Source organism: Homalodisca vitripennis, chromosome 4 (genome assembly GCF_021130785.1).
Source record: "Homalodisca vitripennis isolate AUS2020 chromosome 4, UT_GWSS_2.1, whole genome shotgun sequence".
Taxonomy (NCBI): Eukaryota; Metazoa; Arthropoda; class Insecta; order Hemiptera; family Cicadellidae; genus Homalodisca; species Homalodisca vitripennis.
This window is the reverse complement of record NC_060210.1, coordinates 170,977,253-171,085,530: the sequence shown is the minus strand read 5'-3', so window position 1 is coordinate 171,085,530 and position 108,278 is coordinate 170,977,253. Positions and strand designations below refer to the sequence as shown.

The 108,278-nt window shown below is 34.0% G+C and overlaps 2 protein-coding genes and 1 long non-coding RNA gene across 5 annotated transcripts; 2 read left to right on the top strand and 1 right to left on the bottom strand.

Moving 5' to 3' along the window:
* The first annotated feature begins 45,235 nt into the window (after positions 1-45,235).
* LOC124360611 lies at positions 45,236-58,881 on the top strand. 3 transcript variants are annotated; one of them, XM_046814367.1, is made up of 5 exons: positions 45,236-45,946; positions 46,539-46,658; positions 49,284-49,492; positions 51,245-51,358; positions 58,330-58,881. In XM_046814367.1, the coding sequence occupies exons 3-5, from the start codon at positions 49,286-49,288 to the stop codon at positions 58,423-58,425; spliced, it is 417 nt and encodes a 138-aa protein (XP_046670323.1). In that variant the 5' UTR covers positions 45,236-45,946; positions 46,539-46,658; positions 49,284-49,285; the 3' UTR covers positions 58,426-58,881. The 3 variants fall into 3 exon arrangements, with proteins under 3 accessions (XP_046670323.1, XP_046670322.1, XP_046670321.1); XM_046814366.1 differs by lacking the exon at positions 46,539-46,658 and having other exon boundaries at positions 45,241-45,636; positions 45,799-45,946; positions 58,330-58,789; XM_046814365.1 differs by lacking the exon at positions 46,539-46,658 and having other exon boundaries at positions 45,241-45,946; positions 58,330-58,789.
* Positions 58,882-62,801: 3,920 nt separating this feature from the next.
* LOC124360610 (transmembrane protein 39A-A-like) lies at positions 62,802-93,763 on the bottom strand. Its single transcript, XM_046814364.1, is given in 11 exon segments — positions 62,802-63,234; positions 69,853-69,973; positions 71,104-71,190; positions 73,040-73,137; positions 75,221-75,375; positions 80,256-80,365; positions 83,572-83,670; positions 84,540-84,679; positions 85,879-85,938; positions 85,940-86,078; positions 93,636-93,763. Coding segments are annotated over 11 exon segments (1,338 nt in total). The 5' UTR covers positions 93,728-93,763; the 3' UTR covers positions 62,802-62,997.
* A 3,704-nt stretch (positions 93,764-97,467) lies between these two features.
* Positions 97,468-104,353, top strand: LOC124360612. The gene is made up of 4 exons (XR_006922254.1): positions 97,468-97,617; positions 98,588-98,794; positions 101,733-101,815; positions 104,020-104,353. It is a non-coding gene; the product is annotated as an uncharacterized LOC124360612 (long non-coding RNA).
* The last annotated feature ends 3,925 nt before the right edge of the window (positions 104,354-108,278 follow it).

Here is a 108,278-nt window from a genome sequence, read left to right as displayed (position 1 = left end):
CTAGAGTTATATACCTATTATGTAAACTAAGGAATACTGTTACTCAGGAGATGTTGATAACTGCTTATTATGCATTTTTCCACTCACACTTGAGGTATGGTGTGACTCTTTGGGGAAACAGTTCCAGTGCCAAAAAAATATTTTTATGGCAAAAAAAAGCTATTAGGATTTAAAAAAATGTTTCTAAACAAGAATCTTGTTCACCTTTTTTCAAAGAACTTCAAATTATGACCTTGCCAAGTTTATACATCTACTGCTCATTACTTGATGTAAAAGAAAATTTGAATAGTTTCGTAAATAGACAAGATGTTCATACACACTGCACAAGAAAAAAATATTTACTCGATCTACCCCCAGTCAGACTCGAAAAGACCAAAAACAGCCAGATATTTTTCAGTATAAAATTATTTAATAAATTACCAGAGAAAGCATGGAATGTTACACTTAATAATTTTAAAGTTACCATTGCAAAGTGGCTGAAAAATAAAGCTTTTTACACTGTTGAAGATTACCTAGCCTGTGATATTAGCTCATTAAGTTTTTAATCCATTGTTAATTTAAGATTAGGATTGTTAGCACATATTGTATAGATTTTTAAATTATTTAATTGTAATTTTATTGTTTTTATTCACATTTATATTATTGTTATTTAGTTCTAGCTGGCAATACTGTATTTTGTCCTATAACTGTGCCTAGATTAAAGATTAGATTAAAGTAGGCTATATAATATGTTGACTTTGTCTATTGCATAATATGTATTGTGCTTAATGACAATAAAATATCTTGAATCTTGAATCTTGAATCCACTCAAAAATTGATTTAATTTTACTAAATCATTGCCACCAATAGCGTCATTTATATTTTGTTCAGGTACAAGTAATTTAAGTCATCTGTATATAGATAGATTATGTCCTCCATCAACCACTCTAGGGAAGCCCATGAGGTAGCAGACAAATAACAAGGTTCCAAGGAGGATCCTTGTGGTACACAGTGCAATATTTTCTGTACAGATGACATGTCCTTTCCCATTCTTACTTGGTACTTGTAAATACTGAAATCTATCAGATAAGTACGAATTAAACCAGTCATACTCTTTACCTCTAGTACCAAAGTTATTTAGAGTTTGCAGATGTGTTCTTTGGGATATCAACGCGGCTCAGGTTCATAATTATTCCAGTAACAATCTGTCTTTCAATTATAAAATTTATGACTGGCTCTATAAAGGCTGTAACTGTAGTTACAGAAGACCTTTCACCACAAAAACCATTTTGTTCCTCTTAACGGTTTTTCCAAGTAGTTAAGCTGAAATTGTACTACCCATTCAGAAATTTGATAAATAACTGGAAGCGGACTTATTGGATGATAGCTTGTTACATTTTGAGCATCACCCTTTTTATATTCTGGCACAATCTTTGATAATTGTAATTCATTTGGAAAAATACTAGTTATTATAGAGGAGTTTACAAGGTGGGTTAATGGGTTTACCAAATAATCCAGTACTTCTTTTATTACTTTTTTTGGTGTTCATTAGCCATAATGTCCTGTAGAATTCTTGTTTGGAAATGCCAATATACCTTTATTAAATCACGTTGTTCAATTTAAAAAAAATCAAATGTTTTATTGACATTTGTCAAATTAGTAATTAGGGAATTGTAAAGATTTTGTTTTTCTATATGCGTAGGAATTAGATTACTTACTGCATAAATAAAGAAATTATTAAACTGAGGGCACACTTGTTTTGAATTTGATATTGAGTTTTTGCCATCAGAGAGCACTAAATTATTATCTGACACCTTTTTTCTCTGCCAATTTCACTATTAATTATTTACTAAGTTATTTTGTTAACATTTGGTGAATTTTTAATTGTGTGGTCATAGAATTCTTTTTTCTCTAACATAACATTTTTTAAATGTTTTTATCTCTTTATTTTTATTGTGTTGCTTAGTCAAAGGTTACTTTTATTATTCCTAAAAACCTTACTTAACTCTATGATATCTGATTTAATTTGCCTATTATTGTTTGTTGTCCTCCTCAAGTTTTGATGTTTTACCATTTCAGTTTTGTGTTTGGGAAAGCATGTATTAAAATAGTATATTAAAGTTTCATGATAGACTTCATATCTTTCCTCAATCTTAGCATTGTATACTGGTTCTATCCATGACTCTTTAGAAGAAAAAAGTGCTATGTTTTATTTATTAATTTAATGTGTCATCTTTGTAGGTATTTTTTTACTAATTGGAAGACTTTTAATTTCTAATAATGGTGAGTCATGGTCGGAGAGTTCACTAATCAAGCCTGTTATTCTTAGTTTGGTTTTACCTGTTTGTAACAAAATTGTCAATGCTATTCTCACTTGTAGCTGTGACTCTTGTTGGAAATCAACCATGTAATGCATATCATGTACTTTCAGGATATTTTTAAGTTTTCAAAGCACTGATGATGTACACAAAACGTTAATGTTGTAATCATCTGTTACTATAACCTGTGGTATTGCAATAAAGATATTATAAGATCTCCATAATATATGAGATAGGATATCTAAGATATCCTATGACATCTTAGATAAGATTTTACATGAAGTCCCTAATGAAAGGTAAAACTTTTCCAAAAAAAGATCGTCATTTTGTTTGATAGGTGAATGATAGATGCAAGTCAACACAAATGTAACAGTGGTACCGGTACTTTCAATTTTTACAACACAGATTTCAAAAACTTTTTCAGTTTTTAACTCCTCAATATTTTTGACTGTTAATTGTTTTGCTTTTAAATATTCTGGAACGAATATAATCACTCCACCTCCACTGGTAGATTTCCGACAATAACAGTTAGTTAACAATGTTGTACCCATGCAATTTTATACACTTTATTTCATCAGCTGTTTTATTTGTTTCACCCAGAGCAATTATACTCGTATATGGTTTTTCTTCTTCCAGTACTAAATCCATAATATCAATTTTTGGGACTAGATACTATATATACAGGGTGATTCATGAAGTTCTCCCCCCACTTCTACAGCATATTGTACTAGTAAAAATAATGAAAAAATGTTATATAAACATAGGTCCGAAACCGCTTCGTTAGCAAGTTACAGCTAGCGAAAGATTTCACCTGAATTCCTGGGTAAAGAGTAAAATAAAGCCATACTGAACTTTTGGAAAGGTTAATTAAGTAAGAAATATCATGGATTCTTATGTATTTTTACCTGATAAAGCTAATAAAATAGGTTTCAGAACTGTACCTGTAGTAGTTTTTGAGGGATTCAGGGTTAAATGCAAAAAATTGGGGCACGAAACAATGTTTTTTTAAGTTTGATGTACAATAACTTTGTTAAATTGGTAATAAATACATAAAAATCAACAAACATTAATTGTAGAGAATTTAATTCTGAGAAAATTGATATAATCAAAGTCTAAAATAAAACAGAAATTAGTACCAAAAAATCGATTTTATTCAGTATAATACATTACTAGTTTTAAGCAAAATTAATCAGGTTGGGCCAACCGTACGCACCTTTTTATAATAGATGTTCGAAAATGAGGCCATCATTATCAATACATTTTGCAGCACGTTTGTGTATTGCTTTTGTTGCGTTTCTTAATTTTTCAGGACTTCCCTGTATCTGCACAGCCGAATCCATAATACGGGCAATTAATTCATCACGAGAATTCACTTTTGTCTTGTATACAATGTCTTTCATCCATCCCCAGATGCAATAATCCAATGGAGATAGATCTTGTGATCTTGGTGGCCAAGGGTGAGGCCCTCCACGACCAATCCAGTGTCCAGGAAATTGATGATTTAAGTAAGCAGAAACGGCACGTGAAAAGTGGGGAGGTGCTCCGTCATGCTGGAAGTACAAATTTTGTCTGAGATGTAAAGGAACATTCTCTAACAGCTGCGGCAACTCTTCTTGAAGGAAATGCAAATAGAACTCAGCATTTAGGCGTCCAGGTAATATGAAAGGTCCAATCAGCCGATTGTGCAAAAGGCCACACCAGACATTGACGCTAAATCGGTGTTGAAAGTTCTGTTCCACTACCTCATGTGGATTTTCTTCTGTCCATGAGTGTTCATTGTGCAAGTTATTGACACCATCCCGAGTGAATTGTGCCTCATCCGTAAAAAAAATACGCTTGTAGAGTTGATTATTAATATTCAAAAAGTTGCAAAACTCCAAGCGAAGCGGACCATCCCCTAGCTGTAGATGTTGAACCTTTTGTTTATGAAACGGATAAAATTTGTTTCGATTAAGTGACCTCCACACCGTTGACTGCGAAACTCCTATCCGCCTAGAAATACGTCGTGTACTTACACCTGGACTGCGATGAACAGCATTAATAACAATATCATCATCAAGTTGGACAGCTCGTTCATAATTGGTTCTAGTACTTGGTAGTGATCCTGTTTCCCGAGGAGTACGAAAAGTTCCTGAAATTGTTTTGGTATCTGGAATCCTCCTATTAGGGTAACGTAGTTCATATTCTTCTACAGCAGCTCTAGCATTACCATTACAGTAACCCAAAATAAAAACCATATCAGCGTATTCCTCTGATGTAAATAAGTAAGGCATTTTTTTGCTAAATAAACAATCGAATTATAACTCACAGAAAAATTGCATTTAATAACACGATTCACAGAACCCGATCTCCTGCTGTAGCTTGCAAAACACCACTAATACACAGTTCTAACGTAACAGTACAGAATACCATTGTTGATCAGCTGTTATTCATGCGTTACCAACTTAGAAATTAATAAAACAAAAAAACTGCATTTCGATGATTAGTAAACAATAATGGGAAAATGTTTGCTTCATTTATTTTCGAACAAAAATGTATTATTTTGTTGAGTAGAATCTAAAAAACAACATAAAATACAGGGTGTTCAATAAGAGATTTTAAAGTTGACCGCCATATTGGAAAATGGCGGCCATCTTCAAAAAATTTGAAAGTGTATCCCTGAGTGAAACTTAAAATTGAGTAAGTTCCAAATTTAAAGTGTGGTGCTAAGTCGTGTAATTAAAAAGTTAGCTATTGGATCACTTTAAAAAAACTCACCCTGTATATATATATATATATATATATATATATATATATATATATATATATATATATATATATTGGTGTATAATCTTAATACCACTCCCACTTATACATTTGTTATATTGAATAATGTTATGACATAGTTGAGAATTTTCATGGTGTAATCTTTGTTCAGAGTTGTTTTGAGCAAGGTATTCAAAGCATCTGTGGTACATTTTACATTTTTCTGCCTGGCAATTATTCTTAAAGGTACTATCCTTAAAACTATTGCTTCTGTTTGCCACTTGTGGAGAAACCTTAACTGAATTCATAATTTTAACTTTCACTGACTCGACCACACACAACAATGTAAGAGAGATCTGCTTCCTCCACTCCCGGTAGGCTGCATTGGCTGGAAACGATGGTTAAATCAAAGTTGATAGACTCCACTAATTAATCTGTTGTAGCGGAAGTGTCCTTTGTTTTTTTTTCTCTTGACAGTTTGTTTGTAGAGGGAAGTATACCAAAGATTTGACTAAGATAGAAGACTCTATATTTCCATTTTTTAACAGCTTACTTCTGGTCTTCTTAGAAAGGCAGAATGTAACACGCCATTTTGAACAATGTAAAAGTAAGATGACGGTTTCCTGCCTATAACAACAATCACCTCTGCTCCAGTAATTTGTTGAAACTTTGATATGTTTGCAGCAAAATGGTCAGGGCTATTTTGTCTACCACACATACCAACAGGGAGCAAATTAATATTGTTTGGCCCTTCTGTTTAAAGTCTCATGTGAAAACTTGAACGCTGTGTCGTAATATAATTTATCTGATTTATTATTGTATTTTGGTTTGGTTACCAAGCTTTATTCATCAGAACCTTCTTAAATAACTTGATATGCCAAGCAACTACAGATGAAATTATTTTTAGAAGGTCAACCAAAATGTTTTTTTTTTAACCACTGCAACTCCTGCACTTATATTATGTCTCAATTCTTCTATGTCTTCTATAACAGCCGACATTCAATGGGCAAAAGCCACACTGTTTTGCCCCTGTTTCTTTTGATTACTTCATTCATATCTGCCCTAATGACTTTAATGTGATGTATTGTGGGAATTCAAGTTTCAAGTTTTAATTGTTACCTTTGTCTAATAATAGTTTTGTTTGATTTAGATTTCCACAAATTGGCAACTTGATTTATTTTATGACAGTAAAATTATGATTTCATTTTTGTGTGTAAAATAAAATGTTTTTTTCAAAACTATTTTGACTTCGTGTTTAGAAATCTCTTTGTATCTATCTTTTCCGTTGACCCTTTAGGTACTTTTTTATTGTTACCCAATTCAATTTTTATTTTATTTTTACTTGTTCATGATTCTTTATTTTGTTTATGTTAGTGTGTACCTATTTGCTTGCGACTTTTAGTGACTTGCTGTATGTATCATCACTGTTCTTCTAATCAGATAACAGCTTGTTTGTTGCTTATTGGTATATTAAACACCGTATTTGTTTTTAGAGGATGACTTTTCATAGTTTGCCCGTTATTTTCACTGTTTTGTTTTTTTATGTACATGACTTTGTGTTACTGCTAAAAAGCACTTTCACTTTCCTTTGAATCAAAATTGTCAAAAGACTTCACTGCTCCATCTGCAGCAGTAGAACACATCATTTCCACAATTGTGTTAGAATCCACAATGATTACACCGGCAAGCTTCATTAAAAACACACGGGTTTTAAACTCTGGGAACACAGTATTCCAGTCAGTGGTTGTTATGTTAATGTTACCATACATGATTTGCTGTACAAGGACCTCCGCATAAAGAATCACAAAAATTCAACAGAGTTCTTTTGTTGTGGCACGTTTACCATGTGTATGGTTTAACCATTATAACACTTAGGCAAATATATGTTGCAAATTCATATATATATACATATATATATATAGTCTCTTAAAGCAGTTCAAAAGAAAACTACAATTATTTTGTACAATATTTCGTTGTAATTAACAACTTTTTCAAGTACACTTAATAGACACAGAATAAAATAAACAAACAAAAGAAGAAAACACCTGATAATAAAACATTCTAAATGTAATAAAATTTTTACATGTAAACAAGTTTTGATTAGTTGTTAATTTAACAATAATAACATAATATAATATAATATAATTTTGAATTTAGGTAAATTTGTATCACAATCTAATTATTTATTCAAGTGGAAAACAATAATTTAGCGAATGTTTAGTCCATATGGTTGTTTTGATTTTAATATAAGTTGGCGTGCCAATTCATTATTCCTTAAATTTAAATCATTTCTAGAGCTGTTTTCACAAGGAGTAATTTTGCTTACAGCTTTGAGTTTGTAACAATCCTCAAAGCTTTTGTTATGGTGAATAGCATGTAAGGCTACTGGTTTTTTGTCCTCTTTGTGATTGATAGAAAAACGGTGACCGGTCATTCTTACCCGCAAAGAATTTGAGGTTTGCCCAATGTAGTCCTTGGGACAAAACCTATAGGTTAGCTGGTAAATTGAATTGTTGGAGGTACAGTCCAATTTTACCAGCTACGGGATAAGTTTTTTTAGTGACACTACTTTGGAATTGATCAGTCTTATCCATAATTTTGCAAATACCACAACATGGTTTATTACAAGGTTCACAGCCAAAAGATAAATTTTCATAATTTTTTCCAACATGAATTTTGGGCCTTACAAGCAAATTCTTCAAAATAAATAGAAAAAATTATATATATTCAAATATATATACTATATATATATATATATATATTATATTATATATATATATATATATATATATATATACTATGCTGTTCGAATTAATTGGGACAAATGAAAAAAACCAATTTTTTCCTAAAACATTAGTTTTTAATCATTAGATACCTTATTTAGATTGAACAATCATACATTAGTATGAAGTATGTCCTCCTTTAGCAGAAATGACCTCACCTACACGTCTTGGCATTGACTCCACTAGTTTAGCACACATGTTCTTGACTTCATCATCGTGAAACCAAACTTGTATAGCACTTGTTATCATTTTTTTCTTTTGTAGTGCAAATCCATCTTAGCTAAACGTTTCTTGAGAATATGCCATAAGTTTCTCAATCGGATTTAGGTCGGGTGAGTTACCAGGCCAATCAAGCACTTTTACTTTGTTTTCCGCATAAAAAGTCTTGACCAAATTTTGAATTGTGGCAAGGGGCTAAGTCATGTTGAAATGTTCCATCAAATGTTTCCATAAATGGAACTATCCGACTGCGTAGTATGTCGATGTATTTGGCTGAATTCATCATCCCATTGATGGGAACTAAGCTCCCAGTACCATTTGTGGTAAAAAAAACCCCAAAACATCTGTTTAGAAGGATGTTTAACAGTCTGTTGGATATGACCTTCTCGCAAAGGTTCACCTTCACTCCGCCTAACAACACTTGATAGATATCCCTGCACAAAATAAATGTGATTCATCACTGAAAATAACTTTTTTCCAGTCATCTACAGTCCATGATCGGTATTTCTTAGCCCATACTAAACGTTTTTGCATCATTTTCTTAGTAAGAAATTGTTTTTTCTTCGGTTTTCTTGCCTTTCGACCAACTTCCAGAAGTCTTTTCCTTACAGTTGAAGTACTCACTTCAATACCAGAATCCAAACAAATCCCTTCGAAGGTCTGTGCTTGTCTTTCTTGGATTTATTTTGCTATTTCTTATTAGAATTTTGTCAGTTCTTGGAGTTGTTTTACGTTTGCGCCCACATTTTCCTTTTCTTTTTGGAGGACTATGATCCGGAACAAATCCGGAATCTTGATATGTTTTTAAAATTCTGGAAACACTAGATTTTCCCACACCAACTGCTGTAGCTATATCTCTCACAGTCATAGACGTGTGTTCATTAAGAGCAACAACTTTAGCACGCTTCCTAGGTGTTATATCCATCTTTGAAGAAGCACGTAATAAACGGAACACAGTACCACAAACCACCGACCGCCACAAAGAAAGGCTCACAACTGAAGGAATGACACTCCAAAAACCAAGTCAAAACAAGTTTTTTACAGTCAGGTCAACCCAGCACACTACTTCTATGCAGTTATAACCGGTTTGAAGCGGTCTGGGACATCACACAGTTATCACAAACTAACAAAGGACCAGAAAAACATGTTTGTCCCAATTAATTCGAACAGCATAGTATATATATATAATAAGTTTTTCAACATTAAAAAATATCTTTAGGTTTTAATATAATACAAACCACAATAGGAAGATTGTTGGGATCTACCAAAGAATCTACTTACATAGAATGTAATGAATGACATGATGTACTTTCCAGGGTTCTGAGTGTCTCCATCAAATAACTAAGACTCTCTAACAACTTTACTGTCTGCCTTAGCCACATCTATATGTCTATATGGACCCTAGATCCAATTTTGCCGGGTACAAAAGGGAAAGATGCATGTTTTGTTCCATGATTTACATTGTAGAGCCTATGAGAATAGGTTTAGAACAGATCTCAACTTTTTGTGCCTGTCTCTTTATAGTCAAGATAATTTCGTGGTTATCAAAATAATTTTCATAGTCCTCAGCATCTTTGGAGCCAAGATACATGGTACATTTAAAAGGAAGTACAGTATTTTTATTTGAACAAATATTTGAGATACGTTGCAATGTCAATGAGGAAGTGTTCAGGATTAGGGCTATTAAGACCATATTTTCTTAATAAAGCTGCATCGGTTAAAAAGGTCAGTTGGTAGTGTTTGTCCCCAGGGCTGGACTTAAAAATTACATAAGGTTGGAACTTTGCTCCTGTGATATGTAACACATCAAGAACATTAAAACATGCTAAAATTAAGTGTAATAATAATTGATCATGAGTGTAAACTTTATGTAGAAGTGGTTAATTCTTAAACATTTGTATTTCTAAAAGAGTGATACTGGGATTTTTTAGGAATGAAAAAGTTAACTGAATTCTTAAACTTAATAAACTGCCCAAGCCACCGTTGCCTGCCAAGGTTGTTAAGGTTGCATAATATTATTATTGTTATAATAATATTAGAAAGCTGTAGTGTTTTGGTGAGGAATATTTGTTAAAACTATCTTCTTGTGTTATCTCCTCAGACAAAATCAGCATAGTCAATGGGTTATTGGTACATTATTATTTCATTTTTCAGTGATAATTGATTTCGATCAATTCTCAGACAAGTAGTATCATCTGCAAAGAGTATTATTTTTTATTTAATATTTTGATGGAGGTTGTTTATAAAAATTCAAAATAAAATAGGACCAAATATAGAGCCCTGTGATAAGCCAGCAGTCACCTATTTCTAATGAGAAAAATGTTTACCCTGAGCATCCGTAATTTTCACTTTGTGAAATCTGTTTTTAAGTAAGACTGAAAAAGTAAACATGTTTTGTCAGTAAATCTGAAATGTTTTAATTTCAGAAGTAAGAGCTCATGGCTCACACTGTTGAAGGCCCTGGACAAATCACAAAATGGGCCAGGTGCACACCGCAATCCATCCAAGGCCCTCATGACATTTGTGATCAGATTGAACACATGACGTCTGAATGGTCTTACCTTTACGAAATACATATTGTTCACAGTTTAATAATTCATTTTTATTGAAAATTTTCCATCATTTTAAAGGACCCTTCAATACCTAGGGGGGACCCTTCCTGTACCTTCTCTATTATTTTAGGGAAGGCCAGAAGTAGGGCTATCTGACAATAGTTTTCAACCTTCCTAGGAACACCCTTTTTAACAATGGCTTCATAACAGGCAATTTCGTATTTCTGGGGAAGGCTCTAGTATACAAAATTAAATTAGCAGTATGATTTAATGGATTAGCTATACAGGGACTTGCTAACTTCACTCAAACTTATGTATGATATTCAGAACATATTTTTCATCTATTATTCCAAAAACAATCCCTTATGTTACCTTGTTTTGAAATATGCATGTAGTTTTCTGTAGCAGGAAGGTTAACTGAAAAATTGGTTGCATTTCCAATTTCTGAAAAAGATTTATTGAAATATTTAGAAATGAGTAATGTTATAGCCATCATTTATTTATTGGAAAATACAATAGTCTGTGTTTGTGTTTCCTATTTTGTATTTTACTATATACCAAGCTAAATTGTTAACATAAATTGAATTTTGGAATCATTTGTTCGTTAAATTGTTTTTTAGCACGTTTTATTTGTATACTGTACTCAGATGTACGAGGATCATTCACTAATTAAGGAGACAAATTAGTCTGAAGAAGAAAAGGTTTATTTTTCAAAAAAAAACTTTCCATTTTTCAACATAATTCCCTTAAACATTTTTGCCCTCGTTCCATCAGCTATGAGCTTTTTTATTGCGGGTGCAAAGAAATCTTTATCTTGATGTTTGGACCAATTTTCTACAAACTTTTTTACGTCCTTGTTGTCTTGGAACCTATTTACACGTACTTCAGTGCACCAAATAACTGGAAATCACTAAATCAGGACTGTAATTGGATTAGGCAGTACTTCTCAGCCTATTTTGTTGATGGTTTCACAGATTATTTGAGCAATATGAGGATGTGCATTGTCTTGCTAGAGAATTACACCTCTCCTCTGAAAATCACAATGTTTCTCACTCATGGCTGGCTTCACCTTGTTTACAAACAATCCCAAGTAGTATTAGCAGTTCATTGTACACTACTCTTCGAGATAACCACAAAAAATGGACTTTCAGCGCCCCAAAGCACTGTCATCATGACTTTTCCTGCTGATGCTTGGATTTTGAATTTTTATTGACAGGTAAGTTGGTGTTGGTGTGTACCTGTTTGGTGTTTTATTAAAAGGTATGATTATTCATTTTGTTGATGATTTGTTATTTAAAAATAATTCTGTCTTTATTGCTGCATACTCAAATACAAGTTTTACTGATTCTTGTGTAGGTCATGCTTGATGGTAAAAGGTGTATCATTCCGGACAAACAATCATATGACACCATGCAAGGATGTTTTCCTAATGTACAAAGTAGCGATCTTATAATCTTTTAATCTATTTACAAATGTATAGTTACTGGATGTCAGCTAGTGCTAACAGATACTAATCAGTACAGTATTTAATTGAAAAATATCTAAGACTGCAGCTAAATGATGTACCTTATTAATTAAATTTTGTATATTCATGTTAAGTCAAGATTATCTACCTTTTTATTGTCATGTGGAAACTCTGTGTCTAACAGATCATTAACATACTGTTAAGTGCATTTTTCCACGTCTAATCTAACAGTCGAACACAAATCACCAGCTCCACTGCCATACTCAAGAGCACTACCAACTCCACATGCCGGATCTTGTAGCCAACTATATTGATTTTGCAATGTTTAACCCAATAAATTAAATGGATTGCTGACAAAAATTACAGCTTCACTGGGTGAGGGATCAGCTGGAGTGGTGCCAGTTTCACTTCTGTTCAGGTAATGCAATTCTGTGTGTGAGTGCCCATTAAACAAAATTCATTTAGTTTAAGTTTGCTCCAAGGTGAACTTCGTCATGGATGCATCCCATGGAGGAGGAGATTAATTCCTTGAAGTTTCTATTTTTTTTTTTTTTTTTTTTAATCTTCTTAACTTGTGCAAGGGCTTTTTCATAATCATCAGATGTTCGTTTTATATTGTATTCAGACTTAGCCACAAGGCCACAACTGACTTGTCAGGTGATTGTCCACAAAGTCAGAATGGGAAAGATGTGTTTATTACAGTTGAGTTTGTGTTAGTCTTTGTAATCAATTTGTTTATTTTGCAACTTAACTCTTGACATGGGTTGAAAGGACTACACCTCAGGAAGCCAGATTTGGGGGTACGGTAAATTAGCAGGGAGGAAGTTTAGAAATGTAGACAAACTATAAAAATACATGAAAAAATTTGCATATTGTATTGGGTAGAACAAATGCTTTTACAACTTACAGGAATATTAGACTGGAAAGGCACGTTCTACTACCTAGTAATATTGCTAGAATTAAAATAGGCTCTTGCTTCAGTTTAATAATTATGCTTAATATTTTGCCGTGCCACTGATATATTTGATGTAATTCTCATAGAGCGTTCAGAAAGTATTTACAATGCACTCCTTGTCAACTGCTTCTCCTATTTATTTAACGAAGTTGCAGACAACGAGAGGTATGAATGTTTTTGCCAATTTTTCTTTATTCTTCTGATGCAGATCAGACAATACTGTAGCAACTTGAACTGCACTAATACTCATACGTACAACTTGCAACATGACTGAGGGTAAAACAGCACCTTGACTATGCCCAAAAATGTCAAACGGAAAATGGGTAATTAAAACAGTCTTTGATGAGTTTAGGGCTTTTATCATTGGTTGCAAAGTAAGTTATCAGTAGCTCAAACAATTTTAAGAATCGCCCAACAGCCGGCACAGGTGCCAACCATCTAGTTTTGTTGTAATCTAAGAGTTTCTTATACTCCACGGCAGCTTCCTCGAAATATTCTTTAAATAAGCTGACTCTCACCATGTAAATGTAAAAGTGACTGTAAATCTTGGCAGCATTTGGCTCCATTTCAATAGAGAAATTATCTTTGCTGTCTGGACTTTTTTTAGCTTACAAAATACATTGTTCTTTCCTAAGTGGGCTGCACAATTGAAGTTTGTATCAGTGTTGTCGGCTGAAAATCCACAGCAACTTTACTAAAAATGTGTGTATTTTGAATTATTGTTCTTGAATGGTCACATAAAATGTTCGATGTTTCTCCAGAAAGAGCATGTTGTTTAACCTCCAATAATCTAACTTGTACGTTTTGTGATCAAAGTATCTTACTAGTGGTGGGAACATCGTCAGGTCTTTATGATTTAAAGAAACTTAAATAAATTAAGCTTCAGTCCACTCTTTAAGTGTTAGCTCATTTTCTGCAAAAGGAGCCAAAATATTGACTATAACAGCTTCAACTTTGGTTTGTGCACACTCAAATTTTGGTTCAAACAGTTTTTGAATATTTTTGATGTATATTCCGTTGAATTAAAGCTCTTAACAGTATTAAAAGCGAATACTATCTCTGCAACAGTCAGTTCCAATTCTTTACCACCGCTAGTTGAAAACCTTACAGAATTACTTAAGACTAAATTTATTTAACACCATTTGAGGATGATACTGCTGAGAAGGCTAATTTATGTTTTTCACTCTTAAAATTTTGGTTTATGTCAGGGTTTTTCGCCTTGAAAAACAAAAACATATTGCACGTTTGCCATTGAACGTCAGGCATCACGTTCTATAAAGACTAACGTCTTTTTAATATACGGAGATTCTTTTTTCAGTTCACTTTGAACTTGCATATACGTTTAGGGATTTTTGAAGACTAAAAATAAAAATTTAATCTGTTTAGAGGTTATGTTAGTTACTGTATGGCGCAGAAGTTGCTCGATCAAGCACTAGTAACGCCGGAGTTAACCAATCATACTCGAATAACGCCGAGAACGGCCGATGCGTGCTAGCTGTCTAGATCATCGGAATTGGAAACCGAACCTTATTCAATTCTGCCAAAATGGTTACCAAATTCTCTAATCAGTTTTCTTTCAGAAAATGTTACCTGTATCAGTATTTTCTGAAAGTGTATTGAGGTTCGCATGCCTAGAAGAAAAACTTGGATTTCTTGCAATTACTTCTCTCCTTCAATTCATCCTAATGTTCTTGGCATATCTTTAAATGCTGTTGTGGAAAACACTCTATGAAATAAATGATCATGATGATGTGTGACTTAATGTTCCAGGCTATGATTAGCATAAACACTACTGTACCCCAATATTTAAATTTTTGTACGTTGGTTTCTTTATTATGCTAGAATATGCTCATTTGTAATATTGGTGGATATTGATGAACGTATGTATACGTTTGTCAAACGAACATTCATCCTGATGCTATTCAGTCTGCCATCAAGGACCTCACATACTAGTGCATTCTAGTAATTTCCAGTGCACATAATTAGTAGTTTCTTTATTTTTAATACTGACAACAGTTTTCACTCAACTACATTTTATAAATAGACATCATTTGATTATAAAACATATTTCTTTTTAAAAATATGTTTCAAATTAGGTTTTACATCACATTTTTTAATATGTACATTTGAATTAAAATATGTATTATTATATGTACTCGTATTATTGAAATAAATATTTCAAATAAACATTTTTTCAAACGTTTCAAAACCATGAACGATATGACCAAAGTTTAAGTACTTTTGAAAGTCTTAGTAACCAACCCAATAAAGTAATTTCAGCACATGTCTTACACATATATCGTGTGATAGCACTCTGCAGTTTGCTTAAAAATTGTTTATATTTTGCGATTTTCTCGATACTATCACAGTTTCCCTATAAGAGGTTAGAATTTTTTTTACTTTGTGGCCCCAAGATTAATAGAGTACTTCCTTGGACCAAGAGTAACAAATATACCACGTCTGCAAGACCTTTCTAATCAAGAGTTATTCATGGCCGGACAGACAATGACATAATTTTGAGAAGCCCCTGTGGGGTTCTTATTAAAGCCTAACGCTTTTGAGTTTTTTTACATAAAGTTTGTGTTTTTGAAAATTATTAAGTTTAAATGTATTGATATCTATATATAATATTTATTTATTTAATAATATATTGAAATTATTAAATACAATTTCTTAGAAATAAATAGTAATTTAAAGTATCGAAAAAAACTCGAAAGCTTTGTATTCATATTTATCACGACTCTAAATTTTGATTAACGCAAATTCCACCACTCAAACTAAAGCTCATAATAATTTTTCACCAGTACCTTAACGGTTCTTTGGTATTATCCAGAGGCTACTATTTGAAGGAGTTTTCCTGTCGGAGATTATTCCAAAGAAAAGACTTTGTTTGTCACACTGAGAAAATTCCATGTCATGATGCGGTGTAAATAATTCATTTTTGGATATTTTATTGTGTTTTATGACACCAGAGTACTTCAATAAAAAGATAATAATAGATACAATATTGCATTAAAATTACATTATTGCTATTATGATACACGCAACAACTGATGTTATTGTTAGTAACAATTTACCGTAAGTTTTATTACAGACTCCAAAGAGGTAAACAAACAAGAATACGTAAGTCTTATAACTTGAAGCTTGGCAGGCCCGTTTTACACCATGCCAGCGCCCTAGGCACAACGAAGAGTTGCGCCCCTTTATACCCCTGCCAGCTGACTACGCCCCCCCACCAGCCCTACCATAACGCATATACCCCGTAAATTTAAATTTAGTCTGAAATGCTAGTTTTGGTTCGGGCGGGACTTTAGACTTAATGTCCCTTAACTCTTCTTTACAAATTATCCTGATTCTTTTCGAGTGCCTTCCCATTATCCACTAACTATGGACCCGCCGAGTCCCGGACTGGCAACGATCCACCCTCCCTTCTTTACATTTTAAGTATTTACATTATTTACAGTATTCGTTTAATCACATTTTCTTTGGATTATTTTTTGTTTGTTGGTTTACCACTAGACTGAATAGAGATTCATACAATAGTTTTTTTCTGGTTTTCAGTGTCGCAAAGTCGTCAATAATGTTTGTTAGTCTAATTTTAAAGTAATGTCGTTTTGGGTGCACAGCAACAACAAGCCATTAAGCTTCTCATCAACGAATGACGATCTAATTTTTGACGATCTAATTAAAGAGTAAACTCTTTTCAAAGCTGAAAAGCTACGTTCAGCTGTGCAGTTCGTCAAAGGTAAGGTTAGAAATATCCTGAGAGCGACCTCCAAATTGGGAAAAGTGGTCTCTAATCTGTTTGATTTTATGTGGGCGTACATATCTTTGATCTTAGAAAGGTTTTCCAAAACCATGTATTGATTGAAATGGTTACATTCCTGGGCAAGGTCTTGTCCATCAATATCGTTCCTGTATACTTCTCCTAACAGTTTATCTTCACAAGCCACCTCTTTGAAATTTTTCTCTTCTAGATTTTGTAAGATCTTAAATATTGTGTCGAGATTTTTATAGGCCTCCCTTCTTTTGAGCTGCGAAGCTATGTTGTCAACAATGGCAATAAACACCCCGGTGTGAAATCTTTCTCGAGATGTTTCTTCCATGCTTCTGTCCTTCTTTTCATCGAGCAATAACTTTCTTTTTCTAACTTTGTCGTATACAGCTTCTTCTTTTTCTGCAAGTTTAATGCTTTGGACTCGACATCATCAAATAAATCTCTTTTTTTTACTCAAAAACGAGGATAGTGTTTCAAGTTCCTTTGTAGCACCAAATAAGTCTAAATCTTGATTTTGAAGAGTCAAACTTGTTCCTTGTTTTATCAACTGTCTCGAGAATTTCGTCCCAGATCACAGTTAATAACGTGGTTTGGAAATTTCCAAGTGTTTTTAGAAACCCAGTGGCTGTGCACTGTGTTTCTAGTGTCTGAGTATCGTCTTTATTTAGCTCATCAAGAGCATCTTTTATTTCATGTTGACTTATTTTTTAAAGCTTGAAGGGCGTCTGCCCTAGCAGACCATCTTGTGTCAGGGGTTTTACCATTAGCTTTCTCTGATCTTTCTTTGATTTTCCTTCGTTACTCTTTTCAATATGCCTTTTTAGGTTGTTCCACCTGTAAGTGGATGCCGAGTCAGCAAGATCATTTTTGCTGTTAATCCTTGCCTGAAGACCTAAGTATATGCCCGACATGTTTGATGCATTGTCGTAATTTTGTCTACGACAGTTATCAACATCCAGCTCAAGTTTCTGAAGTAAACTGAGGGTTGCTTATTCCAAACTTCTAGATTCGTGGCATACACTTGGTAAGAGTTGTATCAGGCGTTCGTTGGCGCAAGCATTGGGCGGAAGTACTACAGCCAATTTGTCTGTGTGCGACACGTCAGGTGTGGAGTCTATGATTATAGAGAGATAGCGAGCTTGCTTGATTTCATTTAAGATTTGTTTCAGTACTTCTTTGCTCATAATATCAATAAATTCACTGCAAATGTCAGACAAAAGGCATGATATAAGGCATAAACCTTTGCCTTTGTTACCATGTGTTGCTATGCGTTTCGCGATAAATAGATCAAATTCACTTATCAGCTCAAGACAGCCTAGAAATAGTCCGTTTGATGATTATGCATGCAGATACAACCACGGCAATTTGTTTTTCCATTTTTTGCGCCCCCCAAAAATGCCAATTGCCTAGCGCCCTAGGCACGTGCCTACCGTGCCTATTCGGTAAAAACGGGCCTGAAGCTTGGGGAAGCCTTTAAAAATCTTGGATATGTTTAATTCTTTGGTGTATACGACTATTTTACGTTCTTTTGAAAGAAGAAGTTTCACTCCTACCATCATTACTGTAACGTTCAGTGTTGAAAATACACAGCAATTAAGGCATTGAATACACAGTAATTTGCAGTGTACTCAAATTAAGTGTAGTTTTATAATAAATACCTGCTGTTCTATTTAATTTCAGGGTCCTGATCAGCATGAATGCTGTATTATTAGTGTCATTTAAATAAACTCTCTCTGTTACCTTCTTCATCACATATATCAGTAATAAGATTACAAATGATAGAGTGTGAATTGAGACTGATTGATCTTTGATCTGTGAATACTAAATCATAGTTGGTGACGAAGAGTGGGCATCGTTCAGACATTGATATACGAGTATTTCAAGGGTTTTGAAATGTCTCTCGCAGAAGTAAGCAGTGGCATTATCCAAGATTTAATTGCGGGGTGGATCAGACAATCTTATTCTAAATTATGAAGGGAGGGATTGACCCCGTAGGGAATTACTGTAAGTGCTACGGTAGGGGCTTTCACACTTCTGTTTAAAGGAAAATGAATGATGAAATATGGAATTAATATTTTTAGTTTTTTTTTTTTTGTTATACATCCTTCAATGCCTCAGAACCACACAGTCGGATTCCCTAAGGAGAACGGCTTGATAGAGTTAGAGCGAGAATATTAAATAAAGGCTCAGATTGAGTTATACTCGTCCAAGCCATTTGCAAGAATTTGATGTGATAACATTGTTACGATGTACATGTTTTAAATGACGGTAATTTTAAAATGCACCGGAGTGGATATTGTACTCGCAAATAAGCCACTTGTGTTCTGTACTTGGGGAAAGTCAAATACACACTCATTAAATAAATTTGAAAAGATTTTAGTAAAACTGTAATTTAAGTCTGTTTCTAGCTATTAAATTTAATATAGAAGTATGTTTTGATATTGAAAGTACAGTTATACAGAGTAAATATTGTAGGTTCGACCCTAATGTGTTAATTAACTATAAAACAACCTCTTCATCAATTTAATGGAACAAATGAGGACAACTCACTCTATCTATTAGCGTTCATGGATCATGGATGTAAACCTCAACCATGAGTTCAGCAAAGTAAAGCTTTCATAACGGGTGACAATATACTGAAACGATCAAAATTTGCTCTCAAATTTGAATGGTATTTCTCTGACTCAGTGCAAAGTTTGCATTATTGTTCTGGAAAGTAGATGAATACGAACGCTAAATATATGTTCTTGGTAGACTTGCTTTATGCTTAAGTTGTCCTGAAATGGTCATGCTATATTGTTATATATCAATAAAATTGCTACAGCTTTCAAGATTGTTACTCTTACCAGTAGTAATCTTTATTAAATCACTTGTACTGAACAACGTGCGTGTTGCTGGAACCGCGTTCACCGATAACACATAACGAAATACTCATACTATTAATGAGTACATGAGGACATGTTGCCCTGAATTTATTATATTTTTTTAACTTACAAAAATATTTTAATGTGAGAAAAGGTTCTTTAATGGGATCTAGAAAGTCGACAATTAATCTATAAACGATTCGTTTTATATTCATAAACAAGGCTTTAGGTTAATTTTGTTTTCTTCAAAAAAATTCAGAATTACCAAGGAAGTACTTTTTAATTGAAACCTTCGAGAAGGTTTTAAAATGTTTTGTTACTTATTTCGTTTTATAATAAATATATTAAAATAATTATAGTAAGTGATTTGCACTATAAGATGAATGGTGTTAACAATAACAAATTATTATTTTGTGATCATTACAATTAATCTATTGAAGGACTAATAAAGCCAGTAAGTAAAATTGAAACAATGTAATAAATTTGGGATCGTGTCAGTCAAAATCGTAGTGCGCTCAATTGTGTACCTGATGAGACAATGAGAATAAATCTTCACCTAGATTACACTATTGTTTGTAATCTTGGTGTCTCTGGTGACGAAACACTGCGTGGAGTTCGTTTTGAGCATCTTTGTTCTTCGTCACCAACTAGAAGAACGACTCCAGACGAACATGACCCCAGATTTCTGAGGTCGTCTGCAACATCATCAGATTTCAGATGCTGTACGTAAGAGGAAGGTGAACTGGAGTTAAATTCAACATTCACATCGAATCAGCCCTTCCCACCATAGATGCTTTATGTGTAGGCTTATATTGTTTAAACTTTTTAACCAACTTCAGTAAAGATAAAGTTTATACAATTCGACCTGTTTCTACGTCAAATCTTTTACGTAAGTCCACCAGTTCCTTCTAAAACTACTGAACTGATTTTCAAGAATCTATTTTAAGTTAGAAAGGGGTGCCCAGGAGTGAGACTTCTTTAATTTTAAGTATGCAATGGTGTATGACCAGGAGATCATTTTTGACGTTTCATATATAAAACAATAATATGGAAGCCAGACAAAATAAATTGGAGAGATCCGAGTTTCTTAAAATTACAACTTGATTTCCCCAGAAATGTAAGAATATATTAGTTTTCATATTTGGCTTCGGGTTGACGATGGAGGCAATATAAAAAATCTGTCCTAGAGTAACAGGACAGGATTGAGTATGGAGATTGGATTTTTTCAAATCACTTAGTTACATCAAAGTTGCTGAGGAGGAAAGCTTCTCAGTTTACATCAGGGTTCCTAATAACGCTTCTCCAGGATACCTTTGGGACATATATGGCGTGGAGCAACGAGTTGAAATAAATGCTGAAATGCTTCTTTTCTGCCTATGGCCATAACGTTCCTAAAAATATGCTACAAACCATTTTGTTGATCACAGTAATGGTCCGACTGATGTTACTGTTAGAGGTAATGTGGAAGTTTCCTGGAGCGATAGAGAAAATTGAGTGCGGTGATTGTAATTTATAAGATTACCATAAATGTGTTCATAGTGATGTTCGTGATGGAGGCTGTTAATCAATCCTAGAACAGTGATATGAGAGAGGGCAGAAATGACAGTTATCGAATAAACAAAAATTATACCAAAAACGTTTGGAGGATTTTTAGGGTGTGGAGATAGTGATGTTATGAAAAACCTCAGTCAAGTTAAGGAGAGTTTTTCTCTTATGTCAAAGATTGGTTTACAGATATAAATAACATAAAGCAGTTAAGGATTTCTGCATATCTTAAACAATTCTTCATATTACATAGATGTCATCGTGACAACTACACACACCAACATGAGCATATAATGTTTTGGAGTATTCTTTATGAATAGATCCTATTATAAATTAAAACTTCAAAAGCGTCTTATGTAGTTTTTATTTTAACTTGAATACCAGTAAAAGCAAACGTACATGTTTCTAAAAGATGTACCGGTGCACAGATATATTAGGCATAACGTTCAACATGGAGAGAAGCGATACTACGCAATGGAAATGAAGGAGGTGTACTCCTTATTCGAGTCTAGGAGCTGGAATGTGATGGTAAAGTCAAATGGTGAGTTGCGACTGATTCAGTATAACTGAATGTTGATAATTCTTCAGAGTAAGCATTACTTATGAGTGTCGATTAAATTTAGTATCTTAAGCGAATAACATTATTATCTTAAGCGAATAACTGTAAGACATTCAAACAGAGAAATACTTTTCCATCCTGGTATCTGAGTAGTTAGCTTCTCAACATCGTATACCCAGGAGTACGGGTTCCAATCCCGATTAGTGTTCGGCATTTCCACAAGCTAATGCATAATCATCTGGACTAACATGAACTATCGTGATAACAGTTCCGGATTAAGGCTTTAAATATTACAAAAACTACACCCTCGAATGTGGAAATGACCTTTAACTTTTAAAGCATAAGACTTCTTAGCAGTACGTAGAGAGTGAGCCATACTATGACACTAGACACAGTCAGGACGATGCATCTAAATTGATACATGCTATGTAAAGGATTAAAGACTTTTAGGAAGTTAAGACTTTACAACTGAAGGAGTAACCAACATTAAAGTATAGTTCGTGTGAGGTTTCATGTAGATCTTGCTCATCTTCCTGGAATTTCATATATTTATGAGCCTGTATATAATCATACATTAACATATTCTACATAAGTACAACTTTGCGAATAATTGTTGCCTTATGTAAGGGTACTAAAACTACGAAACCTTCCGGTGGCGACTTACGTAACGTTACAAGACTGTGGTTGCTTTGAGTTCTACTACATTACTTGATTTCGAGCACAACCCCACTGGTAATACCAAAATGTCTAAGGTTTTATTGAATATTTCAACAATAAAAATTGAAGAATACAACATTGATACGACATATTTAGGCCGGCTAGTATGTTGCTCTCGTAATGCCAAGCACGTAGTCGCCGCGCCGGGTCAATTAATTCCATAGAGCCGCGACCCTCCGTCTAATCTCGGCGGATTTTGCATGTACTGTTCAGTACGTCCATTCTCTTCAGCCGGTGAATCTTCTGTGAACATTCTCATGGCTTATACATGCCATTATTTTGAGAATAAACTAACCTATAGGCTTGCAATTTTGCATGAAGCTTCATTCCTATATAGGCAAACACTGAGTTCAGTAATGGTGCATGTCACACTGTGGGATGTGGCTGAGTGTTATCTAATTTTTATATTGGTCTTCTGGGTAATCGTGATGCCAACGAGAAAATTGCAAAATAAATACATTTGTAAATCAGCTGAGTACAATAATATACAATTTTAACATGTGACATTAACACATTTTGCTTATTCATGCAGTAAGAAGAATAAAATAGAGTGGAAAGTCAATGTTAAAAGTCGGTGACAATATTTGATTTCAGAGCACTCTTGCGTAGTACCCTCCCAAACTCACGGGAACGTTTATTATATAATCACTGCTATTAATGAATGTATCATGTAGCAAGATACCACGAAAATGTATTTAATCTGTAGACGAATTCACGAACGAGTTCTATGATGGTGTATCTAAAACCGTGGAATTTGGTTCAGCGTCATTGAAGCCTACCATTCAGTTGGCTCACACAATTTTCTTTTGTCTGCCAGGAGGATGTAAAACATTTCTTTGTCACATATGATAATTATCTGTCTATTTGTTCGCAGGACATGTTGAAAATGAAATGAGCTTTAGACTTGAATCTTGTTTTGTAAACTCAGCGAAGACTTATGACACGTGGTGTGTCGTACTTCTCCTACTCTGCAACATACAGAACTGTAGAAGTTCATAATGTTAAAAAAATAGTTGTTTTGTGATTTTAAACCTTACAAAATATTACTTTTTATCTCTACAATTTAAATATTTCGTTTTATATTTCTTTACAGAAGTAAAAATGTTGTAACTTCCTTCCTTGATAAAAGAGCTGTAGCCGGAGAGTATCTACGGTTTGATTTTCCCAACTTGAGACCGATTCTACGACCTTTAAAATAGAAAATCTTTGGAAGCTAACAATACAATTTGTAACACAAAAAATGTACTTAACGAGATAGTTTAGTTTTATATATGAATTGTTATAAATGGTTACATTAATTTAATGTGTTTTGTGGAATATTATATTAAATTACTTATATTTAGAAAATATACATTGAATTTGGTCATTGTTTTTAGAAATTAATCTTATGGCCTTTATAATCAAGGCTCATTCAGGCGAGTTTCTTGCTACAAATCTATTTGTGAGATAGACCAGCTGAGTTTTATTATATCTAATATAATAATGTAATAATATATAATATATATCTATATCATAGACAGGTCCAGAAAAAGGCAGATAAAACGATTGTGGAGATCCTTATAGTTGTATGGACAGGGGTGTTAGAATTCATATATAATTATACGTAATTAGAATTCATATATACAAATTTAATATAAACTTATGTTATCTCTGACTTATCAGTTAGAGAATTTGTAAAGGGAATAAGTGCTCAACAAATATGTTACATCCCAAATACAGTAACAATGTACAAGTACAACAACTATGATAGTATATGTATAGTCTATACTGTTGCAAGTGATGTATTAGTAACGGATTTATCAAATGTATATTATATATTTTTACTAGTTAACAGCTGAATAAATGGGAACAGATGCCATCTAAATAGCGATAATACCGTAATTAATTGTAAACTTCCCCAGGATTAGATGGAGTCACATATAGTATGATAAAGAACCTCCCAATGAGTGCACTCTGTATTCTGCTAAATTGTTACAATAATATATGGAACTATAAAGTGGAATTACCTAAACAATGGAAAGAAATTAAAATAATAGCTATTCTTAAACCTAATAAAAATAAAGGTAATGAACAGTCATATAGGCCTATCTCATTAATCTCCTGTCTAATGAAGATCATGAATACAATGATCAAGAATAGGTTTGAGTGGCTAATTAACAAGCAAAAATTAATTCCTGAAAATCAATTTGGATTTCGGAAGAAGCGTGGCTGCTCAGATTATTTACTTACCTTAACCACAGATATACAGGTTGCGCTAACTCAAAGAGAAAATGTTATTGTTGCAGCACTTGACATTTCAGGTGCTTATGATAATGTAGCTATTCCACTCCTACTGAGAAAATTATACATGCAAGGTATACCAACAAAGTTTATACATCATTTTAGTAAATGGCTCATAGGAAGAAGTCTACATCTGATTCTTCCAAATGAAACAATTACCAGACATGCCTACAAAGGTTTGCCTCAAGGAAGTGTAATAAGTCCTCTTCTTTTTTCATTGTACGTCTCTGATTTAAAGAACATCCTACCTGAAGAAATACAGACAGTACAGTTTGCTGATGATATATCTCTTTACACTTGTCATAAGAACTATGACACAGCATTCAACAATATGCAAATTGCACTCAACAACATTGTTAAAAGCTTTGATAAACTATATCTTGAGCTTAATGCCACCAAAAGTAATATTACAGTATTTTCAAGTAAAAGAAATAATGATAATGAAACAGTACGGATATTTTTATGTTAATGGTCACAAAGTAACACCTAAAAATACTATCAAACTGTTAGGTGTGACAATAGATAATAAACTGTCATTTTCAGATCATATAAATAACCTATGCAACCAATGTCAAAAAGACTTAAATATCCTTAAACTGTTAGCATGTGGAAGACAGGGATCTCATCCGGACTTCATAATTAAAGTATACAGAAGTCTCATACTGGCTAAACTGGATTATTGTAGTTTTTTGTTTGGTCATGTATCTGCAAAGTTACTACATAAACTTGAAGTTATACAAAATCAAGCCTTGAGGATAACCATGGATGCATTTAAATCTACACCTATCATAGCTTTACAAACCGAAACCTCTACATTACCATTAAGTATGAGGCGTACTGCCATTGCAGAAAGAGTCATATACAAAATAATATATGATGAAGAACATCCAGCACACTATAAAATTAATTATCTCAATCTATTAATCAGCATGTCAAGTTATTGGAAGAATAGGAAAATCCCTCTGTATATAAAAGCCATAATAAGATTGGTGAAGTGGATCATAATTACTTTGACCATAAACTTAAAATACCAAACCACTGGGATTTAGACTGTCCAATTTTATTGACTAATCCAAATGTAGTATTTAATACATTAATAAATAATGAAAGTTACAGTAAAAAGACCTGTAATGCGGCGGTAATCCATCAGGGAATAAATAGAATGTTTGTAACAAAATATAAAGATTGTTTGGCAGTTTTCACAGATGGTTCAAAATGCAATGAAAAGGTTGGAGCTGCTGTTTATATTCCATCACTACAAATAGAACACAAATTTAAGCTAAGCCAGTATATGTCGAGTTACTCTGCAGAAATATATGCAATTTATTTAGCAGTTGAGTTTGTTCTACCATTAAATGAAGTCAGCATAGTTATATGCACTGACTCTTTATCAGCCATCATGGCATTGGAAAACTGCAGTAAGGGACATAAAGAAAATGGTATTATCATGATGATTTTTAAACTGTTGGTGGAAACACAGAAAAGAATATATATTCAGTGGATACCTGGACATATAGGAATCCATTATAATGAAAGGGTGGATAAATTAGCTAAGGAAGCAACTAATGATGGAGTGGAAACACAATACCTGCCAGTACCTATTGATGATTTTAAAGCCTTCCAGAAAAAATTTTATGGTTTACAATTTACAAACCTCTTACAACAATCCTCAAAAGCTGGGTGGTTTAAACAGATACAGAGCCAATTTACAAAATACCCATGGTTTAAATCATGTAATTTTAGCAGGTGGGAAATCATTAATATCAGTAGATTGAGGCTTGGTCATGGCAATGTAAATTCATGTCTATACAGAATAAAAAAATACTTCACTCCGCTATGCCTAAACTGCACAATGGCTAAGATAGAGACAATGGAACATGTTTTGCTGGAATGTCCCAAGTACTCTTATGCCAGGCAACTTAGTTACAAGAAAGTAAATCAATCAAGATACAAAGCCAATCAACAGAATTCGAATATTATATTAATCGATTTGCTGCGAAAAGCAGACACTCAAATTTATAAAGAAATTAATGATTTTTTAAAAATAGTAAGTAGAACCATGTAAATTTGATTAGGTTGTGGAACACTTAGAATACATGCAGTGGCAGTGAAAAATATCAAAATCACTATCATATAATCCAATCAAAGAGATTTCCTTAGTTTTTCCTTCTCCTAACTAACCATAAAATTACACAGAACATGTTAGAAATTATGGTTCTAGGGTATGGATTTTACTCTACATAACCTTCATAGAAAACAAACAAAATGAAATAAGCATCTGATAAGCTAATAGCAATATAGTAAATTACAAAAAAAGAAGAAAATAAAAAACACATGAATTGGAAAATGCAAAGACTAACTAATTGTTCATAGCTTGGCCAGCAACCATAAGGTTCATATGTAAAAAGTGAATACGGCAAATAACTAGAAAGAAGACATAACAAGTGTACTATGTGGCCGCATTATAAGATTATAAAGGCCAGCCAACAGGCAAAAAGAAAAAAAAAAAAAAAAAAAAAAAAAAAAAAAAAAAAAAAAAAAAAATTGTAAACTGTCAGTAGAACATACTGTGAAAGAGAAAGGGCATTTGGTATTATCCAGTGGCCACTATTTTTGGAGTTTTTCTTGCATGACCTAAGAAACTACATTATTAGAAATAGCACATTTTATTTGAGTTACTGCAATATAAATCTGTATAACAACTTTTAACAATCAATCTTTATGAGTTATAAATATCTGATTAAATTAAAAATAATGTTTAACTTAATCTAATTTTCTATTTTTATCGTTAATTCGTAATAAAGATTTTAGAAGTGAAGGGTTGACCATAAGTACTGTATATACGTATTCGTATACACACAGTAGGAAAAAACCAATAACTGTGAATAGCAAATGTTTATTATATGGTTAGAAAATATTTTAATGCTTTAGCAAGGATAATTTTGTTTAACAGCAGGTTTATATTTTGATATACTTTGGAATATTCATATCAGACTTTATAGTAGGGTTGACTGGAAATATACTAGTTAATTAGCCTTCTATTATTTTTAAACTTAGAGATTTCAATTTCCTGCTTTATAATTTAGTTTTAATGTGGTTGTGTATTTTTTAAGAAATCCGGTAATGATTGTATTTATTACTAATCCTTCCAAGGTTTGATTTCTCTCGAGAAACAAGGATTCTTCTAATATTCTATCTATTTAAGAATTTGCCGAATTTTAAACTTTGTATTACAGTTTACGTTCAGAGCACACAAACTTATTTATTTATAATCTCATCTAAATTTACATTTATGTGTCATTTACTTACATTTATGTCCTTATAAGTAGATTTTTGTTTTTATAAACATCAGTGGTAAATTAATCGATCGCTTTATGTAATTCAGTTACTATAGCGGTTGTCGGAGGCTATAACACATATAGAGAAAATTTTGTGGTTTATTGGACATTTTCGCCTCAGTTATATACACGTGAACGTAAATGTGCTCAACCAACTCTCCAAACTTTAAATTTGGAAAGAGTTGCGACTATGAATATGATGGTAGTAGCCATCTCATCTGCAAGAACCAGAAGTGCAAGAAAGTTACATCTATAATACTGTTCTAAAGTATAACTAATGTAATAAATTCCGGAAAGCACTTGCGTTTAAAGTATTAAGTTTCCCTCCCCGTTCTTCTGAGAATTGAAAAAGACTAGTCAGTTGATTCAGTGTGATTACTTTCGAAACCAAGTAAATTCAAAATTCGTCATTCTAAATTCAGTCTTTCTACCATGTAATGCCAGTAGCGTATTCAGAGAGTACGAGAGGACTCCCTCCTTAGTTTACTTGAAGAGAATAATGGAATATTTCTGACAAGGATACTATTTTGCTTATGAACTTAGCATAAACCAAAATTTGAAATTGTATGAGTTTATAGTTATTAGAACTAAAATTTCTGTATCACTGATTTAGAAGTAATACGTTTGTATTGGTTGCTTTCTTCCGATCACCCTAAGACCGAATGAAACTCCTGTCGTTGGAGAAGCATCGGTCACGCGGCGCGGCGGTGTGCTGACTAAACCCAAACTAGATCGAGGGGTAGTGGTTGTGGGGGGTGGGGGTGGAATAAGGTCTTACACAGACTAAGTTTTTATCTCGGGCCGTCCCTGATTAAACTAGTATTAATTGTACGGTATTTCTTTACAATAGTTCAATTATTCCGTAATATATTTGTAATTAGCACAATGCACTGCTTGCATTTCTTAAATGGATTCCCTGTGTGTAATTTAGGTAGGGTGGTTGCATTTTGTTTCTTTGCTATAGCTCTAATCGTTATCCTAATATACGTTTAGGACACTAGCTGACTCCCCCTGTATATGGATATAAACATTATTTCCTGACATTTTTTTTTTTTTTTTTTTTTTTTTTTTTTTTTTTTTTTTTTTTTTTTTTTTTTTTTTTTTTTTTTAGCGTTGGGGTATTGGGGTGGATTCACAGATCCTCACACGTCAATCTGAGCTTATTGTGTGCCCCTTTGATGTTAGAGGGGTAAGCCTATCTTTGTGCCCTTAATTAGGCTAAGAAGCTTTTCCCCGATACTAGCATCTGGTTCGTCGCCTGGTTGTTTTATCACCGAAAAGAGCCCTTCTCCTTGCTCTCTCCCAGTCTCTCACAGTCCAGTATTATGTGCAGTCTCTTCAGACTTATTGCAGAGTCTACACTCCGAGTGCTCAGTAAACCTAGAGTGTTTAGGTGTTTCCTGAAGTGGCCGTGTCCAGTGATCAAGGCAATCACTTGCTTAACCCGATCCCATGCCCAGCCAAGCCCCATCAGCCAATGTGGTGAAGCCGGAGCTATAATCACAGCAAGCAGTCTTTTGCCGAGTGCTTGTCCTTGGTGACTCTGCCACCGCAAGCGGTGTGTCTTCCTGGACCGTTTGTTTATACTTTGGTAAGCGGCTGACTTGCTTATACCACAACTCGGTTCCTGGACCGGTGTAGTATGGCATGCTTGTTCCGCTTTTGGCAAGCCTGTCGGCGCATTCGTTACCACCTATGCCTGTGTGGCCCGGTACCCAACCAAGACGCACAAAGTTGCGTGATCCAATGTTTGCAGAGAGTGTTAAAGCACTCCCACACAAGCTTGGATGTAATGCTGTTGGAGTCAAGAGCTTTAAGTGCTGCCTGACTGTCTGACATTATACAGATGTTCTTTCACCCTTGGTACCCTCTGGTAAAGGCCTAGGTTGGCCACAGACCAGGATACCATAGATTTCGGCTTGAAATATGGAAGCAGTTCCGTCCCAAACCTGCCGCAAAGGGCAGTTCTAGTGGATTGGACTAAACACTCCATATCCAGTTCTGCCCTTAAATAAGCGAGCCGTCCGTGTACCAGACAAAGCTCTTTCTTATTGTTGGGATGTTATCTTGTGATTTCCACTCATCTCTGGAGTAGAAAGTCAACAGAGAATGGCTCCTGACATTAAAAATAAAAATGAATGAATGGAATTAGACATTTTGTTTGTAAAGATTTTTGTGCCGAGAATACACAATGTATTTTGTGATTTTAGTATAATAACTCAGTTTTAATAAAGGCAGAATCCAGACGGTAATTTAACACTTTGATGATCCATATAGCCTTCCACTAGGTTGCTTCCACAGCCAGTGATTAGGTCCGTGCATACATCTAGGTGGGTTATTAACAGATGTATACAAATGTAATATTAGCCTGTTGTTCACATCAAAGGCACTTTTAGGAAAGAGTACAATATCTCATCCCTTAAGTTAACGAATGAATTAAAAATAAAATTGATTTCCAGATAGAAATATAATTACAATACTATTGACCTTTTACATAACAAAAAAAATCAAATAATCACATATTATAAAAATAAATCATAACATTACAACGAAATTATGCTATTTGTTTATTACAGTAATACATAACAATATTAAAAACAGATAGAGGTACATTGGCAGAAGCCTGTGCGCAGGTTTTGATTTGCATAAAAATTAAACACGTGTCTGAAGATTGATTAAAAGTGTAATAAATGACAAAGTTGATAATGATACAATTATCAATTAAAAGAATGAATACGTTAATAATTATATTATGGGATTTATTATTTACTAAATTTTTAAGGTACGGTAATAAAAGAAACTGGCGGGATGAACTGTGTTTAATTGAAAATGAGATGATGGATGGGAAGTATTGTAATAGTTATGTCCTAGTGGTGGAGTGGGACGGACTGAAGACGCAGGGTCGCGGCGAGCGTGGTCGGTTGAATAGCTAGGGCGTTAACTACCAATCTAAATAGTTATAATAGCATGGGATGGCCAGCGGGCGACCTAATTCAGTAGCCAATGCTTTCTGTGAGCCACCGCTACAATGGATTACGAAAGCGAAGGAGGTATTTATGAGTTAATTATGACTTTATTATGGTATCTAGTTTATAATTCTCAGTATTAATAGATAATCTTGCACTCGGTCCGTCAATCAAATATTTAAAATGTAAAATATCAATTTCATATAATTGATTTGTCTATTTGGATAAAAATAAGTAAAAGCAGTCACGTGGTTGCTGTCGACGATCTTTAAATATTTTACACAAGGCAATTGCACAATAAGTACCACGACGTAAATTATGCTAAAATAGCATATGTGTGAACTCATTCATCACATTTTTCTATTGAGTACTAAAACTTAGATATTCAAGATTTTACTTTACATAAACATACAGCGTAACGTGTACCGAATTGTTAGACAGTGTTAAACCTAAATTAGATTTTTCCAAGCGCGGTATTATATTTAAAATTTAAGCTTTTGCAAATAATATTCTGCAGGCAAGATTTATCTTTGTCAAAGTAGTTTTCCAATTATTGTCTACGATTACGTTAGAGTTGTTGTATTTGTGTCATGAAACACAAGTTACTGACTTTAAAGATTATCGGTTATAAAGACAGATTTGGTTTTGTTAGTACCTACGCATAGGCAGAAACCCAAATTTTTATTCTTAGAAAAATGAATTTTGTAGGATATGGCTAAGTTACAATAAATTACTGTTAATCTGAACATATACATGCTGTACTTTTATATCCAGTACAGATACAACCACGTTAAACATTTGTCAATCATTACATCTAAAATTGCATTATCTGTTCATTGAAGGAGCTTCGTGATGTGAACTTACAAGAAGGTGAAAACTGCGTTAACGCTCTCCAAAAAGAAACGAAATTTATTTTGTTATCCAAAAAAGGACTTTATCATAAATAATTCAATTAATGTGGCTTTTATCAAATTATATTTTTATACGCTAAACAACCAAGTTACAAAACGATGGCAGCAAAGACAAATAATTCAAATTTGAATAAAATACTTATAGCCGAAGACAAGCCGGGATCAATAAATAAAAATAAAAATTACAGTTGAAACTTGAATAACTTCAAGTAGAAGAATAAGAATGTATTTTTTATTTTAAACAATTCCTTTCTTGAAAAAAAAAACACACAAATTTATAAAACATTTCCAATATCGCAGCAATTGTAAATCACCAAGTTCTGTGGGTTAAAACAAACGCGCTCTGGTTACACTGATACGTATCCACAGAACAATAGTGAAGTAGCTGTTATTAGCTTAACTGTAGATCGCAGTTATCTAGGAGGTCTACATAAAATGACGTGAAGTATTTAATTCAACTCATAACTGAATAATGTTTAATTGATTAACTGATACATACAACATTCTGGTATTCACCTACTTACAAGAACACAACATCAAATAGACAACATTTTCTCCGAAACCATATCCTCCTATCCCTCTACATGCTTAAGAATTATACATTTCCCTAAATTGTGGCTATACAGGCTAATTCTTCCCGTATGATATACCATTCCTCTCCGCTTACTTCACCTGGTGCGTAAAACATTTCTTAGTTAAATACTGGCATGTGATTTTTAGTTTCAAGTGCATTTTATTTATAATAACAGAGGCAAACATTTTAAGATCCAAAGTTACTATCAACATTGATATCAGTGGTAGATTTGGAGCTGAACGTACGAGTAAAACTTGCTTAGTGTTATTTTAATAAACACAACACTCATACTTAATTTTGAAATATTCTTCATCAATTTCACATACAAAATGTGATTATTGAGTATTTTTCCAACACTTTGATTTTGCAATGTACCGACATATGCGTCAAAATAAGTTTTACGACTAACAATTATTTTAAATGTTTTTTCACAGATCCGCAGAGTTTTTCTTTTTAATAAATATAACTGGCTATTATTTGTAACTTCGTACTAATAGATCTGCGTCTAACAGGAGATAATGGGCAAATCCTTTTTAAGATTACTTACCAATCATCACTGGAAGAGATCTTCTAATACCACATTCGCTTTTTATTGTCCTAAGGTGAAAAGACAATTTCTAAGAACGGGTCGGAGCCTCGATTTTGAAGAAAGCACCGCCCATTTTCAATGAGCAACCATGGAGTAACATGAACGTATTATTTATCAATGGAAACATTTTCATAACTTTTTCCTCCTATACAGTAGTTGGTGTTGAACTTGTTACCAATAACGTGTAGTTATTGAACTGATGCGGACGTGGAGTGGAATAGCAACTTTTCTCAGAGGCCAACATATTTCAGCAATTTCGTGACAATCAGTTGACATCTGTTTTCATATCTGCTTAATAATTTATTGATTACACTCTGGGTTGTGAGTAACACAATAAACTGTGGAAAACTATTTGGAAATTATTATTTATAATTATAAATAATTATTAATTATATTATGTTTCATTTACACCAGATTGCAACTACCAAAGTGCATACATCTGAGATTCCAGTTCATGGCATTTCTATAATTATTTTGTAAGATTTCAGTTGTTTCTAATTTAAAAGACCAGCGAGGATCCCAACTGTGAGGATAATATACAAACACCTGCCATTATCCCGGATTCTTACATTATAGCAAATTTCCAGGCACTCTTGACCCAACATGGGGGGTGGGGGGGGGGGGGGGTGGGGGGGGGGGGGGGTGGGGGGGGGGGGGGGTGGGGGGGGGGGGGGGTGGGGGGGGGGGGGGGTGGGGGGGGGGGGATCCCCATACAGTTAATTAGTTTTTAGTAATTAGTTTTTAAAGTTTTTTACATGTTACAATGTGGATTACATCAGCAGTTAAAATATTATGAAATTAATTTATTCCTTTTTAATCGGTCATTGTATATTTTCAGAGTGAGAGTAATTTTTAAGTTCCTAGTGTAAACGTGTGTTATTTTTAAAGGAATTTACCATGTGGTATGTATGTACGAAGTTTCGTTACGTTAGTTTTGCTAATATTAACCTTATGTTTGTTTTTGACACTATTTTATCGTTTGTTGAAAGTTACATTCAATATTTGTATGCTTTATTTTCAAATTTATTTTTATCCATACCAGAAACGAGATTTGCGTTATTAACCTATTGTTATTGTCCTTCTGAACAAAATAATATTAGGTTGCAGGTTATTAACATGACAAATAATGAATTTTAGAACATAGAAGTGGAACTACCTTTCTTGCAAGATACTAGGAAGTTATGGTTGGATGAATTTACAATATTTATATTTTATCAAGTTGCATTTCGTATAAAGGAGTAATTATGGCCAGAGGCATTCATGATCAGAACATTTAGAATTTTACTTTTTACTGAGAGGTACTAGCTCTATGGATGTTTATCTTATGTCACCATCATCGTGGGGTGCCCGCAGTTCGTGCTGATGGCCGGAGGCTCTTGTGTCAGGCTGATATTCGAACTTTTATTCTTAGAAGGTCTAAATTAACAAAAAAAATTTATTTGGATAAAATTTCCCTGATCTCAACACTATTGTTATTTTACTTATAGACAGATGGAGTAACGGCTGACTCAGCAGCAACCACTACGGGATTGATTAACAATCATAACAAGATTACGTAATGCCTATAGAACAATGAAATATTACTCTGCATGAGAAAAAGTAGTTCCACTTTTAATGTTCTATAACTTCGTTATTTGTTATTCCACCCATTGAAACCTCATATTGTTTTGTTCAGGACGATAGCAATAGGTTAATAATATAAAACTCATCTTTTGCCACTTCAGCCAATAATTTCACATTAACATTTTTTTTTTCTAAAACCTTGCGTATTCATCCAAGAACCTCTGGTACTTTTCACATAGTCATCAAAATAATAATCCGCACTTTTTTATGGATGGACAACATTGAATTTTTTCAATCTGGCACTATAAAGGTTAAGCATTTCTAGAGCAGAGTACGATAAGCGGACTCAGTTTTTATATAGCTTATTACAATCATCGATACTTTATATATTGAATAATAGAACTATCAATTAATTGATATCAACATATCTAAAATACTAAGTTAAAAGTCACATGTTTCAAATTAATAGAAATAGGTTAAACAATTTATATGCAATGTCATAAATTATAAAGGAACCATGACCATTAATCAAAGATAAAATTAAGAAAGGTGATAATAAAAATTATCCTTTTTTTAAATAATAAAGAAAACGTAACAACAAAACAAACATCTTGAAATATCAGAAACATTGTAGAACATAAAAAAAACTTGAACCACTTTTCACGTGTGAAGCAAAATTAGGTGTTGTACATACGTGTAGGGGGTCACGCGGCCTTTTGTGACCGTGATTCAACCTCCTGATAACGTCAACGATTACACTACCTTCTTTGGAAATGTAAATAAAAAATTATACTGAAATGAGCAGAATTTTGACACAAATGAACAATATTTTTCTTAATTTTAAGCTACAGATTAATTAGTTGTTATCGGGTTGAGACGAGTGTCTAACGAAAGAAAAATAGCTCTTGAGATAGTACCTATCAGTAACATATATCAAATTCTAGAGGGGCTGATCAAGAATATAAATTGAAAAGTAATGCAAAGAAATTTATGTGAAGTGTAAAAAACGTAATGAATCATATAAAAACCTAATATTAATAGATAAATGGACAGGGGGGGACTTTAATAAGTGGCCTACACTCATTATTTGGTTGTTTTTGTCGAATTGTTCGATATACTATCCAACTTTGATATGAAAAAATCTTACACAATAAGAGTTATAATAAATTACCGTAAAAAGAAGAATCTCGTTTATTACAATTTTAAAAACATAAATTTAACACTAACATTACAAAACAACAAAACCAACTAAGGCCTAGATTTACAAATCAAATAAACCTTACAATATTTATAACTTGGCCAGCTTGATAGCAATGAGTAACAGCTTTTGTGAAATGGAGGAATGAATTCTCCCCATGGGTTACCAGAAGCCAAACGTACATGTTGAAGCCACTTAAACTAATCTTGTCACTTGTGTGAAATATCTCACATATTTTTCTCATATTCATCCCCATTTTCATCTCAAAATATTGGTTACTTCTTGCTGTTTATTTTTTACATTAAAACTGGTATAAGTAATAAGGTGAAATCATATGCTAAGTTAAATAAATTGTAATATCGAATTATGCCTTAGGATAAAAACATCAAACAATTCATTAAAAACAACCGAAGGTAATTATCATATTAACGGCCGGGGCGGAAAAATACGAGTTTTGCGTTAAAAACTTATTGGAATCGTCATATAGAACAAAAAAGTATAAGGTTTGATGGGGTGGAAATGAGAAATAACGAAGTTCTAGAAAATGAAAAATTAAATAACTTTTCAGTAATATCTCCATGTTCTACATCCACGTCTAATGTCACGTGACCTTTTGTGGCCAATGATTGAACCTCGTGATGACGTCACCGGTTGCGCCGCCATCTTTGCAAACGTAAATGAAAAATAATACAGAAATGAGCAGAATTTTGATAAAAATAAATGTTTTTCTTAATTTCGAGAAAAAAATTAATTACGAGTGCCTCCGGCCGAAGGCATTAATTACCGAAGGTGCATAAATTAATTACCGAAGGTGCTGCCGAAGCCCGCGCTGATGTCAATAAAAGAAAAACATCCCTCGAGATAGTACCTATCAGTAAAATATAAAATACTAGAGGGGCTGATCAAAAATATAAATTGAAATGTAATGCAAAGGCAATTATGTAAAGTTAAAAAACTAAATAAATCATGAAAAACTCAAATATATAGATGGATCAGAGAACACATACCATTAGTGTGTTGGCGGATACAGCTGAGCAGCAGCAACAAAAAAGTCGTCTATCACAACGAAACGACAAAGTCTCCCGGTTTAAAAACACCACTCGACCGCACGACGAACACATACACTCATTTTTTAAAATTCCATGTTCAATTAAAAAAGAAATAATTTCGTTTTGGTTAAAACGTAAACTCTTTACGTGCCCTACGAAACACTCCGACACACACAATTCACTAGGGTTGGTTGAACTAGTGGATGGTTGATTCATCATTGTAAACGCACTCACTCAATCCGACCTACTGAACACGATATCTTGTGTAGAACTGACCCATGCCCCGGAGAACTCAGATAACAGGTACGTTATCAGGCTGCTATCAGTCCCGGCCGCAGATAATATTCAAGTAAACAGATTATCCAGACACAGCACACAAACTGAACATTAAAACATTAGGAACTTAACCACTTATCAATATACCCCCTAAAATCATGTTATTTGTCATTTGCACCCCATAGTACTATATATATTTTTTGTTCAGGAGGGTGAGCAGAATACGTTGGTAACGTCAAATTCGTGATTTGCCGCCCCGGCGTTTAATCTTACTGGTACGCAACCGAATAACAAGTGTAGGCCGCTTATTAAAGTATATACATGGACAGTAATAGGGAATATTCACCATTAAAATGAAATGACAGTAAATTACTATTGGTTGATTATATCAATGGATATATAATAATTAAATATCGTTTGATAATTTCGATATATATATAAAAAACCAGATCCGCTTATCATTTGTACTCTACCCCATTTCTAGCCTATTCAATAATCAATAAAGATAAAGTGGGTCTTACCCAGTAATCTAACTTAGTTTCATAGGAAATAGAGTACACCTACGCCTGACATCCAGACCCTGAGATTCACCAATAATTCTTAAAAAAGGCAACCTAGAAAATCTACTTACTTGTTTTGTAGTTCAGGGACAGTATACACTCTTTTCTGACAGTACTGAACAACCTCCGAAAATAACAGTGCAAAACAACTTAAGCTAACCTCACCTCTGCCTTTACTAAGTGATCTATCTAAAATACTTGTTTTAGGTCTAACAAGTGAGATACTGATGCTGTTATTAGAATTCATCCTGCACACTCTTCTTGATTCTCTAACCTTAAAACTATGACAGGACTTTAAAAACAAAAGTAACAATCACAAAAATGTCTTGTTGGCAAATTTGCACATTCAAAATATGTTAAATATATCACTGTTCTATTTTATCAAAGCAAACATCTTTTTATAAAGAGCAATACATTCTAGACAATACACATCCTCCAACCCATTTGATGAAGAATTGAAGTAGATGTTGATTAGATTGACACTTGACAGTTCAATTCAGATTCAGCTTTTTTTGTATTGAATATGTAAAAAATGATGAACTGTGATTTTGTACGGCGTTACTATAAAGAATGAAAAAATACAGATTTAAGCGTCGCCTTTCACCTAAAGAAGAGTGTCAGTGTTCCACAGAACCACTACACCAAATACCTCAATAAAAATCAGTTATATTTTTTTTTATTCTTTCGACAGCAGATACCCAATGGCATTTAACAATAGCTATAAAATTGTGGATTTCATATAAAACATAACATAAACGAATCAATACATCATTAGAGTTTTATCAGATGTCCTCAGGGATCGCATCTGGGCCCCTTTCTCTTCGGCATATTTATGAATGTGTTATTACCACGAACTTCCTTATGTATGCTGACGATGTGAAGATTTTTGAGAAAGTCCCCACTAACCTGGGACACGAAGCACTGCAAAATTCCCTGAACAACATTGGAGACTGGTGTCGTGCGAACGGAATGGAGTTGAATGCGACTAAGTCCGTTGTCTTATCCGACAAATGTGGTGCTAATACTTTCACCAATGAATATTCTTTAAACAACACTTTATTGAGAAAAGTGGATAAGGTCAAGGATCCGGGGGCAATTATGTTACCTTCTTTCAGCCCCAGAGAACACATTCTACAAATAATCGCAAGAACTAACGTTATTGGGGTTCATATTTAGATCCACGAAACACGTTTCAACTCACCATACACTCTTGTAGTTTTATATAAGTATCTGGTTCTCCCTATTCTGGAGTATGGATCGGTCATTTCAACCCTACCAACGCCCTTACCAGTTCAACCATACCGACCAACTACAGAGTATCCAGGGGCGCTCCATCAAGATTCTTGGCTCCAGGTTGGGTTTCACCTACCGCACAACTCCTATAAGCGAAGTCGAGAGTCAATTTGACCTCCTACCTCTACATAGAAGACGTCAGCTCACGGACTTGGTAACTCTTTTCAAAACTGATGAATGGACTGCTTGACTGCCCTGGTCTCCTCGGTGATATTGACTTCCCATCTCAAGAGGAACTTGTTCGATGACCATCTTCCGTAGACACTACCATCCTACTACGTTTACCACAGCGGCCTCTACAGACTTCTTAGAACTGGAAGTGATGCTGCTCCACACGTTGACTTCTTCAATGAGACTGTCGCATCATTCAGAAGAAAACTTCTGTTGGGTGAAACGCTTCCAATGAGGCAAGGCGAAATCAAACAATGAGGCAAGACAAAAACAATGAATTGAAAAACATTGATTGATGAATAGAAATTTACAACAGATTGAATGGCTATTATAAAATTAATTACGTTTTGAAATTGGTCGTTGTTAAATATAAAATATTAGACGCTCTTCACGCCTGTTTCTGATTTTTGAAAAACGAAACCTTGTGGGAGTTCAAATTGTATTAACTATTTGATTAATTTGTTTTAAGTACTATAAGTGTACATTTCAGTATTTTATTCCTGTATGTTATTTAATTATTACTGTTTCAATACGTATGTTTTAACTTATTTATAATAAACCAAATTATTATGCTTTATGTAAAACTATTACATTTAATTCAACCGTATCCATCTTACAGAATGTTTCAAATGATTGGTCTCGCTTAGTATGTTTTATTCCAAAGTCATCAATGCACCTCTTTTGTAGTATGCTAGACGAATATGGGGTGGAACAGTAAAAATACAATATACACACTATAAACTAATTTATCTACTAAATAGAGTTGTTAAATGTTTTTAAGGGGGGGTCGGAACGAATTTTCGTCAAAATTATCGATTTTTAGATTTTTAGCTATCTAAATTCCTCTACTTTTTAGCTTTAATTTGATACCAAAATTACTGTTATTATTATTATATTTATTTTTTTATGAGACATTTTATTACAGTATGCACCGTAGTTTTTTCGTGGCTCCACCACGCCGACTGGGCTTCAATATAGTACTCACTCTAAAACTGTTACGAAAGATTTTTTTTGTTATTATAGCTGTGTTGGCAACACTTCATCACGTGATACACTTTGGTTGTGTCAGTCAGATGTTCTGTTTATTGTTTGTCTGACTTGTTTGGTTATGTTTGTGTTTGTAATGTTGTGACAGTGATTGTTTATGCTTCAATGGTGAAATTTAGTTACCAAAGTTATTGAAAGTGGTTGTAGTTTATATTTTTATTTGAAATGCCTCGCGTACCTAGTAAGACATTTAAAAAACGTAAAAGTTTATTCAGTGGGGTACCAGCTTGGAAGACAAACAATGGAAGTGGTGGTGATACTTCTGCTAGGCCTAGTGTTAGCTCACCAATGTCACTGAACTTACGCCTACTCCTGGACCAAGTGATGATTGTAATCTAAATAAACAGAGCACATCAGGGAAAAAGTTAGTTAGTAGTTTAGATGAGTATGAGCAATACATAAGTATGAGTAACAATTGTAGTAATGATATTGTAAACTTGCTGAGTTTTGAGAAGTTGCTTTTAGACATAGCGGTTTGCTCTCAATGCAATGGTTCACTTTCACTTCAAACAAGTAACAGAGTAGGCCTATCTGTGACAATTGAAATAAAGTGTAATGAGTGTGGATTTTCTGTATCATCTAGTAACAGTGAAAAATTAGGAAACCGTAGATCAGAAGTAAATGTTCGAGCAGTTTATGCTTTTCGCTGTATTGGGAAGGGGGAGCAGGCAGCGAAGACATTTTGTTCAGTTATGAACTTACCAAAGCCTCCTTCTTTCAAGGTATACAACAAACCCCTTGCAGCAACAGCAAAAGAAATTTGTGAAGAAGAAATGAAACAAGCAGCCACAGAAGCTGTGGTTGAAAATGATGGCGATATGAATATAACTGGTATTTTTGACGGAACCTGGCAGCGCCCGCGGCCATGTCTCACACAACGGTGTTATTACTGCTATTGCCGCTAATACCGGGAAAGTAGTAGATGTTAGGGTATTTAGCAGATTTTGTAGGTGCAAAAACAGACTAAATCAACAACATGAAGGTAATTGTGCTGCTAACTATGCCGGGACAAGTGGTGGAATGGAGGTGGCCGGTGTTGTTGACATGTTCAGGAAATCAGAGGCTACTAGGGGTATCAAATACAGATATTACTTAGGTGACGGCGACAGTGCTGCATTCCCAACCATTCAAAAGGAAGCCCCTTATGGCCCAGAGTATGTAACAGAAAAGTTAGAGTGTATAGCTCATGTTAGAAAACGTATGGGCACCAGGCTCCGAACTCTAAAGACTAAAATAGGGAAAAAAGATCTTTCCGATGGTAAAAAGATAGGAGGGCCGTGGTCGCTTGACTAACTCTGTTATAGATGAAATACAGACATATTATGGTCTGGCAATTATGAGGAATACAGATAGTTTGCAGAAAATGAAAGCAGCAGTCTGGGCGACTTACTTTCATCTTGTTTCATCTAACGCTGAACCTGCTCATGCACTATGCCCCAATGGACCTGATACATGGTGCAAATTCAAGAAGCTATAGCTGAGGAAAAACCATACAATCATAAGGACCACACCCATCTGCCTCCAATTGTTATGGATGAAATAAAGCCTATTTTCAGGGATCTCTCTCAAGAGCATCTGCTGCGTAAGTGTCTGCACGGGGGGCACGCAGAATCCTAGCGAATCCCTGAACAGTGTCATCTGGTCTCCGGGTTCCTAAAGCAGTTTTTTGTAATGAAGAATACCTTGGAACTAGGAGTGTGTGAAGCAATAGCTACTTACAACCGTGGTAATATTATAAAGTGTAAAATTTTACACAAACTTGGAATCAATCCTGGGTCAAACTGCATCCGTGTCATGAAGGAGCTTGACGAGGTGCGGATAAAAAAAAATCGGATAAAGCTATGCAAGAAATTGAAAAACGGTGCCGTAAACAGCTCAGCATTGCCAATAAGAGGTTAGAAGATGTTTTATGAAGATATGGAAGACCCTGACAACCCTTCCGATGGAGCAGGCATGCACTAAGGTAGGTTTTTTCCGTTTTTCATAATAAAGTTGGTTTTTTGGCGTTTTCCGAAAAGTAGATTTTTTTACATTTAGGTACACATATATCAAAAACTACTAAAGATATCCAGTTAATTCTTTTTTTGTTGTGTTCCCCACACTTATATCTTTGTTTTAAGCGATGGGTTTTATGATATTCCTATTTTTAAATTTGTCATTAAAAAAAATAATACAAATAACATCCGCAAATATTTTAATGACTAATTAAAAAAAAAGATTTTTTTGGGAAAACATTTTGAGAAATAAAAACCAATCGCTCTAATTAAAGACTAAGGTGTGGGGAACACAACAAAAAAAGAATTAACTGGATATCTTTATTAGTTATTGAGATATGTGTACCTAAAGATATGGTATTTTACATAGGGAAGATAGGACATGCCGACCCCCCTTAATGCATTCACAACACGTTACAATAACAACACTCGGTAAATTGGTCAGCTCAACGGTTATTAGGCAACAATTAAACCATTTTGTCAAAAAAACTGTTTTCAACAAACTATAACAGTTTAGCATAAATAACTACTAAGCATAACTCTAATGAAAGGAGCCATAAACCTGGTAGTTTGATGACGCCTTGCAAACAGATGACGGATGCTCAATTACCTTGTATGGATATAAGCTTTGATTATATTAGTTACACAAGTTCTGTAACGTTTCTTCTATAACTTTTCAAAATATAATGTAACGCCAATCAAAATATATATTTGCCCTTTCCTTGCTCTTGGAATCGTTCACTCAATCATTCTGGCTAACGTCTCTTGAAGCTCCCCTGTACAGCGGTTTACATTCTAATACTACAAGTGCAGGCCATCTAGCTGTTACAGCAGTAGTCAATGAAAATTCCGCCAGTTTGCACCTTTCACATTCCAAGATCATTCTGGCATTTCTTTTGTGTTAAAATTTCAAATTTCAACTTAATCAGCCTATGATCACTCAAGTGTGTTTTCTAGGACTTCCAGGTACACATTCTTCTATCCACATCATATTTTGTAACGTAGTTTGATTAATCGTGTTGTGTATTTTCAAACATAGTATATATTGTAGACTCTTGGAGCAATCGGAAATTCTTTAAATATTATTAAATATTAATAAAAACACTACTTTTTCCAAATTGTTTATTATTTCGGGCGAGGCCTTTCAAAACCAAAGGTTTCATCTTCAGGCAACAGTTGCCTGAAGATGAAACCTTTGGTTTTGAAAGGCCTCGCCCGAAATAATAAACAATTTGGAAAAGTAGTGTTTTTATTAATATTTAATAATACAGTATATATTATCCAATTATTTAACAGTCCTCATCAAATACATCAATCACGTCCTCGACACAACAATATTCCTTTATTCTGCTTCTCACATCACTCCAATAACATACCATATACCTTGCACTTTTGTCTCCTCAGAACATGAGGGTTTTACTGCCTTCTTCTTGACAATTTTAGCCATCCTTCTCAGATGTCCATCGATCTCCTCCGATGGCCAGCAATACTGTCTGGTGATATGAAGTGCCATTCGCTAACCTCTCCAACTATATATTTACACATGAGCCATTATTTCATCCACATATAACACTGCATAAATACTGCCATTGAAGTTAGCTACAGCGCTCCCGCTTTCTTTCACTTGTTCCGTTATAGAAGCACTTTTCATCACATAACATAATAGTAGTTCCATTCATCATGTATGACTCATGTATTAGAAAATACGACTATTATTTCTTCTTACTCATCTCACCATTTTTACCATTGCTAGTTTCTCACTTCTTACATTTACCTGCCCTAATCTATACTCCATAGTCAATATGCTTATTGATTCTTGTAACTGCTCTCTCGTATTATATCGGACACCCCTCCAGCCTTCTTCTTGTCAGTTATCCGGCTGTTCTTCTCTTTTTAAGTTTAAGCAGGTCACTGTGTCTTTATACTCTATCTTTACGCAACGTTTATTCACATGCTCACGCTAAGGTCAAACCTCGAAAACCCCTAAACCCGCATTTCACAGTCACGCAGGGGACGTATGTCCACGTTTATTCATCTAGAGCCCGACAGTGTTAAATCACTGTTTTCAGAGTACTTTCAATGCTATTATTCACATATATCCCTACTAACGGCAGCTTTAGTTCAGTACTAAGTAGAAGCTAAGAGCCATAGTTCACATGCAAGATGTATCCGCTAGGCGTTCCCGTGAACACCAATGAGAGTACAGGGGGAAGACTTAAATATCTCTATCTCTGGCATAGAGACTGGGCTCGAATCAAGTCAATTTCTCTAGGACGAGCCAGAGAGTTCCCGGATCCACTCTCCGTATTGTAGAGGGCAACGCAGCGCGCATACGTCGTTTTAACCGACCTCCACTTGATTTCCTTGAGACTCAAACCTTTTTGGCAGCGACAGCTCGGCACTTTCTGCTAACGAACATCGAACTCTTTCTGTATGACAGAGAAACTACCATGAACGTGTGAGATAACATTTTCCTGGGGTGTTAAGCCTGCTCCTGCAATAAATGCTTAATGATAAGTATCACCAAAACATTAAAATCAGCTTGTGAACGCGTTAAGGATTCATCACCATTTTCTCTTCAGAACTTAGGTACGGTATTAATATATAAAACGCGTGTACATTACGTTACGCGTTACATGTCTTAAATGGCTGTTGCTCTTCGTATTGAAATAAAATCAAAGGCAGAGCTTGTACATACGTCGAAAAGTTTTAAGTTTAATTTACTCTTATCTACCTGTAGAGTATTGAGATTATCATGATTAAGGACAGGCTGTTAATACGCCATGTCGAGGGGTCCTATTATGTACTAACAGGATAACGTTGGAGCTAAGATTTACTTTTTTTATATCAAGGCAGATTTTATATTAATCTCAATTCTGATTTGGGAGGCGAGACTCCGACTTTCACTGTTTCTTACCTTTGCACACTTGTCGTCTTACACATTACTCCTCTACAGCTCTTCTTTCTTAACAGATTGAATATTGTTGGACGCACGCAGAAATTAATAATGACAACGCAGTAGAGAGGACAGTGTTTTTCTTTACACGTTTGAAGAGAAATGTACAAGTTTTAAAGTTTAATGTACACCTGTTTTTCTTACACAGCTAAATGTCATTACTTCTTGTTTGTGTTCTAATGTGTTGTCTTGTCTTCTTATAGCCTTGACTTTGACTGATGTAAACAGAAGAATGGACCGGTTTATGTTTGAGTAGTGTTGTGGTAATGCGGTATATGGATTAGTAAATATTGAAACTGTAATGTTTTCCTAAGTGCCGTGTGTTCACACGTCTTACGTGTCAGCTATTGCCTGCCTTTGTAATCAAAATGCGTAATTAGTTGAAATATGTGGTACGAAACTATTGGTCGTTTTAGGGTATAACAATGTATTACCTATGTTAATGAAGTTACATTATGGTTTATAGGTTAGGTAAATAATACAATCATAATATGCCTGTAGGGTTTCGTGATTATTTTCATATTGCTCTCCTAATTTTTTGTGTTCCATTTCAGTATTATTTTTCTATTAAAAAAGATGTTAGTAATACTCCAAAGCAAATTCTTGAAGTAGTTAGTGAAATAAAAAACGTTAAAGAAAATTGGTTCACCTTGGAATCGTGGAAAAATACTTGGAAGAATTCCTTATCATGGGTTATTATGAGTAAGTAGTCTACAGTTAAAATTGGATTAAATGCATTATTGTAAGTTTCTAAGTAGCCTTATTTTAATATACAAACTGGGTAGATAGTCAATGCTGATAGGCCCCTATTTAGTAACAACTAAATAGATACTTTTGAACATATTCTCTGATACTTTAAATCTAGAACTTAAAATGTTAATTAGTAAATGATTACTTTAGCCATTTCACAAATTTCTTTCAACCAAAAAATACTACAAAATGACAGGAAACTTTTGAACAGCCAAAAATTATTGACAAACAATACTACAAATTATAATCATTGATATAACCACCCGATACTGTTTAATTAACTAAGTTAACTGATGTCATTTGTATCAACATTTTTTCAGATAATAAAAATAATATTTTACTTTTCAGTGTGTCTGTCCAATTCAAAATGAAAGTCAACTTTAGAAAACTGAATGAATTTGCTCTAATAGATGGTAACACATACTTTTCTTGGGTTCAGGATGTAGGTGTTATGCCGAAAACCCTATTATGTGGACAACCATAGTCACATACATGTGGAAGGCCTATTTTTGGTAGAGTGAATGTGGTTTGTTACATTTTACAGTCAACTGTAGTGAAGTTTTAATCCCGGCAACTAGCGCTGAGACAATTGGAAGCTCGTATAGGGCCATGAAATGAAGTATAAAAAGTGGCATACCAACCGACGTGCTTGCAGATCATCTCTGTGAGTATTTGTACAGAAGATTTAGGTAACTTTTGGTTTTCTGGAGAGGATGCTTTCAACCACTTCTTGGAAGCGATTAATCATTGCTATTCAGAAGAAAACATAAATAGTTATGTAACTTTCATATTTTCTGTTAAATATCTTTGTTGTGTTGTTATTATTTATGAGTTTTTCCCATTTAATTTTCTAATCATTTATTTGATCCTTGTGGTTGTTCCTGTATTATTTATGAAAATGTCTTTGTGTGTATTAAACTAATTATTTTAATTTCAAATGTGATTATTATAATGATTATAGATATGTTGAATCGATTGATAGTCTCATATTTGATATAAAAATTTTATGTATTGATAATTAATTATACTAATCAATATAAAAAACCAGGTCCTCTTATCGCACTCTGCTTTAGGGCTAGTAATTTAATGGAGTGACAGTAATGCCTCCATTAATTAACTTGGCCTAAGGCAACATTGAAGGTTCCACCCGCATTGATGGCGACAAACGTAAAATATCCCTTGAGATAAGTTGTACCGATCAGTAAATGATAGAACTCCAAAATTCTGATCCAATGCTTAAGAACTAAATTATTAGCCTACAAACTCACCTGAACATATTCTGTGTAAAAGGGCAATGGCTGACAACGGCCTCCTATAGAATTGGGCAAAAGAACTTAAATTCCTATTACGAAGTAAAAGAAAACAATGCAATGTATTTTCCGGCATATTTTTGACACATAGTAGTATACTTTAGAATGCAATCATACCTTAATCTTGCATATGGGAAAAAATATAACTCACAAGAGTCAACAATGACTATTTCTGTAAACGGTTACGCAACCAAATCAAACCAATCAAGAAAATCAAGGTCTTGTTACCCAAAGAAGTTGTAAAATAGCAAACAAGACTAAAATAACAATGAAAAATCTTTACCATTGAGGTAGAAATGATGAATCAACTTGATGAAGTTTTGAAGTTCATCATGATGATGAAGGTAGGAAGTATGGCCAAAATGACCGTACAGAAAAATTCTTAAATTATTTTGAAGTGCAGTTAGCAGACATTTTCTTTCCATTCAAACAAATTCTCCCTTGATTGTTGACAATCCTGTTATCTCCTCCCCTTATACCTATCTCTCCTTAATTTGATATCTTCTTCCACCCAGAAACTTCAATTGCTCCCTGTCTCCTCGATCACAGGAATAATTTAGATACAATGTAAAATTAAAATACAGTAATCATTTATGTGCAATATGGTTTGCGATCGCCTAAAAATTATTTCTGGAAATGAAAGTGTATTATTTTAAGAAGTTGTTTGAAGTGGTTTTAGATGATGTAGTTAAAGTAAACATTATCTTGTTAATATATATACTAACTGAACTTCTAACAATTAGTGACATGCGGGCGGGAATATCCTGCCTCTGAAGTATTTTTTGTTATCTGTGAGTATGTTCTTAATGGAAGGTGTTTCTCTAGTACATCTCTTTTTTACCCCTTTCGGACATAAATGTTGCTGTTTCTTTGAACCTTAACACTTAGTGGAGTCAGTACACGGACGTTCACTTGTCGTTTGTCAGGGTTTCCCCACCAGTGCATGTTACAGTGTAACATTATTTGTAGGGAACGTTTGAATTGTTTTACTGGTCTGTATAACTATGTGTTTTTAAGTTAAAATGGAAATACAGGAAGTCCCAGAACTCATTATCAATATTTTCAGGTATTATTCCTGGACCAAAGACAACCCAAAATATCATATTAAAACTTTTAAAATCTCAATAATTACCCAAATAACAACAATTTTGCTTTATTCATTTTAACAATTTTGTATTTGAGAACTTCTTGTAATAAGTTGAAAAGGGATTAATACTTTTATAACCTAAAGGCCTATGTTTGAAAAATTTAAATTTTTAAGAAGCTTTATTTTTAAAATGGCATCATAAAATCTTTAAACATAAATATCTTAAAATGGTATATGATAAAAAAAGTCAGTTATTACATTTTAGTTAGACAATTACATTTTTTTTAACGCAAGGAACTAAGTTTAAGAAAATTAGTTCATAATTAAGGGAGCTAATGGGCTTTTAAAAACTGAATAGTAAACAACATCCACTGTCATTATGTGGCAGCACTGTTTGTGAGTCACAACAATCGGCTGTTTTATTTTTAGTTGTACACGACAGCTGATTATAACATTACACTGTTGAACTGTGGTCATAATATCGTTACCTATTGCAGCATTTAGGTTGCTTTGGATTAAAACATAAGAAAATATAAATATGTATAATCTAAAAAAATAAAACTTTATTTAAACAGTACTTCAAACGAATTTACAATTTTTATGTTATAACAGAGTTCAAAATAATTTTGAATTAAATTACTTTCTGCTCCTAAGTGAACAGTTTCAGTCCAATATTCAACGATCTATGTTCAGTATTCCTGCACTGCAGCCAGTTTGATTGCACATCTTAAACTGTGCCAGTAGAGTTAGCCCCAATTTCGAGTTTTTACTTTTTTTAATAAAAACCTTAAGATTTTATTAGCAGTATTATTTAAATAAAGTTATTATTTTCTAAAACCACTATAATATTTTCAATCTTGTTTTCAACAGACATGTATATGTATGTTTGTAGTCATGAAAAAGAAATCAGACCGAGAAGCTGCACAAGAATCTCCAGCAATAGAAGTACTAGAATACAGAAAAAAACATGGTGTGAAAGATAAAACTATTAAAATACATGACATGAGATCACCAGGACTTTGGTTCCGAGTGGGGCAGGTTGTTCAACACATTTATGAAGGTTATAAAGGAGTTATTATTGAATGGGAGTTTGATTCAAAGGTTAGTATTATACATAGCCTATAGATGTTCCATAAGATCTTTATCAAAAGTTTTCAGCTGATTGGACCATTTATTTTTCAAGAGTGCTTAACAGGTCAGGCATACTTACAGTTTCTTCAAGAAGAATTAACATTGCTTGAAGATGTTCCTCTTGAAATTCCAAGCTGATGGTGCATCACCACATTTTTTAAATATTGTTTCCACCTACTTAAATGAACAGTTTCCAAATAAATAGATCGGTTGTGGAGGCCCTAGCTGGCCACCCAGGTTACCAGATTAAATGCCACTGGAATTGTGTATATGGCGATGGATGAAGGAGAACGTGTACAAAGTCCAAGTTAAATCCCATGAAGCACTACTTAGATATATTAATAAAGCTTTTACGCAGTTAAAAGAAAGTCCTATTGAACCACAGAGAGTAAGAGCCATCCTTAAATGTATTGAAGTTGGTAGAGACTTCTGAAAATTTACTATAATTTTGGTTGAATAGGTTTAGATTAACATTTTCCAGTTAATTTTATTTTGTACTGTCATCAAATAAAATTTATTTAATCAAACATCTATTCACTTTCCGTTTATTTTATTTACACTTTTTTGTTCAGAATAAAATTTTCTACAAATTTTATTAGGTACAAATTTTGATCTGTTTCTAGGTGAAATAACATTGTTATTATTTCCCAAAGATGAAAACCATGTTTTCTTACTTTTGCATTTGACACTGGTTTTTTCTCAAAAACTACTTCACTTACATTGGTACCTGTTTTATTCAATTTATCAGATTTAAATCTACAAGAAATTATCGAATTTGCCACTTAATCTACCTTACTATAATTTCAGGAAGACCTCGTTTTACATGGTTAGTTGAAATCCAGGGGATATCCTTCACTACCAAAGCATTTCCGGACTCCTATTTACGTAAACTTTTTCATATTTTTACATGTAAGAATGAGTTCCCACAGTTTCTGTATATCTTCATAAATCACCCTGCATAACCTAATAGCAAAAACAGAGGAAGAGTGGCTTCTTCTAGCCTACATCGCTTCCTTTTTGGAGACAAAACAAGAACCAATTGTCACAATAATATAATTTTTACAGTAAGTCAAATAAAATCTGTTCTTTCTAATAATGAAGTTTTTTAGCTCTCCGGTAAGAAAAATTCCTCCTAAAATAGTAACTTCTGGATAACAAAATACCTTAAGTTAACCACAAAATAACTAATAGCGCTACAATAACAGGAGTTACATTAAATTAGCATATTTCTTTTAGTTTTTATGTCAATAACAATGAAAAAGGGTACCAGTTTTTGGCACTTTTCAACCAACTGTAACTGAACATTTATACCTCAGAAACTTACATCTGATTAAGACTACATTTTTATTCTTGGTAGACTAAAAAAGTTTACTGTTTTTGAGTACGTAAGTTTAGAATTTTAAAATTATAGGAAAAAAGGTTGTTATTAAATTACAATATTGATTATTATTCTAGACTGGATACAGCTAAACAATTTCAGCATTGGTCCCGTTATAGACCTTGTTATCTTGGGCGCGTAATTTTGTAAACCATTATTTAAAACAGATTTAATTGAGCAGGATTTGTTCATTTACTGTGGCTACTTAGTTAAATAATCACCGGCTACTTCCACTATTGCAATTGTTATTTTTCAATTTTATAAATCATAACATGTTAAATGTCAACTTTTAAATATAGTGTTACTATTGCACAGTAATCATTTACATTTTTGGAATTTTCCAGAGTTCAAGCACTCCCATGTACAAAGTTCTTGTGGATGAAGATACAACAGATGAGAATTTTTCAAGTGTTGTAAATGTAGTACAGGACCAACTTTATTTACTAAAAAATACAAAGGTGAGTTGTCAATTAAATACACTTCTGAGATTATTGTACATGGTTAAAGTTAAATTAGAAATAGCTAATGTATCCAAACTTTAATAATTAATCTCATTTGACAATCTGGCACATGATCTGAGGTTGGGAAAGTACTGATCGAAAATACCCCTGGCAGTCCGTTAATGCGGATTTCTGTGGTGTCACTCCGAAATTCTAATGTAAAAAAAGAAAAACATCTCTCAAGATAGTACTCAAATTCAAGCTCAGAACACATCAACGCTCATAAAGGTTTAATTAACTTTGATATTAACGTAACATATTTATGATAAACTGATCTAAACCTGTTTATATTGTCTAATAATAAGTAGTAGATGGGGACAGAAGGGCCTAATACCATAATAACTTTGTCCTTTTTGAGACTAGATCATAGGAGGTAGCCTTACTTTTGCATAGCTCCATGCCCTTTGTTTCATAATTATTAAACCTGTCTCATAAACCTTGTAAGAGATCCATATAAGCAGCAAATAATGCAAAGGTTAGTGGTTAATGTTTTTGTTGTAGCGTTTGTTAATAACATTATGTGTGTTAATCTTATGCTTAAAACTTTTCTCATGATAAAAATCTATAAGTAATGTCCCAATCAATATTAAACTAAAGCACTTTCAGAGGTACCTGTACAGGAAAGATTGCATGGGATGAAATAAAAAAACATCCTTTAGTGTTTGAATACATTACCTTTTTTGCAGTTTTCCATTTTGTAAACGAGTAAATAACATATTTTGCTGGCATAACTGATTTTTATGGATAAATACGCTTAGATTAGGAAAAGTCACAGACCGATATTTTTGACTAGTGTTGTGGCAGATTTTTATAATATTATCTTTTAGATCGCTAGTTAAATATCCCCAAAAATGGGGATCCAATAAATCAAAATCAGGATTTTTATCTACTTCTACTAAAATTGTGGGAGTATTGAGTATCCTGAATCTGAAGCTTTAGTTTCATTATCAGCAGTAATATTAAAACTCCGGGGTGAATAAAAATTCAGGACCCCACCCCTCTTCTATTTCGTTCTAAAGATTATATACGTTCTAAAGAGGTATTCTTTGGGTAGTGGTATAATATGAAAAGGAAGTTTCATTTGGTGATTTTGAAAATGTTTTGTGTCCTCCACAAATGCAGGATTTTGGGGGAAACTCAGAAATTTTAATTGTAAACCCCTTGCAAGTGATCCCTCATTTTGAAGAGCATAAAAAAACAAAGAATTATGAAAACTCAAAATAATAGGTTGTCAAAATTTTAATTAAGCCTGTACACTTGTCATTTGTTGTGTTCTGAATCAATTAGGAATGCAATGAAGATTTAAAAAGTATGTAAATGGTTGAAGGCTGTAGTGTCTTAACTGAGCTTTCATTTAGTATATGTCAACAATCCTCTGAGTGATAATTGTTGGTGATAGCCATACAAGGAAGTTGAGTTTGAGATTTGAACGGCTACTAAGTTCTAACTTTATAGTAATATCTGTTACTCATTCAGGAGCACCTTTCAAGTATATTTTAATCAGTTCTTTGGTTATCGGTTACTCATCAGCTCTCAGTTATAGTGATTGCTGGAACTAATGATGTCCTTCCTAATCACAAAAGACAATATATTTCTGATTTCTCTCAAGTCTTAGTTTTGGCTGCCTCCACAAGTGCGATTTTAATTTAAGTACCACCTAGATTTGATTCAGTCTCCCACAAAAACAACATTTTTTTTAACAAAATGCTATCTGTAAAACTGAAACCATCAAACATTCAGCTTCTTAACTTGCATTATATGGAAGGAAGTCTTTTATTCAGCAGCTTACCAAACAGCTTGCTGAGATTTTGAGAAGAAAATCAATATCAGCTCAAAGTCAGAATTTTTAAGGGCAATGTAAGTTTGGCCAACATACCTTTCTCAGGATGGTCTACCCGAGAGAACAAATTGAAAAAAATCAGGCAAGTGGTGAATGGATTGGCCACAGAAGTCAGCATGCCAACAGCAGAGAGTTTGCCTACCTTCTTGCTTTACTCCCACTCTTGACATCCCTACCTAGGCTAAGATCAAAGGCAAAATCTACTAGAAAAGAGAACAATGAAAATAACAATAGAAATCTGTGAGATTGACTTTCACATGTGAACTTAGCTTAGAGACTGGAAAAAAGTGTGCAGAAATTCTTTTCTAGTCAGTTGTACAACATCCATCACAACCACTAGAATTCAGAATAAATTACTGACACCCTTTTTTAGAAAGCCTGAAAATTATTCCACTGCTGACTCAAATAACTACAGATCTTGTGAATGACTTCTCCACTCTATCTGCTAAGAAAAAATACTCTCAATGTTGGCATGTTAATATAATCGTAACACTTTAAAACATCTAGAAATTCTTGAAACCTTACAAGTAAAAAAAATGTGTATGAGCATATAAATTTCTTTGTAAGAATTTAGTCACTACTAATCAAGCACTGTACAATTAATATTTTATAACGTGAACAGAGATTTCAGTAAATTTTTGAACTTTGGTTGAAAGTGTCAATAGCTGTTTAATGGTAGTTAAATTTGGATTGTGAAACTTAAATACTACCATTTTTCAGAATTCCAAAATAATCCAGGTAACTTTTATAATCTTTTTTACAAGTTTTACTGATTTTAATCTTTTTCACAAGTGTATTTATTTATTTATTTATTCAATTACATTGTTTTACACAGTTTGGTGGCCTCGCCAAGTTACATAAAAAACTTGTCGGGCGAGGTCCAGCGATATTTCCTTACTTCTACTGCTCCACTTCTACTGGCAATAATGTCTTTAATAAGTTGTATCGCTTAAATCAATTTAATAAATTAAACTACTAATGACGATTTATTTGCGGTTTAGGGCAGGCATCATGTTTCTATTTATATTTGGCAATTGTATGAATATGGTTTGAACTTAATATACACAATAACAATAACAATAACAATAAAATAATATAACGATTACATAACGAAAAACAATATAAATTACAATAACATGGTTAGATATCTGAAAACGATTTTTCTAAATAATAAATAACAATATATTCTTCTAGGAGTTCAGTGGTGTGTAATACGTGCATACCTGTGTGAATTTGTTCCTCTTTGTCTGTCTCCAGTTGTGTGCAGTAGTGTCGTCGTTGGTCGAAACAGTTTCTGCTAATCGTGGTTAGGTTTATGTTTTGTTTTTGGTTATGTTTATGTTATGTTTGCTCACTGAGTAAAGTGGGTTTAGTGGCCTTTTCGTAGTCGGTGAATAAAAGTAGTGTGAATAAACAACAGTCTAGTACAGTGAGAGTGAATCTGAGTAATGAAAATAGTTTTGAGTTGTTGTGCAGTGTAGTGGAATGTCAGTGCAGGCTAGTGAGGATTGGGGCCAGGCTAGGCCTATTTCTAAGACATCTACAAATGGCAAGTTTTGTCTTTATTACTTGATATAGAGGTCTAGCTGTATTTAACCAAATGTAGGCTGCCGATTTAAAACTTCTTTAGATTTGGTAAATTTTCTATTTCACTAGGCAGTTGATTAAATAGATTCGGTACTATATATTCTGGTAGCCTGCGCCCATAGTCTGTCCTTGGGGTGTGTATTTTGTACTTAGCCAAAATGCCTAGTATTATAGCTTCTGTCCAGGGTTTCCTTAAATTGTTTGTTTTTCATAATATATCTGTAAAATTTTAAATATATACAATCCTTTAGGTGTTAGTTGTCCCTTTAAACTATAGTGCTGGTCCAATTGATTGTCATTTATGTCCAATTCATATCCGTTAGAGTGCCCTTAAACATCTTTTTTGTAAATTTAGTATTTGGTTTAAAATGGCTATTCGCTGTTGTTCCCCAGGTAGTTATTCCATATGTGATTATTGATTGAAATAGTGCCTTATAAACTGCTATCTTTGCTGGTTTCAGTAAGTTTATTTTGCAGTTTATGCATTATGGCAATACAGGGGCCGAGTTTTCTCTGTAGTAAAGTTACATGAGGTTTTCCATGTTAGCCTATTGTCAACAGTTATGCCCAGGTATCTCACAGTTTCAACCAATTTAATACTCTCACATTGACATTGTTTTATGACCATGCAAACATTCACAATCATGGTATTTAATATTTACTACTCTATCAATTTTCATATTCTTTTGTCAAATATGCATTAAGCATGTCTTTTGGTTGTTTATTATCAAGCCATTGTCATGAGTCCATTTGTTTAACGTGTTAAAATTATTCTGTAGTATTTCTTCTGCAATTCTTATATCTTTATGCTGTGACAGGAGTAGTATGTCATCTGCAAAAAGCAAAAAATGTGACAATCCTCAATCTTTCTTAAAATCTCATCTAAATAAATTATAAATGAGCTGGACCGATTTGGCTTCCTTGCGGTACTCCGTACTTTATATTTCTCTCATCGCTTAGTGTGTTCAATACTTTTACCACAAATTTCCTGTCTTTTAAATAGCTCTTAAACCATTCTAAATAGGGACCCCTCAACACCCATTTTGAATAGGGCTGCAACAATCTTATTATGCTCTACAGTATCAAAAGCTTTTGAAAAATCAATAAACAAATCCAATCCATGCAGTTAGTGTCCATAATTTTATTTCCTATATCTGCAAACCCTTTTAATGCCATTTCAGTGTTTGTAATTCTTTCTAAATCCAAATTGTTTATGACTTAATATTTTATCCTCATCTAAGTATTTATTTAAGTTTTCTAATACATATTTTTCTATAATATTTTCTCTACAGATGATAATATGGCTATCGGACGATAATTTTGAAAATCCTTTTTACTGTTATTTTTGTATACTGGTCTAACAATAGATGTTTTCAAGCAATCCGGAAATATTCCTTCTTTTAATGATTTATTTATTAATATAGTCAATGGTTTGGTGATTACCATCCATTGCTTTTTGAATGTCTTTCATTCTTACTCCATCGATTCCTGGGGACTTGTCAGCATTAATGCCTTTTATTATTTTTACAATACTTTTCGGAGTAGCTATAGGTATGTAGAAATTCTGTAATACACTGTTATCCATATTGTCATTTATATCACATTCCTCTCTATTACCACAGCAGTGTTTTATTCTATCAATGCCTTCTAAAAAATAATTGGCAAAGCTATCCACAATTTCTTTGTTATTCATGGTTTTTCCCATAGCCACCTCAATTGTCTTATCAATATTATTTTTAGTTGTTCTTCCCAAAAGATAATTTATGTTTTCTCAAACCTTCCTGGAATTTCTTTTTGTTTACTTCGAATAAATGCTGGTAATTACCTATTTTTTCTATACTTTATTTTATTGTTCAATCTATTTCTTAAATTCTTGTACAAATTTCGGAATCTGATGTTAGAGGGGTCCCCTTTCCATAGGTCTAAATATTCTGTCCCTTTTCCTTTATTAAAGTTTATTAGTTCCTGGTTCATCATTCTTTCAGTGGAGTCCTTACGTGGTGTCCACCTTGCTTATCAATCCTCCCACCTGTCCTATTTATGGTAATATACTTCTGTCATAGATGCTAATGAATTTATTTATTACTTTCTCGAATCCTTCATTTACACTAGTTGTATCTTCTATATCCCAAGTTTTCTTTCTCTATGAGTTTCTTTAGCAGTGGTTCTTTTAGTATTTTAGTTTTTTCAACCTCCGTGTCTCTTTTTCTTCCTCCCAATAGCTCTATTCTGGCAACTATAGGGTAATGGTCAGACATTTTGGTTTTAATTATACCAGTGAAAATGTTTTTAATAGACATATCCAGTTTATAATAAATGTGGTCTATGCATGATCTTACTACACTACCCAGGCGTATTTCCTCTCTCGTGTAGTCCCATATACCCCTTTCTGCTAATGCTGCCTCATAACTCAATACATTTATATCACTTTTGTTCTTCAGATTTATATTGGTATCCCCTATTAGTATCAAATTTTCGAGTGTGTGCAGTTTCGTGAGGGCATAAGTTAGCTCTTCTGTGGCCTGTGGGAGTGAAAAAACCACTAGAGGAGGTGGGAGGTCTGTACACTGCATGAATAATAAATTTGTAAGGTTCTTTCGATCCCACTATACTCAATTCTCCAGTAATGTGTTCGTAAGTGCTTATGTTATCAACTGTGATTTGTGAAAACTGAAGCGTTAGGTCATTGACAAACATAACAATCCCCCCTCCCCCCTTGTTTTCTCTAAGTTTTGACACTTTAGTGTAGGATGGCAAACTAAATAAAGCTAAACTCATGAGAGTCACATGACACTTCAGATAAAATAATCAGATCAAACTTAGGCCTACTATTTTTGGATAAAATTTGTAATTTTAGTGTGTCCCAGTGTTTATTCAGAGATCTGATGTTTAGATAAAGAAGGTCTATATCCTTTCTACTTTCACCTAGGCTATTTGTCCATTCATCAAAACTGCCATAAACAGTAATATAAACGACTATCGGTTAAATTTAATTCCTGCATGAATAATGAGTTTAGACTAAACTATTTAAAATGTAACAACAAAATCTAAACATTACTGGCAACAGGTAGTTTGATTGCCAGTATGATTGAACAATGGCAAATGTCCAGAAAAATCTTGTACTGAACGTTTTTATATCACATAAATTATTGAAGACTTCAGTGATACTTACTTATGCTTAAGTTAATTAAACAAAATGCAAGAACATCAGAAACCTTTGGATAAATTTTCTTACAAAATTAAAGTCACCATATTGGAACATTTTTGCTGAGCACAATATGGCAACAACAATGATGTTCCACTTTGGCCAGACCCTGTATTCTCTGTTGCCCTTGATTGTAAATATATCATTACAGCCCAACCAGCACTCTAATTGCATTGACAAGAATTTCAAGAATCAACTGTAAATGCTTATAAAAGTAATTTGGTAGGTTTTGTTGCATGTTAAGTACATTATAGTATTTTTATGTTACATATCTTCCTACTTTGTGTTGTTCCTCAGGTGAAAAATCGGCTTTTGAAAAACTACTTTACTGCTTTTGATGGAACGCAGTATATCCCTCAACCCTGGTTGCAAGAACTCTTCCCAAAGGACTGACTAGAGATTTCTCTATGTGGTAGCAATCAATAAGAACTGCAATAGTGGCATCATAAAAAACAAGTAAAGTGTTTAATATCAGACAACTTAGGGAGAATTTACTCACATTTTTATTTTAACCAGTTAACTAATCTTTTTTATGTCAAATGCTCTGACAAATCTTAATAAACTTCTCGTACCTATCGTTGTGACTTCATAATCTTTGATTATAAAAAAAAACAAACACAACAAAAATTGTGTTGTTTAAAAATTTAACATGTACAAATTTAATCCGACCATGTATATCTAATCTCAAATTTCTTTACAATAATTAAGGTAACAGTCCAACAATACAATAAATAAAACATTATTATAAATGTGTTAATTTATTTACATTATTATATTTTGTCAGTGTGCTGATAGTCTATAAACAAATTATCGAATAATGCAATTAATAAAACCTATTATTAATATTAATATAATGCCTATTAAAATTAATAAAACCTATACTACAAATACAGTACATGAAAAACCTAGATTGTCTGTGAAATGGAAAGAGATCTGCATTCTTGTAACATTCTTTGTAAGTACTCTTTCAAGTTCTTATTTGCAGCAAGTTTAACCAATTCACGTTAAAATGGTGCATTTCCATTCTCAAACTCAAGGATTTTTTGAAGTGAATTAATCTTTTCCACTGTTGATAAAATCTAAAACGACAAAGCGGGTTAGAAATCCCTGTACTAGTTTCACAAATGATGTTAACTGCATAATGTGAATGGAAAGACAGAAGTTTCTTAAAAGTTTCAAAGTGGTCAAACATTATCTTTCCCTATTGTTTCAAAGGATAGCAATTTTTATTCTAAAAGCTTTTACATGTTGGTACAATTAGGTGACAGTTTTTTTTATTTTGAAGCTTGAAGTTAAAAAAAATGAGATGGGTGGTTAGATTTACTGTAAATTCAAGCTTTCAAAACCAGTGATCATCTGAAAGCTCCTCTATGGGCTTAGCCTGTTAAACCATGAACATGTTAACAGATTGAACATGTTAACAGATTGAACATGTTCAATCCCAAACACAATAGCTTGATTTAATTCAAAAAATCTTTGCAACACTTTCTTCTGCATAACATTGATAGGGTACATTGTACACCTGTATATTCACTCTCGATTTCTGAAAGAAAATTGTATAAACTGGAGGTGTTTCAGAGCATGAAACCTCATATTGCCACAAAGGAGTTGACACTCCACTTATCATTAAACACACAGCACTGCCATCAGTATTTCTCTTTTTGGATTGTGAAGGTTATGAGTTTTCAACATTAATACACTGGAAATTCAGTTGTGAACACTTTGTTTATAATTGTATTCCTGCATCAGTGGCATTCGTTGTGTGATTACTTTATCATACCTGAAACCATTTTAGTCAAGGTCTGCTTGCGGCCATATTTTCAGTTAGTTATGACGTAAAATTTGATAAGTTTTTTCCAAACTGACTAGTTTGTGGCATTTTCTGTGGGGATATCTAAAAGGAATGTGTACTCCAGTGATCAAAGGATCTACAATACTGATCAAAGTAAAAATACTTATAAGTAGTGAATTTTTCTTAAAATTTATATAAATCTTTTGTTAGATGCTACTACCAATGCGAAGTGGTAGATGGGTTTTAATTTCAATACATTCTTATTATACAGTAAGAAACATGTTCTGTCATAAATAATAAGTTTCATGAGCCATTTACTGTTATATTGGAGTAACCAAATTCAAAATAACAATGATAATTATTAAAATTTTTAAACATAATAAAGCATAATTTGTATTAGTAGTGCTAGAGGGTCATTTTAACATGTTCTGTGAAGAGGGAAAAACAGAATAGAGGTTAAAAACTATGCTACTCCTAGTTGCACTGGACTGTTTTATTATATTGTTAATATGTAATAAATAAGAAGGAAGTTATAGAGACGGATGGTGGTAATTAAATGTATCCTTTTCTTTATAACACATGACAAAAATATGTTTTAAAAACTATCACTTCAATATTACATTTAATGTTAGAATAATGAATACTTCTATGTGCTACATTCTCTATCAACATGATGAACTCATCATAACTTGTTTGTATTTAAATAAATGTATCAATAAATTATTGAAGATTCAAAGATTTGCTCTTGCATTTTTATGAAGCAAATTGATATTAGGCTATTTATAGAATTAATATGAGTTTATTATTAAATCTAACACATGCCAATTGGTAATGTGTAATGAGTTTATTAATAATGTAAACACTCATTCCATATTTATTACCTCTCAAACTCCCCTCGCCTGTAATGGCTTGGTCATCATACTCAAGGTTTGTTTTGTAAGCAAGCGGAATTCATTCACAGTTAATTTGATCTAGTAAATATATCATAATTTTAACAAAAAAATATGACGGTTTATTTTGAGGCAGTTAATTTCCTTCTATTACAATACCTACATAGAATCTTTCTCCTTTTTTATTTTAAATCATTAATAGTTGCACTCGTTATTTGCTTATAGGGTTTAAAATGTTATGTCTTTAAATGAAATTGTTACAATCAAAATACAATTAACTGTAAAGCTATACTGTATGTCTTATATCTGGACATGTATACAGTTGCAGTGATGTTTAGTCGTTATAACATAATCATCCAAGAGTAGGCTCCAGTCTTGTGCTAGCTTCCTGATAGAGTTAAAATTATTGTGCTCCTAGCTTAGTCCATTGTTGTAAAAGGAAATTATGAACAGCTTACCTGTTTCTACTCTCACCCAATTGTCTTCTTGTGGTGTGCCAGATGCCATAAGTTTCTCATGAGAGGATGTAATTGAGAAAGACTTTCGACTGTGTACCCAGCAAAGTCCATAAGCTCTGGTTGGTTGATTTAAAGTAATTAATCCTATACAACTTCATATTCATGAAGTTGAAATTGGCTTTAGTTGATTAAATATATAGGTTGTTCATCTAGCAATATTGATTCCTGGATTTGTTTAATCCTTTAACGTGGTGTGAAGTTCATTAGTCTATCGTGTGGTGGAAAAATTACATACTATTTTGACCAAGTAATAATGTGAGAACATTTAGGATAGAATAAGGAACATGTGTTGCTGTTCTGTGTTTTAATTTGTATGAACAATTACGATATTCAACTGGCTGTTGTCAGCTGACTGCTGTAATTGCGGTGTGAGTAAACAAAGCGGCGTAACTTGTTTACCGAGACGTATTCGATTGTTTCTTAGAAGTGTATGATTGTAATACGTGATTTTAATGGTGCAGTTAGTTGTAAAAATAACTGCACAGGATAGTGAAACTGACCATCTAGAAATAAAAGGAAGGGCTTTGTTTAGAGCCATCCTTTAAAGATTACCACACCAAAATCAACATTTAACAGGTAATAAATATTTTAACATGCATGTAAAATAATTTTAAAATAAAATAATTACTGTGTATTCATTATGCAATTCTTTATATGCATTTTTATGAAAAAATCATGAGTATTTGACCAAAATCAGCTAAGATATTGCATTTTTATTAAAAGTTATCGTACCAGATTTGTTCAAAAAAAGCACCGCTGTAGGGGATATCATGCACACTATAAGTACCACACGTCAAAGGGTTAATCCTGCAAAACAATTGATGACCGTTGCAAGTTTTTTCTGTAGGAAGACCTCCAGATTTATGAAAAATACAATTAAAAGTAAATACAGATATTTCAAAGTTGTTTTAAGAATATGAGAAAAAACAAAATTTGTACTTATTCTTGTATTGCTTATTATTATTTTATGACTGCAGCAGATGCCTTATAGCTTCCTGGTTCATTTCAGTGTATTCAAGATCACTCAATACAGACGGAAGGTGTTCAGAAGATTTAATTTAATGTACTTCAAGAAAATGATTAGTGATTTAAAAATGTTGATCAATAATATTAATATCATTTCCTTTCAAACATTTAAACTTAAAATACCAAATAGTTTTACTTGATTAATATAAATTTATTCAAATTACATATAATAACAAATTGTTCTACAAACATTTCTAAGTTGAACAGATATCAGAGAGTGGAAAGATTTTGAGGGAGATTGAAATCTGGAAGATTTACCTGAATTGAAATCAACTTAATATAAAAATGTACTTACACAACTTTAGTTAGAACAAAGCACATGTGGCTGTTGTTACCTAATATGTTTAAAAATTATTCAATTGGCTTAAAAGTAAATCAGTGAAAGAATAACAACATTGCAATAACCGTATATAAAAAAATAATAAAAATAAATAAGTTTTATTTCACAAGCAATTAATGTTGTTGTATGAAATTCTCTAGAAATTCACATTTAAATAGACTATAAGAAAGTTACAAGTACGGGAAGAAAAACTTGTCAGCAAGTTCTATATACAGTATGTTTCTTCTCATGAGATCTTTGAATAAATCACAATATCAGTAGACTTACAAATATTCCAGCTATATGTAGTAAATAATAATACAGGTCATACATTTTGTTATTCTATTCTGTAGAAAATCACGAATCACAACTAAAAAACTGAAGTTGTCACATCACAGTCCTTCCAGTAAAAATGCTCAATTATCCACCAGTAATTTTGTCTTGTATCATCGCCTCTGCCTTGTACACTTTCCAGCATACAAGATAGTCTCTGGAGAGTTTGAACAGAGTGTAATAGTTGGCGAAGAGAAGCAGTGCGAGAGAGACCACCTGGTACCATTCAGACACTCGCACCAATATTACAACCTGTAGTGCCACCAGTGACAGTTGCAGGCCTACCACCATGCACAGTGGAATCGCTGGGTTGTTGAAAAACGACTGCAACAGACATACTCACTTTATTTTCACTTAGTTTTTATTTAGGATTTCAAATCTACTTAAAAAACAAACACATTGTAAAAAAATTAGAATGACAGTCATTTCTCAGTTTTAAATCTCATTACTTGCATACAATAGTTACACCTAACTAGGAGAATATCAGTTTAGAGAGAGTGAGAATACCATAGTACAGACCAGGAGACTGGTGAATGCCAAATAATGATTTAGTCAAATAGTCAATAGTCAAAAATCTTTATTACAATTTCTTTAAGAAATGTACATTCGTCAAGAGATACAAGTTTATTGACAAAGGAAATAGGTCCTTCAAGTTTTCGGGTCTTGCTTCAGTCATCTTGTTTCAAAATATTCCTTCATTGAATAAATGGGCGATTCGCTCATCAGCCAGTCTTGCAGATGGAGTTTTAGTTGTTGGCCGTTGAGGATTTTCAGATTTGTTGGAAGTGACGTTGAAAAAACTTTCCGTCCGATATATGATGGTTTTCTGTTTCTGTATTGTGTGGTGCGACGATTGCGCTGGAAGATGATAGTCTGCTGCTCCTCCGTGTGTTGTAGGAGTGTTGAATGTTTTTCTCCTGTGGTAAGCTCTGCCTGGTCTGTGTAGACAAACTACTGAGTAAATGATAAAGGGCAATGACAGTCATTAATCCCCTCAAAAAGTGATTTGAAGGCATCTCTACAACTCTCTGTTGGAGTGAGGTTGGCGAGTGCTCTTATAGCTTTTTTCTGTTGCACCAGTATTCTGTCAAGGTTCTGTTGTGAAGTTCCTCCCCATATAGTCAGGCCCATATATCTTATGTGTGATTTCTACCAGCGCATGGTATGCTGCTTTTGCAGCCTTTGTCCAGCTATCCACTTTATTCTTCTCCACAACAAAAATTCCAGGTCCACAAGTTTTTTTGCTCAATGTATCAGCATGTTCAGTCCAGGAAAGATTGGTGTCTATATTGTCATGCCCAATAATTTAGAATGACTTTCTACCAAGATGTTGGGAACTTATGGGAATCTGTTCATGTCTTCTACTGAAATTTAGCTGAGTGGTTTTTGACGGATTGATTGCCAAGTCATTTTGTAGACAGTATTGTAGTGCTTTTCCAGTTGATGTAGTGATTGTTGAGTGTAGTCCCTGCGCGACAGTGTGTCATGTTGAAGAAGAAGTGTTAGTGTCATCTGCGTTCATACATAATGGGGAGGATGTTGTTGTGGTTAATGAAGTCATTTTAAAGTCATTGGTAAACAGCACAACACAAGAAAGGACCCAGGAACTGAACCCTGGGGCACCCCTCTAGTTATTGGCTGAGTTTGGGACCTAAAAGTACACGATTTATTATTTATGGTTCTATGGGTTTCCACAATCTGGCTGCGATCTGCTAGATAGCTTGCCACCCACCCATGCCTTGATTTTGCCTTGGAAGCCTAGAATTGATAGTTTTTCACAATCAAATCATGCCCTAAAGCAATCAAAATGCTTTGCTGTAGTCTAAAAGGATGGCTGAGACAAACTTATTATCTTTCTAGTTGGTCTGTGATATGTTCTACTAAGCTTGCCATTGCAGTGATGGTGGATCTTCCCCTTCACAGAATCCATGTTGGCAATTTGATAGCAGTTCTTGTCTCTTGCAAGTGTTGTACCATCCTTTTTAGTGCAAATTTTTTCTATAATTTTTGAGCGAAAGGAGAGATTAACCCATTCGTGACTGAATAAAAATTACTATAATTTTTGGACTATCAGAACTGGATATTTTTCCATGCTTTCGTGTAAGAACAGGTGCACATTGCATAACACTTAATGTATAACATGCTATGAATATTATACATTTACTCTAGTTATTCCTTGTTATTTTATGAACACAAAACGTTAGTTTTTTTTATATAAATATATTTACCACATCTACAAATTTTTACATATACATCTTTAGAAGTTGGTTCGGGTGTGAAACACCTCAAAAAATGTTCTCAGATGAAGTGGAACATGACACTTTTTACTATTGGTACACCTGTTTCACATTCTTTTCCCCTGTGAGGCACAAACTTTACATTTTCTTGAGGGCCTGGCTTTGGTGGTTGGAGGTATCTTTTCAATAAAAGTGCCCCCAAAGAACTTTCCTTGAAGGCGCAGTGGTGATTCTCCACAACCGGGAAAGCCTACCAAAGGGTTAACTGAAGCCCAAACAGGTTTCGTCACAGAAGTGATTGAACACATCTGATTCAGTGCAGTTTTCTCTTAACTACCTCGAAATGATAGGATTTATTCTCATCATTGCCGGGTTTAAAAAGCATTGTGTACTAACAGTATTTGGTCCAACACTTCACGCAAAATCACAAGGCCTAGCCGGTGGGTTATCGTCACTTTCATTAACAACTGCTGTCAACGTTTGTACCATCAGACATTTAATTATTTTCATGTATCATGTCATCTTGTTCACTGTCACATTCCTCATCACCACTTCATCTAAAACATTAACAACGTTAAGCCGCAAAATCATCCGAATTTACGAAACATCATTTCCGGTCGCGAGACGCCTATCTTGACTGTTTACAACGAAAGAAAGCTGTTTTGCCAAGAATGATTTGAGGCAATATCAGATGATTTTCATCAACGAAGAAGAAGAAAAACATAGACTACAATATTGAGAACAAAATATGCAGCAAATGTGAATGCCTATGCGATCTATCGGCAATATATTCAACTACGTCAAATGTCGTGTCTAGCGGCGGGGACGGGCGCGGCCCGTCTTTAGTCGTTGCGCCGCGCGAAGGGGATGGGGGGACGGAAAACTGCCCGTCCAATGTCTTGGAATGGGTTAAAGAGATTGGTCGATAATTTTCAAGTTTGGTTTTTGATCCCTTCTTGTGCTTTGGGTAGACTTTAGAGAGTTTTTAGTTATGAAGGGAAGATGGACCATTATCAAAGGATTTGTTAATTATTGTGACGAGTGGGGCTGCTAATTGGTCTTGCACAATGCTTGACTGCCTTTGATGGGACTTCATCAATGGCCACATGACAGTTTAGGTTTTAATGTCTGTATTACAGACATGTACTTCATTATGTGTGGTGGGGGCACACTGGTTTGTTGTGGGTTTCTGTTGGATATTTGCAAGTGGGCTGTGAGGTGGAACAGTATTAATTTGGAGAGCACTGCGATTTTGATTAAGAGTGATATCTGCTTACCCGGCAGAAATAGCTGTTTAAGTGCTCTGCAATTACCATCGGGCTGCTGTCTTCTATTTTTCCATCACAATTTCTAGCTGTCTAAGTGTGTCATCAGACTTTTTTTGCTGTTTTTCTCATCGATGATGTGCTCCAGAGCTGCCTTAGATTTATTGTCAGAGGCTGGCTATGTGCTCATTTGCAGCTGCTCGCCTGAGTTCTCTAAGTTTTAGGTCATAAGTAGTTTTCTTTTTTTGTTTCATTGTGTCATTTGTCAAGTTCACTTACTGTCAGTTCATATCTGTACATGCCCTTAAGGAAATCTTCTTTAAGTGTGTTTACTTCGAGGGTCATATTGGAACTTTGAGTTTTGGATTCCCTCTAGGCCTTTGATTTTGTGAGGGGGACATGCAAATGTCTAATGCTCTCTTTACAATGCGCATGAAATGAGTTATATGCTTCTATTCAGCATCTTGGGCATTGTGTACACTGTCCCAGCTTTCTGTGTGATAAGTTCCATTTTTAGATTATCTAGGTTTCGCTTGCTGAAATTCCATCTTGAAGGAGTTTTCCTGTTTTTTTAACTTTATTCCCTTCATACTGCACACTTGCCCAGAGTTGGCCAGTATGGGTCGGATAATCCGCTTTGTATGATACTGTAGCTAATATTGTCCCCAGGTACATTTGTGCAGATGCAGTCAATTGATGTTGCAGTGGTAACTGGTCGTTCTTGTTGCTGGGAGTGGTAGACGCTTGATCCAAATGTTGATAGTTCTTCTTCAAATAAGTCGTTATCTTGGTTTGCTGTCAATCTATTAAAATTAACGTCACCCATTACAATAATTTTGTCTTGCATTCTGCCCGAGATGTTGAAAGAATTGCTGACATGACCTCTATATGCTTGTTTGGTGTTTCCTCCTGGAGGTCGATAGAGGCCCATAGTAGATGGAAGGAGCATTGTTTAGTGCCAATTTTTTTTGCCATGGCTGCCTCACAGAGGAGTTCCATGGAGTGGTTTTTTATGTCTAGCATTTCTACACAGGATATCTGCGGTTTCGTCAATGTAGATGGCAGAACCCCTCCACAATTTGTGTTTGTTCTCTGCAAAAAGGTCTGTTATTAATTGTAGCCATTGACTTTTGTTAAGAGCAAAGGTTTCGGAGCTTAACCCAGTGTTCAGTCAGAATTATAATTGTAGGTGGGAGGGTTCTTAAGAAATGATTTAGTCTTTTCCTATTTTGTTGGTTAGGCCTCTCACGTTTTGGTGCAGTATACTTTATTGTTGAGGTTTCACTTGAGCTTTTAGTGCTGTATTTGGTTGGAAAGCCTGATTTGTTGTGCGTAGAAAAAATTCTTGTTCTGTAACGTTGTTTTTTTTGTATTGAGCCTGCTGTAAAAAAATTATTAGGGGTTGTCATGGCAATGTACTATTGTCTGGAACATTATCTGGTTTTTCGTCTATTTTCTGGAGTCATATTTTTATTTTGCTGGGACAATTTTTGGGGAGCTCCCTTATGGTCGTCATAGTCTTCTTGAAGTTGGAGAAAAGCTCTTTTCGAAGAATTCTTCAAGAGTCTTCACCTTCTCCTAGTTTGTGGGCTGTTACAGGAGCGGTCGATTGAAAGTAATTTTGTTGTGTTATTTGCCTCTTGGTTGTACTTATTTTTGTCAGTTTGAGAATTGCACATAAGTTCTTGACTCTCTCTTTTTTTGGTTCAGGTTAGTGCATTTCGCTTTGGGGGTAGTTCCTTATTTTGTATTTAGCTTGACTTGCAGGGAGATACTAAATACATTCCTCTTCATCCCGAGTACCTACTTCTCCTCCTTGGGGATGAAATATGCTGTACTGAGGGGTCAGTGTCACTTTAGGGGAAATATTATTTTTTGTTGCAATTTCAGATGGTGGGGTTTTGATTGCTAACTCTAACTGACTTAGTTTTGTTTTTATTTTCCGCTAGTTCAATCAATATAAATGGTGTGTTACTTTGCGTATGTTTTTTGTTAGGTCAATTTACTGGAGGTGTAGTTTGCAATACAGGGAGTCTTTGTAAGTTTTATTTATCCCTTCATGTCCATCAAATTTTCTTTTGCAACCTGAAAATGAGTTTTTTTTCTTGCTGGTCAAGCTTTTCTTTAGATGACTGTCAATAAGTTGATTTAACTTACGGTCATGCCGTCTTCAAAAAATATGGCTTGAGATTCTTGACGTAGGTTGTTTTTCCTTATTTATTAGCTGGTCTTTGTGATGCGGCATTTCTGTTGTAATAAAATTTCAATTCTGTCTATGTGTTTTTTTTTCCTCAATTTCCAACTCTTCCAATTTCCCTTCACTATTGTTAATCTGGTTTCTAAACTTAAATTTTTCTTCTTTTAGAATTTTGTTTGCTTCTAGTAAGGCCGAACCGAACCTATTTGTGGCAGCCATCTGCAATTTGTGGTCATCGTTATTTGACTCTTCTAATAAATTATTTTCAATTAGGCTACATTCAAGTTCTTTAATGGGGCTATTTAATACCTCTGAGCTTATTCATCGTATTTGGGCGTGACAGTTATCCTTGATACAGGAGGTTTCATTTGAGGATGGAATTACTTTAATATCTAGCCTGATAATGAGAATGGTATATGTATGTGGTAAGCCTTTGTCTCTAGGTAAAATATGAATTTCTCATTTAGTAAGTATGTTTTTACTTCATTAGTCATGTACTCTTTTTTCAACATCTTTTAAGAGTTGGGGAAATAAACAGAACTGACATCTGTTGTAGAATAATGTGACTTAGATAGTACAAATTCCTTAAGAAACTACAAATTCCTTAAGAAACTATATGTCAAATTGTGGCAAGTTAATATATGCCTTCTTACATGCTGTGTGTACTTAGAATAATGTTATATCCAATTGTTGCACTCAAGTTTTTTTGCTAATCACATACAGAAAAATGTATCTGGATGTAATGAAAAAATTCTGTTGTTCTTCTGTCTACCAAACTTGAACAAATTCCTGCCCAACAGTGATGATTCAGATCTTCCGATTTTGTCATGTAAGTTCAGTTTTATTTCACAGATTGTCAGTTATGACCTAACTACAAATAAATTGAACTTTACTTAAACCTCAGATCACACAATACTTTGCCAAACCAGCCAATACATGTTCAATTTATCTGAAATTATCAGATCTTGTAACTAATTGTCCAGCAATCTATTTTTATCTGCTTTACGTAAGACCTACTACAACAAAACCGTTATTTATGTCTTTAAATATAAATTGATCGATACAAAAAAATTTCTTGATTTTTATAGCATATTGATTGGTACTCATTGGTCAAGGCAAAGATCATACAACCTTTATATGTATATATGATCATAATTCACCACAAATTATTTGAGTTTAAAAATCAGTGTTCTGGATCTGAAGTGTTATTTGTGAATCCATGGTTTATTCTTTATTTACTCACATAAAAGCGAGTGTGAGAAGGATTCCCTGGTTCTGCTGCATTGGATATTCCCTCCGCCTTGTAAAGCTCCTTACAGTGCTTGACCAGGGCTCCCTGATGCCACAAGGTGGAGTCTGTCCAGCTGTCCAACAATCAAGATGTACAGATATACAGACACATGTAATCTTCATGGATGTAATAGGAATTGAACAGTAAGAATTATGATCAATAGTTTTTGATAATTATAGAGTAAAGGCCGCTACACACGTTCAATTCGGCTTGTCAGTTTGACTTGTCAGTTCGGCTTGTCAATTCTAACTGACGCAGCAATCACATACACACGTTCAGTTTGGCTTGTCAGTACGATCTGGTTAATTAACTCCAAAATTTTGTTGTGCTTGTGTTTCGGAAATTCCAAGTTAAATAATGTTTTCGGACGATGAGTTATTACTAATATATGGTGCAGTGGCTTGTTGTGTAATTGTGAAAAGAAGAAAGTGTCAACTCAAGCGGAATCAGTGGACTAAAGACTGGCTTTTAAAACGAGCCCAGTACTCCCATGTTAACCTTTTAAAAGAACTTCGGTTTCACCCCAAAGATTGGCATAATTATTTGCGGATGAACGAAGAAACATTCTTTTCCCCTAAACAACTCTATGAACTGAAGAAGGAAATCCTTACTCCAAGAACTCATTGCACTGACAACACAGTGTAATGTAAATAAAAAAAACTAATTTTTCAAAGTCTGCTGTCACTTGGAAAAGGGCTACAAATTTCACTGACTACGGACACAGCAGCAAACACGCGGGACAGTTGCTAAACAGACGCGTGTCACTGGTGCGCATGCGCAGACAGTTGATTTGAGGAACTGAACTGACGCTCCCATACACACGATCAGTTCGGCTTGCCGTCAAGCCGATGTGTCAAGCCGAAATGATGAATTTCCATCATGCCATCAGTTCAAATTTCTGGCTTGAGCTCACATCGTTTGAACAAACTTTTGCATACACACAGTCAATTCGGCTTGTCAGTTCGGCTTGTTCACATCGAATTGACAAGCCGATTTGAACGTGTGTAGGCCGCTTTATCTTTGAGTCTCAGTCTTTTTCAAACATTTAACAATAAAATAAACGACATAAAACTATATATATATATATATATATATATATATATATATATATATATATATATACATAACAAATAAATATAAACAAACTGGCTACATAATGATCCAACTTTTGTGTCACTTATATCACTAATATTGGTCACTTACATGTGGGAAGGAAGATGCATGGTGCGGCCTTCAACTCTGGCCCACTTACCCAGGTGCAGGGCTGCCCTGTGCAGTGTATCACAATACCTACACACATGCACACATTTTAATAATGTTTTGTGTTGTTTACAGTTATAATAATATTATGAGGTAAAACAAAAACCATCAAACATAAAATAAATTTCTAAAAATTTGGAAATATTTCCCTATATACATACAATCATGACAGACATCTCTTAATATATTTGTGATATGGTAATGCAATGTTAAATATCTATACATCAACCTTTTTCAAGGCTTTTACTGGTGTAAGCAAAAAATGTATACTGTTAATGTTGATAGTATCACTTTCTACTTGAACTAGACAGAGTAGAACATTTCACAGAACGTTGTTTTTTTGTGGTAAAGTGTTTTTCCAACTGAGTAATTGAGATTGAAAGATTGGACAGTATGGATGCAATTATTTGGGCCACTCTATCCAACAGGTTATATATATTAACATATAAACTAGTCTATGTTATTCGGTCATACAAAAAGTAACACTGTCTTATTTTTTTCACTCAATTTATCATACTTTTTATTTTACTTAATTTTATACAATTAACAAATATTACTTGTGAATGTCTAAAACATTTCTGATGGTTTTTCAGGAGATATCCATTACAAAATGTGGCTACCTGTATCATATTTCTTGCCACATTACATGCTTTTTCTTCAGGCACTCTTTTGTAGCACATTTTGCATGCTTTTCATGCTCTGTGTTTTCTAGCTCCTTCCCAACAAAAGGAGATGATGTCAGATAGTAGTGACCAGTTGCTGTTACTCTCTGAATAAGGGGTTTTCTTTTTGCACGCCCATCAATGATTAGGCCAATTCCTCTTTAAACTGAGTAATTGAGACCATGTGTTTCTTTTTCTGGGCATTAGGATGTGTCTTACAGTTCAGAAAACTATTGTAGACCAACTAACTGTTAACTACTGAAGTTCCAAGCAGAAGTTCCTCTCCTATGATGGAACCATTGCATTGTCTTTTCCACTGCAGTGCTGTAGGATGAAAGATTCTGAAAGATCAATCCCAATTTTTGCCTTATTATAGTCAACGACATCTAAGGATTTCAAGATTTGTGGTCCACTGCCTTTTTTTAGGTTCAAGCACAACATATTCAGGCCTATGGAATTTGGAGAGCAGGGTACTTCTCACTTATCTTTCCACTTAATAACAACTATACCTTCATTGTTTTCTGATCACACCATATCACCCTTACAAATGTTTTGTTTCAAGAGGTTTTTTGGTAAACCTTTGTGGTTCTTTCTCAAAATACCAGTGAGATGTATTTGATTTGAACAGATTGGTAAGTTTGACAGAGGTGTAATCGTTGTCAACATAAAGGTTATATGATCTTTATTCAAACTGTTTGTCATAAGCTCGTTTACCACTTTGGTATTTTATACAGTACCTTTTCCGTGTATATTTTTACTGAATATGTACCCAGATTTATCACACAGCTTGAATATTTTGATGCTGTACTTGTTAGTTTTTCCTGAAATGTATTGCCAGAACGAAATGGTATCCTTGTTTCGTCTATCACTAAATCTTTTTCTGCTACTTTCAAGTTGTGAAATAAATCATTCAGTGTAACCAGCATGTGTTTAACTTTGCCAATTCGCCCATCTTTTTCTAGGTTCTTGTTGTCATTAAAATGCCAAAAATGTAAAAGTAACTGGAAAATTTGGAATAGAAAAACATGTCAAGCTATGATAAGTGCCTTAATTTTAATGATGATTACATTGAAAGAATAGCCTAAGAAAGTACCTTTAAATTCAAAAGTTTTTCCTTCACTTTGTCAATCTTTTATTTCAAAACATCTGTTACTTTTTGGGCAGCCTTCATAATTATTAAAAATGTAAATGATTTACAATGATGCTTATTAACTTACTTAACTGGGTAGCACTGGACGAGGTACATAGTGAAACACCCGAGCCACACAAAAGTCAGGTGTTGTGTTGCCCAGTAAATGTCATAGTACAGGAAATTCTGCAAACAATATAAATCTGTAAATAACAGTTTCTGATACCATGAATAAACAATTTAAACAGTCACCTGAACTAAAGGTCAAGAAGTAAAGCATAATAATAATAATACAATGTAAAGCACAAATTTACAGAGTAACTAACTTTACTGAGTCATCCAAAAGTCAGTGGCCAACCCTATCATTTCTGGGTTTAGACAATTTGACCAAATTAAATCAAATTTGGGGATTTTTATAGGTTAGTGAGACCTACTTTTTGGTATATCAAAAATATTGGGAATGGTCCCTGAGGTAGTAAAGTTGGCAACACCCCCATATATTGTTGGATACACTGTTGGAAAGAGAGTAAAAAAACATTCTGGCCCAAACTAGTTTTTATTAACATTCCAAGATAGCAGTGCTAAATGGCAGAAAATAAGGTTTTCAGTTATTTGCGCAAAACATGGTTTGTGGGGTTTTTTGAGTGAAGAAATGAGTGGTTTATAACATTTTTACAAATTACCATCTCATTTTCTGGATGGTAGGCCATGTTTGTCTTTTGGCAGTGAAACAGCCTACTTCTAAATTCCTCTTAGACATTTCACAAAATACAAGTGTAATTTTGTGCATTTGCCAATTATTCTTTAGCAAAGTTCAGCTATATCACACTGAAGGGTTGTGTACACTACGGTCCTGAGATGACCCCACAAAAAGAATTCCAATGGATTAAGGTCAGGTAATCTCACTAGCCATTTGACAGGTCCCCACCGCCCAATCTACAGTTCGAGGACTTTAGCTGCGCGCGTGACCTTGAGTGTGTGGTGATAGGCGGGAGGGGTGGCGGGGTAGCATTATGCGCTGCGTCCCGAAAACATTTCCGTGACTCATGGATAAAAAACCCTCCTTTCAGGAATCGTACTGACCCAAATAGCTTATCACACTCGCTACAATCAGTCTGTTTTGTGACAGTGCTGATTGTGGAAGAATTAAATAGTAAGAGAATGCCCAATAATAGCAATAACAGGACTTATCCTTGTTTTTCAGTTTTTATAGTATTGTTTAACGTGTTTTTTAAAATAAAGTATTTGTCAATACTAATCTGCAAATCGAAATCGGCTCGTTAAACAGATTGTTGCGCCTTCATCTCAGCGGCTAGCACTTAAACGCAACTCGCCACACAGATAGCGTTTATTTGTTGAAAGGGTAGTATTTGGATCCTACGAGCACAGCTAAATTCCTCCAACTGTACTGATGAGGGAATTATTGATCCAAAAACGCTCGGAACATCCCTTGCATAATGTGGAGGGGTTCCATCCTATTGAAACCTATGGTCAAGATCCTCCTCTGAGACTTTAGTTATTTTAGGGACAGTAACTTCTTCGAGCATATTGAAGTAAAGCTCACCAGTTACATGGCCATTGATAAAAAATGGGCTGATGATGTGATCACAGATGGTACCAAACCACATCTTTATCTTTTCATGAAATTGTACACTTCCATGGTAGCGTGTGGGTTTTCAGATACCCAGAAACAATAGTTATGCCTGTTGACCTCACCGCTAAGAATAAATGAGACTTCATCATCTTTGAAGCATAATTTTGTTTAACAAATGCGGATCTGTAGCAATCAGTTCCTCCGCCTTGCTCACAAAAATTTATACAACAATCGAAATCATCCTCATTCGAAATCATCCTCATTTAGTTCATTGAATAGTTTACTCTTGTATGATTGAAATTTAAGCCATTTCAGTAACTGCTGTGTACTTGTGGCTGAGATTTCATGATGATGGAATCAAGTACTTCGGCAATCGACTGTCAAGGATTTTTTATAATCACTCAGTAAGGACGTTTGGATGAGCATTTTTTTTAAGGTTAAGGTGCATTTTTTTACAAAGAACATGGTTAAGAATTGTTCTATTATATTTCAACATAACTATATGAAATTGGGCTCACGGTAGTTGGCAGTGTTAAATGTGCAAGTGGTTGGTAACATCTATTTGACGCACCAAATAGATGGTGGCATTTATTCCTCATTTAAACTCTCCACCTAGTTTTTTTAACTAAAAGAGGATTTGAGTAAGATCAAACTAGTTAATAATACCAATAATACCTGAGCAAAACAACAGGGAACAAATCCAGCATAGTACGCATTCAGTACAGAGCTGAAAAGTACTTGCTTCATGCGAATGTTGAAATCAGTCTTGAGATAATCCACTTCTTCTCTGATAGTCTGAGGAGACATGGAACAGCTGTGAAGAGGCTTTCCTGAAACATTGGAAAATTCCAAACTCATTAAAAAGAAACGGTCTCCATACAATTTAGGTTATAAAAACGTTACTATTTTTTATGCTTTTTGAATATTTATCTGCATATCAAGCAATCATCAATTATTGATATTTTATTTACAAGATTCATTGATATTCCTAAAAGAAAATGAGGTATTGGAATGTTCTCAAAGTTATTAAATCTGAGAGAACAGTAAACTAGAATGGTTCATTCTCTTGTATACCATGTTATGGGTAACCTTGAAGATGATTTTTCTGGAAACGTTTCATTACTGATATCTTAATGATATGGATATATAGTAATAAACGCATAGAGCACATTTTACTATCACTAAACACTTTCAGCTGCCTAAAGTTCACTTGGATTATATTTAACACAGTTGTATTATCGATTTATTAAAATTGATCCTTGATTAATCCGACCAGGTGATGCATCAATTTTTACACCAATAGATGGAATTGTTCATGAATGAATAACATCTGTTGATGTAACTAAAATACGAATTTGAATATTATAAGGCAATACAATTCGATTATCTGTGTCTAATAATCGAAATTCACTTGATTCTAAATTAATAGTTGGCTTTATATATGAATCAAATTCAATTTTCTTAAAATATAACTAACTATATATATACATTAAATTTGTATAAATGGCAAAAAGCCTTATTTAATTTCAATAGATATTAAATAAGAGAGATCCGGGTTCGAGTCCCGGCACTTTTTTCGATTCAATGTCTATTGAAATTAAATAAGGCTATTGCCATTTATACAAATTTAATGTAAATAAAGTCATTTGACAGGTATTTGGTCTTCCGATCATATGTTAGTTTGGTTATTTAAACACATATGTGAAAGAAACAGCCAAATACAAAATAATTGAATCGTAAAAAGTGAGGTCTCTGTGGTGTAATGGTAGCACATTCACCCGGCAAGTGAGAGATCCGGGTTCGAGTCCCGGCGGAGCAAGTACTTTTTGCGATTCAATGTCTATTGAAACTAAATATATAAAGACATATATTTAAGACATTACATGTATTCACAGGCCAACGAAAAATTTTTTGTGAAAACTTTTTTTACTCTAATAGCTGATTTTTTATTAGATTTTTATGTGCTGAATCCAAATCTGGCCTTAGTTTTTTTGTATCACCCATAGTTTTTTCTGCAATTTGGGTTTTTATGTAGTATACATTTTTTATGTAGTTTTCTTATGTAGTATAAATACGGTATATGGTGAAATTAAATGAAACACTATGTTACATCATAATTATGAATATATTAATACAATAGGTTACTTGAAAGAGTTATACATGTGGTATAATACAGGTTCCATTAGTCATCTGGGATTGGTTTGTATTTTCTTTCCCTCTTTTTCTTTGAAACTTCTTGTGTAGCTTTTTCTACGATGAGTCGCCTGCTGAACTTCTCTGTGAAGTGACCAACAGTAGTCCCCCATCATGTTAGTGTGTTCCAGCGGCCCTGATAGCGTTTTTCCATCAGTTTAATGTCCTGGTGAAAACGCTCTCCTTGCTCCTCACTTAACATCGCCCAAGTTTTCTGGGAATAATCAAGATGACTGTTCAGGAAGTGAACTTTCAGGCTCATCAAACATCCTAACTTTTTAAAGTTTCTTTAACATGTTAGCAACAATAGCAACATATTCAGGATCTTTTTTATTCCCCAAGAACTTGGTAACCACTTGCTTGAATGACACCCATGCTTCTTTTCTCATTTGAGGTCATTGTCGATTCAAAGTTAAGGTCTAACATCATTTTTCTAATGTCTGGTCCGACAAAGACGCCTTCTTTCAGTTTAGCTTCTGAAAGGTGTGGAAACTTTAGGCAGAGATACATAAAACATGGCCCATCTTTAGGCAAAGCCTTGACAAACTGTTTCATGAGACCTAACTTTATGTGAAGAGGTGGTAGGAGCACTTTTTTTGGATCTACGAGGTTTTTGCGAAGAATGTTCTTTTCACCTGGTTTTAAAGATTCCCTAGCAGGGCCAGTTCTTTTTGCACCAATGTTGATCTCTAGCCCTACTGAGTCCCATTCACACAAGAAACATGGAAACTTGGTAAAACCACCTTGTTGACCAAGTAGCATACATGTTACTTTTACATCACCACATATCATCCAACCATGATCACAATAGCCTATTTTATTCAGCCACTATTTCTAGGTTTTCATAGCTTTCTTTCATGTGTACAGAATGACCAACAGGTATAGATGCGTACTGGTTTCCATTGTGTAATAATACAGCCTTTAAACTTCTTTTGGCTTGAGTCAATGAACAGCCTCCAGTCTTCCTTTTTGTACTCAACACCAAATTTCATTCATCAGACCTGGAATGTCTGTACAGTACACCAAATCACCATTCTTGTTCAAAAAACTTTGAAAATTGTTGCTCTCTCTTTCTATACACATAAATGCTGGTTCCAGCACCCAACAAGTTCTTTTCTTTTAGTCTAGAGCCAAGCAATTCAGCTTTTTCTTTAGTTAAGCCTAGATCCCCTAACCAAAGTCATTAAGTTCAATCTGAGTAAACAATTTAGGCTCTACATTTTCTGTAATACATCGAAATTCTTCATCATCTTGTTCATCTAACTCAGATTCTACATCATAAGATGGTTCAGTTTGAATGGAATCCAAATCATCTGGAGGTTCAGGGACCGGCAAATCTTGACCGTGTTTCACTGTTCGGGATGGCAGACATAAGGTTAGGGTAGCTTATTACCTTCTTATTTTTTGCGTTGTGACCAGTTACATCAACACTGCAAAAGTAACAATCATCAGAATGATTTCTTGGCTCTCTCCATATCATAGGAAACAGCAAATTTTGAAGGATTTTTTTCTCCTTTTTTGACCATTTTCTTAGATCTTCAACACATTCCATAACATACCTTATGCGGCCGCCCAATATTTATCCTGATCTCCAAGTAAAGTTCCCAAAGTATGATCGATAAACCTTTTTCACAAAGTCCCGTAATGTTTCTTTGGTGTTTTTTTAATCACAAACTCACCACAAATATAACAAAAACTGTCAACAGAGTTTTTACAACCGCGGTTAGACATTGTGTTGAGCACGTGTACAAAAACCGTGAAAGTGAGGTTAGATTGACAGTAAACAAACATCAGCTGTTAACGTTCAAATGGAATCTACCTTTTTTGATCTTTTAGTGTGTTTCAGCAGTGCTACCAACAACAATTTAAGTCCATTACCTCTACTTTTTTGATTATATTTAAACTCTGTAGAAATCGCTTAGTTAAAAAAATATTACTTCAAAATGTGAAGAAATTGTGGGTGATACTGCTTTTTAAGCATCATATTTGGATTCAGCGACCTAAAAAAACATTAGAATAAGGTATTTTTAGTAAAAAAGTTTTTTCATCGTTGGCCTGTGTTATTGAAACAATTTAAAACTAAAACTGTCATCAAGAATATCAACACATACATTCCAATACTTACATTATAACAGTTGTCATTCATCCAACATCAAGAAAGCCATACCAACAAGTTTAGCAAACAATGCCCAAAACCTTTGCTGTAATATTTTGTCAAATATACTGTTTTACTATTGATATTTTAAAACAGAGGTTATGTCGCTACCTTCTTAATAACAAAGTGAACACTAAATCACTAATAAATGGGACAACTAATTCTACATAGACAACAATGATACAAAATGTTTCCGCAAATATCAGCCAATTCTTTGTAAAATTAATATTTATAGAGAACCATATGGTTTATTGAATATGTCTGGTTTAACCAAGAAAAACACAAGTAAGATTTTAAAAATTACCATGTTGTAAGATTGATAATTAAAAGTATGGTATAAAAGTTATTTAGTTTTGGTAAATTCAAAGTAAACTAAATATAATACAACATGTGAAATAAAATGTAACAATTGATTTACAAGTAGTGATAATATACAATCATACAGATTATCTTGTGAATCAAAAACATTGCAAACCAAATTCAGTGTAAGAAATTTTCTAAGGACTACATTGGCTCCACAGTACACTTTACTAAGAATGTAAATTATTGGAGATAAGTACGCATATAAACACAAACAGAAAGAGCAACCTGCAATAGCATCTGGTCTAACACAATTATATTTCGGAGATACATACTCAGTTAATGTTCTTCACTATTTTCTCATGTTTCTTATTGCCAAGATTGATACACAAACATGAACAAAACTAAGTTTTGCAATACTTTGGCAATCGCCATGGCGGAGAGCCTGGCACTAATATCCAATCTCCCCAGATTGCCATCAACTACTTTATCATAACTCTCTACTTTGTGGTGCCATCATACAGCTACTTTTGGAATTCCTAATGGAAATATCTATTGCCAATACTGTTGTCCTTGTTCATAGCATCTTTTCTGCCTAGTGATGCTATCCAGGAATATGAAATGTTTTATCAATATCTTTATTGAAAATGATCTAGCCGTTTTTTCATCAAAATTCCTTCCAACTTCTTTTAATATTTTATAGAATTACTAGACCTGTTTGCAACTTCCTGCAGCTACTGTTTTACTGACATATTGTTATGTTGATTTTACAGATCTTTGTACAAGACATATGGTTTAATTTAATTTTATAACACAAGCAAAGATTTCTTGTACAAATGAGTATTCCTTTAGATTTAGTTTACTTAACAATACCACCATATTATAAAGAATTTAATAACATTAACAATGATATACAATACATAATATTTTTGTTTGAATACAGTTGTTAAAATATTAAAAACACAAGTGTGTTCTCCCGTGATGAAGAGGCCCAATCAATTCAGCCTTGTAGCACTTGAGGTGCATCATGGTAATTTGACCAGGAGAGGATTAATATCTTACCCATAATCCTGGCAGCAGCTTTAGACTCTTCAGTGGTGAGCGAAGGTAAGGACATAACATCAAAAAAAGGACTGACACTGAGTCCGAAGAGAATAAAATATACAGATATTCTGTAACAAAAGAAAAGAGAATGTATTTTATGCAATAAAAACACACACAATTTCATATTAATTGATGTATTTTCACAAATGTTAGTAAATGTTTTGCATAAGGAAGATTACAGTCATGAACATCACTATGAAATAATATTTAACTCTCACAAAAGATAAATATTATTGTAGCACAAAAAAATATTGTAACCAAAAAAAACTTTTGTGTTGCTTTACCAATTTTAATATGATTGATTTTTAAAATTATTCTTAAATAGATTACTAAATAATAAATAAATAACATATTTGGTTACTTCACAGACCCCTATCATAGGGGTCTCCAAACTTTTTGGTTCCAAGACCAAATTGAAAAAATTTAGGAGGCAGGTGGGCCTAGTATTTTATTTGTATTTTATTGAAAGACAATGTGGTTGTATGTATATTAAATACTAAAAGTTGAAAGTTTTACAATAAATTACTAAGCCACTGTAGCAGATTTAAAAGAACATTACAAAACATCTCCACACAAAATATATATTAATTTTTCCGCTTAAAGTTCTGAGGGTGCAATTATCAATTTCAATTTGTAATGGATGTTGATATAGCTTTTTTTTTTGCTGTTAATGCATCATTGAAATCAGCAAATCGAGTTACAAATTCCTTCCACAGTTTCACAATGGTATCAATTGGATAGGAACGGTACAGAAGTTATACTATCAATTATATTGTGCAACCTTCTACATGTTCTAAAAAACGTTCACATGCTGAAACAAACTGCTTACAAAAGAATTTTTGCTTTGGAGTTTCAAGTTAAAAACAATTAAGATCCACTTTAAAATTCAATCTTCGAAGGTGATGCTTGATCAATTTGCCAATGATCACCTTAACCCCTTGAAGGCCACAACCATGTTATCAGGATCCAAATAGTTACTTTGCTACACGATGCCTGGCAGCTGTTACATGATACACATTGGCCTCTAGTAGTATAGATTTAATTGCTGCAAATCGACAGTGGTGCTGATTAATGCTACTACACTCTGATGGTCGACTAAAGAACTATCATAAAAGCACATGGTGAAGTTTTACCCGGATATTATAAACAAAATATAATTGTTTTTATAGATTTTTTGTATTTGCGCTTTTGAATTTCCTACTGTTTATTTTATATTTTGATTGTGGTTCAATCAGTATAGAAGAGTCTTAATAATGATAAGAATGTTTTATCAATTTTAGACTTGTCCAGATGCAATTTCTAAGTTAAGCATTCAGCAGTTTTAACTTTTTTGATAATTATGGCGATAGGGATGCTGACTCAATTTAACAACCACAACCTGGTGTGACAAATCAGGAGATTTTGACAGCAGTTCGGTAAACTAAGTTGCTAAAGTTGATCATGGTGTAAAAAACACGCTAAATATTTTGACTGTGGAGTAGCTCTGTGTGCTGCAAATAAACCCAGCACTAGCGTATAACAGCACTGTTGAAAACTCAGCTCTTACAGGGTTAAAGCTCTTCTACAGGCTTAACCGTGATCACAGCTTGACGTAGTTCAAAAAGTCTTTGTAGCACTTTTACTCTGCTTAGCCAATGATGTACATTACAATGATATGAGATATTCACTTTTGATTTTTGAAAGAAAACTCTTAAACCGAGAATATATATATATAATTGAAACTTTTACATTAACAGCCAAAAGTAAATCAACAATTATTTCTTTATTTACAAAATATTTCAATGTTCATTAGTTGATAGTGCTCCATAAATAAATAACTAAATTATGACTCAAGTATTTCACAAAATCATTTATTAACTGATTCTTCAAGTGTCTAATAAAGTTAGTTAAGTTTTGACAACTCTCCATTATTCAAAAAATGTATTATTCTATACATTATCTACGAATGGCACAGCCTATGAGATACATTTGACCAGTGACCTTCATCTAAATTATATATTATTTAATAACAAATTGTACCACCACATAATGGTACATACAATCAACAGTAATACAGGGTGTATCATCAAAGTAAGAGTACTGAGGCTTTCACAGTCGGAGGTATTTTTTTCAACATATGGGCTGCACTGCCTTGTAGCCTTGATTTCTGCCCTCCGCAATGAGATCGGTTCAAGGTCAGTACGTTGAGAACTATCAATTTGACAATGCATTTTGTAAAGAATTTCAATCTAATTTTCCGTCAACTGCGAAATAAGCAGCATCATCCGTTATCTCGTTCTGAAGGGAAAAACTCCGGTTGAGGTTTATGAGATAGAAACTACACATGGTGAAAAACCTATGAATCGCACTAGTATGTTCAAATGGTGTTGAGAGTTTAAAAACTGTTGTATATCTGTGTATGATGATCAGGGGAACGGAAGACTGAAGCGATTGTGACCAAAATTCTAGAAAAATTTAAAATGTATTCTGTGACAATCAAAGATTGATTGTGGATGAGCTTTTTGCGATATTTCTTCATATCTTCAGATCTCTATTATATAAAACCTTTGGATATCGGAATCTGTCTGTGAGGTGGGTCCCAAAAACAGCTGATAGACCAACACAAGTTAAATCGAGTGGAGGCTGAACAAGAGTTTTTGAGACACTACAAACTCCATGGAGATAAATTTCTACACTCCATCATTTGGAATTATGCAGTTTTTCCCTTTTAACCGAGATAACGGATGACACAGCATATTTCCCACTTGGTGGGAGATTGTCATGTTGACAGTTCTCAACGTATTGACTACAAAATGGTCTCGTTGCGGAGAGGAGGAATCAGGCTACGTGACAGTGTACCCAACAAGTCAGCGAAAAAATCCCTTCAGCTGTCAGAGTTTTAGTACATGTAATTTCTGGATATGCCTCTTAATTGAATAATTATTCAGTGTTAATCTTCAAATAATTAATATATTTGAACCACTTCATTATGTAGTTAACCTGGGCCAGTTAATTATCATTCTTAAACAGTATTAATAACAAATTTGATTGCAAATAGATAAAATATTTAGTTTTAATGAAAGATTTAAACATTTTCCAAATTAGTGTATCAATTCCAGAACGTCATAGTAAAATTTCTATACAGAAACCTTAACGTTTAAATACTTAAATATTACTTTCTTATAAAACAGGCTGATGGATGTTTACTTTAAACAAAAATAATACAAAAGTCAGTACAGTAAGAAAACTGTTATTTCTAAACAACTATTACTTTAATTGTGAAATAGATACTTACGGATAACACAGATAAAATATGTTAACAATTGGATGGTTTTGCATGATGTTGTATGTGCACCAAATGAGCGACGCCAGAACAATGCTCAGTAACAACAACCTAAAAAAAATTTATTCTTATAAATTTTGAATATCAAAATAAAGTTTGAAGAGCTATAAGCTCTTATTATCATTAGATTCACAAAGAGTACTCAAAAGATAATTTGAGAATTCTATATATTTGATAACATTGTAGGACTTATGAACCACTAAATAAACCCTACATTTGTAAAAAGTAATAACTAGTCCATTTATCAATATTCCAACTTATTAGATGTATTTTATTAGTTTTTGTTAATGTTGTAAAATGGCCCTCTCCCATCCCTCACATCATAGTTACAACAGTTCTACAATTTATCACTTCATAATTGTGCATATGGTAAATATAGATACTATAACCGCCAAAAATACTGCCTTGAGATAGCAACCTCTAAGTTTCATTATTAATTTTCTTTCCTACAGATCTTTTAAAATTACATTTTTAGAAATTAAGTAATTACTAATATTTCAAAGTCTTTTAAACCGTAAAGTTTCAAAATAATGGGTTTCCAAAGGATGTTTGACTCGAGGGGGGTTTACATTTAAAACTTTATAGTTGGCCCCAAAATTTAATATTAAAGAGCAGGGGCAATGTTGTGATACTAACCAAAAAGTGCAGTTTTGTACCCTACAGATATATATTGAATTTGAATCTTCTATGTCTGTTCATTAAAAAATTAATATGGAGTATCCACATTTTTTATTCAGTCTATATACAATACACCCAATATTATGCAAATATATCATCTTTAAATTTAATTTAGAACATCTAGGTAATGTAACCAGAATTTCTTTTTGTCTCAAGATACTGGCCATTATTATATGCTATGTACTTTGGGACAGTTCCTCTCCTTCATTGAAAATTATATCATTCATTGCTGAAAAGATCACCTGACTAGTTGCTGCAGAACTGCCCATATAGATGGTGGTGTCCAGACCATGACAGCTTCGCTCACCAAGCTGTATAGAAGTCGGCGACCCAATATTGTGCCAATAAACCCCACTAGGTAAGGGTCAATCAGATAAAAATTCTGCAACAACAATTCTCTCATTAAACAACAATTCATGATATTACATAATATGCAATGTACAAGATAGTGAGAATAGAACATACAACACATTTAAATGCTGGCACAACCAAGATTTATTCCATATGAACAATGTTAAACATTTACGCAACAAACGCTGTTCAAATAGTGAAGTACAAAAAAGTTTTAATTTCTTTATAAAGAGTCAATACAAATATAAAAAACCTAAAAAAACAGGTGTTTTTAAGCATATATTTAAAATGAGACATCACCCATAATTCTGCAACTAAAACTAAGAGCAAGCACAAAGGTGTTTTAAAATTTAACATTGTTCTTATAGAACTAAAAGTTTTGTTTTAGTTATTAGTGTAAAGAATAGAACAGAATATAGAGTAAAGAAGTTCTGTTTCAATAATTAGTGTTCTGTTTAGTTTTTTATTAAGTGCATGTTTTAGAGTTAGTGAAGTTGACACACAACATGGTGGTTGTGATTCCTGACTTAGGCCTGTCACAATGCTCAGGTATAATTTGATATTTTTAACCTAGATTGTAATTATGTGTTAGGTTAGTTATTTACCTGAAGACGAGATCAGATTAAGGATCTTGAAATAAAGTGTTACTCATTTTTTATTTCACTGAACTCCTGTTTTATTTCTGGAAAAATCCTGTTTCCTTCACTAAAATAAAGATAACTGGCTGTGCAGCAGCCTTTTCAAAGTGTTTATTTTATCCATATGTGTTGTTTGTACACATTGTAGAATCTTTCAGTACAGGGGTTATAATGAAATAGAGAAAAGATATTATCAACCAAAAAGATTACAAAAATACAACATTAGCAGAAATACAGAAGCTTAAATTTTAAAAACAACTGAAAGATTGTTTGTAAAGCTTATTTTACTTTACACTTTAAATTAAAATAAGTTCTTTCTATTAAATTTATTTTGTTATCTTTTGATATATACCACATATACTTAAGTTATTGGGCATATCTTACTACGGGAATAGTAAACTCCCTCTCCTGTTGTTCTATTCCAGTAATAAAAGGTGAAGCTCTGATAAAGTTATTGAAGGTTTTGAATATAAATAAGGACCACCTGAAGTATCAAGACATTAAAAAATTGTGAAAAATTAAATACCAGCACTACATTAAGGTTTGAATTTCAAAAATATTAAAATGAAGAGTTAAGGAGACAGAAACTTACCATAGAATATCTTGTGTAAGACTGTGGCAACCACCAAACAGAACGATAAAGATGCAGGAAATTGTAGAAATGTTGCCATAGCAGTGAATGAGAACATAATTATCTCAAACATAAGACTACTATCATGTGGTAACACTGGTAAGGGAATGTGTCGAGGAGATACCACTTTGGACGAAACACCTTCACACTGCAACCCCAATCTGTGACAAAAACATTGACATTATGACAATACATAATCATACCCCAGGAGAGTTTCTTTCTGGCTGGGATATACTTAACAGTAGAACCTGCACTGGATACAGTGAAAACTGTCACATATCTGATACTTTATAAGAAGGCAGGACTTACACCTCACCTTACCCATCCAGAATATCCTGTCACTAAGGAAGTAATGCAAAAGTTCTTCCTAAATGCATTGAGGGTTTTGCTCATTTTATTGTCCTAAGTGAACATAACATATATACATGAGGCTCTCTAAAATTGATGGGCCACACATTATAAACAGTTAACAGTATTTTTTACATAAATTGGCAAATATAATAATATAATTATCAAGATGGCAAACAATCTGCAGTTAATAGAAGGATGTTCCTTAGGTACCTGAACTAAGTGTAAGTAATCAACAATAGTAAATATGGGATGTAACTACCATAAGGATGTTGTCAAGCATAATACAATATAACATTACTAACAAATATAACAATTAATCAGTAAAAGAACAATATTTAACTACAGGAAAGATATATTGACCAGTAAGCTAGTGATTTGGAAACTACAATAGCATATTTATAACTGAGTAATAAATACGCTTAACAACAATACCAATAATACATATTTTACAGTATTTTACATATCAATTGGTTACAAAGTGTTGTTTTGTGTAAACCAGGTTATTTCTCAAATTGTTTCAGTCTTGTAAAAATTAAAAATGTATTAGCGAATTTTATTCGGAAAAAAGTGATTACTCCACCATAACCTCATTTTGTAATGTTTGTGATTGATTTGTGTATTTCGAATCATAATTTGAGTAATATATTCCAACACCATTTGCAGATGTACTCGTATGTCTGATCTTTTATAAATAATGGAATCATATATTAACTCTGACTTGGAGCGGATAGAGTAGCTTTGGGTTGGGTGTCATTGACTTAAGTTGCATGAACTATATGAAAATTTAACCAGTGTGAATTGGCAATTGAAGAATCAGATTTTTGAACACATTCATTTGTCCTCGCCACACATAACAATGGCTCATCCCTGTGCCGTTTGTATGAAGAATGTTCTCGATACAGAACAGGGTGTCGAGTGTGATGGCCAATGCGGCCGTTGGTTTCATAAAGATTGTGTAAAGATGAGCAAAACAGAATATGAACGAATTTGTAAGGATAACAACATCAAGTGGTACTGTGGTAGAGTGGACTGCAGGGCTCAACCTCCTGTATCCTTGGAAAGACACTTTGGCTAAGATTATCTCCGAGTTGTCTGAAGTCAAGGTCTTGGTTAATAAGTGTGATAAAATAGACGACATTGCGGCGGGAGTGGAGAATATCAAGAGGGAAGTGGCAGATCTGAATGTCAAATTGTCGTCTTTGGAACCTCGTGTAGAAGCTAATGAAGCAAGCATTTCCCGTCTTCGTAAGGACATTGATAGTATCAAGGCAAGCAGTAGTTGCCTCTAATAGCATTCTTGTAACCGTTAAGGAAATTAATGAACGATCAAGACGTTCTCGTAATTATCATTGCATACAGTGTTCCTGAAAGTAAATCTGCACATACCAACAACAGAATTAGTCATGACTTGATTTGGCTGCTGCAATAATTGGAATATTGCCAGACTGACCGTTCCAAATGTTTAAAGACGGTCAGGCTGGGTAAGGTGAAGCCTGGAGTGATCAGACCTCTTCAAATTCAGATGGAAAGTGAAACTGATGTAATAAATATTCTGAAGCACCTATTCTAATGAATCATTCACGTTTCAAAATCCTACTTTAGCTGATGTCAAGTTGTCGAGGGATAGGACAGTCAGAGAAAGAGAACTCCTAGTGGAGCTCAGGCAGGAGTTGAAGCACCGGCTGTCTCAAGGTGAGGTTGACCTTACTATAAAGTATGTGAATGGAGTGCCGAAGATTGTCAAGACAAAAAACATGCCTGCTTCAGTAGACATCAAAAGTTAGATGTCTACTACCAAAACGCCAATGGGCTACGTTCCAAAATGAATCAGTTTAGAACTGCTCACTCCTTGTGTGACTACGATGTTTATAATTATTGCAGAAACTAATCTATCCCATGAAATCTCTAATGCCGAACTGGGATTAAGTAACTATTCCATATACAGACAACACAGGACGGCGCTCACAAGTTTTAAAAAATTCTGGTGGTGGTGTGCTGATTGCAGTCAAGAAATGCTATACCTCATGGCTCATTCCATTGATGAACCAGCAGTTGAAACCATATTTGTTGCTCTGAGGTGTGCACATTCTTCAAATATACTTATAAATACTGTTTATATACCACCAGATGTTGCCCACCAGACTTATATAGAATTTTGTGACATTTTTTCACACCGTCATCTCGAACAATATGAATATTTCTTCTGTGTTTATTTCTGGAGATTTTAATTTGCCAAGGATCGACTGGGACCGCACAACCTCCGAACACTTACTCGCCCTTCCGCTCTCAAGATATTGGAGCTTACTTCTTTTCTCGACCTTGTGCAGATGAATACTATTCCTAATTACATAGGAAATTTCCTTGATCTAATTTTCACTAACATCCCTTGTCTTGTATCGCACACCGCAGAGAGTTTGGTAGCTGAAGATATAGCCCATCCTGCCCTGACAGCTGTGATTGATCTTCCTGAAATGTCTCGTCGCTCTTGCACTGCTACTTTCATCCCCAACTTCAGAAAGTGCAACATTGCTAATATTTCTTTGGCCATTGCTAATATCGATGTGCGTTTGGCGGGAGGGCCCTGGCCTTCAGTCGTTTTTGCGAGGAACTTAGAGAAATTATTTTGGACAACACCTGCATGAAAAAGGTTGGATTGTCCAAGTTTCCCATTTGGTTTTCTAAAGAACTGATAAATTTAATCATCTTAAAAAAGAAACTGCACAGGATCTACAAGACTTCATTGTCATTTGAGGACTACTGGAGGTTCTCTCATACCAGGGCCCAGTGCAAGTTGCTGGCCAAGGATTGTTTTAACAGATACGTTGGGCATATTGAGTATTCTATACCCTCCAATATAAAATCTTTTTTGGAGTCATGTGAAGCAAATGCAGAAATCGCAGTCTATCCCAACTCGTCTGACTTTTAATCACACAGTTACTGATGACCCTCATGTCATGTGCAATCTTTTTTCTGGCTTCTTCGCCTCAACTTTCAATCCAGGGATGACACAACTTTAGACTTTCATTTTGCTAGCAACTTCAATGTAAAATCGCTTCCATGTAAGTGAGGAAAGAGTACGGAAGGAGCTGGAGTCACTTGATGTCAACAAAGGTAATGGTCCTGATCTCATCCCACCTGTAGTTCTCAAGAAATGTAGCGTTCAGCTTTCAAAGCCTCTCACCAATTTACTTAACAGACTATTTATGGACGGCATCTTTCCCACAGCACTCAAGTCCAGTTATGTTGTGCCGATTCCTAAAACACCAAATGCTACTGATGTCACCAGCTTCAGGCCAGTCGTCATCCAGCCTGCTTTGGCTAAGGTTGTGGAAGGTTTAGTGCTGGAATTGATATCTAATGACATAAAGAGTATCATTGTCCCCCAACAACATGGGTTTTGCAAGGGTCGTTCCACCCAGACCAACCTTGTCATCTACACAGACTATATTCTTTCTGCGTTTAATCGAAGACATCAAGTGGACAGCATTTATTTAGACCTTTCCAAGGCATTTGACAAGATTAGTCACTCACTTCTGATTTCCAAGCTCGAAGGATATGGTTTCTGCGGACTCTCTCTAGAATGGTTCAAGAGCTATTTAAGTGGACGCTCGCTGAGGGGTCAAACTTGGAAACCATTTGTCTGAAGAATTTCCTCCCACCTCAGGTGTCCCCACAAGGGGTCCAAGCTTGGCCCTATTCTTTTCAACTTGTTTGTCAACGACATCATCATCAGCCACCTATCATCGGAATATCTCCTCTTCGCAGATGACCTCAAGATATTCAAAGAAATTTACTCTCGTGATGACTGTCTCAATCTTCAACGTGATCTGAACCTAATTGCTGAGTGGTGCGATGATAATAAGATGGTCATTAACTCAACCAAATGTCTTACAATCACCTTCTGTCGTCTGAAGAATCCTGTTGCTTTCAATTACACTGTATCCGGCGACATCAAGCGAGTGACCTCGATAAACGGACCTTGGAGTAAGTATTGACTACAAATTTTGTCACCCGATGCACACATTGATGCGGTATCCTTGAAGGCAAACAAAAATGCTAGGATTCATTTTTCGAATGTCTAGAGGGACGTTCGGTGACGAGACACTACTGCTCTTGTATAAGGCTTTAGTTCGGCCTAATCTGGAATATTGTACTCTTGTTTGGTCCCCTCATTACGCATCTCATATTCACAAACTACAGAGTATTCAAAACAAATTTTGCAGACTTCTAGGAGTCCGGAGAGGTGCAGCCTATCGGGAGGTCTCTGTCCCCGCACTTGAGCAGGAATTTCTTCTGCCTACGCTGGAGTGCAGAAGGAGAATGTTTGATTATTATTTTCCTGCACAAGCTTATCAACGGGGCGATCGATTCACCAGAGCTTCTGAGTAGGATATCCTTCTTGGTGCCTGCTGGAACCAGATCCAGGAATATGTTTTCAACCTGCCACCACTCAAACTAATTACAGCTATCATGGTCCTATTGCTCGACTTCATAGGCGTGGAAACAGCATTCCTTCCCGATGTTGATATGTTTTATGACAGCATCGCACACCCTTAAAAAGAGACTGCAACAGTAATGAGTGATAGAGTTTTTTCCCCTTAATATCAGTTGGAGATGATGTTTGTGATTTTTCACTATTGTAACATTATTTCACAAATCTTAATACTTATTTATTATTCCACTGCATAATCACTACTTTCTGTAATTTAATTAGTTGTTATTTATTTTGTTGATGTTATATTTAAGTTGCATGAAAATGTTGTGAAATTATTGTATATTGGCGGATGCCGTTGAAATAATAATAAATAAATAAATACAATTGACATGCAATATAATTAAAATATATAATATTACCAACAGACACAAGTAAAAAGAAACATAAAACACTAGTAAAATAACAGGGGTAAACAACTTGCAACAACAGACATCACTTATTCAATACTACTAATGGAAAACTAGTAGAGATGAAAGATCTCTTTAGCAACACCACACAATTGAAGAAGTCATATTCAAAATAAACAAGATATCCAAGCCTACGCAGTCTAGGAATAACACTAGGATGAAAAAGATCTTTGGATTGTATAACTGTAGATGCTCTGAACACAATAAGATGTAACAACTCAGGACAATCAACCTTGCCAATAATCACTTGCTGAAGGAACATCAGAACTAAGAGCTTTCTTTTACCCATCAGCAAATCCAATGTTAACATCCTCCCCCAACAACTCCATTGGAATGTTACAATAATTAAAACCTAGTTTGTAGCCCACAATGTTTACGATACAGTCCTAGATACTTTGGGATTCGCTGGATGTGTCCGAGCTGAAATAGAGACCAAATGACACTTCACATTTCAGGACAGCTCTAATGAGTACAACATAAACAATTCTTATAGCCTCCACACTAAGCCCCCTAATGGTCATGATGAAGACAAATCCTAACATTTTTTCAGCTCTTCCAATAATTCTCTCAATATAATTTCCTGGACCCAGGTCATGAGAAAAAAAAACTACAACTGATCATGGATTGACATCTTGCGACAAAGGACAGTGTTACCCAAACAATAATCAAATAAAAGGAGTGACTTAGGCTTGTGAAAATGTACTATGGCACACTTCTTAGCATTTAATTCAGAGAGCACCCGTTCTCTGCCACAATTAGGCTATTTTGAAGTCTATGACAATCAATAGCAGATGAAATTGAAAAGAAGATCTTGATGTCATATGCAAACATTAGCCACTATACATCAATCAAATCAGCCAGGTCACTGATGAAAGTGATAAATATAAATGGTTCTAAAATGAGATCCCTGAGGAACTCCAGACACAGCATAATGCTCACGGGTATTAGTAGTAGCAGGTATCTCACACACAATTTATTTTCTTCTTAAATTGTACTTTAAGAAGAAAACCACAGTATGAGATTACCACACAAGTACTCAGTTTGGTGAAGAGATGATTGTGGCTAACAACATCAAATGCCTTGAAAAAAAACCTACATAGATGCTGTTGTTTACCGTCTCTCTGCAAATGAAGAAATTATAAAGATCTCATATAGCGTAAGACAAGTAGCAAGCATTGTATCGTTCACTGGTAAATTCATGTTCCTTAGAGGTAAGAATATTTTTGAAAAAAACAAGTGATAAGAGTGAAGAACAAAGGATTAAAATACCTTCCAGGGACTGGTTGAATCACTTCTGGATGATAGTTCTGTTCATCAACGATATTTGAAGACTTACAAATCAGTATAACAAAACTAGATTTCAGCACCTCCAGGAACATACCTTCTTACAGAAATCTGCTGGAAAATTATTTTTAACTGGGAAGTAAGGAGGCCAAAACCCTCTTTTAGTACAGCTAGTGGAATCTAATCAGGTCCTGCACCTTTAAAGGTGTCAGGAGAGACAAGCTTCCACTACACATCATCAAAACTCAATACTCAATATACATATAGAGATATTAACATGCTTTTGGAAGTGAAGAGGTATTCTCATTGTCTCATCAGATGCACAGTTGAGTGCACTATGATGTTAAAAACACGATCTCTAAGCACAGTGAGGCAACCAAGAGTTCTACACGTAACTTAGCTATGGAGGGAAGGGTTTATTTAATGTAAATGTTGAGTTTAGCTCCAATTAACCTAGTTTTGCTATCTTTTTACTTAGATTACACTATATTTTGTAGTCTAGGTGTCTCTGATGTCAAGACAATGTAAAGAGTTCATTTTGAGCTTCTTAGTTGCCAACTTTTAGATCTCTTCAGATGAACATGGCTCCAGATTCCAAGAGTCAAGTCTGTGACAGCATCAGATACTACACTGAGAGAAAGGTGAACTAGAGCTAAACCCAACATTCGGCTACTTTGTCACCTACAAAATACACACACACAGAGCACACATTTAATCGCAATATAAATCAAATGCAATTGGGAGTGCCGATGGCTGAGTGGTCTAAGACGTCAGACTTTGGATCTGAGTTAGAGATAGTACAGTTTTAAATCCTATATGTGACCGAAGGAAGGTCAGATTAAAGAAGTATCAAGAAGCCTTTGGATGAAACAAATTAAATTATCAAGAGTCCTTAAATTCATCGATGTTTGAAGCAACCTAAACTATTTACTTAAAACAGTGTATAAAAAATATACTATAGAGATAAATTTAACAGCAGCCTAATATATACAAAATCTTAAATTAAATGGTAACGGTTGAAGTGTAATAGCCTAAATGTTATAATACGAGTAAATAAGTATTCAAAGTTATTATCAACAATTCGTCATTTGGTAAACTCATTATTAGAAAATGAAGATATTTGTCAGTGCCTACAATCCTTAGCCTTTCTCATACCTACACTAAAGTTTTAAAAAACTTACTTTGATTTGTTAATATCATCGTTAGTTGAGAATATTGGTTGAGGAGGCCGTCCAGATCCAGATCGGCTAAGGTTTCTTCGACCTCCAGGCATTTTGCTTTGACTGATTATATTTTGAAGAAATTAGATCTGTAAAATATATTTGATCAAATAAGTTATAAATGGATTGTATTGAATTCAAAAGATGATTTCAAAGCTTCATATTGTTAGCAGCCTATTATATCATGATCCCATTTCAACATAAACTATTAGCCAAAACTATTATGATTTTAGTTCGACACAATAAACACACTGGACCCACGTGGCAATAAAATGAATAACATTCATATCACCATTACTTTACCAAATTATTCTCTTCATGTACAAGTATTATACTTTAATTGTTAATATGACGTATTATATTTATTCCTTGTCTGCATTACATATCCCAGTCACATTTAATAATAAAACCGGGGGTACTTTGGGATTATACCGACCACACCAGTATGAAGAGAACACAAAAATAGAAATTTATAGAAACAAACATGATAGAACGAAAAAACAACTCTTCAATTACAAAATTACAAACTTACAAGCATTTCCAGGTATTGTGATCGGTATTGTTGTCGCTGTTATCTTATCTTTCTCGAGAATCCTGATTACGGCAGGCCGCGCGGCATCACGTGATTTGCACGGTACATCATTGCCTTTACATTACAATTCAATTTATATTTCTGATTAGCCCCTCTAGAATTTGATATTTTACTGATAGGTACTATCTCGAGGGATGTTTTTCTTTCGTCGACATCAGCGCGGGGCAGCACCGAAGGTGCTGCCGAAGCCCGCGCTGATGGCCGGAGGCACTCGCATTTTGGGTGGCGGAATGTGATCAAGAATAAAAAACAAGTTTTTGAGTGTTTTTTTAATAAAAAGTTTAGTTTGGTAAATGTTTGTTTTTGTTGAATTTTTGTGTTTGGAGAAATGTAGAGGTAAAACACGGAAGTACAACAAAGCGATGCACCAGCTGAACGGGCGGCGAGACTCTGCAATCACGTTATCTACTAGACGCTCGACTTTGACCTCTGTCTGAGGATGGGGAGGTGTTTGCGATAAGACAATTCCTGTTTTATATTGACGAAATATTGTTCTACGCTAATCTAGTAATCAGTAGAAACGAAATGTGAAATAACGATTCATGTCTGGGTGTGGTCGGTATAATCCCAAAGTACCATAAAAACCCAGCCAAAGTAATAAATATTTTGATTTAAAAATATATAATGCTTTTCCCATAGGCCCGTAACATTTATAGGATGGCCCTTAACACCTTAACTGCGACACGAGTCTTGTACTGACTTAAGAACAATGAGAAAAGTATCAGTGTGCATCCACCACAGTCAATGTGTTTAAACTATGATACATCTCTAGCTATATTGTATGTTATTAGTACTTTCACTGCGACACGAGTCATGTACTAACTTAAGAACAATGAGAAAAGTATCAGTGTGCATCCACCACGGTCAATGTGTAAAACTATGATACATCTCTAGCTATATTGTATATTGTTAACACCTTCCCTGCGATACGAGTCATGTACCGACTTTAAGACAATGAAGATAGTATCAGTGTGCATCCGCCACAGTCATTAACCGGCAATGTCATTTTTATAACAAGCTAAAACTGCGTAAGACTGTAAAATTTGCCAGTATTAAGAATGATAATCTGATTGACAAATAGCATCAATCATACTATATAAACCTAAAATAGTATAATCTGTACTGTCAGTACAGATACATATCAGTCCTATTTGATTCATCTACCGGCTGCAGTATAATAAGCAGCCACCACCACAATTAAATCATCAGTATTTGTGACTATCTAAACAACCGAAACTAAAATGTTGAACCAAATAACATTGGAATTATTTCAAATTATGGTCTAGTTAAACTATTTTTATACTCAAAAAAGTAATAATGTATGATGAATCAAAAGCTCTATGCTATATGTATTTATAAAATGTAACAGACAAACCAGTGTAACATTTGGTTACTTTTTACTACCTTGAAGGATAACCATATCTGACAACTTGTGACACAAATAACAACTATATGTGGTCATTACTCGATGTTTTGAATGAATTTGGAACAATATTGTTATTCAATACATTAAAAAAAAAAGAGCTTGCAATAAATTTTAATAATAAGTAACGTAAATAACTATAGTTAGATTGTTTTTGTATTTGATATTTTAGGTATTTCTAATCGATAATTTGGTGTCCGGATTCGATTGTGGTGGTCGGCACTCACTATACTGTAGCCAACCGATTGCCTGATACAGAATTGTTTGAAATTAGAAATTCACATACTCATCAACATAAAACATTGTATGTATCATATAACTATTGTGGTTATTGTTTACTTTGGCCACCTCACAACATTTGGTGTTACTTTTCAAAAGGAAAATGCTTTAAAATTGAATTAAAAAACCGATAACAATTAATTTGAATGAAATGTAAATTTTCAGTAGGCACATTGGGGGGGGGGGGGGGTGGGGGGGGGGGGGGGTGGGGGGGGGGGGGGGTGGGGGGGGGGGGGGGTGGGGGGGGGGGGGGGTGGGGGGGGGGGGGGGTGGATCATAAGAAAGCCACAATCTCTTTCTTATGAGAACTATGAGTGTCTACCAGCCACTCGTTGCTTATATTTTAAGCAAACAAAGCATTTAACTGTTTCAAATTCAGCACTGCCAGGATAACCACAGTCACTTTATTTACCATTCTGGTTTAAATGGTTGAATTACTCCACTTATAACCCTTATCGGGTATTTACAACGTAAAGGCTGAAAATGGCTCATTATTATCTTGCATACCTTTGGTTTCGAAGCTAGAACGGGGTCATTAGTCCTAAAGTCATTACTACTTTGCATAATATCATTAGAACTTTCACAGCACACACCTTCACTTATGGACTTTGTGATGCTCTTAGTTTTCTTACTAAAATAATTTTTAATATTTAGCCTCTTCATAATTTGTAAAAAAACTGAAAACACGTCATTATCGAACTGAAGAAAAAGAAATAACTCACAATAGCAATTAGCGAAGAGTAACAATGTAGGTTAGATGTCACTTCACTTGGTGCCAATGTCAAATACCCGTGCAAGTGTTTGCCATTCACCATAGAGTAATGTGATTTTGGCTGAAACAAAACTAATGTCAAAGAAATATTTCACTAAAACTACAACCGGTAACAACAGTTTCTGACTTTTTGATTAGTAATTTAATTGAATGTAATCAAAATAAATCAAAAATTTAACATAGCAATTGTTTTTATTGACCACCAATAGTTATACGTATATAGCTTTCACATTTACACAAAATGGAAAAGCCTTCTCAAACATATCTTCATCATTCTGAAAGACTGCAATGGATACTTCTTAAATATTGAAGAAAATATATAAACATTTAAAGTTTAAAGAGTTTTTTACATTTTAAAACTATTTGGTTGGGATATCATAATGAAGTGATATTAATTTATGCAACTTGGAGTCTATGTTACATTGACTTCCACTTCGACCTTGGAATTACAGCAATACTATCACGAACTTCATCCATGACATGAAACAAGTGACGTGTCTGTCTATATTCTTATTTTGTATTATTTACTAATTTATTAACTCAATAAATAATGTTATATAATAATGAATATTAGTTTGTTTTGAAATGTAGCATCATTTCTAGGTATAACATGTCTAACTTTGTAGTTTTTAAATAGAGCTCTGTTAATGACCTTATTTGTGAGAATACTACCAAATGTTTTATATGAAACTGATAATTTATTTATTTCCATTGCTTTAGCTAGCGGCTGTAGTAAAATAATCTGCATTTTACAGATTTAAACGAGTGCACAAATGAAAATGCATGTGTTGAAGAGGAAGTATGCATCAATTACCCAAGGCAGCTACCACTGTATGCCAACACCTTGTGTCAACTCATACTGGGATCAGATATCCAGGTTAAAGAACAAATATTCAAGTAATTAATTTTACTAATAAAAATGATAAATGGAGCAAAATATACAAGAATATAGAGAATGTTATATAGTAGTATAACATTGGCAATTTTTGTTAAAGAACAGTAGGGTGGCAGAAAAAATTAGGAACAACTTATAATATACTGTGGAATTTTAATGCTTTCCAGCATACTTGTGAATGATTGTTCACATTCATCACACAAAGTCATTGCCTGTCAGCTGACCTTATTGGCGAACATCTGTTTTAGTCACCTTACTTAAACATATTGTTGAATATATTACATTATTGTGCATATTCTCATTCAATTACTTTACTTTATGATAAAACTGCTTCATAAAAATTATTTCTTACCTTTTCATACTTAAACTTTTAAAGATGATTAAAAAATATATTTTACTCTTTCATCTTTCTGTACTTACTTATCCACTATGAGGGTAACCCCTAAGAATTCTTCTTACAGACATTTTTCCATTTATCAGTTTTTGAAAATCGGTTGAAAGAGACTTAAATATTTCTTTAGTAGAATAAAACAGTTTCAATAGAACAAATTATAAGATATGTTTAACAGGTTGCTGTAGCACAATAGGTCTTTCAATTAAAATAGCTACATCACATTCTACTTGACCTGTCTAAAGTCTCATATACTGATACACTGTAAAGTGAGATAACTACAAGTATCTCTGTCAGGAGTAACTTTTTGTTTGAACATAGTTTCAATTTTAATTTAGGTAGGCATACATTTGTATCTTTATAATATGATAGTTAGGTCGACCTTTTTATATTTAACACTTTCAGTCCTAGGCAACTATGTTACTCTACAGTAAGTTGTAAATTAAAATAATCATAAAATGTCACTTGGGGCTGAGAGGTAGGTAGTATTAAGAGTGTTAAATATTACAAAAATATAAACAGCCACGTTTAAATTTACTCAATAGCTGAATGACTTTGCAGGTCATGTATCAAGATGTGCGCACGAGTGGCCAGAAGGGTGTTCTGGAAACACAAACTATAGCCGAGGATAGTGAAACATGAGGCTGTAATGCTGAACAGCAGCTCACTTAGACCCATACGAGGATACTGGTGAAACTTGCAGCCCCTTGGACTACACCTTGAGCCACTCACTCGTAACAGTGTATGATATCACCAGTAACAAATTAGGTACAAATGACTTACAATATTTTCTAATTAGCCTTTGTTGGGTGTAAGTGACAAGATGCTAGATTAACCCTAAAGGCCGTTTTCACACCGCGGTCACACTATGTCACGTTACGCAACGTGACAGATTTTTCAAAAGATCTGTTTCCATAGTTTTAAATGGTGTAATTCACACCGACCTCGCAGAACCTCACAGACACCACAGACGTCGACAGACGTAATCTGCGGAATCGCTCCGAGAGCGATCTTTTCAAAACATCTGTCGACGTCTGTGGCCTCGCGCATGCGCAGACCTGTCGCGCAGTTTTGTGCTGTAACTCTTTACAAGAAGCTGGATTGCTATTTTTGTTATTTATTATGGAAAAGTTAATTGAAGCCGTCAGAGAACCGCGTCCACTGCTGTGGAATACAGATTTGGAGCACCATAACGAGGAATAGGTTTCCATGCTTTGTCATAAGCTTCTAAAATTAAATTACCTCAGGTGTCAGTACTGGAGAAAATGATCCTTTTGAGCAAAGATAATTGTGAAGGACGGCTGTTGCTTTGACTATCTTGTTTACTAAGTGCAGCTTACAGTGGGTCTGAAGTAGATACGCCATCTTTGTGCAAGAATGCCAAAAGCATTTTAAACTACTCTTCTACATCTACAAATTCTATAGTTGAAAATTCTTCTTTCATCGTTAAGATTAGTATTACTTACCACTTTAACGCATGGTAATCTTTCTCTGCTGGAAATGCATCTCCTGTACTTGGTATCTTTTTTTACTAATATCGTTACATACGAGTATCGATGTTAAGATCTCTTAAAGAATCAGGTTTAGATAGCCGAAAGTGTGTTGTGAATCTGTCATCATCTAGCTCCAAAGCCTTCATCAGATGATGATACTCGCCGCACTGTCTTTGGTTGATAAGGTGCATCCATGTGCGTTCGGTTTGTAACAGAATTAAAAATCAGCATGAGTCGTTCCTCTTCTCTATTCGAACTACTATCGCCGTCATCCAATCAAGACTCATTTTTTAGTAAACGCGCTATCGCTCTACGAAAAACCACTTGCCATGTTACCTGCTTCAACTAAACCGACTGACAGAGCAGAAACTATGTCCCAGTATCTGACAGACGTCGTCGGTGGCGGTGTGAACTGTACTTCTGTCACGTGACATCTGTCAACTTTAAGTAACGTGACATAGTGTGACCGCGGTGTGAAACGGCCCTTTAGAGTGCTGGATATAAATTTCTATATTTCCCCTTAGTGTGCAATTAACTTCTAAAAAAACTAATGTTAACTAAGTTCTTTTTCTGTTTTTAATGGAGAGGCTGATCCCCTTTTAAGTTTTATCCCGCCCGTCCTCACGGGTAACTGGCCTTTGTGTGAGGATCTCATCAAACAGAATAAATGGGAGACGATACAGAACAAGGTTGTTAGTACTGATGAAAAGTGAACAGGCACAATCAGGATTTTGAAACCCACTATTTCTAATTCAGACCGAAATCCAAAGTCTTAGACCACTTGGTCATCGGCACTTCAATTAGTTACAATACATGAAATAGAAATTTAATTGTTTTTGGAAAAGCCAAATGTAGTAATCCATAAAAAGATAAGCTACGCTGGTCACATTTTTTTTAAATTACCTCTTTACTTTAAAACACAAAAATGTAAGAAGGATCTTAAACTGTTTTTAATTAAGAATCCATTTTACTCTTTTGATGAATATTTTTCTTTGAATTGTATTTAGAGATTTATGAGTTTTGTGTTTGTTTTAATATAAGGCCTAAATTGTTTATACCTAGTTTAATGTAGGTAGCCTAATTGACACAATTCATGTACTAGAATATTTCTGTACTAAAATATTGAATAAAGAGATATTGATTGATAGGAAATACTGGCTTTGTATTTTTGCTTTCTTTGTTAATAATATAGCAGTTTTGAATATATTATTAGATAATTTTAATGTTAATTTTTGTTTTGTTTTTAAAATGTGTTTTTAAATGTTCATTGGTTTATATTTTTGAAATCTGATAATATTCTTTTAACTTTACTTATCTGTAATTGACTACCAAAGTGTGACTAGGCGCCCTCTTCAGAGTTATTTTAATATATTGATACTCAAAAGAAACTTATTTACATATTTTTACATATGACACAGCCAACATGACACTAGATACTTATACCCTCTAAATTATTATGAGCCACTTCATATTGAAGGTATATAAGAATTTTGTTGTAAAGTTAGAATATTATGAGGTGTACAAGTCTGGTTCCATGAGAAAAAAACATGCAGCCATCAATAAGTGGTTAAAATCTAGGGTAGTAATTTCTTAAAAGATGGAATCCATAAAGCGCATTATTATATTAAATGCCTCAATTCAATGATTTCAAAATAACAGTTAAGAATTTCACCTTCAAATTTGTCACAAATGTTGTTTCCTTCCACTTATTGGTGGTTTTCTACAAAAAAAATGTACTTTTGTACATCTCATATACGTATCATTTTATTTAATGCATATAATAATCTAACTAAACTGGACAATAAATACTAATATAAACTTAAATTTTCAATAATTGTTCAGTATCTAAGAAACAGTGAAATATTGTTTCGTTTTAACCCATGGAGCAGTTAACTGTTTTTAAAACGGTTTCAGATTCTATTTTCATGAATTCCTCTACATTCTCAATGACATTATTAAAACTTCCATGATGTGATTATCAAAATAACCAGAAACAACCACAAACATTCTGCCAAGTCAGTCCCTGATGTGTTCACCACAGCCTCTCCCATGGATATCTTCCAGAATAATGATATAAATTTGTTATTTTGTTCCAGTTTGGAAGTGACGCATGTATATTTGGTTTAACAGCATTTCTTGTAGATCACTACCATTAATATTTGATACACCCTTGTATTTGTAATTTGTTTTAATATTTTGTTAATATGTTACAGATGTCCCATTACGAATAAGAATAGAAAACGGTGAAGGCATTTTATATGCTCTAAAAGTATTTTCCTATAAATGGTATTACCAGGTAATATAACTTTATTAGAAAACAATTTAATATGTATAATTTAAGTAGATATAAGCTAAATAACAGTTATTCAGTTTGATTTATATATTTAAATATATACTGAAAAATTATATATTTTGATCCTGAAACGAGTCAAATTATAAACAATGAGTAGGAAAAATTATATGACATTTGGCCATTTTACAGAATTTTGTTTAACATGGAAACTAAGACTCATTTTTACTTGGAACAGCAGCAAGCAGTCCTCTATAAACCTACATAGATTCTAATCAAACGCTCTCACTATGCGGTATGACTTATAGCAATGACTAAGCATGGCCAAATTAAATTCTCAGACTATGCTACCATTCGACTCATGTGCCTGCTACATCACATGATGAGGCAGCAGAGGTTCTCAGCTCCACATTTTTTTTACTGATGTGTACTAATTAATAGTTATTATAATAAATTACTTAACTTTTATTTATGAAGGTTAGTGCACTAGGGTCTACTAAAATGTTATGAAGCTGACATGACTAAAAAGCTGTACATAGAAATTTTATTCAATTTAGAAATATTTTGTTTGTGTGTATAAAACACTAATAAAAAACTGTAGTATAGAGGAATTTTGTAATTCATCCAGATGGACCAGTCCTGATTGTAAAACAGAACAAATTGAAATTAACAAAACAATACTATACTAACTTTTTTTTTTTTTTTTTTTTTTATCTACGACTTATTCATCATAAACACTGTCTACACTCAGGAGTTACAAAAGGGAACTGAAGAACTGAAAATACAAGAGAAATTATGAGACAAGATTATTAATTTTGATTGATTTGAATGTTACTTTAAAATGAATGCAATACAGAAATACAAATTGGTACACCAATATAGTAAATAAAGTGGAATTATACTGCATGATAATAACAATTGGGGCCATAATACATGACACCTCATAGTAGAAAAATTTTGTTCTCTTGGTTGGCTGCACAAGTATCTTGTCTGCTTTTGTTCTCCGGCTACCGCAGGCAGCTGTACTGTTACTCTTAAAGCTTTATTGGTACCTGTTATACTGGAAACACATCTCTTTATATACCGTAAATCTGAAAATGTTGTGCTTAACCTAAAAAACAGTTGGTGAGTTGCAAATATTGAAACCCCCTTGATTACAATAAGGCAAAATGAAGAATTGATCTTTCACATTAGATTTCATGCTACAGCACTGCTATACATCCAAGTGCTGTGATTTCTACTACTCAACAACATGCTTAAAAGTACCACAGGGCTCACATATAGTTTGAAGTGGTCAATATTAAGATTTTTACTATCACCACTGTAAAAAACCGGACTTGGAGCATAATTTACAATGCACTTTGATAGAACTATTGCTGATGCGTCCGTATCTCCTTTGTGTATCACACTACAAGCAACACAGTCAGGGAATTTAGTATGGCCTTTACAGATTTACTGTATTTTTCAATGTAAAATATTATATTTTTAAACACATGTTTTGTTACATTAAAATTATAAATTACTAGCAGTTATCTGCGGCTTTGCAAGCAATTTTCATGTTGAAAATCGGTTGTCTTCTATTTAGGCATGTTAGGCATATTAAGTATCTAGATTTTTATTCTTTTTAAATTGCATTGTAAACACTCCAGAGATAAGTGATAGTCACTGGAAGATTTTCCAATCTCCTAAGCACAGTGTTTTGGGCACTGAAATCAAGAAAATGAAATAGTTTTTATAAGTACCATGAAATAACACAAATTTCTCTCCAATTCCATTATATTTTTTATTGAATAGCTCCAGCGATTTCAATATTAATTGAATAATTAGAGACTAGTGTGGATGAATCTTAGTTGAAGTCCTTAGCTTTTCAGTTACCGCACTTGGCTATGTAATAAACAATAGGGCTCTATGTAGTTTAGAAACGGAAGAAGGCATATTTTAGGTACTTACTAGGAAGTGTTCATGGTTAACAGTTTCAGATGTTAAGCGAAATGTTGAAGGATTTTCGAAATAGGAATAGGTCTGTTATGTTAACCAGAGATCCTATGAATGTCTGTGTAAAATTTCAGTACAATCGCTCTAGTAGTTGTTTGTGATTGAGTAACACACACACACACCATTAGATTTTTATACAACAGTATAAATATTGAGTTTTAATATTAAATTCTTAGCTTGGATTCATTGATTTGTAATCTGTTTTGTTGTTACAGGGTAATGATAAAAGCTTCCTCATTCAGCAGGAACTACAAGACAGAACTGTACACAACTTACTATGTCATATTACTGTATATAGATTAGATTATTTTCTACCATTTCAATTTTTATACTGTAATGAATTATTTTATATAAAATGAATGTACTTGTTGTAAAAAGTAATGTACAGTTAAAAGTTTTTGAAAATAAGATGATCACATGAGTGTAATCTTGAAGCCACCAGTGTTAAATGAGCCTTCCACTTAAAGGTACTGCCCACGTCAGAGATTAACTGAGAGGACTTTTGAGTCCTAACTTAAAGAATATAAATAAATAATAATAATAAATAAAGATATATTTAATTTCATCATGACCCCCTAGAACCTTACCGACAACATCACAGGAACATCTATATTTGCAGGTGCATAAATCTGGTTTGTTTTTCTTGGAAAACTTTATAAGTTGATTTTCTCTCTGTTCAGAGCTTGGCTGTTTGATAAAAACCAACTCTGCTTCCTCCAATATAGTCTGCAACGAGTTATTGACCTCATGGACATTTTTATTGAGACAGTTAATGTAGTGTCATCAGCAGAGGACCACCGATGAACCTGTAAAAGCCTATAGGAGATCATTTACTTAGGTCAGGAATTAGTGGGGTCAATATTGATCCCTGGGGCAGCAGCACGAGATTGTTGATTAATAAAGTAATACCAGCACTATTTACATAAGATAACCGCTCTTTTCTCCCGAAAAGATAAGAATTCAGCTAATCTTTAAATAGCTTTACCATGCATCCCATAATGTTTTAATTTCTTTAGAGTATGATTAACACAATCAAATGCTTTAGAAAGATCGCACATCACAGATATGTTCATTTCTATCAATTGATTGTAAAACTGTTTCAATAAATAAAAACACTGCATCTATTGTTGAATATTGAGAATGGAATCCGAATTGAAAGTCTGTGAGAATTTTAAATGTACTTAAGAAAGTAACTAAACAAACTAAAACGATTTGTTCAAAAACTTGATCATACAGACAAATTCGATATTGGAAGGTAGTTTGATATAGCCATCTTGCAGTTTTTCTTTGTACAACGGTTTTGACTATAGTGTACTTCAAATTTTGTAGAAAAGTGACAATTTCGAAAGAAACATGTATGATATCAGCCAGGAGCTTGGAAACAAAATTTACAGTAGCTTTTATAATGGCTATTGGTATGCCATTCAATCCTGAGGAGTTTGTATTTTTGAGTGACATAACTATCTTTGCCACTTCATCCAAAATCCGTACGATATAAAAACATCAAAGTGGGTCTAGCATTACGTGTTCGAGATAAAAATCAGTTATATCAGCTTGATTTGGACTAATATTTTTAGCTATACTAATTTTGAAAAAGGTATTTAACTGTTCAGCAACTTTTAATGACTGTAATTTCTTTTCAGTTTACAAGTAACTACATGTTTCATTAGTGAGGATTTTTATTTTGCCAGTTTCCCTACTCACGACCTCCTACAAAGTCTTTGACTTGTTCATCACAGATAAACCTGTCATTCGTCATGTGTTTAGCATGTTTAATTACTTTTTGTAATATCTTAGACTAAATCTCATAGTGTGCTGCAAGGCAATTGAAGATGTGCTAAGCCTCAAACAGGAATTTCTTCTTCTTCTTACAGAAGTCTTTATGCCAAGTCATCCAAGAGGGAATACTTGATTCTATCATTTTGTTTGATAGGCGTTTTACACTATTTGATAGGTCATAAAATACAGTGAAAGGGATTGATACGACCAGGATTCCAAAATTGGTTTGTTTATTATAGGTAGACCGTTTACAAAAAGACCCAGGGTGATTTAGGTTCACGCAAGGTGGGGTAAATACCCCTCCGACGCTGTGATGCCACCCTCTCCTAAAATCCCCACCACTGCTTGGCATTCCCTCTATCGGATCATCTGATTGATCCTGCTCAGTCGGATCTCGTTCACTTCATTCTGCGATTCATTCAGTTGAACGGATCAGTACAGAGTTACTGAGCCTTCCCGCTAGAGTGTGTTAAACCGGTTCATCGTGTTGACCGAACAAAATGAACGAATGAACGACTGAATGTAATGGCCCAGTGTAGTCCGGTAAATTTAGACATTGACCCTTGCAAAAATTCCCAGAAAGCTGAAAATTTGCATAGATGTTAGGGACACACCATTGTTATGAAACTGTGTAAAGTCCCCAATCGATACCATGTCTGCAAAATTTTTTATTCAAGGTCAAATTTCACAAAAATAGGTTTTTTGAATATTCCAGCGAATCGGTTTAGTTTATGAAAAAATGTTTCAAACAAAAATTGTAGATCATGCAATTATCTACAAAAATGCTCCTTATGACTTTTTCATACCACTAACCATTTTTGAGAAAAAAAACAATTACAAAATGTTCTTACGCTGTATTGTCTATACAGTAGAACCCCTCATATCCGGCCACCACGGGACCGAGCCCCTGGCCGGATAACGATTCGGCCGGATAAACCAACCTACAGTATACAGCACTTGACGAAACAAAACAATTGTACTGTACTGTACTAACCGCACTGGAAATAATCAACGAACTGTTTTACAGGTTAAACCTACTAGCTCAACTGAGGACAACACAGGAAAATGTAAACAAATAGATACACCAAAATAACGCAAGAGTCGTGGGAGGCTAGTGCGTGCAACTGCGCGTCTGCAAGCCGTGGTAAATAAATTTCGATATTGGCTTCCGAGAAGTGGCCGGATAAACCGAGGTGCGGTAAAACCGAGGCCGGATATGAGGGGTTCTACTGTAATATGGACTCATTTCCACGCCACCTATGATGGTAGTGTACCTAGCGCGATTTTTCTTAATGTAGTTTCCCCGGTAGGCCTATTCCACAGGTCTATTCCAGTAAAATTTAATGAATGTTTGGTTATTCTTCTTCTTTTCAGTCGTTGCACTCTTGTTAGTGTGGTCGTTGTCGATCAGGTACAGCTCGAGTGACATGTCCCGTTATACTTGATTGTAAAACATATTTTATTCATCATTCATCGTCACTAATTATTTCCTCTTCTTCCCGTTCCATCTTCTTCTCTCTCTCTATTTTCTTCCTCCTCCTCATCTTCTTGAGTAGACATAAATTGTCCTAACAGCAATACATCAGTTGTTTCGTCGTTCATGTAAAAACCTTCTTCTGTTGAGATTCTACATTTGAAACACGATTGGCGTTGACAAGTGGTGCACGCCAGTGAACAAATTAAGACTACTATTTTTGCGGCCGCATCTTAAGTTACACCCATTTTTACAGTTCCAAAAAACAGAATTAAGGAGGTTTTCTGGTTCAGGTGGAAGAAGTGGTGGGATATGCTTCCAACCCCACTGTTCTGGGTCTAGTTGATTACCAAGCCACACCTGAACCTAGTAATATACACGATAAAACTGTTGGAAGCTGCGGTTGGAGGAAGGCAAGCTAATTGCACACGTTTTTTATTACATGTTTGTTTTGAAAAAGATAAGTAACAAAATTTGTCTATCGAAGTAATTTTTTGGAGCTCCATATATAGACAGAAGAAAGCGAGTTTCTGTGAAGAGTTGAATATCTTGCAAAGCTTGTGCACAAGTAATAAAATTTTCTTTTCAAACAATTAAAAAATTGTTGTTTTACTCCTTCGAAACATTGCTGATGTCTTATCACAGCCAATCATAGCATGTTAAAACACTGTATATGATTGAACCGATTGATTATCTTTCCCGAATAATTGCTGCCGCAGTTGATAGGACCTTCAGTTGCACTTCTTTGCCTTTAGGTTTTTTCACTCGAAGCTTGATTGATAATATCATGATAATTAACAAGAAAAACATGCAATGTTAATTATCCTAGTTTCTGAGTAATAATGACTCTATTACTATAATTTTAACTTCAATCGTAATTTAATTTTTCTGTTATCAACACTTGCGTTTTTACAAATATTTTCTAATTCTTCTAACGTAAACTGTAAGTCATCACTACTTTCAATATTTGAAAATATTTTCCTCCATGGCGAGATACAATGCTTCATTTTGAGGACGGCCGACTTAGCCTCCGGTGGTCGGCTTTAAACATGTTTAAGCAAATCATTATGGTACTTAGCTTCAGCATTAATTAAATCGTGTTCAAACCCGATGCGAGCAACAATAGTTTTTGCGGTGTCACGAGACTGAGCTGCTTTCATAACTGAGTCTTTAAATGAAAGAGTTCTAACATTACAAATTTTTCGATGAGATTTCTGTGCT

Coding starts and splice junctions, on each gene's coding strand:
- LOC124360611 (XM_046814365.1), top strand. CDS start 45,736: ATGCCTGTAGGGTTTCGTGATTATTTTCATATTGCTCTCCTAATTTTT. Junction 45,947..49,283: donor CTTATCATGGGTTATTATGA/GTAAGTAGTCTA, acceptor GTATGTTTGTAG/TCATGAAAAAGAAATCAGAC. Junction 49,493..51,244: donor AATGGGAGTTTGATTCAAAG/GTTAGTATTATA, acceptor GGAATTTTCCAG/AGTTCAAGCACTCCCATGTA.